This window comes from Ranitomeya imitator, chromosome 2 (genome assembly GCF_032444005.1).
Source record: "Ranitomeya imitator isolate aRanImi1 chromosome 2, aRanImi1.pri, whole genome shotgun sequence".
NCBI lineage: Eukaryota > Metazoa > Chordata > Amphibia > Anura > Dendrobatidae > Ranitomeya > Ranitomeya imitator.
In genome coordinates this window covers 469,158,413-469,288,041 of record NC_091283.1, presented here as the reverse complement: position 1 = coordinate 469,288,041, position 129,629 = coordinate 469,158,413, and the positions used below count along the sequence as shown (strand labels likewise).

At 42.9% G+C, this 129,629-nt stretch overlaps 1 protein-coding gene across 1 annotated transcript; it reads right to left on the bottom strand.

The window, feature by feature from the left end:
- Positions 1 to 7,955: 7,955 nt before the first annotated feature.
- On the bottom strand, positions 7,956 to 78,864 carry APCDD1L (APC down-regulated 1 like). Its single transcript, XM_069751238.1, has 4 exons — positions 78,635 to 78,864; positions 20,048 to 20,222; positions 17,800 to 18,331; positions 7,956 to 9,209 (listed from the first exon to the last, which is right to left on the bottom strand). The coding sequence occupies exons 1-4, from the start codon at positions 78,669 to 78,671 to the stop codon at positions 8,451 to 8,453; spliced, it is 1,503 nt and encodes a 500-aa protein (XP_069607339.1). The 5' UTR covers positions 78,672 to 78,864; the 3' UTR covers positions 7,956 to 8,450.
- Positions 78,865 to 129,629: the final 50,765 nt, after the last annotated feature.

The window sequence follows — 129,629 nt, the reverse complement described above, 5'->3', positions numbered from 1 at the left end:
TTTTTGATTAGCTTTTTAAAAATGGGAAAAAGATTAACCTCATTCATTCCATCAGTGAAATTATTCAAGGATCTCACTGGGTTCAAAAAAGGATTTGGGCGTATGTGCCGACCGTGAACGACTGTGAACGTGCGCTCATGTATGTATGTCATGTGTCATTTTCAGCAGTAATACGCCTACTGCAGTAGGTCACATCTGGGTGTCTTTCTCCAGTAGGCGTACACACCCAAAAAGGATGCACACAGAGCGTAAAACAAATCTTCAGGGAAAAAAAAAAACCTTTTCAAAACCGATTCAAGAAACTAAACCTCCCACAACCATTCTCAAAGGAAGGAGTGTTTCCCTATGTGTTGTCCACTTGGAAAAACTTGCAGTTTTTATTTGCCTAAAAAAACCAAAACCTCTTGTTTCCACATATCCTTACCGCAAGTCATGAAGGATGTAATTTCTAGCCAAGCTGCAAAGGAATGTATAAGGTGCATGTAAGCAAAGCTCTGACACCGCCGCTTATCAGTACCTGCACCAGTCTGGTCGATGGAGGAGCCATCACTGTTGTGATCCCATAAAAATATTTTCATTAATTGTGCTAATAGATCTGGGTAGGTTCACATGAAGTTTGTTGGAGGAACTTTTTTTTATTTTAGTTCTCCTGTACCATTTTTTTCAAGCGTTTCATTCATTCATTTATTTATTTTTTTCCCCCTGAAGTGATTTTTCCAGACGTCTTAAAATGTTTTTGAAGTACGGTATTTTTATTTCCTGAAGTTTTTTTTATTTTTTATTTGACCGTGACTACGGTAGTTTGGACAGATTTCACAAGGTATTTGCTTCCAAGAAGTCACTCTTTTTTCCCCACTAGGTATTTTTCAAGTAAAAAAAGAAAAATACACTCAAATATTGTTTAAATGAACAGCACAGAGGATTGACATTGAAATGAATAGGAAAAATACTTCAGCCATTTTGAGGCTTTACTTGAGGAGTATCTTGGAGCAGATACCCTCCCAAAAACGTTGCGTGAATCTTAAGGTATCACTCAATCTTATTTTTATTGTTCATTTCACCGCTGTAGTGATGCTACTAATAAGTTCCCTGCACCTAGTCTCATATTTACCAGCTGCCATCTTCATCTTTTATTGGCGATGCTCTGGTTGCTCTTCTGCAGGTTCTGACCAACCGGCTTGCTCCTGTGTTTGCTGGGCTAAGCCACAAGTGACTACTCGATGCAAGTCTATGAACGGGGCCAAAACAAGGCTCTGATAGACTTACATATGAGCTTGTTACTAGCTGCCATCTGTTTCCAGCACCACCCTGGCTCCACAAGTCAGAGGTAATTATAAGACAAGATGCAGGGAACTTCGATTAGTAGCACCACTGCATTGCTATCACAAATAAAAACTCTGGGGATTCTGTCAGCACAGAATGGCTGTTCATACTAAGTCCTGCTGTTTGGTGTATCAAGGCGAGACCAACAATTTAAATACGCCTTCCTACCTGCTTGTTCCCATCTATCTCTGCCCCCTCTTCTTCGATTGACAGCTCTGGCGTCATAGAGCAGAAAAAGATGGAGAGAAACCAATCAGATGAAAATGTGTATTTAAAGGGAATCTGTCACTAGAAAACAATGCTATATGGGGTTAATCTGCAGGTTAATAGCGTTATTAACCTGCCTGTCGCCCATAATGTTGGAAGAAAATGAACTTCATTCCCCCCAGACAGTGTTTCCAGTCATAGGGCTGGCATAAGCTCGTTCTGAGTATATGGGTCGGCTGTCAGCCGGGGTCGCAGTTACAGCCGCCGCTCGCTATACTCTGAACGGTGACTGAACTGGTGCCCCTGTGACTGGAAGCTGAACACTGCCGGGGGAATAAAGTTCAGTGTCTCCCACCGATCTTCGACTAAGTGCTGGTGCTGGGCATGTTAATATGGCATTATTAATCTGCAGGTTAAAAGCATTATCTCCAGGTAATATCGGTTTTCTGGTTACAGGTTCTCTTTAAAAGATTAGCCCCATACCGGAAGCACCAAGCGCATCTACTGGTTTTAACAGTCATTCTGTGCGGACAGTCCCTTTAAAGAGGTTGTGCACTACAATGTGTAATGGGCAGATCGATATAAACCTTGAAAATAAGGCTTTCTTCAAATGCCATTTGTTTCCATGTGAGTGGCGTGTCACGCCAACTTCTGGAATAGGAGGCTGACCCGGCATTAACGAGGCGAGACAGTCTCCCTGAGTGACTGGGCCGTGGCCGGAGCGTCACAGTATGGCGCACTGCGTGATGCTGGGCTGTGACGTACGGCGACGCTCCGGCCACAGACCAGGCACTCGGGGAGACTCTGTCCCGCCTCAGTGATGCCAGTCCGCTTCCGATTCTGGAAGTTGACGTGACATCACCGGACATCAGAGGCAGCTGCAGCCAGGGGTCATGTGATGGGGATGAGTGGACAGCAATAGCGCCCCTCACAGGCACATTTGGAAATGCAAGCCTTATTTCCCATAGTTTATATTGATCTGCCCTCTGTACATTATAGTGGACAACCTCTTTAAGTTTCCCAAAGATATTAGACTATCGTCAGCAGAACCCACTGATATAGACAGATTTGGTCAAATACTGAGCCATTCCTTTCCGTTGAAACAAGCCCTAATGCTGTAAATTCAGTTCAGAAAACCACAGGGATCTGAGTGTAACAAACAAAATGGACTCCAGAAATGCAAATCCAACTTGCACAGATTGTTAGCTCTCTTTCTGCATGAACATGCTTTGTTGTCCATTTTATATGGATTATTAGTACCTCTGGTAATGGTATACAGTATATACAATTATTGATGCAGTACTGCCTAATGGTCTGAAGATGGCACTGTAGCCTTGCGATCAAGCACCAAACTGCCTTTTTGCAATCTAGAAAAGGAATTGTCAGCGAGTTCACATGTGACATAATGGCCGACCAGAAGGTAGGCTTTGGCTTTAAAAATAAATAAAATTTGGATGTGGATAACTGCTACCCTATGTACAAGAGGCTACAGTCTAACAAAATTGAAACAATAATTCCTTTAATCTTCCATTGCTATGGGCTATGTGTTCCACATTATCAAGCATTTTAGATTATTAGTCATAAAAAAGTATACAAATTTATTTAGGCTATGTGCACACATTCAGGATTTCTTGCATAAATTTCCTGAGCAAAACTGGACATTTTCTGCAAGAAATACGCATGCGTTTTTACCACGTTTTTTTTTTTCTTTTTTGCGGATTTTTCCGGAGGTTCCCAATGCAATAATATAACATAACATAGTAACATAGTTAGTAAGGCTGAAAAAAGACATTTGTCCATCCAGTTCAGCCTATATTCCATCATAATAAATCCCCAGATCTACGTCCTTCTACAGAACCTAATAATTGTAGAAGGACGTAGATCTGGGGAATATAGTGGGAAATCCGCAAAAAATCCGCAAAATTAATGAACATGCTGCGTTATTTACTGCGATGCGTTTTTTTTTTTCGCGGAAAAAAAAAACGCATCATGTGCACAAAAATTGCGGGATGCATTCTAAATGATGGGATGCATAATGTATGCAATTTTTTTTTTTAGCATTTTTATAGCGTAAAAACGCAAAAAATCTGCAACGTGTGCACAGCCTAAATAGACAGCCTGTAATTTAAAAAAACAAAAACTCATACAAAAAAATCCATATCACTTTGTGAATGCTCTCATTCTGCTAAATCCCAACATGGAGGATTTTCACACATGTATTTAACACACTATTGATATGTCATTAACTTGTACAGCTCTCTACGCTGAGCGCTACGTCTGAGTTTTCAAGGGCATCGCCTAAAACCTGTATTCTGTTTTTGTGCTTGTCGGCCAGGATGGAGTCCACGTTGTGTACACCGTGACTCCCATCGGCTCCATTCAAGTGCAAGCCTACATCAGGGCTCTGCCGGGGGTCCTACCAGAATACAGTTTTTCATGGATTCTGACAGAAACCCCAATGTAGTGCTCTATGTAGAGCACTGTATAAATGTGTACCTAGTAGTAATGAGAGAAAGTCCTGAGATAGGGTGTTACCAGAGCATGCTTGGGAGCTAACCAAGTGTCTTCGCCGTGCTCGAAAAATGTTTCAAGTCCCCACACCTGTGTGTCGAACAGTAAGCTTCGAGTAAGTTTGCTCGTGACTAGTGCCGTGCTGTGCCTTGCCTAAGTTTTGCAATAGGGTCTGTGCACCCGATGTCTTTTTCAAGCAGGTTCTGCTTAAAAATCACAGAAAACAAGTGAACATAATGCTCGGCAGTGTGAATACAGCATTACTATGTATATGTTCAGTCTTTTGTTGCTTCTTTTAAAGGGAACCTGTCACCCCGTTTTTTCAAGATGAGCTACAAATACCGTTAAATTGGGGCAGAGCTGTGCTTTAAATTAGTGTATTTTGTGAGTCTTTATTCCCCACCTATGCTGCCAAAATACCTTTGTAAAGTCGCCGTTTTGGGCTGTCACTCACGCTGGTCAGGTCATATGGGCGTGGTGACAGCGCTGTTTCTCCCCCAGATCTCCGTTGGTGGCGTAGTGGTGTGCGCATGTCCAACTGGCGAATCCACTGCGCAGCTTGAAGGAAAATAGCACGATCTGCGCTATTCAGCCGTTTATCGTGGGCGCGGCCATCTTTGTGAGGCCGCGTGTGCGCAGATGGTTCTTCTCGGCTTCCCGGGGCTTCAGGAAAATGGCCGCGGGATGCCGCGCATGCGCACATGGAGATCTCGGCGGCCATTTTCCTGAAGCCGAGTTTGCATCTCGGCTTCAGGAAAATGGCCGCCGCGATCGCCATCTGCGCACGCGCGGTATCCCGCGGCCATTTTCCTGAAGCCCCGGGAAGCCGAGAAGAACCATCTGCGCACGCGCGGCCTCACAAAAATGGTCGCGTCCACCGATAAACGGCTGAATAGCGCAGATCGCGCAATTTTCCTTCAAGCTGCGCAGTGGATTCGCCAGTTGGACATGCGCACACCACTACGCCACCAACGGAGATCTGGGGGAGAAACAGCGCTGTCACCACGCCCATATGACCTGACCAGCGTGAGTGACAGCCCAAAACGGCGACTTTACAAAGGTATTTCGGCAGGCTAGGTGGGGAATAAAGGCTCACAAAATACACTAATGTAAAGCACAGCTCTGCCCCTATTTAACGGTATTTTTAGCTCATCTTGAAAAAACGGGGTGACAGGTTCCCTTTAACCAAGTCAGGGTTTGGAAATTGTGAAGCAGTTAATAGAAGAAGCATATTCGCTGTTTGGGTGGCTTCCTAGATATAGTTTATATTCCAGAAAAAAAAGGGGGGCTGTGGAGTTGCAAGGTTGCCAGAAAAACGTCAAAACCACCATCACAGCCATTTAAAAAAAGAAAGAAAAAAAAAAAGCGACTTTGCCTAAGAAAACCTTGGTGGCGTCAACACACCATGCGCACATACCTTCACACATTTTTTGAAGGGGGCCTTTATCCCTCTTTTTTTTTTTTCTATACCTAAGCCTATGACAGACATGAAGAAAAAAAAAAGTTGAACTTAAAAATGCACCAGAAGTATGTTTTTTTAAAAAAAAAAAAAGCCTACAAAAATCTTCATTCTCTACCCACAATTGACTCTGATCTGACATCTGGCTGCAGTGGTTTTGTAAAAAAAATTATCTCAAAAATAATAAAATATGGGGGGGAAGCAGAGCCCTGATTGGGTTTACACAACTGGCCATTACAGGTGAAGGCTACAATTTTGTGATGGTATTTGTAAGCTTTAGCCAGGAGTACACAGAGAAAATCCTTATAGTAGTTTCCCAGGACTAATTTGCTAGTGTACATTGACAGTCTGATGATAAACCAAACACGGTTACATTTCTTAAACTGCTGTTGAGCTCATTTATGCCTTACTGCCACGTTCAGTATTTTGGTCAGTTTTTTACCTCAGTATTTGTAAGCCAAAATCAGGAGTGGGTGATAAATGCAGAAGTGGTGACGTGTTTATACTTTTCCTCTGAGGCTGCTGTCACACTATAAGTATTTGGTCAGTAGTTTACATCAGTATTTGTAGCCAAAACCAGGAGTGAGTGATAAATGCAGAAGTGGTGCATATGTTTCTGTTATACTTTTAATTGTTCCACTCCTGGTTTTGCCTTCTGATGTAAAATACCAAATACTGCTAGTGTGATGGCAGCCTGATTGTTCCACTCCTGGCTTTGAGGTAAAATACTGAACACATGAACGTAGCCTTAGTGTCACCTCCCATCCCTCTGCCTCTGAAAAGTGATTATACATTTGTCACGTATATTCATCCTACTTGGTGTCTTCCCTTTGCCTCCCACAACTTCCTCTGTAAGGACTGATGTTTTGGTCCTTTGGCATCCAAGGTTGCTGCCGGAGGGAGGATTGGGAGCAGTGATAAGTGAACCACGCATTCACAGGACCGGGGAGGCATGGTTCACGCTTCCCAATGCCCTCCCTATGCCATTTTGGCAGCCACCTTGGATTTAGGAAGATGGGAAAGTCAGTCTCAGTAGGAATGGTTAGAGGAGGCAAACGTAAGTCAACAGGTAGGGTTAATGAAGAGCCATTTTAATGCCTATATAGTGAATTTTCCAGCTTTTAGCGACTTTCATGTTTTCCTTCACTCTTGTCACCGATGCAGTGTGTGGAACTGCATTACGGACACCAAGTACAAGGTGGTTGGGACTCTAACTGATCATGTGCAGTTTGTGCTCCATAAACCTTCCCTATGCCTGCTCGGCCATACCAAAGCGGACATAGTATAGGAGAAAGAACAAGGGGTTAGGAAGATGGCGGTACGAGGGTGGATTGGGAATATTTGCATATCACTAAAGTCCCCCATACATATTAAAAATAACCTACAAATAAAAAGGTCGTCCAACAGCTTCTCAAAGTTAAATGAATAAATTATATTGTCAAAAAATGAATAAAAACATATAATATGCAGAAATGCCAAATACCCAGCCAGAAAAAGGAAACACTGAACAGAGAGGTGTCCAAGATAGTCTATATAATCAGTATCATATACGGCTGCTTTTGAGGAAATAAGACCTAGAGCTGAAATTGGCGCACAAATATGTCTATGTACCATCCAACATAGGAAATGTCTATACCTCTGTCATACACAGGGATAAATGGTTTAAGGGTATAAACCAATAATCTTTCTAGAGATGACCTAAATTGTTGCAACCAGTTAGAATAAGGTAAGATATAGTAATACATAGATATATACAAAACATTTTTCTATATTTTGTACGCCAATTTGAGCTCTGGGTCTTATCAGAGTTATTTTCTCACACTCAGCCGTATACGATGCTGATCATAAAGACTTTATCCCGGACACATTTCTGTTCAGTGTTTCCTTTTTCTATCTGGATATTTGGCATCGCTGTATTTTGTTTTTATCAATTTTTCTGTTAATAAAATATATTAATTTAACATTGATAAGCTTTTTTATTGTAGGTTATTTTCATCAATAATGGGCCTCCATGTTATTGCCTAGGACATTATAGGTTTATATACCCCATACACATTAGACTAAACTATTGTCAGCTGCACCTGACTCCCCTCAGGGAGATGATGTTCGGGGTAAAGGTCCAGCGTATCCGATTTTTGGACGGCCAATGTATGCTGCGATTTTTACCACACGTACCACTTAAGTGACATACATTGGTTCTGTCTGCCTACAGCCAACATGCTGACTGAATTTACAGTTGTCTGAATTAGACCTTTTTGTCTCTTCTGTTTTTTGAACTCTTGCTCGATTTTGACTTACAAAGGCCTTATTTACACACAACTTCGCTAGTCAGTATTTTACATCAGTGTTTAGACCCCCAAAATTGGTACAACGAAGCAAGAAAGGTACACAGCGCTGACCTCAATTGTCGTGTGAGTTTGGCCTAACTGTGAAGAAGTGTCAGATGAGACGGCCATTTCCTCAGTCAATATAATTGCATCACTTTTGTCCAGTTTATTAATTGGAGTGGTGTATCCCTAATAGGACATTAAATAAGTGATTTGCTGCATATTATATCAGCAACATGATCTGTAATTTTCTTCTCATGATTTGCAGTGTCCTTGGAGTTAAATACAAAAAATGGAAATGGCAAATGTCCTCCCCACCCCCTCTCCCTCGCCACCACAGGGAGTGGTCTGTCCATTCGGTTCAATGCGGAGCATTATGATAATATCCTCCATAACCGAGACATCTGCAGATGTTTCAGAGGGAAACCTTCTCCAGCACCATGATTTTTGAAGAAGGAGACGTATAACATCTTTTCAGCAAGTGCATTAGCTAGATAGAATACGATGTACAATATCTTTTACCATAATAAACAAAGCGGAACCTCACGACATATTTTTTTATCTTTTTAGTACAAGATTGTCCCGGCTCTGAGAACCGCACCTGAGAAAACAGCCGGCGTGGATCAGTTTGGCCTTAAAATATGTAATATAATAAACATTAATATCAAAGCCCAAAACTGTGGTTGGGGTAAAGGTGCAACGTTCAGGGTAAAATCCTTAGATTGATGCTGCTTAGAAGGCAATGTTGGCTCAGAAGCACATTGGATTAGCGGAGGCTGATATGAGGTTGGCCGCTTCTTGGGTACGGATGGGCTGGAGCCATCTGTTGGCCTCTCTCCCATATGCAGGAGATATCTCCCATGGTTGTCTTTAGCAATCTTAAATAGCTCAAACTCTGTGTGCGGGAGCCTGATGCCCAGCACGGCGCAGCCCCCCGTCATTGTAATGTCTTTTTCTTCCCCTATAGCCCATGATCCTACTAGACCACAACTTCCAAACCGGGAGGCATTCAGCATCCGTAAGATGGCCTGGTTGAAAGGTGTCACCCATACTTGGCTTACAGTAAACTCCAGCTCCGTGCCACCTTTTACGTGCTCTGAGGGCACTCCTTTGGTATAGTGTCCGGCAGCGCGGAGTGTAAATGTATGCTGCTTGCAGAGGGGGTCGGCATAGTGGTAATAAAATCCTTCCCAGGTATGGTTATCTCCGTGGATGGTCAAGTAGCGAGTAAGAAACAGCACAGCAGGGCGAATCTCACATTGGCTGCTCACCCATTTGCCTCCGAGATGGGCTGGTGGTTCGATGACATCAGGCAGGATGGGTGGGTGATGTTCATCAGCGTTGTATATTAGGCCGCAGAAATCACATGGGTGGGCATGGTGCTGCAAAGGGAGGAGTTGGGGTTAATAGACGTGCATTGCAAAAATTAAACATTTGTCTAAAGAACTGGTTTAACTGTAGCATGTAACACTTGAGATTTTTAATAACCTAAGGGTCTGTGCACATGATGTGTTTTTGATGCGTTTTTAAAGCACAGTTTTGTCACAAAACCTGAAGGGTTTCCTGATACCAGCAAAGTGAATGAGAATCTTAAAGTCTGATGCACACGTTGCTTATTTTTTCCTTGCAGGGTTAAATCTGCAGCATGTCAATTCTTGCAGCATTTTTGCTGCAGATTGCACCCATACTAATGAGTAGGGAAAAATGAGCCAAAAACACGTAAAAAAAAAAATGAAGCAAAACCACACACATTTTACACCAAGAGATGCAGAAATTTCTGCACCCAATACTTACCCGTATTTTTCCGACCATAAGACGCACTTTTTTTCCCTCCAAATTTGGGAGGAAAGTGTGGGTGCGTCTTATGGTACGGATGTAGCATGTGGGGAGGTGGGCAGCAGTGAGTGGGATCGCACTGTTATGCCACTTCGGGATGTCCCTGCTGCCCGGAATCAGCTGGGGAAGCCATGTGTGTCCCTGCTTAAGTGCAGTGAATATTCATTAGCGGCTCCCCACCTATAAGCTGAGCAGTGAGCCAGGAGCAGCAAATGAATACTGCACTTAAGCAGGGACACACATGGCTTCTCCAGAGCTGATTCCTGCAGCAGCTGGGGAGGTCTGTGTGTCCGGGGGAGGAGGAGGCAGCAGCAGCAGGGGCCAGAGGAGAGAGGAGATCGCTGCATACCTGCCTGCCATGCCTGGGCTGGACACCAGTGCTGTGCACAAACAGGACCTGTTTGATGTCAGGAGTGGGCGGGCTGGAGCATCACATGGCAGCTCAGAGCCCTCCCTCTTCTTGACATCATCACAGGTCCTTCAGGCTCTCCACTAGAATCTGCAGCTTCCTCATAACCTGTGCTGTGGAAAGGAAACAAGAGGGAGGGCTCTGTGTGCAGTCATGGGATTCTTTTACCTCACCACAGTGTGGCTGCCACAATTAAGAGGTTAGTCTTTACAAAACACAATAAAGCACTCTGCCACTCCTTTGGTGAACTATAACTCCCAGCATGTCATAGGATCTGCAGGACATGCTGGAAGTTATAGTTCTCCCATGGGATTTTAAAGCAGCACTCCAGTGTTATTTTGCAGTGCTGGAGTGGTGCTTTCAATATAAGCCCTGTGCCCCCATTCTTATACTCACCCTCCAGCATCTTCATATAGTACTGTACAGACACCACACTGGTCCTGCAGCTTCCAACATAACATACTATTATATGTGGTGTTATTATATATAATAGTATGTTATTAAATATTTTACCACATTTTTTTGCTTCAAATATTTTTTTTCCATATTTTCCACCTCTAAAACCTGGGTGCGCCTTATAGTCCGGTGCATCTTATAGTCCGAAAAATATGGTATTGTGTGCACATACCCTAATGTTCACCATTATATTACAGGCATTTTTTAATTTTATTTTTGGATGAAAATTCTGTATATAGTGACACATTTTATCCATTTTTTTTCTTGTCATTTGCAAACATGAAAGACATTCTTAAAGGAGAATGCAACATTTCTATAATCTCTTAATTTCCAACATGGCAGATATGAGAACTCGTTAAGTCTTTATATTATCAGGGAACACTGAATGGTATATTCACCAATCACTCAAATAATTGATGAAACTTTGAAGCCCTTTGTTTGGGACTGAGGTATGACCCATGAGAAGATAAATAGAGGTGACATACTCTTTAAGAGAGTCCTTGTGTGGATGACAAATGACTTTCAAAAATATTTTTTGGGAGTTGTGGTTACCCATTTTACACTGATAAGTGAGACTCATGCAGCTGGCATTGATCATTAGGAGGGTCTCCTCTATCTGCGCTGGAAGCTGAGGGTTATAGGTCAGCTAGGGTCGACATACATTATTTTACCTTCTGTTTATCTGCAGTTGAGTTTCTTGGGTCACTGTTTCTCTGTTCCCCATTAAGAATATCTGAACTGGTCCTGTACAACTATAACAATGACTACTAGGGTCTCTATATAGAGGGGTCTCTAGACTCTTTAACCCCTTAAGCCCCAAGGGTGGTTTGCATGTTAATGACCGGGCCAATTTTTACAATTCTGACCACTGTCCCTTTATGAGGTTATAACTCTGGAACGCTTCAACGGATCATGATGATTCTGACTCTGTTTTCTCATGACATATTGTACTTCATGATAGTGGTAAAAATTCTTCGATAAGACTTGCGTTTATTTGTGAATAAAATGGAAATTTGGTGAAAATTTAGACAATTTCGCAATTTTCAAACTTTGAATTTTTATGCCATTAAATCACAGAGATATGTCACACAAAATACTTAATAAGTAACATTTCCCACATGTCTACTGTACATCAGCACAATCTTGGAACCAAAATTTTTTTTGTTAGGGAGTTATAAGGGTTAAAAGTTGACCAGCAATTTCTCATTTTTACAACACCATTTTTTTTTTAGGGACCACATCTCATTTGAAGTCATTTTCAGGGGTCTATATATAGAAAATACCCAAGTGTGACACCATTCTAAAAACTGCACCCCTCAAGGTGCTCAAAACCACATTCAAGAAGTTTATTAACTCTTCAGGTGTTTCACAGGAATTTTTGGAATGTTTAATTAAAAATTAACATTTAACTTTTTTTTCACACAAAATTTACTTCCGCTCCAATTTGTTTTATTTTACCAAGGGTAACAGGAGAAAATGGACCCCCAAAGTTGTTGGACAATTTGTCCTGAGTACGCCGATACCCCATATGTGGGGGTAAACCACTGTTTGGGCGCATGGCAGAGCTCGGAAGGGAAGGAGCGCTATTTGACTTTTCAATGCAAAATTGACTGGAATTGAGATGGGATGCCATGTTGCGTTTGTTTAGGTACATCAGGAGCTCTCCATTGAAACCCCCACAATTGACATTTTAGAAAGTAGCCCCCCTAAGGAACTGATCTAAATGTGTGGTGAGCACTTTGACCCACCAAGTGCTTCACAGAAGTTTATAATGCAGAGCCGTAAAAATAAAAAAAATCATATTTTTTTCACAAAAATGATCTTTTCACCCCAAATTTTTTATTTTCCCAAGGGTAAGAGAAGAAATTGGACCCCAAAAGTTGTTGTGCAATTTGTCCTGAGTACGCTGATACCCCACTGTTTGGCGCATGGCAGAGCTCGGAAGGGATGGAGCGCCGTTTGACTTTTCAATGCAAAATTGACTGGAATTGAGATGGGATGCCATGTTGCATTTGGAGAGCCACTGATGTGCCTAAACATTGAAGCCCCCCTAAAGTGACACAATTTTGGAAAGTAGAACCCCCTAAGGAACTTATCTAGATGTGTTGTGAGATCTTTGAACCCCCAAATGTTTCACTACAGTTTATAACGCAGAGCCGTGAAAATAAAAAAAAAAAATTTCCCACAAATTATTTTTTAGCCCCCAGTTTTGTATTTTTCCAAGGGTAACAGGGGAAATTGGACCCTAAAAGTTGTTGTCCAATTTGTCCTGAGTACGCTGATGCCCCATATGTGGGGGGGGACCACAGTTGGGCCCATGGCAGAGCTCGGAAGGGAAGGAGCCCCATTTGGAATGCAGACTTAGATGAATTGGTCTGCAGATGTCACATTGCGTTTGCAGAGCTCCTAATGTACCTAAACAGTAGAAACCCCCCCACAAGTGACCCATATTGGAAACTAGACCCCCCAAGGAACTTATCTAGGTGTGTTGTGAGAACTTTGAACCCCCAAGTGTTTCACTACAGTTTATAACGCAGAGCCGTGAAAATTAAAAAATCTTTTTTTTCCCCACAAAAATTATTTTTTTTAGCCCCCCCCCCAATTTTTATTTTCCCAAGGGTAACAAGAGAAATTGGACCCTAAAAGTTGTTGTCCAATTTGTCCTGAGTACGCTGATACCCCAAATGTTGGGGTAAACACTTGTTTGGGTGCACGGGAGAGCTCGGAAGGGAAGGTGCACTGTTTTACTTTTTCAACGCAGAATTGGCTGGAATTGAGATTGGACGCCATGTCGCGTTTGGAGAGCCCATGATGTGCCTAAACAGTGGAAACCCCCCAATTATAACTGAAACCCTAACCCTAACCCTAGCCCCAACCCTAACCCTAGCCTTAACCCTAGCCCTAATGGGAAAATGGAAATAAATACATTTTTTTAATTTTATTATTATTCCATAACTAAGGGGGTGATGAAGGGGGGTTTGATTTACTATTTATAGTGTTTTTTTTGCGGATTTTTATGATTGGCAGCCGTCACACACTAAAAGATGCTTTTTATTGCAAAAACTAGTTTTTGCGTCTCCACATTTTGAGAGCTATAATTTTTCCATATTTTGGTCCAGAGTCATGTGAGGTCTTGTTTTTTGCGGGACGAGTTGACGTTTTTATTGGTAACATTTTCAGGCACATAACATTTTTTGATCACTTTTTATCCCGATTTTTGTGAGGCAGAATGACCAAAAACCAGCTATTCATGAAATTCTTTTTTTTTTTGGGGGGGGGGGGGGGGGGGGGTGTTTATACCGTTCCACGTTTGGTAAACTTGATAAAGCAGTTTTATTCTTCGGGTCAGTACGATTACTGCGATACCTCATTTATATCATTTTTTTTAATGTTTTGGCACTTTTATACGATAGACTATTTTATGGAAAAAATAATTATTTTTGCATCGCTTTATTCTGAGGACTATAACTTTTTTATTTTTTCGCTGATGATGCTGTATTGTGGCTCATTTTTTGCGGGACAAGATGACGTTTTCAGCAGTACCATGGTTATTTATATCCATCTTTTTGATCTTGTGTTATTCCACTTTTTGTTCAACGCTTTCTTATCATACTGCCGTTTTTTTTTTTTTTTTTTTTTTACCGCGTTCACTGAAGGGGTTAAGTAGCGGAACAGTTTTACAGGTGGGGTCGTTACGGGCGATACTAAATATGTCATTTTTTTTTATTATTATTTTGTTAGACAGAAATGTATTTATGGGAACAAAAAAAAAAAAAAAAAAAATATATATATATATATATATATATATTGTTTTCTTTATTTAGGAACTTTTTTTTTTATACACATGTGAATTTTTTTTTTTTTTTTTTTTTACTTTATAACATTGCCCCAGGGTAGGGGCATCATGTTATAGGGTCAGATTGCTGATCTGACACTTTGCAGAGTGCTGTGTCAGATCCGCAGGCTTACCAGCGCTTGCTCTGAGCAGGCGCTGGTAAGCCACCTCCCTCCAGGACCGGGATGTACCCCGTGGCCATTTTGGATCCGGGGCCTGCAGGGAGGAGACGCTCGGTACAAGGTGAGCACATCGCCTTGTACCGAGGGTCTCAGGAAAGCACGCAGGGAGCCCCTTCCCTGCGCGATGCTTCCCTGTACCGCCGGAACGCTGCGATCATGTTTGATTGCAGTGTTCTGGGGGTTAATGTGCCAGGAGCTGTCCGTGACGCTGACACCTGGCTGCGATCGGCAATGCTCCCCGTGTGAGCGCGGCCGATCGCATATGACGTACTATCCAGTCGGTGGTCATATGGGCCCACCCCACCTCGACGGGATAGTACGTCATATGGGATTAAGGGGTTAAATAGTAACAGTTTAATTTTTTTATCCCCAGAATTCAATAGTACAAGTATAAGAAACTTTAATAAAATATATTACTGATAAATCAGCTTCTTTCTCCTCCTGGACTGATTTTTCAGTCTCAAAATTCTCAATTCACAAGTAAAATGTGTCTTCAGTGAATATAGACTTTCCCATTACTGAGGTAGGAAATGACGATTGGTGCTCATAAAATTCTTTGGAGAACTATAACTCATTTCATGACAATTTGCAGCAGAATGTCTGTACCTGCCTCTCGCTCCTACCTTCGACATAGAATTTAACAAGCACCAACTGTCATTTCCTCTCTTGGAAATTTGAAAATCTGAGTGAAAAAATAATTCAGGAATGAAAAGAAGCAGATTTTTCTAATAAGCTATATTACAAATTTGCTTATTTTTATGAATACTATTAATTCATGAAATAAAAATTGAAACCATGGTTCTTCTTTAAGGCACTGGTGTCCAGACGCCATTCCAAAGAAACTACAAACTAAACAGTGCTCTCTACACGTATGTCATGTCCAAACACTCCATAGTCCATATAGCCTCTCTATTAGATTGACTTGGTTAGTGATGAGTGAGTGTACTCGTTGCTTGGGTGGTCTCCCGAGTATTTGTGACTGCTCGGAGATTTAGTTTTTGTTAATACAGCTGCATGATTTACAGCTACTAGCCAGCCTGAGTACATGTGGGGGTTGCCTGGTTGCTAGGGAATCCCCACATGTAATCAAGCTGTCTAGTAGCTGCAAATCATGCAGCTGCGGCAAGGAAAACTAAATCTCCGAGCAGTCACAAGTACTCTGAGCCCACCCAAGCGTGCTTCAGAAATCCCAAGCAACGATTATACTCGCTCATCACTAGACTTGGTTCCATCCAGATACTCATGGCTTTCAAAAAGAGCTCTTTTCACCCCACCAATACTTGATGATGGGGACCTCAAGGTTTCTTTCAATTTGACACGTTGTCACAAGTTACAGAATACAGTGGCGTGAAAGTGTTTCCCCCTTCCTGATTTCCTATTCTTTTGCATGTTTGTAACAATTAAATGTTTCAGATCACCAAACAAATTTAAATATTAGACAAAGATGATACAAGCAAACACAAAATGCAGTTTTTAAATGAAGGTCTTTATTATTAAGGGAAAAAGAAATCCAACCGACAGGGCCCTGTGAGAAAAAGGTACTGCCCCTCCCCTCTTAAAACAAATTGACTGTGGATTATCACATCTTTTAGAAGCGGAGTTCAAATTCCCTAGCCACACCCAGGCCTGATTACTTCCACCCAAGTTCTCAATCAAGAAAGCACTTAACTAGGACCTGCCTGACTGACAAAATGAAGTAGACCAAAAGATCCTTGAAAGCTAGAAATGAGAAACAAAGTGATTGAGATATATCAGTTTGGAAAAGGTTTTAAAACAATTTCTAAAGATTTAGGAATTCAGCGAACCACAGTGAGAGCGATTATCCACAAATGGTGGAAACGTGGAACAGTGGTGTCCAGGAGTGGCCGGTTGACCAAAATTACCCCAAGAGTGCAGCAACGACTCGTCCAAAAGGTCACAAAATACCCCACAACAAGATCCAAAGAACTGCAGGTCTCACTTTCCACAGTTAAGGTCAGTGTACATGAGTCATGACTACCATAAGAAAGACGCTGGGCAAAAAGGGCCTGCATGACAGAGTTTCAAGATGAAAACCACTGCTGAGCAATAAGAACATAAAGGCTTGTCTCTTAATGATCACCAAAACTTTTGGGAGAATACTCTGTGGACTGATGAGACAAAAGTTTAACTTTTTGGAAGGTGTATGTCCCATTACATCTGGCGTTGAAGTAGCATAGCATTTCAGAAAAGAAACATCATAGCAACAGTAAAAATACGGTGTTGGTAGTGTGATGGTCTGGGGCTGTTTTGCTGCTTCAGGACCTGGAAGACTTGCTGTGATAAATGGAACCATGAATTCTGTGGTCTACCAAAAAAATCCTGAAGGAGAATGTCTGGCCATCTGTTCGTGGCCTCAACTGAAGCACGCTTGGGTTATGCAGCAAGACAATGATCCAAAATATACCAGAAAGTCCTCCTCTAAATGGCTTAAGAAAAACAAAGTTAAGACTTTGGAATGACCTAGTCAAAGTCCTGAACCTACTCCGATTGGGATGCTATTGCATGACCTTAAAATGGTGGTTCATGCTCACAAATCCTCCAATGTAACTGAATTTCAATTCTGCATAGATGAGAGGGCTAAAAATCTTCCAGAGCGTTGTAAAGACTCATTGCAAGTTATCACAAATGCTTGATTGCAGTTGTTGCTGCTAAGAGTGGCCCAACCAGTTATTATGTTTAGGGGACAATCACTTTTTCACACAGGGCCTTGTAGGTTTGGATTTCTTTTTCCCTTAATAATAAAGATCTGTAGATAAAAACGGCATTTTGTGTTTACTTGGGTTATCTTTGTCTAATATTTAAATTTGTTTTGTGATCCAAAACATTTAAGTGTGACAAACATATAAAAAATAGGAAATCAGGAAGGAGGCAAGCACTTTTTCACACCACTGTATATTGTATTCCACAGCTTTATCCACAATTCTGTACCTTCCATCATTCCTTCCTGAATCTGCATACCTATATCTTGCATACTGGAAAGTAGGCTGAGGTTCTCTATAGTAATCTGATTTAGAACTGTTGTCAATAACAACCAACAGAACTATGAAAAAAAGCTCTGGAGCATAATTCAGGCTGTGTGTAAAAGTGAATGTATAATGAGGACAATTGCCTTTTAATATGTCATCAATTGAGGTAAATGCAACCTGTAGATTTGACCATGTTTTTTGAGGGGCATGTAATTTCCTAAGAGTAGGTACAAATGTTACTAAAAATTTTTGGTAGGTGATACTCACCAGGGCACTCTGCAAGGGCTGCTGGTATCCATTAGGTCTGTAATGGATCCTCTCTGATGTCTCTGTGTGGATATCTCCCAGGAAGAGTTTCTCCACCAGTCCTCCCCTCTCCTGGGAGATGTACTGTTTCTCCAGTCTCACCAGGCTGAGCTCATGCATGGTAAACTTGAGTGCAGCTGTGCAGTCTCTATCGGCCTTGGCACTGAGGAGCTCGTATATTCTTCCTGGAGCTAAACTTCTCCCAGTAGATACAAAACCCACACAGGTCCTGTTCATCTGGGCTCTGATATTACTCATGGCCTCCTGGGTGTAGAATACAATCCCAACTTTATGTAAACTATAATCTGCCTCCGTGGCCCCCCTAGTTATCCATGAGGCCTGGCGAAGGCGCATTTTACCCTTGATCACAAGAGAATAAAGAGGTCTTTGGCAGTGAGGGTCTGAGTAATAAAACTGAAGGGCCTTGAACAGCCGGTTGGGGTAAAAAGTGTAGGATCTTGTAAGGAACTCTGGTCCTGGTCGAACTTCACATCTAGTAGAGAAGATAAGTGTTATTAATATTATGTTAACCTTCCAATTTTGTACTGATCAACAATTGAAGAATGTATTGTGCTCCAGAGCTGCATTCACAATTCTACACTATCCCCACAGAATTATTACAGGTGGAATAAACTATTGCACAGTTCTTTTAAATGAAATTGATAGACCACTTAGGTCTTCCAAAGGGAGAAAAACATCAACTAATTGAGGAGGGTCCTGAATAGTTGGTAGACCCTCTACCAATGCTGTAATACGATATATGAAAATTTGAGTTTCAAACCAAAACCTAAAGTTTTATTCCCATCTCTGGCTATGTGGCGCCCCTGAAGGTCCAGATGCCACAGAGGTACTGCATATCAGCCAGAGTTGTAGTATCCCAACTCTCTGGTAGGAAGGGAACATTGTACAGAACTCTAACACCTGCATCCAACACCACACTTTTCCTGTTAGGGCACCTGGGTGTACCCTAAGGGGGGATGCCCTCATCCCAGGTTGTAGAGGGTTAATAGGTTGAGTGTGTGGATGGAGGAAAGTAGGAAAGAGGAAGGAGGGAGTTGGAGAAAGGCAGTGGAGTTGAGCAGACTTGAGGGTCTGCAGCTCCTGACAGGCTAAAGAGAGAAGGAAAGCAAGACGCTTCCAGGAAGCTAGAAGGGGTTCCAGAGACACGGGAAGTGCGGAGGCCACCCATGGGGCCCGTATCCAGAAGTGGAGGAACCAGGCCGCAGTAGGGGATCGGCCCCTGAACTAGTGGGACAGCTTCAGGCTCCTGCTAGCAATCCAGAGGCTGCTGTCACTGTAGGTGCAGCAGCCAAACTTGCACCTATTCGCCGAAAAGGTGAACACAGAAGGTCCAGGGGACAGAGAGTACGTCGCCATACAAGACCTGCGTTCAGTGGCTTGGGACACTGGGTGGCAAGCGCAGAAAGACGGCCAGGAGAGGCATACAAAAGACGAGTTCTGGACAGGTGCCCAACTTGCCGGAGAGTTTCGTGGACTTCACACCCAGAGGACACCGAACCCCGGCTGGGGTCCCGAACTGTAAGTATAACTGTGAAAACTGCAACATGCTGTGTCCTTCCATTTCTTTTCGGCATCACATACTTTGCACCACTACCTGCCACTAGCAACATTGCCACCCACACCACTAACTGCCCTGGGGACCAAACTCTACCTGTGGAGAGCTTTAACAACTCAGCTGCATTATCATCTGCCCCAGAGGACTGCACAGCAGCGTCGGCTAACATCTCCATTGCCGAGTACCACAGGTGGCGTCACAAACGTTTCCTCAATAGACTTTATTTTCCACTTTCATTCACATCCCCTTTAACTGGACGCCCAAGGCTACGGACCGGGTCACTGCCACTGTGACCTCCCCTTTAACTAGCACCGGTACCGAGTACCCCATGGGGCGCCCCAGCTATTTCAAGAATGTGGCCTGTTTTTCGATGTCTGGAATGGAAAGGTGGCAACGACAAAATTGCCAAGTGCGCCAGAACGGAAATTTTTAGAGATCTGATACCATGGAATGAAGAGAGCTGTGCATGCATGGCCACCTCTCCACTGACGTCAGCTCTTAAAGGTACTGGTTTCTCCAGTGGTTGGACCCACATCTGTCACTCTTACAGCATATGACATACATGTGTCATACAGGGGCAACCTCTAAGAAAATAATTTCTAGGGATAGGCTTTCGTCATACAGTTCTCTTACCCTGTGGAAATCCAATGACCTTCTATGTTAGGTGGTAAGACAGAAGAAATGCGGGCCCCGTCCTGGAGATGGCGCAGTTGGTACTGACATTCTGGCTCCCAGGTTAGTTTTCCAGGACCAGGGAATTGATCAGAAGGAATTGGCACATCCCATAGTTTATCTCCATAGACCAGGGCTGAAAATAACACAAAATAATGCGTGTCATATCATTGGTGAGGAAGGAAATATAATGTGCAGCGATTATTACATGGTATAAATCACATGACTACTTTATATACAGTTGTAGCAGAGCTGAAATTGTCACTTTGGTAATATTTGAGCTTCAGGATAAACATTTGCTGTATGTAAAACATTGTGCAGTCCCATGTAAATACTATTTGCTGCACTCCCTACATAAAAATAAGAAATACGGTAATCACATGGCAAAAGTTATGTGGTTCAGATTATAAGGACAAATTGAAGTAGATTTCAATTGTGGACATATTGAAGTGGATCTCACTTGTGGGACCCCCCCTGTACCCTCCCCCCCCCCTCTGATTCCCAGAATAAAGGTCCTGTGTAACCTATATGAAAAGAGCAGCGATGCCTTTCAGGTCCAGGGCAGCACGGTGGCTCAGTGGTTAGCACCGCAGCCTTGCAGCGCTGGGGTCCTGGGTTCTAATCCCACCTTGGACAACATCTGCAAGGAGTTTGTATGTTCTCTCTGTGTTTGCGTGGGTTTCCTCCGGATTCTGATAGGGAATGTAGATTGTGAGCCCCATCCGGGACAGTGATGATAATGTGTGCAACCTGTAAAGCGCTGTGGAATATGTTCGCGCTATATAAAAATAAAGATTATTATTATTTAAAGTCTACGGGACTGATGGAGATCGCGGAGTACAGCTATTTGCAGTCTCAGAGGTCCCAGTGGTCAGACCCCCACTAATTTAGCAATAGAGTAGACTGTGGATAGGTGATAACTTCTTATAATCAGAATATTCTTTTAATCATTGTGTTGTATGTGTAAATTACATTTTCAGACATGTTTAAACATAAACTATAGTTTTCATCCAGGGCATAACTATAATAGGTGCAGAGGTTGCAATCACACCCGGGCCATGGAATACTTTTAAAGACTTGAAATGATTGGGGGTCCCAATGGAATTTTTGCTTTGGGCCCACTGGTTTTTAATATATATTTTCATACATCATCAGTACAAGTGAAGATAAGAACTCTTATAAAATGTATTAGTATAGAAAAAGGCTTCTTTCCCAATTTATGAGCCGCTTTTTTTCTCCCGCATTGGTCATTCACTCTCAAAAACTGCTATAAATTTTTCTACTAATCTTTTTTTTTAATTTGTTTTATTTTACAAAGAAGGCAGATGGTTCAGGAGAGCCGAGAGGACGTCTTTAAAGGGAATCTGTTACCAGTTTTTGTCGCCTAATCTGAGAGCAGCATAAAGTAGAGAGAGAGACCCTGATTCCAGTGATGTCACTTACTGGGCTACTTAGTGTAGTTTTAATAAAATCACTGTTTTATCAGCAGGAGATTATCACTAGAGGACTAGTAAACCTGCTGCCAGCTCTGTATAACTCCACACTCCCAACTGATTGGCAGCTTTCTGCCTATGCACAGTGTACACATAAAGCTGCCAATCAGTGGTGTGGGTGCAGCATTCAGAAAACTGCTGCATCTACAAAGGAGAAAAAGGGGATTTCATCAAAATGACAGTAAGTAGCTCAGTAAGTGACACATCGCTGGAATCAGGGTAACCGCCCCAATGAGATACTCCCCTCAGATTGGGTGACAGAGTATCTTAAAGTGCAAACGGTGGCTCCTACTGAATTTGAGTCTCAGAAAATGGCTTATTAATTCCATTCCAAAGAGTATCAGTAGAAACCGCTCCATCGTCAATCAGGACTCTATTAATAATAACCTTACAAGGATTTGTCATACTGACCCATCAGGACATTATCAGCTGCATTTTATAACTTTGCTCGAGTTATTATTGTAATAACTTCCGTATTGGGGAACTGCTTTTTCTGCATTATTTTGTCTTTATTGTATAGACATATCCATAAAGAGCGCGAATGAGATAGGTGCAATAATTCATCGTTAGACGTCATCTGTAACAAGATCTGTGTTTTTAGAACAATGTCCAAAACCATCCATTATTCTTCCTCATGGTCAGAGACAGTGAATCACGACACGTCCGTCTGACCGTCCTCGCTGCTCTGTGTCCTGGGCAGCATATGGCAGCTACAGTTGTCTGGAGGCTATGAGACAGGATGGCACCCTGTTAAACCACATGGAGACACCCTAATCCTTTCTGAATCTCCAGGAGTACAGCGGTGCCTTATCACACCACAGCCAGAACATCACAACATAACGCAGACCTTTATTCCAACCCCACTCACAGGGTCGCGAAATTGGCCTCAGCCTTCACATCACAATTATACAGTATATATAGCAAAGTATATTCACAACATATTGGTTAAAGACTATACTTCCAGCATACCCGACTTCCTTTAACGTCTTCTTGACAAAGTCAGTTTACTATAAAAAAAACAACTTGCTTTTACTGCAAGCAAACAGAACTATGATAAAGTATTTCCAAAAGTAGCTGTCTTTCCCCATGATCAACTTTATTCATTTGTGACTCGAAAGCCCTTATTCAGAGGCAACACCATAAATGTCTTATACGGTGGTCACCCTCTTAGCTTTTTACCTGTTTTGTTACTTAATAACCTGTGTGTAAATATTTTTGTAATCTGATTTGTGTGTGATGCATCAGCTCTAAATAGTCTAAGTTGGTGAAGTGAGAAAAATATAGGGATAAATTAATTTACCCCTTAATGTAACCCTAATTATATTTACTCCTTTTGCGATGAAGCCTCTAAAAATTTCTGGTGCAAGCAATTACCTTCATGAGTCACATGCTTAGTGACAGAAAGCCCACCTGTGTGCAATCTAAGGGTACCGTCACACAGTGCAATTTTGATCGCTACGACGGCACGATTCGTGACGTTCGAGCGATATAGTTACGATATCGCAGTGTCTGACACGCTCCTGCGATCAGGGACCCCGCTGAGAATCATACGTCGTAGCAGATCGTTTGAAACTTTCTTTCGTCGTCTAGTGTCCCGCTGTGGCGGCATGATTGCATGGTGTAACATATATCGTATACGATGTGCGCATAGTAACCAACGGCTCCTACATCGCACATACGTCATGAAATTATCGCTCCAGCGTCGTAGATTGCAAAGTGTGACAGCAGTCTACGACGCTGGAGCGATATTGTTACGATGCTGGAGCGTCACGGATCGTACCGTTGTAGCGATGAAAATTGCACTGTGTGACGGTACCCTAAGTGTCTCATGGTCTGTCAGTATATACACACCTTTTCTGAAAGGCCACAGAGGCTGTAACACCATTAAAAAATGAGGCACCACTAACCTAACAACACCATGAAGACCAAGAGGATCTGTAATCAAGTTAGGGACAAAGTTGTTGAGAAACACAAGTCGGGGTTGTTATTAAAAAAAAATCCCAATCTTTGATCTCCCGAAGCAACATCAAATCTATTATCATCAAATGGAAAGAACATGGTGCTACAACAAATCTGCTAAAAGAGCTCCACCGACCAAAACGCTCTACCCAGTCAAGGAGGGCATTAATCAGAGAGGCAGCAAAGAGACCAAAGGTAACCCTGAAGGAGATGCAGAGTTCCCAAGGAGAGACAGGAGTATCTGTCCATACAACCACTATAAGCCTTACACTCCATCATGGTAACCTTTATGGAAGAGTGGGATAAAGAAAGAATTTACTTACACGCAAAAATTGTAAGGCTCATTTTGAATTTGCCAAAAGACATGTGGGAGACTCCCCAAATGTTTGAAGGATGGTGGTGTGGTCAAATGAAGCCAAAATTTCTTTTTTTGGCCACAAAGGTAAACGCTATATCTGGTGCGAAACCAACACAGCTCATCGCCTCAAGAACACCATCCCCACAGTGAAAAATGGTGGTTTCTGTATCATCATAATGTGGTGATGTTTTTCAGTGACAGGGAAAGTGGTCTGAGTTGAGGGGAAAATAGATGGTGCGAAATACAGGGATATTCTTAAGCCAAACCCTTTTATCAGTCTCTCGGTGTTTTAAGACTGGGATGGAGGTTCATCTTCCAACAAGACAATGACCCAAAGTATACTGCTAAGGCAACACTCAAATGGTTTAAGAGGAAACGTGTAAATGTTTTGGAGTGACCTAGTTAAAGCCCAGACCTTAATACAACTGAGAATCTGTGGTCAGGCTTAAAGATTGTTGTTCAGCAGAGGAAATCATCTAACTGGAGGGACCTGGAGCAGTTTTGACTTGATAAATGAGCAAAAATGCCAGTGGAAAGCTCAGAGATTTATCCAAAGTGACTTGCAGCTGTAATTATGGCAAAAGGAGGCTCTACAATGTACTGACTTTAGGGTGGTGAATAGTTATGCACACTGAAGTTTTCAGTATTTTTGTCCTATTTGTTGTTTGCTTCACAATAAAAAGAAAATCAAATGTTCACAGTTGTAGACATGTTCTTTACATGAACTGATGCAAACTGAAAAAAAAAAACTGAAATTCCAGGTTGTGAGGTAGCAAAACACGAAAAATGCCAAGGAGGTTGTGTGAATACTTTTGCAAGCCACTGTAGATGTCAATCTCACCTCTGTGATCTTGAGAATGGGCCCCATCTCATGCTGCTGGAAATGCATGGATGTCTCTATTTACTTCTATGGAAGTTCAGAATATTCCCAAATATCTATGAAATATTTATGGCATATTCTGTGGATATAGGAATACCCTTTAAAGAAGACAGAATTTTCTGTGATACTAATTTTTCATTAATATAATTCCACCTTTTAATAGCAGCAGCAACAGTTTTTGTGTAACAATATGTAAATATTACAGGTCCAAAACTTTTAGAGACTCAACTAAGTCCCTGCTCAGTTCAATGAAAACAGGAACAAATCTGTTGCTTGTTCTGTAATCTGTTCTTGTCTATTCTAGTTTTTCCTTAGCTTAAAAATTGGCTGTAAATGTCCTCTAGTGTTTAATATGATAGAGATCTCCATGCAGGAGACAACTATTTGGCGCTGTTTGTGCTGTGTTATGTATTAACAGGATATCGCTCACTTTTTTTTTTAATAGTCGTCCAAAGAAAATCAAATGGAGTTCAGGTTTTATTATTTAGCCATGGCTCAACTTTCCCAGAGTTAGACTACGTGACTTAGTGCCTATCATGAGGATTTGTTTTAAGACTATGTTTTGATTTAGTTTTATTCAATTTTATGGGTTCACTGTTTAGGTATAGGTTGGGGTGAATATGGTTCCCATCGCTGTTCCACTGTCTTTGTAAATCCCTTCAATTCACTACAATATTATAAAAGTGGTTTTTGGATTAAACCAGATTTATTGCTATGGGAAGCAATTACACTTTTTGGTATGAGGCCCTTCAGCTTGGACTACATGACAACTAAGCCATGCACACTGATGCATCCATAGTAAGGCGTTGAGTCTCACTTTATCAGTGTCTCAATGCATCTATGACACATATAGGGACAGACGTTGAAGAGTTTTGCAGTTGGACCATAGTTGTAGTCAGGGCACAGAGACGCCAAATAATTGCTAAAAAAAAGGGGGCAAAACTGAGTCCTGTGTCCCTCTGCACATGGCGTCCGAGTCATAGACTTTCTCTTAGCCCATAAACCAATCATGGATTAATACTAGTGACATTTTTAAGTTAAAGAGGACCTTTCACCAAATTTTCACGTTGAACTGGACACACAATGTAATACTGAATGAGAGTTTGCCTCTCAGTTGCGGAGATATTAATAATCAAAATATTTGGCACCTAAACAGTAAATTTTTTTAAAAGTCCAAACGGACATTACCAGAGAGATTTCAATGGGGGAGTGTACTTCCTCTGCCTTCTGAGGCTGACCAATCATAACTAGGCAGCAACACATTGGGGAAAGAATAATACGCCCCACTATAGCTTTGTACAGGCTCAATGTGAGTCATCTATTGAAAAACAGTCTGCGCTCCTCACTGCAGAGTGAAGACATGAAGTGGAGCACAGTAGAGCTGAGTGTGATGTCAGCGTTCATGTTTCATCTCTGGAAATAAGTATAGGGAACGTTATGATTGGTCAGCATCAAAAAGAGGATGAAGTACACGCCCCCAGTGAAATCTCTCTGGTAATGACCACTTGGACTTTAAAAGCATTAACTGTTTAGGTGCCAAATACTTTGATTGCTAATGTCTCTGCAATGGAGAAGTGAAATTTAAAAATACAAAAACAAATTTTTTTGCAGCCACTATTACATCATGCGTCCAGTTCAACATTAAACATTTAGCAAAAGGTCTTTATTAAGGCCCCCATACACAATAGATGACAACTGTCCATCTGCCAATATGGGTAGGATTGGCCGACAGTCTAAAATGCATTGATGTCTCTTGACTCTCTCCTGATTGATGAGCCAAGCACTCCTGGGTATGGACAAGTCGGGAGAAAGTTGTAAGCCAGATGATTATGATAGTGGACATTTATCTGTGTATGGGGGGGGGGCTTTAGACTTTTCTAAAAAGTCAAAATTATAAATGTCAAAGGGAAATAGTCACTTGTTATAAATAAAGGGCATTGTCGCTTTAAAAAAGGAACCGCATTGAGTCGGGTTACAGATAAGGGTTTGGAGTTTCAGCTTTATCTGGAGTTGCCCTTCACATGTTCGCTATCACTTTATTTCTGGACTTATCATCTGAGTCAATTCATAGCTTTGCTGATTATCCTCACATGCGGTTCCCTTGTCTGGGCTGGATAAAAAACAGATTGTGCATGTGTTTTGTTTCTTCGGTAGACGGTAAGGAGTGGGGTCACTTAGAGGGACACGGGATCTTACACTTTACAGTCACTGTCAGTAGTGACCCGTGCTTCGGCACGTACCTCATATGTTTCAGATGTACAGATGTTTCCAATGCTGGCCATTAATAATTAGCAGGCAGGAAAATAGACAAGCAATGGCTTACAGCACAGTATATGTCATTCTGACACCTTATACCCAGATCATCACTGATATTTCTCATTTTAGAAATCGTAGCTACAGTTTTATATACAATACTGTGCAAATGTTTTAGGTAGGTGTTCAAAAAAATCTATAAAGTGAAAGTACTTTAAAAATATAAGTATTAATTGTTTATTTGCATCCATTAATAAAATACAAAGTGAGTGAACAAAATATTCAATATTTGGAGTGACTGCCCTTTGCCTTCAAAACTGCAACAATTCTTCTAGATACACTTGCACACAATTTTAGAAGGTGGTTCCAAACATCTTGGAGAACTAACCACAGACCTTCTGTAAGTGTAGACTTGTGTAAATCCTTCTGTCTCTTCATGTAATCCCAGATTCGATGATGTTGAGGTCAGGGTTCTGTGAGGGCCAAATAATCACTTAAAGTACTCCTAGTTCTCCTTAGTGCGTTGGATAGTTCTTAATGACATTGGCTGTATCTGTGGGGTCATTGTCCAGCAGTAGAATAAATGTGGAACAAAACAGATGCCTCCCTCATGGTATTGCATGATGGTTACATATCTGTTTGTATTTCTCAACATTAAGGACACAATTATTCCTGGTAAAATCTCCAACTTCATTTGCTGAAATGCAGCCTCATACTTGGCAGAATCTTCCACCATGCTTCATTGCTACCTGCAGACACTCATTATTATACCACTCTACAGCCCTTCATTGACAAACTTCAGGCAAATATTCTATTTTTTGACATGACAGTCTGGTGCTACTTTTCTGGACCCCAGTTTGTACAGTATTGTTTTTGTGCATAGTTTATTCTTTTGGCCTCATTTCCATGTGGAAGGAATGGAATGTGGAAGGTAATATATTCTTCCATGAAGACCACTTCTGGCCACACTTCTTCAAACAGTAGATGGGTGTAACTTGGTCCCACTGGTTATAGTGTATAGTAATGTAGTATGCAATGTAACGCTTAGTGTTATTAGATAGGTAATGTAATGTATAGGATAAGTGATGTAGATAGTTGATACAGTTAAGGTTTGAGACTAGCCCACAGGGGGAGTGTTTAGCGTTAGGAAAGAGTGACAGCTTCCTGGAGAGTTAGAGATTGGACTGCCACATGAGAAAAGTTGCAAAAAGGGTGACTCACTGTGAAAGGAGACTAAGATGAAGGGATAATGCAATCCTGAAGAAAATGTGACAGAAAGAGACAGTGGTCTTCTGGACATGGGTTCTAGGAGAGCACGCTTAGCCACGACACCTTGAGCTTGTAACGCAGAAGGTAACAGGCCTTAGTAGGACTGAGCTACAGGAAATAGTGAAGGGTCCTGAGTGGTAGATTCAGGGTGCCAGTAGTGGAAGAAATAGGATATGGAACCGTAGAGCAAGTAAGGAGACATGCTGATTAGGATTGTAGCATTAAAGCTGGGTTGTGGCGCAGCAGGGACAAACAGTGTGTTTTGAAAGCCAAGGAGTATACTGCAGAGGAAGAATACTGAGTGTAATAATGCTTCATATTGTAAAGGAAACCTCCATAAGACTTTGTACCCGTTATCTCTTGAATATAACCCTTACCAACTACGCTCAGTAAAGAGTTTATTTGGGAAAGCTGATCTCCATCATTGAACTGTGAAATATCTGGTCCTGGTGAGCCCACAACACCGGCTACATGTGGCCTGCACTGGTGTAATGCCGTCACAGTACAAATCCGCACACCCAACCAGGATCCCCACCTTCCTGTGCCTCGGTCGTGGCTACTGCCCCACGTCATGCTACACACGGCCATAATATTATTGGCCATTATACTTTACATTTAGCACTACAACCACTAACACGCCACGCAATTTGGAAAATAAAATTCTATTATGCAAGTAAAAAAGGAATTGTCATCAGTGATCCAAACTGCTGTTTGTTTCTTGTTACGGTGCACGGACAACTCCAGGCCGGCTCCTGGGCAAGCAGCTGTAGAAAGATGTGAAGGTATGATGCATGTAAAACGCACATTTTATTTGGAATAAGTTTAACACCTTAATGACAGCCAATACGTCTTTTAACTGACCTGAGATATAAGAGAATAGCCGCCCCATACAGGTGACCATTCACCAGCTGCCGGCTGTACACTATAGCTGACAATTTGCTGTATCAGCCACGATCAATGTTGGCACCGTACATATCTGTTTAACCCCTTAGATGCTGTCAATAGTGACTACATCATTATAAATGGTTAACAGAGTGTGGGGGCTTCCTCTTTATCCCAATTGGTGCCCTCAGATCATGATTGTGTGGTCCTGATGTTTGCGATGGTAATTCACGACCAAATAGCAGCCTTAGGGTACCGTCACACTATACCACTTCGATCGCTACGACGGTACGATTCGTGACGTTCCAGCGATATCGTTACGATATCGCTGTGTCTGACACGCAGCAGCGATCAGGGATCCTGCTGAGAATCGTACGTCGTAGCAGATCGTTTAGAACTTTCTTTCATCGCTGGATCTCCCGCTGTCATCGCTAGATCGGTGTGTGTGACACCGATCTAGCGATGCGATCCAGCGATGCGTTCGCTTGTAACCAGGGTAAACATAGGGTAACTAAGCGCAGGACCGCGCTTAGTAACCCGATGTTTACCCTGGTTACAAGCGTAAAACTAAAAAAAAACAAACAGCACATACTTACATTCTGGTGTCCGTCAGGTCCCTTGCCGTCTGCTTCCCGCACTGTGACTGCCGGCCGTAAAGTGAAAGCAGAGCACAGCGGCTGTGCTTTCACTTTCACTTTACGGCCGGCAGTCACAGTGCGGGAAGCAGACGGCAAGGGACCTGACGGACACCAGAATGTAAGTATGTGCTGTTTGTTTTTTTTTAGTTTTACGCTTGTAACCAGGGTAAACATCGGGTTACTAAGCGCGGTCCTGCGCTTAGTTACCCGATGTTTACCCTGGTTACCCAGGGACCTCGGCATCTTTGGTCGCTGGAGAGCTGTCTGTGTGACAGCTCCCCAGCAACCACACTACGATTTACCTACGATCACGGCCAGGTCATATCGCTGGTCGTGATCGTAGGTAAATCGTATAGTGTGACGGTACCCTTAGAGTCTGTCGGCTGTTGTAACCTGTTCAGGAGTTACCGACATTTAGGTGGTAAAAATACACATTTTCATTTCTGTCATACAACTTTGCATTAATTCCTGTAAAGCACCTGAAGGGATAATAAACTACCTGAAAGCAGTTTTCAATATGTCAGGGGGCGCTATTTTTAAAATGGTATCACGTTTGGGGGTTTCCCAATATATGAGACCCCTAAAGTCACTTCAAACACGGATAGTTCCCTAAAAAAATAAATGTTGTAAATTTCCTTGAAAAAAATTAGAAATTGCTGCTACATTTTTAAACCTCCTAAAATGCTAACAAAATAAAATAACATTTTACAAATGGTGCTGATGTAAAGCAGACGTGTGGGAAATTTTATTTATTAATGTTTTGTTGTGGTATAACCATCTTGATTAAAGTGATAATCATTCAAACTTTGAAAATTGCTAATTTTTAAACATTTTTCTCAAATTTTTTATAAATAAACACAAAACATATTGACCTAAATTTACCATTATCATAAAGTATAATGTGTCACGAAAAAACAGTCTCTAAATCACTGGGATTTGTTGAAGCATCCCAGAGTTATTACCACATAAAGTGACACTGGTCAGATTTAAAAAATTTGGCTCCGTCACTAAAGCGAAAAAAAGTCAATAGTAGAGCCATTGTTGGACTTGAAACACATAGACCTGGTGTCCCTATGCTACTATTGCCTTAATCTATTTATCTTTTTAAACCAATTCCGAATAAAATATTACTTTTATATTAATTCTACCTGCGGATGCTGGAACCTTCTTACCTTTCTACAACAATTCTACTATATATATAGAAGACTACAACTCCCACCAAGCCCCGAGCACTGGAGATGATCAGAATTCTATTGTACTCTGTGAATACTGTAGAAGACTACATGTTCCATTAGGACACATATGATCTGACTTATGGGGACCACGTATAAATCTGCAGACAGAAGAGCCTTTATTTCCCAAGCACGTTCTGCCCTTGAGTAAATCTACTTTATTGTACCTAATCCTTATGGCATTTCCTTTCTGTTGCTGGACAATGAGGTCACGGCTGCTCCAGATCTTCCGTCCTTTATGATATTGGGATCAGTTTGATAGAGAACACATGAGGCTGGTTCACCGCCCGCCATCCAGCTGGACATTGTAATGGGAGTAATGGGCGCCTCATATGAATGAACTAGAGCTGAACACGGCATTGTGATATTTCACCACTTTACCATCAGCTGCTGCAGAACATGATAATAGACAACTGGATTGCTGCCGCACATCTTAATACATATCTCTGCTGCTGCAGAACCTCATAATAAATGTCTCATAGCTCAGATGCTCCAGAATTTCATAATACCACAACAGATGCAGAAACTCATAATACACACCGGCTGCAGAAGATGATAAAACTCACCTTGGCTGCTGCAGAACTTCATAATGCACAGCTCTATTGCAGAACATACATTAAATGCTGCAACTTAATACATTTCTCAGCTGCTGCAAAGCATCATAAAACACTCGTCAGCTGCTGCAGGTCACCATAATATACACCTCTGCTGCTGCAGAACCTCATAATACCCACTTTGAACAATGAAGTGGAGCTGTTCGCATTCAATCTGCCTATGAGGGACGAACCGCAGGTATATAAAGTCATCCAACGCAGGGGGGGGGCAACCCTGATGAAGGAATCCGCAGTTATTCCGAAACGCGATGGTTTTTTGGCCCCCATTGCGATCTGTAGTTTTCCCAAGGGCACCATGTGACTGACGATCACGTGACCCGAACGTCATCGCAGGTCCTGCAGAACACCGCGCAAGGATCCCCAAGTACAGGCCGCGCGAGCGCTCGTCACCGGCCGGGACGGCGCTCACACTAGCCGCCTGGATACCAACGGACGAACACAGCATCTATTGAGCTAAGTAACTTGCTGTAACACCACCGTTTGGCACTCACGGACAATATATAACTTACGCTACTATTTGCATCACAGGTATTGAGCTTACGTTATAGCACCTATTGAACCCCCTTTACAAATGATATTACCTGCTCAGTAAGCACCGGGATTTCTTTGGACAGCATATTTCGAGAGTAGCTGCTAAAGGACTCTTCGATCACCACGATTGTACTTTCTTATTATTGCTATATTTTTTTTATTTTTTTCTTTTAACTGCCTAATCAGCGTTATGACTTTCTATATATAAGTAACAAGGGGTACACTGGTGATATAGTCACAATTCGGAAAATCAGTATTTGAGGTGATATAGTCACAATTCGGAAAATCAGTATTCGAGGTAAACTTCTTTTTCCTTTTTCCTCATCACAGTCTTTGCCCCTACATAATCCTTGACCCAACACACATCAAAACAAAGCAACTTGAGAACTCCTTTCACCAAACAGGTAAACGAGTACCGCTAACGTTTGTCTAATGCACTTTAGTCCTTAGCGCAGGTAAATACATTATTTTAGTACTTCTAAATACAGCGCCACACCTGTTGCAAAGGTTGTGTCTGGTATTGCAGCTCTGCGTCATTCACCTCAATGGAATCTAGACGCAATACCAGTAACAAGCCGTGGACTAAGGTGGCGCTGTTCTTGAAAAAAAAAGTTACCATGCCATTTTTTTTTAAACTTTGGACAACCCTTTAAAATCTGTCTGCTCCAGAGATAACAGGAAGAATTTAGTGAACGGATATCACATTATACATAATAATTTGTATCTACCCGGCTTAGAAAGCAGGGGCCCTGAGTTATTTGTAGCTATGAGACCCTCTGGGTCATGTCGCTAACAGGAATATAAAATACCAAATCATGGAGCGCAGTTCTAGCTAATGAACACAAATATAAATCTTACTTGCAATGAACTGGCAGAAAATGAGCTCATATCCCGATGTTAAACACCATCATCCATAGGACGGGGTTATAAGATCATCGCCAGACAAAGCTTAATGTCTTCCTTCCCAGGGAATTAATCGAAAGCATAACAGTGCGGAACTTACGAAAACAGCTCAGCCTGGCCCCGTGGGGCCCCAGAGGAGCTCGGCCTGCTTTTATTTTCCTTTTAATTTCTGTAGATCAAATTTTTTATAAAGCTATTGCAGCTGTGGGGGTATCAGAAGTATAAGTGGGGGGCAGAATGGGGCATAAGACTCGATGAAGACTGGACAATTAAACTGCTCATTCTAAGTGAATATATTGGAAAAATCAGCCATGCCTCCATGATTTAGCATGGACCCCTCAGTCCGAGGAAATAATTGGACACGTGAACAGCTCCATGGGTTTTTATAGGTGAGAGCCGTGAAAATGCTATTAGCACTCTTACGAGAAAACTGACATCTCAATGAGTCCTAAGGCCGAATTTAGATGTCCATGAAACAAGATCTGAGCCTGGACCCAATGGACCAAGATGTATGGACTGGCTGCAGGTTCCCGGACTAGTGATGAGCATGTATACTCGTTACTCGAGATTTCCCAAGCGTGCTCGGGAAATCTCGAGTGACGAATATACTCTCGCTCATCATTACTCCTGACCAGAACTCAGTCTCATATATGCCTAATGTATATGCGGCTAATCTGTACATCAAGGGTCTGTGCTCACAGACGTCTGAATTCAGCCATCATCATTGAAATCAGGCTTTCCATGCAGTCCCATTGCCCCGATGAACATTTTCCATCCCCCCGCCGTACCGTCTGCACCTTACTAACATTTGTGAAAGAATAGCTCATCCTAAATAGCTCAGGGACACCAGTGCGGGCCTGTAATGAGACGTCACCGGTGTAACAAGACAGGTTATGACAAATCTTCCCTCCTAAATATTCCACCATTTAGCTATGAGTGATATTATTGGAAAGCGGAAGGAACCACAGCAACTCAGCTACGAAGCGAAGACCATGATAAGCTATAGAGCGGAGTGCAGAGTGCAGACAAGTCATCAACGCTCTGCTGACTCCATAACTGCCGAGTATAAAGCTCCTCAGGTACTAATGTATGGGGTCAGCCCCCTGCGCTAACATCAGCAAAAAAAACTGTGTCAGGAGCTTCATGACATGGGTTTCTATGACCGAGCAGCTGCATGCAGCCTTACATCACCAAGCACAAAGCCAAGTGTTGGATGGAGTGGTGCAAAGCAGCCACCACTGGATTCTGGAACAGTGATAACATGTCCTGTGGAGTGATGATCACACTTCTCTAGCTGGCATCTGATGGACGAGTCTAGGAATGGTGAATAAAGGAGAATATTACCTGCCTGATAACATTTTCCCAGCTAAGGCTATGTGCACAAGTTCAGGTTTTTTCACGGTTTTTCCCGATAAAAACGCATTAAAAAAACGCATACATATGTATCCTATCATTTAGAATGCATTCTGCAATTTTTGTGCACATGATGCGTTTTTTTCTGTGAAAAAAACGCATTGCGGTAAAAAAAGCAGCATGTTACGGTAATTAATTTTGCAGATTTTTAGCTTTTTCCCCGCTATTTAATGCATTGGGAAAAACGCACAAAAACACGCAAAAAACGCATTAAAACGCTAAAAAAAGCATGCGGATTTCTGGCATAAATGTCCGTTTTTGTCAGGAAATTTCTGCAAGAAATCCTGAACGTGTGCACATACCCTAATACTATGGGGATGTTTTTCAGGAGTCGGCCCAGGTCCTTTCCAGTGAAGGGAAATCTTGAGATAACTTTACACCACCCGACTTATACCATTAAACATCCTCTGATCAGGTAATATGTATCGATCTGTGGTCGTTTAATAGCCAGTTTACACAGACGACAGGCGATACACTGAATGATCTGTAATAGCTGTGCATAGGCAGCCATAGTTTTTCGGCAGTGCAAGTCCTATTTACACGAGATTATGCTCTGCCCGGAACGATTGTACAAACCAATAGATAACTTCACCAGACGAATGAGTGCTTTTCTCAATTTGTCGATTGATCAGCAGACTGTTTACACGGTATGATTATCATGAAACGAGCTATCCTGTCCACTGTAATCTTGCATTAATTCCATACACAATTAAAGTCGCCATTAATTCCATACACAATTAAACGATTCTTAATGCGTACATGACACCAATGATCGATTCAGACAGGACCCCGCTCTAATGATCAGTAGGGGTCTCAGCGATGCATTGATCACAGAACCTGTCGGTAAAAAATACTTGCTAAAAACAAAAAACATAATACCTCCTATCATCTTATACATTCCTTTATAGTTATATTATTATATCTAGTTCATACTCACATACATAAGCCTGTGTACAGTACTGGACGGGAGCCATTTCAATTGACGCCTAAGACTGGGGAATTATTAAGCCCATCCCTAGGATTTATGGGGAGAAGGAGCAACTTTTGATTTTCCAGCATGTTTTGCATGTAGCGTATTTTGCTTGGAGTAAATGTGTGAAGAACAATCCCAGATGACCAGATATTTATTTTAAGATGGAAGTTTTGAGCCTTGGTCCCGTGATACAGATCGGCAGCTGTATTCAGTCTCTCGAAAAGAATGAGAAGTATGTTCTGAACACCGCACTGTTCATCGGGGTCCAAAATGGAGAATATTCTTGTGTATATACACAATGGGCCACATGTATAAATATACATACAAGTGAAGGTCCATTAGAAATAGGTCTATGGTGCACATTCATGACTGTCTGGGCGTATTGTACCTGCATTTTTAACAAGCGGCAGACATAGAGATTTCAGTGACTACATGGATTACATTGCAGACCTATGGACATCATGTAAAGCTCACTCCTCCTGTGCCACTGCTGCAGGGGGAAGACGACCTGCTGCCATGTTCCCCTACAGATTTCAGCTGATCACAGAGGGCCTCGGCAGTGTGTGACATATTGTGCCCAGTGTACAAACCCAATTTTATCCCAGAACTTCCTCTGGCCTATAGGCTAGAATTAGTCTGGTCTAAGAACAACACAGGACAGGTCAGTTCCAGAGAAGGTAATAATCAAGATTACCGGGCATGCAATTAATTTTGTAAGAAAAATCGGTGGAAAATAAGAAATAACTGTAGAAATCAATGAGATCACCATAAATGATGTCCTACATCTCCAAAGCCATTACTTCTGGGAGATTTTTTTTTCAGTTCCTTAAAGTAGTTGTCCAGCACTTAATTGCATTTGTTTTGGGTTAAGAATCATTTTTGCAATTGGGTTTGATTAAAAATGTTGCACCATTTGCCTTTTATAGTCTTTCTGTTGTCTATTGTTGGCTGCAGAATAAATTAACTGAGAATTAGAGTTGAGCGACTTTTACTTTTATGGATCGAGTCGGGTTTCGCGAAACCCGACTTTGTCAAAAGTCTGGTCGGGTGAAATCGGCCGATTATTTCGAAAAGTGAGGGGCCGACCGAAATACGAAACCCAATGCAAGTCAATGGGGAATCAAAGTCGGCAGTGAGTAGAGGACAGTAGAGGACAGGAAAACACCTACAGTGCCCATTTTAATGCCCAAAACATCAATTCTTATTTCTTAACCTTTAAAAAAAGAAAAGTAGAGCAAGAGGAAAAAGAGGAAAGGGATCTAATAGAAATCTGAGAATATGTAAAAAAACAAGGAACCCTGAAACTTATAAACAACTAAATCCGCCTCTGGTTAAAATATTTAATTTATCGTCCCATATTTTATCCTCCTCAGAAATGGAAATTTTAAGTAGGGGACTAAATTTCTGCCCTGCTCAAGATATGAATGCATACGATCTTTTTCTCGATTTAAATGCATACACTCGTAAACTCACTCTTAAAAGGCATTTCTTGTTGAACGAAAAAAATGGGGACATTGGGGATCCCCCAAAAATACTGATCCCAATAGAGAAAAACAAAGAAAGGGAATATATCCATAAGGAAGTACACCCAAAATCTCTATTTAATCCTCATCAACACCGAGGACCAAATATAGATACCTTTTTTTCATTAGTATCTGAAGAATTTAGGAAATGGGAAAATAATAATAATAAACATAAAATCCAAAAGCATGGAACTGGAAAAAACAAGATAAAAAAGGAGAACAATATCTCTAAAAGAGAGAAAATGGCATTGGAGGATTTGAGACAAAATACAGATATAGTAACATAGTAACATAGTAACATAGTTAGTAAGGCCGAAAAAAGACATTTGTCCATCCAGTTCAGCCTATATTCCATCATAATAAATCCCCATATCTACGTCCTTCTACAGAACCTAATTGTATGATACAATATTGTTCTGCTCCAGGAAGACATCCAGGCCTCTCTTGAACCCCTCGACTGAGTTCGCCATCACCACCTCCTCAGGCAAGCAATTCCAGATTCTCACTGCCCTAACAGTAAAGAATCCTCTTCTATGTTGGTGGAAAAACCTTCTCTCCTCCAGACGCAAAGAATGCCCCCTTGTGCCCGTCACCTTCCTTGGTATAAACAGATCCTCAGCGAGATATTTGTATTGTCCCCTTATATACTTATACATGGTTATTAGATCGCCCCTCAGTCGTCTTTTTTCTAGACTAAATAATCCTAATTTCGCTAATCTATCTGGGTATTGTAGTTCTCCCATCCCCTTTATTAATTTTGTTGCCCTCCTTTGTACTCTCTCTAGTTCCATTATATCCTTCATGAGCACCGGTGCCCAAAACTGGACACAGTACTCCATGTGCGGTCTAACTAGGGATTTGTACAGAGGCAGTATAATGCTCTCATCATGTGTATCCAGACCTCTTTTAATGCACCCCATGATCCCGTTTGCCTTGGCAGCTGCTGCCTGGCACTGGCTGCTCCAGGTAAGTTTATCATTAACTAGGATCCCCAAGTCCTTCTCCCTGTCAGATTTACCCAGTGGTTTCCCATTCAGTGTGTAATGGTGATATTGATTCCTTCTTCCCATGTGTATAACCTTACATTTATCATTGTTAAACCTCATCTGCCACCTTTCAGCCCAAGTTTCCAACTTATCCAGATCCATCTGTAGCAGAATACTATCTTCTCTTGTATTAACTGCTTTACATAGTTTTGTATCATCTGCAAATATAGTAATAAGGCAAGCTGATAAAGGAGGGGGAGTAGTTGTGCAAAACAGATCTGACTATATTGAGGAAGCTTTGAACATATTGTCTGATATGAGATATTACAAAATTCTAAAAGAAGATCCTACACAATCCTTTGTTCGGGACTATCACCATATGATTAACGAAGCCTATGAGAGGAACATTCTCAATAAAACAGAAAAAAGGTTTCTATCAAATCCTGCACCAACCATGGCATTATTTTATCATCTACCAAAAGTGCATAAGAACTGTGAAAAACCACCTGGTAGACCAATTATATCAGGAATAGGGTCTTTAACTTGTCATCTTTCTCATTATATTGACCTGTTTCTACATGATCTAGTATAGTCTCTTCCTTCATATTTGAGAGATTCCACACAATTAATTGAGGAGCTGGGGGATATTGAATGGGAAGATAATTATTCCTTTATCTCATTGGATGTTAATTCATTATATTCCAACATAGATCACAAAATGGGGGTAAATGCAGTGGGTTTTTATTTAGCAAAGACAGAGATGCTCCCCGAACAAAGAGATTTTCTGTTAAAGGGTCTGAAATTCATTCTTGAACACAATGTGTTCATTTTTGAAGGCGTACTGTACTTACAGTTGCTCGGCACCGCGATGGGGACTCGGGTCGCGCCAAGTTTCGCAAACTTATTCATGGGGCGATTCGAGTCCTCATCGTCACTTTCTAAGCCTGTTTTCTATGACCAAATAAGGCTTTATAAGCGCTTCATAGATGATCTGATTATCATATGGAAGGGGACAGAGGAGGAAGCGGTACAATTCATAAAGGAGCTCAATAATAACACCTGGGGGATTACCTTTACATCACAAATTAATAAAGAAAAAATAGTATTTCTTGATTTAGAGATCAGCCATAGTGGTAAAAAAATCATCACGAAATCCCACTTCAAAAAAGTGGATTCAAATGGCTTTTTAGATTTTAATAGTGCACATTACAAGAAGTGGAAGGTTAATATACCCCACAGCCAATTTTATCGCATCAGAAAGAATTGTACGAGAGAATCTGATTATGTAGCTCAGTCTAAAATTTAAAAAAGAAAATTTAAAGAAAAAAGATACCCGAAAAATTTGATAAATGGTGCATATAGGGACAACAAAATAAAAACACAGGAAGAATGTTTAAAAGGAAAAACCAGGAAGGGGGACACTTTGACTACTGGTAAGGAAAAAAGTGATTATCGCTGGAAATTGAATTTTGTGACAACATTCAATAGGGGCAATAAAATCATAAGAACTGTGCTTTCTGAATATTGGTACATCTTGAAGCGTGACCCTGCCTTGGGAAAACATCTCCCTGATAAACCAGGGATTACATATAGAAGGGGGAAAACTTTGAAAAATTTGGTGGCCCCCAGTAAATTAAAAAAACAGTTGGATCCAAAAAGAAAAAACATTTATAAAAATAAGGATCAAACTTTATGTGGAGTTCTTCAAGGCACCGGAGTTTTTAAATGTAACTCCAAAAAATGTTGCACCTGTGGGATCCTAGATCATGGGGCTAAAACTATTAAATGCAATAATACTGGTGATGTCTTCGAAATCTCACAAAGACTCACCTGTAGTAGTGATCATGTTGTATATGTCATCACATGCAGTTGTGGTTTGCAGTATGTGGGACGCACTGTACAGACACTGCGGTCCCGCATTAATGGCCACAGAAATAGAGCAAAAAATGGCTTTTTAAAACATAGTCTCTCAAGGCATCTACTACTTAAACATAATAAAATTTTTAACATAAAAGTAACTCCAGTGGAGCAGATACCCTCTGGAGTTGCAAACAGGAATGCTCTTTTAAACAGGAAAGAAACGTTTTGGATATATCATTTGGGAACATTATTTCCAAATGGATTGAATGATATCATAGAGAGAGTTTAAAAGATTTTTTTCTTTTAAGTGTTTTTTTTTTTTTTTCTTGTGATTTTTTTTTTTCTTCTTGTGTTTTTTTTTTTTTTTTTTTTTTTCCTTTGATATATATTTTTTTTTTCTCTCTTTCTTGCATCAATGTTAACAAGGCTGTATCAATCAGTGGGTGTTTTCCTGAACTTGGTCCACACCCCAAATCAAGTTTCTGAGACTGGGATAAAAGGTGTGATACTATATATAAGTGTAATTGAATTTTATACTAGTAGGATTTGTACTGTGTTTTTATGATACCTGAAGAAGGATATATACTGTATCCGAAACGCGTTGTATCTCTTCTATTTTAAGTTATGAAATAAAAAAATATGAAATATCATCTTTGAATGTGAGTCCTGGGAAGCGCTGCCATTCATGGGCTGGATGTGCTTTTCTTGAACTATTTCTTAAGCTTGACAATCTTAATTTACTTTATAATAATAGTTAGGCATTGAAAACAGGGGGTCATTTGGCTAAAGTTGTGGGGGGTAGGGCTGGCTCAAGATTTTCGTGGGCCCAGGAAACGCGGAATACGTTAAGGCGGAGGAGCAGAGAGGTAAGTATTTCAACTTTGCAAGTGCTGTGATCCTGGGCAAGCAGGGGGGCCCACTCATTGGCACTTGGCTCTGGCACAGGGCCCCTCATAATACTGCGGTGTGTTTGACGGCGGGAGGCGCCTCCCACTGCGAGAGACACTTTTGCGTACTATGAGAGGCCCTGTGCCAGTGACGTCGCCAATGAGTATGCCCCCCCACCTGATGAAGGAACCTGCACTTTCATCTGCACCTTCCTCTTTGTCCCCGTTTAAGGTGGTATAGTATGCGGGAAGGGGAACCTGACTTTCAGCAGGGTCAGATTCAGGCTGTGTAGAGTGCAAGGGGAATGTAGTGGTCTGGGTCAATGTACCAGCAGACTCATCTAGCACTGGCTGGGCAATGGGCAGGATGAGGAGGAAACACGGATATAGGCCCAAACAAGAAAGGCTAAATGCAGTTCAAAATTGGTAACAGGACTAAACAGGCGGCATTGCTTTGTTCAGTGGAGGACAACTGTAATGAGTGGCGCAGACACAGTTTGTAGGCCCACAATAAAAAAGTAGGCTAAATGCAGTTCAAAATTGGTAACGGGACTAAACAGGCGGCATAGCTAGGTACTGGGGTGGGCTCCTCTGCTGAGTATACGAAAGAAAAAGAACACAAAAAAAACGAACTAATGCCCAAGTGATAAATATAAGTAAATTTATTTTGGAATAAGTACACCAAATGGTAGGGGGGAAGGAAACCAAAAAGAAGGCACAATACCAAGAAGACGGGGCGATAAATAATCCTACTGTAATAATGGACACATAGTACAATTATGTTTATATATAGCCCTGCAGCACTAAAAAAATATGTACACAAAAAAAAAAATATATTTTTTTTTTTTATGTACATATTTTTTTAGTGCTGCAGGGCTATATATAAACATAATTGTACTATGTGTCCATTATTACAGTAGGATTATTTATCGCCCCGTCTTCTTGGTATTGTGCCTTCTTTTTGGTTTCCTTCCCCCCTACCATTTGGTGTACTTATTCCAAAATAAATTTACTTATATTTATCATTTGGGCATTAGTTTGTTTTTTTTTGTGTTCTTTTTCTTTCGTATATGTTTCCTTCCGATTTGTCCTTTATTTTGTCCATCATGGGATATATATATAATATCATACATGCAAATTGCATAGTTTATACCTACCATTATACTGAGAGTATTAGGAGTTTTCGTATCCCTTGCCTTGAGTTTTTCTTTTAATTTTCCTCTGCTGAGTAGCAGACAGTGGTAGTAGGCGCAAAGTATTAACTGGTCTAAATGGAGGCCAGGGCCCCTGTATATTTTAACTATCATCTATCATTTCAACAAATTTGTATTGGCAGTGCCATTGAAGGATTTAACAGCACAGACTACACAGTGGTGGAGCAGGGAGAGGTAAGTATTGCAAGTGGTAGAGCACTGTTCAAGCTGGTAGGGAACACTCTCTCGTGGGCGGCGGTACTGGCACAGGGCCCCTCATATTACGACGGTGTGCCTGACGTTGGTTGTGCACCACCACCTTCAGAGACACTTCATTGTACTATGAGGGACCCTGTGCCAGTGCCGTCACCCCAGAGTGGGCGCACCCACCTGTCCAGGCAAATGGCACTCGCACGGGTGCTTGCGCCAGGTGGTGACCACGGCCCTGTGGGGGGAGTCAGCCCATTTAGGGAGGTATAAAAATGGCCTATGGTGGACATTCAGCAGCTGCAAATGGCGGAATTGGAGAAGTCAGTAAGAGGAGGCCAAAAGCAAGACATTTTTCAGGCAAGCTACGTGTCAGCAGGAGAAGGTGGGGCAAAATAATTTGAAATCCATGATTGGTTGATTTTAATGAAGGTTAGATCATCAACATTCTGGGTAACCAGACGTGTCCTTTTTTTGGTCAGTATTGAACCAGCAGCACTGAAGACTCTTTCTGATAGCACACTAGAAGCTGGGCAAGCAAGCTCCTGTAATGCATATTCTGCCAATTCAGGCCAGGTGTCTATTTTAGATGCCCAGTAATCAAATGGGAATGACCTGTGAGGGAGAACATCGATCAGGGAGTTTTCCTAAGGTAATAATAATAAGGTAGTTCGTAACCATACTGGACAAATGCTGTCTCCTGTCACTTTGAATCGATGCAGTGGCAGAAAGTGGCTGGAAGATATATGAAAAAATACAAGGGCTGTAGTACAATTTCAATCTCCCTACAATGATCTCAGGACAAGTATGACAGCAATAAATAGGACTGCTCCACACAAAAGTGTGGACAAATAAACAGGATAACTGTGCAGAAAGGAGCAACAGGATTTTTGCTTTTAAAAAGCAGTTGGTTTGCACAGCAGCGAGCAAACAGCAATGCAGCTATCAGGGAGCCTTATAAGGCAGCTCAATGAGCTACAGAGCTGATGCACAAAAATATAGCCTCCACTGTCCCTGGAAACAAATGGTGGTGTTGGACAGTGGAAATCGCTACAGCACAAGCAGTTTCGGGGCTTAATCTTCCCTCCTTAACTATATCCCTTCTTCTGATGAAGCTGCAGCAACCTCTCCCTATGCTACGATTGGCAGAAGTAAGATGGCGGTCGGCGTGCACACCCCTTTATAGCCCCTGTGACGCCGCAGAAAGCAAGCCAATCACTGTCATGCCCTTCTCTAAGATGGTGGGGACTGAAACCTATGTCATCACACTGCCCACACTCTGCTTCCTCCTTCATTGGCTGAAAAATGGCGCTGAAAGCGTCATACGAAACGCGACTTTGGCGCGAAGATTGCCGACCTCATGGCCGAACCCACACTAGGATCTGGTCGGGTTTCATGAAAGTCGACGATTTTTAAATTTGTCCGATCCGTTTCGCTCAACCCTACTGAGAATACAACAATAAACCCATCCTGACAGGGAGTTTGTAAGTCTTTTGTGTTTTTCTGAGCCCCTTTCAGCTGATTTATGACCAGAGACCACATCAAAGTTAGTTAAAAAAAAAGAAAAATGTTAAGCCTCTAAAATAAGCATTTCCATGAAAATTGAAAACATTGTCCTCAAAGGTGGGCTACCTTTGGGAAGCCATGCTTATTGAAGCAAAAAGGAAACCATATTTTAAGGGAATCTTTCATCAGGATTTCACCAGCTAATCTATTTATATGTACATGTAGCTCTTTCAAACATAAGTCCAGCAATACCTTTACATGGTCAGTGATGTGCTCCATTATTGAGAAATCAGCATTTGAATTGATATGCAAATGAGGCTGAAGAGCTATGATAGAGCTGAAGCATCTTTCCCTCCAGCTCTATTACCCTCTCAGCGCTTCCTCCTCCTGCTTGACTGACAGTTCCTTTGACTGAAGTGACACAGCATAAAGACTGTCAGTCAAGCAGGAGGCAGCAGCACTGGAAATAGAGCTGGAGTGACAGAGGCTTCAGATCTACCATAGCTCTTCAGCCTCATTTGAATATCAATTCAAATGCTGATTTCTCAGTAATGGAGGAATGGACTGACCATGTAAAAGTATTGCTGGACTTGTCTTTGAAAGAGCTACATGCGCATATAAATAATTTGGGGGGCGGAATCCTGCAGATTCCCTTTACAATGGTAATTGTGTAGTTGTGTAGTTATTTTTAATTTTGTAAATATTCCAAGTTATATGAATATGGAGGCTATAAAGTGATGAGCTTGTATTAATTCTGTAATTCTATAAGGAAGGAAACAGTAACAAAATAAGCAAGGTTACATTTTTAGTGGTTTATTAAAACATTTTTCCCGGGAAAAAAGCCCACGACACGAGTGATCGCCGACTGCATTAACACTCATAATCACTCTGAATTTATTCTCCTGAAGAAGGATCGGTCAGTAACTGCAAAGCCCTGCCATGTGGAGAACATTATGTCAAAGATGATGATACAGTGTAATGTACAGAATTGGAGCATTTCACCTTCATTTAAACATAAATATGATTATCGAAAATGTTGATGATGGATTTTCACAAGAAGCTATTTTATTACATGTCCTGGCAATTTCAAAGACTTTGTGGTCCAGACCACATTGGCATCAGTTCGGGTACAAAAACAGGTCACAGTTATTTTCTGGATGAAATATGGAAAATAAATTGGATTGTTTTAAAGGGGAAAATGACATTAAAGCTTCATTTCGACGTCTTTCTATGAGAGAAAACAGGACCAATTTCCATCAACACGCTGGAAGCAATTTTTATACATTTTTGGGTTGTGAATCAGAGTGTACCATCAGTATGACATCCATTATAAAAGGTTTTTCTAAGCTTCTTCTACACATTAAGGTTAATCTGTCAGCAGGTTGACAGGTTCCCTTTAAAACTGGGTGAGGAACATCTACACTATGCTGCCAAGGTGAGGTTGAGCAAGACAGTTTAATATCACAGGTCATATTTCATGGTAAGACTAAGCACAGCAACAAGACACAAGGTAGTTATACTGCATCAGCAAGGTCTCTCCCAGGCAAAGATTTCAAAGCAGACTGTGGTTCAAGATGTGCTGTCCAAGCCATTTGGAAGCGGCACCAAGAAATGGGTAGTGATTGGCAGCTGAATGGCTGTCACCGTCGAAGTGACGTCAGCTCCGCTACCAACATCAGATATCATGTGCAGCGGCAGAGACTAGGGGAGGGTAAATAAAACTCAGTTTGCTTTTTATAGCAAACTACTGCCGGGGACTGGGATTTTTGGAAAGCAAACAACTATTTAAGCTATAAAAGAGTAAAATCTCATAAAGATAGAAAATGTTAACACAACATGGAATTACAACATAATTGGTTTTGTTTATTATATTGTAAAACCGGGAACAGACTTGTCCTCCACAAGTAATCTGTTTATCCTCACGACATCCTTGTGATCATGAGTGGTAAGATAATCACTGGTGGAAATATGGATTATTGTACGTGTTTTCTCAGAGCTTTTCTTGATAGAATGAGATCAATAAATGTCCATTAGTGACAGGAGGGAGCTGCAGGCACAGTTCACCTAGATAAAACCGGTCATGGCTTTTTCCCAGGCCGAACTAAGTGAGGAATTCCGCAGATTTCATTCACAAGTGTGAAGAGCGAAACAGATCAATCTAAATGTCAGAGCCGCTATGTTCTAGATAGAGCTTCAAAGAAGTAGTGCAAGGATACCAGATCAGCCATGTAAATGTGGACACATATGATAGACACATTCTGCAGGACTCACATGCTTCACATACCTGACCATTTTAACATTTATCTGGACATTAAGGTTGTGTTCACATACATTAATTTTGCAGCTTCTGGCCTCAACTGCCCGGTACTGCTGTAGTGTTTTCACTGTTTCCTTGCTCAATTACTTAGGCCACGTGCACCCGTTCAGTATTAGGTCAGTATTTTACCTCAGTATTTGTATGCCGAAACCAAGAGTGGAACAATTGGAGGAGAATTATAATAGAAACCCTCCATAAAAATGTCCAGGATATTGCCAAAAAAAATTCCACAAAATACAGTTGAGGAAAAAAAAATATGCCAGAGTCTTTTTAGTGAATTTTCGCAACAGAAACTCAAAAAGTCCGATCCATCAAAGCCTTTATGCCAGGATTCTGGCTTAAAAGCTTTGTAAGGCTACGTTCACATTAGCGTTGTGCGGCGAAGCGTTGGTGACTCAACACACAACGCATGCAAAACGCATGCACAACGCAGGGTTTTGTGACGCATGCGTTCATTTTTTGCATGATTTTTGGCGCAGAAAAAACTGCATCATGCAGCGTCCTCTGCGCCCTGACAGTTGCGCCAAAATGATGCATGCGTCACAAAACGCAAGACAACGCATGTCCATGTGCCCCCATGTTAAATATAGGGGCGCATGATGCATGCGTCGCCGCGGCTGCGCATGACGCTTCGCCGCACAACGCTAATGTGAACGTAGCCTAAAGTCACAAAATTTTGGCACAACTCGAGGCTGTGCTAACATTTTGGAACTTTTGGAGGTCTCACGCCAATTTTTCACAAAGCTCCGACAAAGTCAGTGGATCTGGGGTAGGATGGGGACATAGCCACCTCTGCTGTTAGTCAAATTCATGACGAGCGGTTCGTTTGCTACACCACCAATCTTAGGCCGGTTTCACACGTCAGTGGCTCCGGTACGTGAGGTGACAGTTTCCTCACGTACCGGAGACACTGACTCACGTAGACACATTGAAAGCAATGTGTCACTGCACATGTCAGCGTGTTTTCATGGACCGTTTGTCCGTGTGCAAAGCACGGAGACATGTCAGTGTTCGTGGGAGCGCACGGATTACACGTGTGATACACGTGTAAAACACGTACCGCACACGGACGCTGTACGTATGCAGTCCATGTGCCATGCAGGAGACAGCGCTACTGTAAGCGCTGTCCCCCCCACGTGGTGCTGAAGCGGCCATTCATATCTTCTCTCCAGCAGCGTGCGCTGGTAAGAAGATATGAAAAATCCTTTTTTTTTTTTTTGTCCTCGTGTTTAAAATAAAGATCCCTGTCCCCTCCCCCCTCCCAGCCCCTGTGCGCCCCCCCCCCCCTGCTGTTACTAAAATACTCACCCGGCTCCCTCATAGCATCCTGTCCTCGCCGCACCTTCTCCTGTATGAGCGGTCACGTGGGGCCGCCGATTACAGTCATGAATATGCGGCTCCACCTCCCATAGGGGTGGAGCCACATATTCATTACTGTAATAAGCGGCACCACGTGACCGCTCATACAGGAGAAGGTGCGGCGCGGACAGGTATTTTAGTAACAGCGGGGGGGGGGGGGCGCACAGGGTGTGGGAGGGGGGAGGGGACAGGGATCTTTATTTTAAACACGAGGACAAAAAAAAGGATTTTTCATATCTTTCCAGTACCGGAATTATCTGGACGTGTGAGACTGGCCTTACTCCAACAGAGACTGGAGTAAAATTTGTGGCTAGGTGCACAGCTCTTGTCCAGACGCTCCTGATTCATTAAGAGGCATGTGCTGCCTTTCCTGTGCTTGTTTGGGTACACCTCCCATTGGATTGTATTACTGTTTTTAGCATTGTTTTGTACTAATAAAGACACTTGTTTATTATAAAAAAATCTATATCTCATGCTCCTTTTTTCTCCAGTTTATATATGTATTCTATGGAGCTTTTCTGATTTGTCTGGGGACACCAAATTTTTGTGTGCTGGTTCAGACTATCGCTATGATATTGGGATTCTTGTTAATATTAATGAATAAGAAGCCTTGCAATGCACCCCGTCCCTTCAAAAAGATCAGCATGAAGATTGCCAGTCTTGATCAAGAGGGGCCAAAGTTTTTGAGGAGATTGAGATTTGCAGGAGGATTTGAAGAGTTTCCGCTCTATTTTTGCTCCAAAAACTACTTGACGATAAACTCTGTGTGCACAAAGCCTTTCACTCCAGAAAAAATGCAGTAAAAAAAATATTCAGTGTGAATATACTCTTAGAATCCTACAGTTTCCCACATCACAATTTCAACTAAGAGAACACAGAGTAAATGATTGAAGAAGTTAGAAATTCTATTCGAGATTTTTCAGATTATGTTTATTTCTGGTTGAAACCTCAAAAACACATCTTTCAGCCAAAATGAGCAAATGTTCTGGCCAGCTGCTACTTTTTACTCAGAGACCTCTAATCTCCCTTAATGAATCTTCCATGTCGCCCATGTGATTAATTATCCACAATACACACAAGCAACAAGCTGCTTTGTCAAGTTGTACTGGATGCATGCAGAATAAATTTACAGCGTGTCCGTCGCCTACGCACAGCGAAGGTGGCCATGTTAGGATCTGATCCAGTATCCCTGAGGAAGCAGCCTATCAATTCCCTAAATGTGATAATAGGAAGTGTAGTGTCTGCAGCCAATGTAAAGCCACATTTATATTCTGTGTTGACCAGCAAATAGAGAAATAGGCCTCCACATAACTCCTCCATAATGGATTCTGCAGGGTGTCGGAGGTTGGGTTGCACCATTTGATTCCATGTAATTACATGTCCCAGAGAGTTCTATTAAATTATATATTTTGGGTGGATTCTATGGTCATGGTGTTATTTTTGCAATAGATTTTTTTTTTAGAAAAAAATTCCAATGCATATGAATGGGGTTGCAGAAACCCTTTTTACAGGCAGTTGAAAATGGAGGTAAGGCAGACGATATCTGGGATGTTGAATTGTATTACCTGATTCTTTTGTTCATAGGAGATAAGCCATCACCAACAGTGGCTTAAAGGGTTATTATCATTTTATGAGATAAGTGATAACTTTCAGATCAGTGGGGGTCTGGCTGTTTGGACCCCTACTGATTCTTAGTACAGGCATGCACAACATGGATCCATTCATTTTCTATAGGACTGCTGGAAAAGGTGAGTGCTGGTCTCAGCTATCTCTGACAGAGCAGTCCCATAGAGAATAAATGGAGCAGAGGTCCACATGTCCAACCACCTCCCCATTGAGATGTAGATCCCGTCCTTTGAATCTATACCTGATCAGTAAAATATAACCTATGCAATAGATAGGTGATCAATTCTAAAGATGGGATTAACTCTAGGATGTCCCTTTACTGAGGCCAATCAATTGAATGAGTATTCATAAAAATGTTCATTCCTGATCACTGAATCGTGCAAACACACCATCGATGATTCGATCAGCAGAATGGATTGTTTACTTAGGCCCTAAAATCATGGTTGTTGGAAGCACATTTCTTTGTTAAACAGGGAATGTGCTACAGAAGAAATACTGACTGCATGGGGCTTGAACAATTGTATTAATGATCGCTCAGTCCTTAAAGAGTTTGCAACTCTCATGGTCAGAAATCGGCCTGTACATTCCAAGCTTTACTCCCTTCTCCCTATGCACAACACATACACACTCAGTTGAACTGAATGTGCATACTGTATGTGACGACACAGCATTTGGTATTAATTACCCAGACATCTATTTTCAGTAAGCCAGGAGGCTTACTCTTCTTGTAGGTTGAATTGATATTTGTAAATTGATGAATGCTTGTTATTTACCTCATATATCAGCTCCTACAGTTTATTGTACTGTATCTTTGCAAAAAAGGGATGCAGGGTCACTGAACAATGATGATTGCTGATATGTTGATTACACATTATACCAGGCCATGCAGTTTGTTGACTTGCAAACATTAAAGGATAAACTGTAAATAATCAAACAATGAGTAAATCTCATCATCCCTTCTCCTTGACTTGTGAATGATGGCTTGTAAAACAATTGTGAACTATAAAAAGGGATATGCCTCAGTAACAAGATATCAACAACATCCAGAGATCCAAAGAAAAAGAGACTCTTTACAAAACCACAGCCAGTAACTACAGCCAGACAGGATATCTGCCAGATCATGGCTCCATCATAAGGGACACAGAATTGACATTTTACAGGATGCCAGCATAGGGAACCATGGCTCTGGCTGAAAGAATACAGGTCTGCTCTATTGACATCACTTAACCCATGGATACGTTTGGCTTAGTCAGTATTTGGACCCAGCAGTCACTTGAGCCCTATGGATACATTTGTGAAAGCCAGGATTGGGCCCCACCGGTCACCTGGCTCCATGGAGATGTTCGGAGAACCAAGGTTATGACCCTCCGGTCAGCTAGCCTCTTACGTCAATGCATTGTCAGCTTCCTAAGCTTGTTGTTACCTCCTCTCTGTGCATGCCACAGGTGGGGGTCGTCGGTCCTGCAAGCTCTGAAGTCACAGATGCTCTTATTACGGTGAGTCAGCGGAAGGATGAGAATCTATAATTTTGCACCATCTTGGATATTTTGATAGGACTGTTCTATATGTTATTTACCTGTTTTGTGGTTCAGTAAAGTATTGCCACACTGTCTTACCCTCACCATGTGTTGTCTGAGTAGCCTTATGTCCATGGTAAAAGAAGACGGGGTGTTCTGTGGTCCATGCGGTTTCAGCTAGCGGACTGGAGCACCTGCGCCCCTCCCCCGTGTCTCCACACTGTATATATGCTACGGGATATTAGGAAAAGATGCACAAGCAACCAACTGACAGTTATTGAAGGTGTTTGAACAGCTTTGTCAAGTCTGTGTAAAATGAAGGGGCAGATTGTTAAAGAGCAAAATCGAATCGTCTGAGTCCTCATAAACAGGATGGTGCTCTGAATGCAAAGCCACCAAAATATTAATGTCATTTATTATGTCTGTAGGCCCAATTCATCATCTAAGGTTTAATGTAGTCTTATTTCTTTTTTTGTCCTATGGTATACCCTGACTTTTTTAGCACCAAATTCTTCAAAAGAGAGCATCGTGGTTCATGAATTTTGCACAAAAATAAAATTTTTTCTTATTTTGGTCTTTAATTGGTTTTGCCAATTTTTAGCAGCAAAAGTTGCAAATCCTTAAAAACGAAAAAGAAAAGATGCAAAAATGTGCCATAGCATCTGGATAAAAAGTTGGCGAAGAAAAATAAAAAAATAACTTTAAAAAAGATACAAAACATATAGAGAATAAGGCACAAATTCTAAAGTCACAAAAAAGGAGCAAATTACTCCAGAAAACTGAAGAAACAGTGATGAATCGAGCCCTACATCTAAAATTCATGGAGCAATATTCCCTCCTGTACTAACTGTAGTTCCAGCCTTTCTGGGAAACTTAAGTTCAAAGCTCTCGATAGTCTGTAAACATGGCACAGGCTGGTAGCCGTGGGCTAGGTACTTGTCTCTTTTGCCCCGGAACGTTACATGAAGGTGGGGGTCCTGGCTGTGTGTGTGGACTTGTGCTATGGAAGCGCTATGCCATTGCAGGCTGCATGTTACCGATGACTTTGGTTGGCTAAGACCAGATGTTGATGACTTTAATGAGGGAGACCACAATTCGAAAATAAACTTTTTACATAACGTTAGCTTTATGGGAATTATGTACAGTAGGTAGCTGTTACACATCTTAATGAATGTTTCCTTCACAATATGTAGCATTTTTTCACACAAAGTCTCAATTCTTTTCTCGTTACTTGTTTGTTCTTTATCTCCACCGTTTCACTTTCCATCACCACAACCCAGCTCAGTACTACAGTCCAGTCAGCAATAATCCTATTCTCAACCCGCGGTTCCGCATCTTCTTTCCCCTCGAGGGAACTAGGTTGCCAGTATAGCCGATATATAGCTTCTCGGCTACTGATACATTGGAACTCCCACCCAGAGCACTCTCTACATTTCACATTCTCTGTCTCTTCCTGGCACGTTACCTCTCTGAGTTATAAACTCATACTGATAGGCATCCTCTCCCAGGATCCATCTCCGATTGATCACTCTGTCCTTCTGTCGGTCTTCCTCCGGTTCATGCTAACCACCATCTCAGTCTCCCATCACTTCAGGACACCCAAGTCATGAGGAACTGCTTGCTTACTGTCCAGACGTTAGGTCTGCTCCAGATGTACACTGGGCCCTATCTGACATCCTGACAGGAAACTGTCTCTGTCCCTTCACCTTAGCACCTTCCTCTCTGAGCTGGTCCCAATCATTAACTATAACTATGGGCAGCACGGTGGCGCAGTGGTTAGCACTGCAGCCTTGCAGCGCTGGAGTCCTGGGTTCTAATCCCACCCAGGACAACATCTGCAAAGAGTTTGTATGTTCTCTCCATGTTTGCATGATTTTCCTCCGGGTACTCTGGTTTCCTCCCACATTCCAAAGACATACTGATAGGGAATTTAGATTGTGAGCCCCATCGGGGACAGCGATGATAATGTGATAAACTGTAAAGCGCTGCGGAATATGTTAGCGCTATATAAAAATAAAGATTATTATTATAACTATCCCTGCTGTCAGGCAGAACACAATACCAACACTATTAACGCATGTCACAGTGCAAATTACCCAATACACGTGTTCTTCAAGGGGGAACGTGGGCAATATGGCCATCTCCTTACAAGTCTTGCTAATATAAAGAAAGTGGAAATCCCATTTAAGGTTTTATTTTAGATGAGGTAATGATTTTGATGTTAGTTCTAAGTTTTTTTTTGTTTTGACTAAAATTGAAAATTGCATAATCTTTATTTGTGTGTTGTGAGTCATTTGTGTAGCAGGCCCCCATTACAGAAAGCAACCGCTAGATTTTCAGTAGATTGTAAGCTTCTCTGATCTGATGCCCACTGCTGTGCTAGAAGTCTTTAGTCTCCCCATGGAGTTCCGAGATCCGCGTCTCATCACAATATGCGGTATAATAAACAGCACATTTATAACTACATCTGGAAGCCATGTACAGTTAGAACTTCATTAAAGACCCCCCATAATTATAAGGGCAGCATGGTGTCTTGCAGCCCTGAGGTCCTGGGTTTGATTCCAACCATTTCATTCCAACATCTGCATGGAGTTTGTATGTTCTCCTCTTGTTTGCATGGGTTTCCACAAGGCTCTCCGGCTTTCCAAAAACACATACAGTACTAATTACAGATGGGCAAATCAACTTGTAGGACCCTGGTCACCCAGTCACAGTTATCTATGGCCATCAGAATGGAGTCCTGTGAACCTTCTCCTACCTGCTGGCATCCCCACCTCCTCTTCTGATTAGTAATTATGGATGTCCAGTGGGTGATATTGGCGCCCAACACTGAAATCAGAAATGGTGGCAGGGATTCCGACAGGTAGGAGGTGGATTGCAGATATCTTGTCTGGTGGCCATGGACTACTGGCACGACCACTGGACCAATCTCTTTTTTTTTTGGCAATTTGCTTGTCACAGTAGTGTAGGTGTTGCACTCATTTCTACAGTGCTGCAATGTAGCATTAGTACAGAGCGAACATCGGTTGTGTAATAGCTTTTGCGGCCAAAGTCACCATTGACCCCTAGCGTAAATGTTTATTCCTAATATATTAAGTTATCCTCTATTCATAGAATCATGGATTCGGTAACTTACTGATTGTTGGGGGGCCGTCCCACTGTTGAGACACCCACAATTCTGAGAATGTTAATAAGCATCTTATTCTCTGAGTCTTATCTTGAATAAGGCTACATTCATTATCTATGGGTCTGCAGGAGATAGCCGACTTTGAGACAGAACTCTGTAGACCCCCGCCTATCAGTAGGTTATCCCCTATTCCATGGAGAGGCGGAAACTTACTATATTGAAAATAACCCTTTAAAGGGAACCTGTTATGTAAAAAAATGGCAGTGTATTTTTTTAATTGGATAACGATCTTGTAGACACGTGTTAAACTCTCCATCTCTGTAACATTGTTAGTCTAACCTGCAGATTAACTCCCTTATCTGCAGTTTATTGGCATTTTTTTACACGCTTCCAGAATGATCTTACCTAAAAATAAATAAAAAACGAGGCGAAAAAGTACATTGTGTGAAGAAATGTTTGCCCCCTTCCTAATTTCCTATTCTTTTGTATATTTCTTAAGGTACCTTCACACATAACGATATCGTTAACGATATCGTTGCTTTTGGTGACGTTGCAACGATATCGTTAAAGAAATCGCTATGTGTGACAGCGACCAATGATCAGGCCCCTGCTGGGAGATCGTTGGTCGCTGAGGAAAGTCCAGAACTTTATTTAGTCGCTGGACTCCCTGCTGACATCGCTGGATCGGCGTGTGTGACACCGATCCAGCGATGTCTTCACTGGTAACCAGGGTAAACATCGGGTAACTAAGCGCAGGGCCGCGCTTACTAACCCGATGTTTACCATCCTAAAAGTAAAAAAAACAAACACTACATACTTACCTACCGCTGTCTGTCCCCGGCGCTCAGCTTCTCTGCACTCCTCCTGTACTGGCTGTGAGCGTCGGTCAGCCGGAAAGCAGGGCGGTGACGTCACCGCTCTGCTTTCCGGCCGCTGTGCTCACAGCCAGTACAGGAGGAGTGCAGAGAAGCTGAGCGCCGGGGACAGACAGCGGTAGGTAAGTATGTAGTATTTGTTTTTTTTACTTTTAGGATGGTAACCAGGGTAAACATCGGGTTACTAAGCGCGGCCCTGCGCTTAGTTACCCAATGTTTACCCTGGTTACCGGCATCGTTGGTCGCTGGAGAGCTGTCTGTGTGACAGCTCTCCAGCGACCAAACAGCGACGCTGCAGCGATCCGGATCGTTGTCGGTATCGCTGCAGCGTCGCTTAATGTGAAGGGGCCTTTACACTTAAATGTTACAGATCACCAAGCAAATTTAAATATTAGACAAAGATAACATAAGTAAACACAAAATGCAGTTTTTAAATGAAGGTCTTTATTACCAAGGGAAAAATTAATCCAAACCTACAGGGCCCTGTGTGAAAAAGTAATTGCACCCACTTAAAATATAAATTAACTGTAGTTTATCACATCTTTGGGAAGCTGAGTTCAAATTCCCTAGCCACACGTAAGCCTGATTACTACCACACCTCTTCTCATTAAAAAAAAATCACTTAAATAGGACCTGCCTGACAAAGTGAAGGAGACCAAAAGGGCCTCAAAAGCTAGACATCTTGCCGCGATCCAAAGAAATTCTGGAACAAATGAGAAACAAAGTAATTAAGATCTATCAGTCTGGAAAGGTTATAAAGCCATTTTTCAAGTTTTCTCAGTAAACCACAGTGAGAGCCATTATCCACAAAATGGCGAAAACATGACCTTAATCCAATTGAGACTGCCAGTTATCGCAAATGCTTGATTGCAGTTGTTGCTAAGGGTGCCCCAATCAGTTATTAGGTTTAGAGGCAATCACTTTTTTCATACAGGGCCCTGTTGGTTTGGATTCCTTTTTCCCTTAAAGGGACTCTGTCACCTGAATTTGGCGGGACTGGTTTTGGGTCATATGGGCGGAGTTTTCGGGTGTTTGATTCACCCTTTCCTTACCCGCTGGCTGCATGCTGGCTGCAATATTGGATTGAAGTTCATTCTCTGTCCTCCATAGTACATGCCTGCGCAAAGCAATCTTGCCTTGTGCAGGCGTGTACTATGGAGGACAGAGAATGAACTTCAATCCAATATTGCAGCCAGCATGCAGCCAGCGGGTAAGGAAAGGGTGAATCAAACACCCGAAAACTCCGCCCATATGACCCAAAACCAGTCCCGCCAAATTCAGGTGACAGGTTCCCTTTAATAAAGAACTTCATTTATAAACTACATTTTGTGTTTACTCGTGTTATCTTTGTCTAATATTTAAATTTGTTTGGTGATCTGAAACATTTAAGTGTGACAAACATGCAAAAGAATAGGAAATTAGGAAAGGGGGTAAACACTTTCACACCACTGTATGCTTTCTCATCATACTGCTAAACAAAAAGTGGACTAAAATGAGATCAAAAAGATGAATGTAAATAAAAATGGGATCTCTGAAAATGTCATCTTGTTCTGCAAAAAACAAGCCACTATACAGCTCAGTCACCAGAAAAATAAAAAAGTTATAGCTTTCAGAATAAAGCAATGCAAAAATAATTTGATGCTCCAGTATATTATAGGCCCCATATAATGCTCCATATATCATAGGCCCCATATAATGTTCGAGTATGTGCTGGGCACCATATTATGCTCCAAACATAAAAAAAATTTAAAAAATGAAATAATCTCCCCGGTGTCTGCTGCTCTGTTCCGGACTCCGCAGCATAGCTGTCTTCCGGCTCTCTGCCCTGTGACTGTTCAGGCACAGGGTGCACACTAGTGAAGTCATTGCACCCTCTGACCTGAAATGTCACAGTCAGAAGACTCGGAAGATGCCACAGCGGTGGAACGGGGAGAGGTAAGTAGTGCAAGTACTGTGGCCATAAACAAGCGGAGAAGGCCCACTCTCATCCGCTGGCACTGGGTCCCCCCACCCGCTTAGGTCTCTTACCTGGGTGCTGATGCTGGCCCTGCTCACATGAGTCTGTCAGTCGAAATATGGAAAATTATAGGTATATAAATATGGGGATGCAAAGACTACTGTAATTTTTGCAATGAAAAGTTTCATTTAGTGTGTGACAGCAGCCAAACATAAAAAAGCTATATAAATCTGGTATAACTGTATTGACACCTACTCGAAGAATAAAGTCGCTTAATCACTTATACCACAAGATGAACGATGTAAAAAATAAATAAAACCAATTCTTCATCTGCTGTTGATTTGTTCATTCTGCCTCCCAAAGATCACAGTAAGGTTCAGCAGCTCATATTTATGCTGCGCCCTACACTGAGCACGTACATGGAGGTTTCCGTATAAATCTCTGAAATATGTAATTCAGATGAAACCCCTGGCTGAAGATACCCTGTAATGAGGCAGATGAACGCACTGTGAATTCTGTCTGTTTGTGATCCGGCAGTGTCCTCCACAGTTTGGTGCACTTCTGAAAAGAAGGACAATGCTTAACAAGCCAGACGAAGTCCAGAGTAACTCTGTTGCCTCATTATGAGGAGTGGCTCCCTTGGGGGTTTCATTTGGATCACGTAACTCAGAGATTTAGAAGGACACCCCGATATAAGTGCTCAGCGTAGCGCGCCAGATAAATGTAATCCCGAACATTATGTAAAATGTTCCCAATAAAAGCTTCAACTCAATCCACAAAAAAGCAAATCCCTACTCAGGTCCATAATCTGTAAATGAAATATATGAGGCTTACATGTTACTGGTAGTACAAAGGCACTGGAAAAGCAATATGGTTCCTTGTCCCCCCAAAAAAATTCAGCGCATTCTGCTCTCCCAAATCCAAATGCCCCCTCCTTTCTGAGGTCTACAGTGTGCCTAAACCACATCTAGCATCCACATGTTTGGCATTTCTGTAGCGATGACAGCCTGACTAATTTAAAGGTGCTTGTCTCCAGAAGCATGAGCTGGGCACTACAACGTACTGGTTACTACAATGTACTGGGGACTGCAACTTACTGGGCACTGCAATGACAGTTTGTAATTTTCACTCAGCAACATCCACTGTTGATTGTTTCTGGAAAACACCCATGGAGTTAAAATCGTCACTACACCTGTAGATAAATTCCCAAGGTGGTATAATTTTCAAAATGAGGTCACTTGAGGGGGGATTCAGCTCCTCTGGCACTTAGAGGCTCTGTATACCAATCTACCAAAACTCTTGTGCATGCCCTCATCATCTCCCGCCTTGACTACTTCAACACCCTCCTCTGTGGCCTCCCTGCTAACTCTCTTGCACCGCTCCAGTCTGTCCTCAACTCTGCTGCCCGGCTAATCCATCTCTCTCCTCAACACTCCCCTGCTTCTCCCCTCTTCAAATCCCTCCACTGGCTCCCAATTCCCCAACGAATCCAGTTCAAACTACTAACACTAATCTACAAAGCTATCCACAACCTGTCCCTTCCCTATATCTCTGAACTAATCTCCCAATATCTTCCCTCACGTAATCTCCGATCCTCCCAAGACCTCCTACTCTCCTCCACACTTATTCATTCCTCACACAACCGCCTCCAAGATTTCTCCCGAATATCCCCCATCCTCTGGAATTCCATGCCTCAACACGTCCGACTACCCACCACCCTCGGATCCTTCAGACGGAACCTGAAAACCCATCTCTTCAAGAAAGCCTACAGCCTGCAATAACCATTCTGCCGCCTCTCCATCGCCAGAGCCGCCGCCTCGCCAGAGCCGCCGCCTCTCTATCGCCAGAGCCACCGCCTCTCCATCGCCAGAGCCACCGCCTCGCCATCGCCGCCGCCTCGCCCCTACCTTCTGCCTCTTCCCCACTATCCCATAGAATGTAAGTCCGCAAGGACAGGGTCCTCTCCCCTCTGTACCAGTCTGTCACTGTAAACTTGTTTACTGTAAACGATATCTATAACTCTGTATGTAAACCCTTTCTCATGTACAGCACCATGGAATTAATGGTGCTATATAAATTAAAAAAAAAATTATATATGAAGTTCGCAAACTATTCTAGTAAAATTTGCACTCCAAGAGGCAAATAGAGCTGCGTCCTTCTCGCCATGTGGCTAAACAGTACTATAAAGCTACATATCAGATATTTTTATGTTCAGCGGAAATTGTGGAACAAATTTTGGTGCCATTGTTACCCATTTCCCAGTGTTAAAATGTAAAATCTAGGACAACAACAACATTTTGGTGGTAAAAATGTAATTGTTTTTTCACTGCACAAAGGTATAAAAATCTGTGACACACATATGGTGTCAATATGATCAGTGCACCCTAGATTATTTAATTGAGAGGTGTAATTTGGAAAAAGGGGTCACTTATTGGGGGTTTTGCTATTCTGGCACTTCAAGGGCTCCACTTATGTGACATGACATCCTCAAACCAGTGCAGCAAAATATGAACTCTAATATGGTGATTCTTCCCTTCTGAGCTTTGCACTGTGCCTCAGAAGTAGTTTTCAACCACATATGGGATATCTGTGTACTCAGGAGAAATTGCACAACAAATTCTGGGGTCCATTTTATCCTACTATCCTTGTGAAAATGAAAAAAATTGAGACTAAAACATTTTTGGGAAAAAAATATTTTTTTTCAATTTTGCAGATCGACATAAAATTCTGTGAAGCACCTGTGGGTTCAAGATGGTCACCACATATCTAGATAAATTCCTTGAGGGGTCTAGTTTCCAAAATGGGGTCACGTGTGGGGGAGTTCCACTGTTTAGGCACATCAGGGGCCTTCCAAACGCAACATGACACTTTCAGAACATTCCATCACAATCTGTGTTCCAAAACATCGCTCCATTCTTTCTGAGCCCTGCCGTGCACCCAAACAGTAATTACCCCACACATATGGGGTATCTGCGCACTCAGGAGAAATTGCACAATACATTTTGGGATCCATTTTCTCTTGTTACGATTGTGAAAATGAAAAATTTGTGGCTAGAATCACATTTTTGTGGGAAAAATTAGATTTTCTTTTCACGGCTCAACGTTAAAAACTTCTATGAAGCACCTGAGTGTTCAAGGTGCTCAGCACACATCTAGATAAGTTCCTTGAAGGAAAAATTTCCTTGAAGTCTAATTTCCAAAATGATGTATCTTGTGGGGGTTTTCCATTCTTTAGGTACATCCGGGGCTCTCCAAATGCGACATGGTGTCTGATATGATTCCAGCAAATTTTGCATTCAAAAAGTCAAATGGCACTGCTTCCCTTTCGAGCCCTGCCGTGCGCCCAAACAGTAGTTTTCCCTACATATTGGCATGCCCAGTAGAAATTGCACAAATTTTGTCATCCTTTTATCCCTGTTACCCTTGTGAAAATAAAAAAATTGGGTCTAAAGTAAAATTTTGGGTAAAAAAAGTTAAATGTTCATTTTTTTTTTCACATTGCTTCAGTTCCTGTGAAGCAACTGAAGGATTACTAAACTTCTTTAATGTGGTTTTGAGTACCTTGAAGGGTGCAGGTCTTAGAATTATGTAACTTTTGGGTAGTTTCTGTCATATAGATCCCTCAAAGTCACTTCAAATGTGATGTGGTCCGTAAAAAAAAAATAGTTTTCTAAATTTTGTTGGAAAAAAGAGAAATCGCTGGTCAACTTTTTACCCTTATAACTTCCTAACAAAAAAAGACTGTTTCAAAAATTGTGCTGATGTAAAGTAGACCTGTGGGAAATATTATTTATTTACTATTTTGTGTGACATATCTGTCTGATTTAAGAGCATAAAAAGTAAAAGTTTGAAAATTGCAAAATGTTCTACATTTTCTCCAAATTTCCGATATTTTCTTTTCACACATAAACACAAGTCGTATCAAACAAATTTTACCACTATCATGAAGTACAATATCTCATATGAAAATGTTCTCAGAATCACTAGGATCTGTTGAAGAATTCCAGAGTTATTACCACATGAAATCAGAGTTAAATAAAGACACACACACACAAAAACTCGCACGAGTCTCGCACCTCAATACCCAGCACTGCCACCGGCACTGGGACCGGAGCGTTCAGCTGCATAGAAATACATGCAGCCACACACTCCGGTCCCAAGTGCTGATGGCAGTGCCAGGTATTAAGGTGCGAGTTTCTCACAAGAGTGACCCTGGCCTTAAACGCAATATCTGTTCAATTTAAAAAAAAAAAATGGAAAAAAAATTGCATGGGCTCCTGCCCAAATTTTAAAGTCCAGAGCGGGGAAAGCCAGCGACTGGGGGCTGATCTTTATAGCCTGGGAAGGGTTTAATACCCATGGAGCTTCCCAGGCTATGAATATCGGCCCACAGCTGTATATTTAGCCTTTACTGGCTATTAAAATAGGTGGACCCCCCAAAAAAATGACGTGGGGTCCCCCTATAATTTATAGCCAGGAAGGCTATGCAAACAGCTGCGGGCTGATATTCATAGCCTAGAGAGGAGCCATGGATATTGCCCCCCCCCTTGCTACAAATACCAGCTCCCAGCCACCCCAGAAATGGCGCACCTGTAAGATGCGCCAATTTCAGCACTTAGCCTCTCTCTTCCCACTGCCCTGTAGCGGTGGCATATGGGGCAATAAGAGGTTAATGTCACCTTTGATTGTAAGGTGATATTAAGCCTGGTTAGTAATGGAGAGGCGTCAATAAGATACCTATCCATGACTAATCCTATAGTAGTGAAAGAGTTAAAAAAAAGACACAGCCAGAAAAAAGTATTTTAATATTCTTAATTTCACCATACTTACAACCACCATCGATCACCTGCAATAAAAAATAATAAACCAACCGTATACTCCTTGACTGATGTAGTCCAATTAATAACGAGTGTCCCACGGTGATCTCCCCTATAGAACAGTGACATCAGGTGATGTCACTGCTGTATAGGCCTCCAGTGATGCACTGACAGGAGATAATGGCTCCTGCAGTGCATCGCTGAAGAGGTTACTTGAGTTCACTGTCTTGCTTTACGGCAATGCTGTGTGGGAATTTTCTCACACAGCGTTGCTGGCGAGAAAATAAACTTAAGTGACCTCTCTCCCGGCAGTAGCAGAGGGATATACATAGTTGAGGATTACCCCGCTGTCAGTTCATCGCGGAGCCCCTGTAGAGAGCTGATATCGCCCGATGTCACTGTTCTACACGGGAGATAGTCGTGGGACACTCGTTATTTACTGGATTACGGTGGAAAGGTAATTATAGGTTAGTTTATTATGTTATTTTTTATTACAGGAGAATTGAGGGCTTCGGGGACTAGGTGTTTGGTAAGTATGTACTCTATGTTATTTGTTGTATGTTATGTGTATGTACTGTGCGTTATATTTTGTATGCTCTGTATGTTTTTTTTTGTTACAACTGAACACAGCCATTGTCAAACACACACACACCGACACATACACGCAGACCCCCCGCACACACTATACATGCACATCGCTCCGCCCACACTCTCCCTCCTCCCGATCTGCAAACAAAATGGCAGATCTTTTTTACATCTGTGAGTTTGCTGTGGATGTGCCTGACCCAATGGAAGTCAATGGGTGCAGAAATGCTGCAGATCCGCCAAAAGAATTGACATGCTGCGGAAAAAAAAGCCACTATTCCACGTATTGTTTTCCGCAGCATGTGCACAACAAATGTCAATTTCACATAGACTAACATTGGCTGTGCACTACACTGCAGATTTGATGCGAATCCGTGAGGCCAAAAATGCTGCAGAAACGCATCAAAATTTGCAACGTGTGCACATAGCCCAAGTCTGACCAAGTAGTATACAGGGACAGCCAAAAGTTTTGAGACTGACACAGATCTGGCTTTCCACAATTTTTTATTTCAATGTTTTTAGATTTTATTTTTTAATCAGATGTTTCTATGGTTACTGAAATACAATTAGCAGCTTTACATATGTTTTTATAAATTTACTAACAAATACATCAAGTTTATGGAAAGACTCAATAGTATTGTCCCTTATTTTTCAAGACTTCTGCCCTTCGCACTGGCAGCAGAATGTCAGTTTCTGGGCCCATTCTTTTCTCGTCAGTGCTTGGAGTTTATCACAATTTCTGTTTTATATTTGTCCACCTGCTTTTTGAGGATTCCCCACAGGTTTTCAATGAGATTGGAATCTGGGGAGTTTTCTGTCCATGGACCCAAAATTTAATTGTTTTGTTTACTGAGCTCCTAAGTTATCACTTTTGCCTGCTGACATGATCACCATCATACTGGAAAAATCATTGTTCATCACCAAATTGCTCCAGGATTGTTGGCAGAAGTTGCTCTTGGAGGAAGTGTAGATCCAATTCTTTATTCATGACAATGGTCCTAAGCAAAATTGTGAGTGAGCCTCTTTCATGGATAAAAAAATGATTGTCCGGAGAAGAAAAGGTGAGCACTACCTTGAAACCAAGAATTGGCTGCCATCAGTCAAGATTTGGCCCAGAAGCTAATATCCAGCTGTTGGGGCAAACTGCAGAAGTCTTGAAAATTAATGGTCAATGGTCAACACTATGAATAACGAGTCTTTGCCTAAACTTGATGTATTTGTCATTAAAGTTTAAAAACTTATGAAATGCTGAAAATTGTAATTCAATAACCATATTAATATCCGACGAATATCTAAAAACCTCTGAAGGGGCAAAATTTGTGAAAGCCAAAATTTTGGTCAGTCTTTTGCCCACAACTGTACATTCACAGTCATCAGATATAATAAGCCCCTCTATACAATTCTCTGTTCTCAGTAGGAATCTTTTATTTGAATAGCTTCACATTAAAGGATGTTTTTCGAGATTGATTTAATAGGATTGGGAATAATTTACTGATTGTTGGGGGTCGTTACACTGAGACCCACAGTGATCCATATAACAAGGCTCTGCAGAGCAATGCCTGACTGGAACCTGTCACCATGTTTTTCCCATATAACCTATGGCCATAACCTTTTAGCCCCATGTGACAGCATTCTAAAATGCTGTACATATGACTCCAATTCGCCCTGTAAGGCAAAAAAAACATTTTTTATTATACTCTTCTACAGGCGGTAAAATAAGATCGGCGTCGGTGGTCTTGGTCCGGCATCTTCTGTCTTCATTTGATACCGTCCTCCCTCTCTGCTTCGTGTGGATGCACACATCCTATGTCATCCACACAGTTTTCCCCTTCACACTCCTGTGCACGCGTACTTCTCTCTGTTCGGCTGAAGGCAGAGCAAAGTACTGTAGTGTGCATGCACTGGCGCTCTTTGGCCTTTACCCGCGCATGGGCAGAACAGTACTTTGCTCTAGGTAGGGCTGAGAAAAGTGCGCCTGCACAGGAACGCAAAAGAGAACACTGTGTGGATGACGTAGGACACGTCATCCACACAAAGCAGAGAAGGAGGACGGTATCGCATGAAGAATGCTGTCACATGGGGCTGAAATGTGGTGGCGATAGGTTAAATGGGAAAAACCTGGTGACAGGTTCCCTTTAAACTATTTTCAGGAGTCCCATAGATAATGAATGGAGCAGAAATCGATCTATTATGTCCCATGAATGAGACATTTTAGGGTCGCTGTATTGCAGTTCTCATATTGTTTATTGTTGCTATGTGTTCCTGGGTTTGCATAGCTGAAATCCTCCCTTTCCATGAAGTTTGTCCCTTCTGTCTCCCTGTCTCCCTCTGCTGGGTGTCATGTCACTTCCTCCTTCTTCTCCCTGTGTCTCAGTCTCCATCTTGGCTTCATTAGAGGCACGTGTGCTTTCAGCTTGTCTCAAAGAAAGTCTTTTTTACCTGCTGCTGTTTATGCATTCAACAAGGATTCTTAAAGAAATCAAAGTCTCTTCTGGATTCTTCATAACATGCGTGCGGGCAGCTGAGATAAGCTATCTGCGAACGTGGCCAATTGTAAGTAGGGTGAAGAGATTCAGCATCTCACAGAGCCATATTTGCAACCACAGGCCCCGGGGACAGAATAGTAAAAAAAGACTTACCACATTAATCAGGGATTCAAGCTTGAAGAGGCTAATTTGCATATTCCAGGTGCCTTCTGGGAAGAGCGAAGAGTCTCCCTAAGCTAGAAGATCGTTGGGTACAGCCGGGACCAGCTGCTTGGAAAGCATCACCAAACCGCGCGCCGGCTGAGTAGATTACACAAGAAGGATAACACACAGCAAGTCAGCAGGATCTAGGAGCAACATGGCAGATGTGACAACCTACATGGTGAGCTGCAGCATGTGCTACATGTTCACAGATCGACCAGAAGAAGAATCAAATTTCACCTGTCAGAAGTGTAGACTAGTGGCCCTTTTAGAAGAAAAGGTGCGGGGTCTGGAAGAAAGAATAGCAACTTTGAAACTCATCAAAGAGAATGAAGACTTTCTAGACAGAACAGAAGCATCTCTACTGGTCACAGAAGGTGAAAAAAGTGTCAGAGAATCTCCAAAAGCAGATGAGTGGAAGCATGTGACCAAAAGAAGCAAGAAGACCATGGAGAAATCACCAACCACACAACTGAAGAACCGATATCAAATCTTTGTAGAGGATGAAGATGGCACACCTAAGGATGAAGCAATACCAGCAAGCAAAAAAGAAAAGGGCACACAGCAACAAGTGACAGCAAAAAGTACAGCCAAGAAGCAACGAAGAGTGGTGGTGGTGGGTGACTCACTACTGAGAGGCACAGAAGCAGCCATCTGCAGACCGGACATAACTGCAAGAGAAGTATGCTGCCTTCCAGGTGCGATGATCAAGGATGTGACCGATAGGATACCAAAGCTCTTCAGCTCCAAGGACGTCCACCCATTTCTTCTGATACATATTGGCACCAATGACACGGCAAGGAAGGACCTACCGACAATCTGCAAAGACTTTGAAGAGTTGGGGAAGAAAGTAAAGGAACTGGATGCACAGGTAGTTTTTTCTTCTATCCTTCCAGTTGACGGGCATGGCACCAGGAGATGGGACAGGATCCTTGATGCAAACAACTGGCTAAGACGATGGTGCAGACAACAAGGATTCGGATTCCTGGACCACGGTGTGAATTACTTGTACGATGGACTCCTCGCCAGAGACGGACTACACCTCAACAAACCTGGGAAACACACATTCGCCAGAAGACTCGTTACACTCATCAGGAGGGCGTTAAACTAGAAGAAGAGGGGACGGGAAGAAAAACATTAGACGCGAACAAAGAAGACCCAGGAAAACATACTCAGAAGGGAGGTAAGAACATTTCTAAAACAATCCACAGCGAGGAGATTGGAACAAAACAAAATCCTCTAAACTGCATGCTCGCAAACGCCAGAAGCCTGACAAACAAGATGGAAGAACTAGAAGCAGAAATATCTACAGGTAACTTTGACATAGTGGGAATAACCGAGACATGGTTAGATGAAAGCTATGACTGGGCAGTTAACTTACAGGGTTACAGTCTGTTTAGAAAGGATCGTAAAAATCGGAGAGGAGGAGGGGTTTGTCTCTATGTAAAGTCTTGTCTAAAGTCCACTTTAAGGGAGAATATTAGCGAAGGAAATGAGGATGTCGAGTCCATATGGGTCGAAATTCATGGAGGGAAAAATGGTAACAAAATTCTCATTGGGGTCTGTTACAAACCCCCAAATATAACAGAAACCATGGAAAATCTACTTCTAAAGCAGATAGATGAAGCTGCAACCCATAATGAGGTCCTGGTTATGGGGGACTTTAACTACCCGGATATTAACTGGGAAACAGAAACCTGTGAAACCCATAAAGGCAACAGGTTTCTGCTAATAACCAAGAAAAATTATCTTTCACAATTGGTGCAGAATCCAACCAGAGGAGCAGCACTTTTAGACCTAATACTATCTAATAGACCTGACAGAATAACAAATCTGCAGGTGGTCGGGCATCTAGGAAATAGCGACCACAATATTGTACAGTTTCACCTGTCTTTCACTAGGGGGACTTTTCAGGGAGTCACAAAAACACTGAACTTTAGGAAGGCAAAGTTTGACCAGCTTAGAGATGCCCTTAATCTGGTAGACTGGGACAATATCCTCAGAAATAAGAATACAGATAATAAATGGGAAATGTTTAAGAACATCCTAAATAGGCAGTGTAAGCGGTTTATACCTTGTGGGAATAAAAGGACTAGAAATAGGAAAAACCCAATGTGGCTAAACAAAGAAGTAAGACAGGCAATTAACAGTAAAAAGAAAGCATTTGCACAACTAAAGCAGGATGGCACCATTGAAGCTCTAAAAAACTATAGGGAGAAAAATACTTTATCTAAAAAACTAATTAAAGCTGCCAAAAAGGAAACAGAGAAGCACATTGCTAAGGAGAGTAAAACTAATCCCAAACTGTTCTTCAACTATATCAATAGTAAAAGAATAAAAACTGAAAATGTAGGCCCCTTAAAAAATAGCGAGGAAAGAATGGTTGTAGATGACGAGGAAAAAGCTAACATATTAAACACCTTCTTCTCCACGGTATTCACGGTGGAAAATGAAATGCTAGGTGAAATCCCAAGAAAGAATGAAAACCCTATATTAAGGGTCACCAATCTAACCCAAGAAGAGGTGCGAAATCGGCTAAATAAAATTAAAATAGATAAATCTCCGGGTCCGGATGGCATACACCCACGAGTACTAAGAGAACTAAGTAATGTAATAGATAAACCATTGTTTCTTATTTTTAGGGACTCTATAGCGACAGGGTCTGTTCCCCAGGATTGGCGCATAGCAAATGTGGTGCCAATATTCAAAAAGGGCTCTAAAAGTGAACCTGGAAATTATAGGCCAGTAAGTCTAACCTCTATTGTTGGTAAAATATTTGAAGGGTTTCTGAGGGATGTTATTCTGGATTATCTCAATGAGAATAACTGTTTAACTCCATATCAACATGGGTTTATGAGAAATCGCTCCTGTCAAACCAATCTAATCAGTTTTTATGAAGAGGTAAGGTATAGGCTGGACCACGGTGAGTCATTGGACGTGGTATATCTCGATTTTTCCAAAGCGTTTGATACCGTGCCGCACAAGAGGTTGGTACACAAAATGAGAATGCTTGGTCTGGGGGAAAATGTGTGTAAATGGGTTAGTAACTGGCTTAGTGATAGAAAGCAGAGGGTGGTTATAAATGGTATAGTCTCTAACTGGGTCGCTGTGACCAGTGGGGTACCGCAGGGGTCAGTATTGGGACCTGTTCTCTTCAACATATTCATTAATGATCTGGTAGAAGGTTTACACAGTAAAATATCGATATTTGCAGATGATACAAAACTATGTAAAGCAGTTAATACAAGAGAAGATAGTATTCTGCTACAGATGGATCTGGATAAGTTGGAAACTTGGGCTGAAAGGTGGCAGATGAGGTTTAACAATGATAAATGTAAGGTTATACACATGGGAAGAAGGAATCAATATCACCATTACACACTGAATGGGAAACCACTGGGTAAATCTGACAGGGAGAAGGACTTGGGGATCCTAGTTAATAATAAACTTACCTGGAGCAGCCAGTGCCAGGCAGCAGCTGCCAAGGCAAACAGGATCATGGGGTGCATTAAAAGAGGTCTGGATACACATGATGAGAGCATTATACTGCCTCTGTACAAATCCCTAGTTAGACCGCACATGGAGTACTGTGTCCAGTTTTGGGCACCGGTGCTCAGGAAGGATATAATGGACCTAGAGAGAGTACAAAGGAGGGCAACAAAATTAATAAAGGGGATGGGAGAACTACAATACCCAGATAGATTAGCAAAATTAGGATTATTTAGTCTAGAAAAAAGACGACTGAGGGGCGATCTAATAACCATGTATAAGTATATAAGGGGACAATACAAATATCTCGCTGAGGATCTGTTTATACCAAGGAAGGTGACGGGCACAAGGGGGCATTCTCTGCGTCTGGAGGAGAGAAGGTTTTTCCACCAACATAGAAGAGGATTCTTTACTGTTAGGGCAGTGAGAATCTGGAATTGCTTGCCTGAGGAGGTGGTGATGGCGAACTCAGTCGAGGGGTTCAAGAGAGGCCTGGATGTCTTCCTGGAGCAGAACAATATTGTATCATACAATTAGGTTCTGTAGAAGGACGTAGATCTGGGGATTTATTATGATGGAATATAGGCTGAACTGGATGGACAAATGTCTTTTTTCGGCCTTACTAACTATGTTACTATGTTAATCTGTAAAGTCACCAACAGCTTCTATAAAGCTACAGAACTTCCTGCAGAGCATCTGCTCTCAGCATATAAGAGACTTTACAGCTCCCATTCTCCCTGTGAATCATGATGGCTGAAGGAATGAGTACACGGTCTCTACCAGACCCATTGTTAGAGGAAGAGTGTATAGAACTTGATCCACCATCTAGTGAGAAGGCTAGACGTCCCACAAGCCAACATGGATAGTAAGGGAGAATCTAGAATCCAGTAAACATAATCTCATCATGCTTTCAGCTTGTCTCAAAGAAAGTCTTTTTTTACCTGCTGCTGCGGTTTATGCATTCAACAAGGATTCTTAAAGAAATCAAAGTCTCTTTTGGATTCTTCATAACATGTGTGCCGGCAGCTGAGTTAAGCTACTGTATCTGTGAACGGGGCCAATTGTAAGTAGGGTGAAGAGATTCAGCATCTCACAAAGCCATATTTGCAACCACAGGCCCGGGGACAGAATATGATCTTTCAATCACTACATAGTAACATAGTAACATAGTTAGTAAGGCCGAAAAAAGACATTTGGCCATCCAGTTCAGCCTATATTCCATCATAATAAATCCCCAGATCTACGTCCTTCTACAGAACCTAATAATTGTATGATACAATATTGTTCTGCTCCAGGAAGACATCCAGGCCTCTCTTGAACCCCTCGACTGAGTTCGCCATCACCACCTCCTCAGGCAAGCAATTCCAGATTCTCAGTGCCCTAACAGTAAAGAATCCTCTTCTATGTTGGTGGAAAAACCTTCTCTCCTCCAGACGCAAAGAATGCCCCCTTGTGCCCGTCACCTTCCTTGGTATAAACAGATCCTCAGCGAGATATTTGTATTGTCCCCTTATATACTTATACATGGTTATTAGATCGCCCCTCAGTCGTCTTTTTTCTAGACTAAATAATCCTAATTTCGCTAATCTCTCTGGGTATTGTAGTTCTCCCATCCCCTTTATTAATTTTGTTGCCCTCCTTTGTACTCTCTCTAGTTCCATTTTAGGCCATGATGACACATTCAGCATTTGGTCAGTATTTTACAACCAGGATTGGAACAATCAGAGGAAAAGTATAATAGAAACACGTCACCACTTCGGTATTTATCACCCACTCCTGGTTTTGGCTTATAAATACTGAGGTAAAATACTGACTAAATACTGCTAGTGTAAATGTATCCTTACAGTACTGTTTCCACCTTTTCACTAGGATATACTAGACATTCTAATTGATGGGGATAGACCTTCATGTCCTTCAGTTATCCTAAAAATGAACAGAACTTTGGCAGCTCTCCTGCACAGATTTCTGCTGGGAAGTGAAACGCGGCTTCATTCAATGGAAGACCCCTTCATTTAATAGTGAGTAGTTGGCTTTGAAAGTGATGGCATATTCTAGGCAACTTAGTTCAACTCTGGTCATGAGTCAATTTAGGAAATGCTCAGGAGAAGAAAGATAAAAGTTTCAGACCCTGATGTCAGATAAACTCACTTTTTCTGCAGCTAGCGATGTACTACATACATAGAGGCTATAGAAGACAAATGGTCCAAAATTAGCAATGACACCCAATAGTATAAACATGTTTTATTAAAAAATACACACATTATATTAAAATAAATGATAGATAAAGGATCTCACTGAATTAGAAAAAGGTCTGAGAAAGGTCAGGAGTCAGCCAAGAAGTTTATCAATGACCATCTGGATGATCCAGAGGAGGCATGGGAGAAGGTCATGTGGTCAGATGAGACCGAAATAGAACTTTTTGATATCAGCTCCACTTGCTGTGTTTGAAGGTAGAAGAAGGATGAGTACAACCCAAAGAACACCGTCCCAAACGGAATGCATGGCTGGGGAAACATCATACTTTGGCGGTGCTTTTCTGCAGAGGGGACAGGACAACTGCATCTTATTAAAGGGGAGGATGGATGGGGTCATCAAGATTTTGGCCAACAACCTCCTTCCCTCAGTAAGAGCAGGAAGGATGGGTCGTGGCTCGGTCTTCCAAAGTGACAATAACCCAAAACACACAGCCAAGACAACTAAGTAGTGGCTCAGTAAGAAGCATTTCAAGGTCCAGGAGTCCAGGTCTAGCCAGTCTCCAGACCTGAATCCAATGGAAAATCTTTGGAGGGAGCTAAAACTCAATTTGCCCAGTGACGGCTCCGAAATCTGAAAGATCTGGAGAAGATCTGTATGGAGGAGTGGGCCAAAATCCTCCTGCAATGTGCGCAAACTTGGTCTGACCAATTTTTTAAATTGCAAACAAAGGTTTCTGTACAAAATATTAAGTTCTGTTTTCTATTGTATCAAATAGTTATTTCATGCAATAAAATGCTAATTAAATATGCATAAATTATTATTATTATTATTATTAATTATAAATCATACAATGCGATTTTTTGGGATTTGTTTTTAGATTCTGTTTCTCACCTACGATAAAAATTTCAGACCTCTTCATTCTTTGTAGGTGGAAAAATTTGCAAAATCGGCAGTGTATCAAATACTAATTTTCCCCACTGTACATTACATCAATGTGCCCGTCAATACATTATATACATCCATACATCACATACATATGTCTGTCCTTACATTATATACAGTATATATATATACGACCTTCCATACATTACGTACAAACGTCCGTCCTTACACGACATAAATGTGGCACGCCACTTCTACTACAATGATTGTCTATAACAGGTGACATCATATTACGTCTTTCCCGCTGAGGTGTAAGGCTACATTCACATTAGCGTTGCGTCGGGCGCAGCCGCGGCGACGCATGCGTCATGCGCCCCTATATTTAACATGGGGGCGCATGGACATGCGTTGTCTTGCGTTTTGTGACGCATGCGTCATTTTTGGCGCAAGCGTCAGGGCGCAGAGGACGCTGCAAGTTGCATTTTTTTGCGTCCAAAATCAAGCCAAAAATGGATGCATGCGTCACAAAACAATGCATTTTTGCATGCGTTTTGCATGCGTTGTGCGTTGCCGTCGCCGACGCAACACACAATAATGCAAATGTGAACGTAGCCTAACACTACAACTCTCTCTTAGGCTGGTTTCACACGTCAGTGTCTCCGATACGTGAGGTGACAGTTTCTCACGTACCGGAGACACTGACACACGTAGACACATAAAAATCACTGCATCTGTTCAGATGTCAGTGATTTTTTGCGGACCGTGTCTCCGTGTGCCAAACACGGAGACATGTCAGTGTTCCTGGGAGCGCATGTATTACACGGACCCATTAAAGTCAATGGGTCCATGTAAAACACGTACCGCACACGGACAACAGTCCGTGTGCCGTGCAGGGGACAGCGCTACATTAAGCGCTGTCCCCCCCACATGGTACTGAATCCGCGATTCATATCTTCCCTGCAGCAGCGTTTGCTGCAGGGAAGATATGAATAATAGTGTTTAAAATAAAGATCTATCTGTCCCCCGCCCTCCCACCCCCTGTGCACCCCCCCACCCCCTGTGCACCCCCCTTCCCCGTTGTTCTGAAAATACCCGCCTCCCTCGTTGGCTGTCGCTGCTTCCTGGTCTGGCTGCATCTTCTCCTGTATGCGGTCACGTGGGGCCGCTCATTTACAGTAATGAATATGCGGCTCCACCTCCCATAGGGGGGACACCTCCCATAGGGGGGACACATAGATCTTTATTTTAAACACTATTATTCATATCTTCTATGCAGCAAACGCTGCTGCATGGAATATATGAATCATGGATTCAGCACGATGCAGGGGACAGCGCTAAACTTTAGCGCTGTCTCCTGCATGGTACATGTGGTACCCAGTGGGCACACGGGCGGCACACGTGTGCCGCACGTGTGCCACACTGATGTGCCACGTGAGCACACGGACACGGATAACTCCAGTACCGATTTTATACGGCACTGGAATTATCTGGACGTGTGAAACCGGCCTTAGCTGGAGTCACAGGTTCAAGACCAATGACCTCCCACCACCAAAACCAGGGACTTATAACATTCACATTCTAAATGATAAAACTGGTGGGAGGTCAAGACTCCCCGAGCCTATAGTCCGACCAATCCACCCTGCAGGACAAGATGTGCTACTGAATACGTATAGAAGTCTTAAGCGGCCATAAGAGTTGTAGCAAAGGTGTTCGACCAGCGAATTTTGGAGGAACTGGCCATCTTCTGTGTATGGTGCCCCCAGAGTAAAAGGATCAGGATGTTAAATTTCACTGCCTGATTATTTTATCATCAGGGAAGATGAGTCACCGCTAGGGGGGTCTGGCAGCGGCTTAGTTGTCTCCCTCCATTGAGAACACGTGCATGCTCAGCTAAAGCAAGCCCCCATGTATAGGGGTGGGAGTTGAGAGGAATACATGGTATCTAAAGAATTGGGCACCTTTAGGCTATGTGCACATGTTACGGATTGATGTGCGGATTTTTCCGCACTGTTTTTGCAAAATCCGCAGGTAAGCCGCACTGCAGATTACCTGTGGATTACCTGCAGATTTGCTGTGGATTTACCGTGGTTTTTCAGCAGTTTTTGAGCGGATTCCACCTGCGGTTTTACACCTGTGGATTCCTATTGAGGAGCAGGTGTAAACCGCAGCGGAATCCGCACCAAGAATTGACATGCTGTGGAAAAAACAACGCTGCGTTTTTTTCTGCAGCATGTGCACTGCAGATTTTGTTTTCCATACGTTTACCTGGTACTGTACAATGCATGGAAAACAGCTGCAGATCCACAGTGTCAAATCCGCTGCGGATCCACAGCAAAATCCGCAACGTGTGCACATAGCCTCAGTCTACATGCCCATGATGAGGTTTTGGTGAGTTTTTGATGCTGCAGAGTTTATGCGCCTATTATGTAGATTAGGTACTTGCAATTATTTCATTGAGTTTTTATCACATTTTTGACTCTGCGTTGTTTGACTTTTGGCATGTCATATTTTAAATAATGTTGCATTGTATTTTATACTTCCTGGCATTTGGCTTTAGTAAAACGTTGGAAACAGTGGGAACACACTAAGGCTATGTTCACACGTTGCGTTTTTTTCCGCAGGCGAAACCTGCTATCTTGACAGTAAAGAAGCTGCTTAAAAAAGCTGCATTTTTTATGCTCAAACTGTTGTTCCTGAGTTATCTGCACCAAAACCGCAGCAAAAAATGATACCTGCATCTTTTGAGTTTTTGCACTTACTCATTGCTTTGTATGGGTGAAAAAACGCTTAAAAAACGATGAGAGAAGTGAAATGCTGCAGAAAAAAACGCAGTAGTTTTCCAATTCAGTCAGGAAAAAAAAACGTGTGTGCATGATATATCTGAAATCTCATAGTTTTTGCCGATACAGTAAAACACAGCTTAAAATTTGTACAAAAAAAAAACAGCAAAAACGCAACTTGTGAACATAGCCTAAAAACAAGTGTGCATTTTTACCTGCGGATTTTCCGCCTCTAATGTAAGTCTATGGGGAAAATCCGCACAGAAAACTCAAGAGTACCCGCAAGAGAAATTGGCATGCTGCAGATATGAAACGCGCATTGCAGGTCAGTTTACAGTGGGCAGGAGATTTCTATAATTCCCACTGTAACTGTAAGGCCATGTTCACACAGTGCATTTTTTACTGCGGAACCGCAGCGTTTTTGCCGCTGCGGTTCCGCAGCTGTTTTCCATGCAGGGTACAGTACAATGTACCCTATGGAAAACAGGAACCGCTGTGCACATGATCCTGAATTTAAAAAAAAAAGCCGCGCTGAATAGCTGCGGGAAAAAAGAAGGAGCATGTCACTTCTTTTTTCGGAGCCGCAGCGGTTCTGCACCCATAGACCTCCATTGTGAGGTCAAACCCGCAGTAAAACCCGCAGATCAAAAATATATCTGCGGGTTTTATTGCGGTTTGTGGTGCCGAACCGCTGCAGCAGGAAGTGCGGGGAAGCGGGCGGAAGTGCGTGGGCGGAGTGTGGCTGCCCCTATCCCACCCCCCCATGCTCCGATGCCCCACCCCCGTGCTCCGATGCCCCCCCCGTGCACCGATGCCCCCCCCGTGCCCTAATCTCCCCCCCTTATACTTACCCGGCCTCCCGGTGTCCGTCCGGCCGTCTTCTCCCTGGGCGCCGCCATCTTCCAAAATGGCGGGCGCATGCGCAGTGCGCCCGCCGAATCTGCCGGCCGGCAGATTCGTTCCAAAGTGCATTTTGATCACTGAGATATAACCTATCTCAGTGATCAAAATAAAAAAATAGTAAATAACACCCCCCCCCCCTTTGTCACCCCCATAGGTAGGGACAATAAAAAAATTAAGAATTTTTTTTTCTCCACTAAGGTTAGAATAGGGTTAGGGTTAGGGTTAGGGGTAGGGTTAGGGGTAGGGTTAGGGGTAGGGTTAAGGTTAGGGGTAGGGTTAGGGGTAGGGGTAGGGTTAGGGGTAGGGTTAGGGGTAGGGTTAGGGGTAGGGGTAGGGGTAGGGTTAGGGGTAGGGTTAGGGGTAGGGGTAGGGTTAGGGGTAGGGGTAGGGTTAGGGTATTTTCAGCCATTTTAACCCTAAAAAACTTCCTAGAAAACACACAGACTCTGCATAGAAAACTGCATAAAAAAAGGATAAAAAAACGCATCAAAAAACGCACCAAAAAAGCACAAAAAAAGGACCAAAAAAAGGACCTGCGTTTTCTGCCAAGAGCTGCGGTTTCAGTCCTGAAAAAAAAAGGATGGAAATCAGGAACGTGTGAACATACCCTAAGAAGCTACGTATTTGACACAGCAAAAATATGCAGCGTCAAAAACTCATCATGGGACTGAAGCCTTTGGCCTTTGTAAACCACTTTTACTGTAGTAAGAAGACATGGCCTGGACTGTATATCCATTACTATATGAACATATACCAGTCTCATGAATATAATGTCCTCTGGACCGTTAACGTCAAAACTTTTTACCATCAGAAAACTACAAAAACCTTTCCTTCTTGGGCAAGACTTATTCTATGTTTACCCGCAGCACCTATGCAGCATTGTTTCCTGCAGCCAAAACTTGCTGTCTCGAAAGTAAAAAACGCTGCGTGAGGCTATGTTCACACTTTGCGGTTTTACAGCATTTTTTTTAATTAATTAAAAGTTTAAATTAGAATTTTTTTTTTTTACAGGAAAAGCTGTGAGATTTCAGAAATTCAGAACATTTTCTTTTTCCCGGACTGAATTTGAGAACTGCAGCGCTTCTTACATCTGCAGCATGTCAATTATTTCAGCGTTTTTGCTGCAAATTTCACCTTAGGAAACAATGAGAAAGTGCAAAAATGCTGCAAAAATCAACCATGCGTTTTTGGTGAATAAAATAAACTTCATTAAACATGTACTGTAGACAAATGACATATACAACCGGCACCAAAATAAGCAGCAAAACCTGCTTTTTGTAAGCAGCTTCTTTACAGCCAAGAGAGGTTTTACCTGCAGGAAAAAACTGTGCAAAAACTCAACATGTGAACGTAGCTTTAAAATTACCGGTAGTTTTATGCTGCAAAAATGCAGCAAAACCTGGTCCTGTGGTTTTTTTTTGCAGGATTTCTGCATTTGCTTTCATGGGCGAAAATCCGTGCAAAAAACACTTTAAGAATTGACATGCTGCAGATTTAAAAAAACAGTTCTCAACTTCGGTCAGGGAAAAAAAAGGGCATGTACATGAGATCTCTGAAATCTCATCGCTTTTGCTGCTACTGTAAAATGCAGCTTCTTATTTTCATAAAAAAAGCAGCGAAAAACGCTGCGTGTGAACATAGCCTTGCTGCTCCCCCTTCGCCTATATTTTGGGTAACAGGTCTTGTTATTAATGGTCTAGTCAATAGCATAGCCCAATTTTTTTTCTTACTATTTAAGCACTGGGTGTCAAAGGGGCAAAAACTATAATATCTCTGTGGTGACAAAATGATCTTTCTTGCAGAAAATCATCTTTAATGCAGCAAATGTCTGTCATGTAAATCACCGTCCCTGCATTTTTCTGCATCTATATCTTAATATATACACATGTTAAACATTTAAATAAAGAGACAAAATTAAGACAGGTTCTGTATAATACACACAACTTTTGGAGCAATTCTCCCTTTATTGTGCAAAACAGTATTCACGTAATTTCTAAAAAAAACAACCCCAAAACACATGAAAATAGATAAAAACAAGCCCTAATGCAACAAATTTCCCTGATGTGGGATCAGTGTTAGCACCTTTGTAGTCGTATCAGAGACCATTGTTACGTCTGTTACATCTTTATCTAGCTTATAATAAAGGGAGATGATAACAGAGAGGAATAGCATAGCAAGAATGCAAGGAAATGATAAATGTGGGTTGGTAGGAATATTATAAGACTGATCAATCTTAGGGTACCGTCACACAGTGCAATTTTCACGACGGTACGATCCGTGACGCTCCAGCGTCGTAACAATATCGCTCCAGCGTCGTAGACTGCTGTCACACTTTGCAATCTACGACGCTGGAGCGATAATTTCATGACGTATGTGCGATGTAGAAGCCGTTGGTTACTATGCGCACATCGTATACGATATATGTTACACCATGCAATCATGCCGCCACAGCGGGACACTAGACGACGAAAGAAAGTTTCAAACGATCTGCTACGACGTACGATTCTCAGCGGGGTCCCTGATCGCAGGAGCGTGTCAGACACTGCGATATCGTCACTATATCGCTCGAACGTCACGAATCGTGCCGTCGTAGCGATCAAAATTGCACTGTGTGACGGTACCCTTATGGGCCTAAATGTTATGTTTTTTTTTTTATTTTTGGACTTTTTTTTATTTTTTATGACTCCATTTCCATGAAAAAAATTCAGTCGGAAAATTCACTTTAATGCATTTTTGCTCTAATTTGTGGCAGTAAATACCCCAGAATACATTGCTCTTGGAATTGCCAACATGCACATGTAGAATAGCAGAGCTGACTTTTCTATTTGGATCTCACTGGGAGCAGCCAAACAAGTTCACCTCTGCTCTGCTATGTCTTTATTTCTTGAACATCATTTTACATATTATCCTATGAGACTTTTTTTAAGGCTTGGATGAGTGGAAGTAAAAACAGGTCACATTGATAGGGTTAGTATAGAGCTGGTTGTATACGTCATATAAAGCTGCAAAATGTGAGTGACAACTTTTCATCCTGACAGGTCATGCACAACGATACTAAAGTTTATCATCACATATAACTATTATAGCAAACACAGATTTCACACAGGTTTTTCGGCAGCGAATCCACAACATTTCTGCGCCAAAATCTTTGTTGCAATGTTTTCCGCTATGCATCGCATAATGTAAATCTGCATTAAAAAAATCTGCAAAAAGAATTGACATCCTGGAAAGAAAACACACCGGAGGTCAGTTTCTGTGGAGAATATTTGTAATTCATGCACCAAATTTGTAATATCTCATCCATTTACGATTTACTGCAGAATTTCATGCGGATTTGGGGACAGATAATCCACAGGAAATGACAGTAGCAGCAAAGTCAATGAGATTTTAAGCATTTAATTCACACACTGCCTAGAATTTCCAGACAGAAATTGACATGCAATGCAGATTTTTACATCCTCATTATATCAATTCTTTTCGCAGCTTTTCATTGTGGATCACACTTTTTTTGCAATGCATGGATTCGTAACAAAATCCGCAAACCATTACGCATGGATCGGTTCTGTCATGTGTGAACGTATCCTTACACTTCGGATTTTCCGCACACAAATCTGCAACTGAAAATCCACACCAAATGTGTACGCTTATCATTCAATTTCGATACAAAGTCTTAATCAATAGAAATGAAAAAGTCGAAATTAGTAGAAAATTATAGAGACATGACAAGAAAGCGCCACAGATTGGACATCCAGTGTCCTTACAGCTATGAAGCGTTGGACTACAAGTCTCAGCATTCAAAATAAACAAGGCAACCTGTGGCTGGGTGCTGTAGTCCTACAACATCAGGCACACATCACTGCTCACTGCCTACCTAGAAAGCATCCCAGGGTGCAGTAACGCTGTGCCATCGTTCCGCAGCAATATTCCCTCCAGGAGATTGGGATTTAGGACTTTCCAGTGATGATGAGGGTCTGTGCTCCCCTGAGCTGGCCAGTGTCAGCACTTTGTGTGTAACACAGGGGCTTGTGGTGGGGAGTAAGGCTGTGTTCCCTCAGATCACATACTAATGTGCTCATGAAGCCAGTCAGTCCACAGTGTGTTGTTAGATTTAATGGAGCTTGGCAGTTATAGGTTAAAGTGAGAAGAGGTGGAGACTGCGGGGTCCTGCAGACTATTCTGAAAATCTTCATTCATAGTCTGAAGCTTTCACAACATCCCACCCTCTCCATATTCTCCTCATCAACCCCTCACATACAGGACTCCACAACCTGGACTAATGGCTGCCAAAAGCCACTGACAGAGGCGCAATCCCATCTGTCCACCTCTGAAGAGGGTTGTGGAGGTGACCCAGCTGCCCCGTAAAATATACCCACTGTACCCTATAATGGATTTTAACGCTAATATGCTTATTTCCACTAATGGTCATTTTTTTTGGCCACGATAAGGTTATGTGCACATTGGAGTATTTTTCCATACGTCAAATATGTAGACAATTTCCATGACGGAACTGTGTACAGAAAACCCACATACGTATAAAGGGGTCTGCAGACCAGTGTATGAAAAATAGATCATCCGAGTTTCATGTAGAAAACTCTGATGATTTTTTTTGTCAACTTCCTCAGATGTCCATGCATGTGTTGTCCATGTGTCCATTTTTACATCTGTGTGGCATCGTGTGCGATCCGTTTTCATACTACTTTAAAGCATCATATACAGTTTCCTAGTTTTATAATCGAAATCTATCCGTAAAAATCGGATGCCACTATGATGTTCTTTGTGGGATCTGAATTTTTTCCTCCCACCCATAAACTTGAATGTGTGAGTCTCATCCGAGACTCAGATGAACGTAGTGCATATGTGATTTTTTTTTCTCAGTCCACATTCACAAGTTCAGTATTTGGTCAGTATTTTACCTCAGTATTTGTAAGCCAAAACCAGGAGGGGGTGATAAATATAGAAGTGGTGACGTGTTTCTTTTAGGCTGCCGTCACATAGCAGTATTTGGTCAGTATTTTAGCTCAGTATTTGTAAGCCAAAACCAGGAGTGGGTGATAAATGCAGATGTTGTGCATATGTTTCTATTATACTTTTCCTCTAATTGTTCCACTCATGGTTTTGGCTACAGATACTGATGTAAAATACTGACCAAATACTGCTAGCGTGACGGCAGCCTTATACTTTTTCCTCTGATTGTTCCTCTCCTGGTTTTGGCTTACACATACTGAGGTAAAATATGGACCAACTACTGAATGTGTGAACGTGGGCTGAGAAGAAAAATCACAGCATGCACTACTTTCATTCGAGTCTCCTATGAGACTCACACATTCAGGCTCGGACTGGCCCATGGGGGAACAGGGGAATCCCCCGGTGGGTCCCTGTGGAGATCTGTGTTCACAACCACACTGTATACGGTCATTGCCAAAAGTATTGACACCCCTGCAATTCTGTCAGATAATACTAATTTTCTTCCTGAAAATGATTGCAAACACAAATTATTTGGTATTATTATCTTCATTTAATTTGTCTTAAATGAAAAAACATAAAAAGAATTGTCCTAAAGCCAAATTGGATATAATTCCACACCAAACATAAAAAAGGGGTGGACAAAAGTATTGGCACTGTTCGAAAAATCATGTGGTGTTTCTCTAATTTGTGTAATTAACAGCACCTGTAACTTACCTGTGGCACCTAACAGATGTTGGCAATAACTAAATCACACTTGCAGCCAGTTGACATGGATTAAAGTTGACTCAACTGCTGTCCTGTGTCCTTGTGTGTACCACATTGAGCATGGAGAAAAGAAAGAAGACCAAAGAACTGTCTGAGGACTTGAGAAACCAAATTGTGAGAAAGCATGAGCAATCTCAAGGCTACAAGTCCATCTCCAAAGACCTGAATGTTCCTGTGTCTACCGTGCGCAGTGTCATCAAGAAGTTTAAAGCCCATGGCACTGTGGCTAACCTCCCTAGATGTGGACAGAAAAGAAAAATTGACAAGTGATTTCAACGCAAGATTGTGCGGATGTTGGATAAAGAACCTCGACTAACATCCAAACAAGTTCAAGCTGCCCTGCAGTCCGTGGGTACAACAGTGTCAACCCATACTATCCGTCGGCGTCTGAATGAAAAGGCACTGTATGGTAGGAGACCCAGGAAGACCCCACTTCTTACCCCGAGATATAAAAAAAGCCAGGCTGGAGTTTGCCAAAACTTACCTGAAAAAGCCTAAAATGTTTTGGAAGCATGTTCTCTGGTCAGATGAGACAAAAGTAGAGCTTTTTGGGCAAAGGCATCAACATAGAGTTTACAGGAGAAAAAAAAAGAGGCATTCAAAGAAAAGAACACGGTCCCTACAGTCAAACATGGTGGAGGTTCCCTGATGTTTTGGGGTTGCTTTGCTGCCTCTGGCACTGGACTGCTTGACCGTGTGCATGGCATTAAGAAGTCTGAAGACTACCAACAAATTTTGCAGCATAATGTAGGGCCCAGTGTGAGAAAGCTGGGCCTCCCTCAGAGGTCATGGGTCTTCCAGCAGGACAATGACCCACAACACACTTCAAAAAGCACTAGAAAATGGTTTGAGAGAAAGCACTGGAGACTTCTAAGGTGGCCAGCAATGAGTCCAGACCTGAATCCCATAGAACACCTGTGAGATCTAAAAATAGCAGTTTGGAGAAGGCACCCTTCAAATATCAGGGACCTGGAGCAGTTTGCCAAAGAAGAATGGTCTAAAATTCCAGCAGAGCATTGTAAGAAACTCATTGATGGTTACCAGAAGTGGTTGGTCGCAGTTATTTTGGCTAAAGGTTGTGCAACCAAGTATTAGGCTGAGAGTGCCAATACTTTTGTCTGGCCCATTTTTGGAGTTTTGTGTGAAATGATCAATGTTTTGCTTTTTGCTTCATTCTCTTTTGTGTTTTTTCATTTAAGACAACTTAAATGAAGATAATAATACCAAATAATTTGTGTTTGCAATCATTTTCAGGAATAAACTGAGTATTATCTGACAGAATTGCAGGGGTGTCAATACTTTTGGCCATGACTGTAGGTAGTATTTGGCGTCATTCACTCTGTACAGAGAAAAGCAGCATCTCATTCATTAACCAAGCGATCCAGTTTATTATTAAATAGATATATAGGTAAATTTGGAAATTAGGGTTGCGCAATATTTGTATGCAGGTGAAAAGTGGCCCCCCCCAAAGTCAATGTTACTGGTGGGCCCATGGCACTCCAGTCCGACACTGCACACATTCAAGTCTATGGGTGCAAGAAGAAAATCGGACACCCTTCAAAGAACATCGGAGTGGCATCCGAGTTTTACTATTTCTATTATAAACTTTGTGTGTGATCCGCTGTCATACAACTACTTTAAAACATGTACATGACAGCACATAGACATAAATAATGGACAAACAGATGAAATTTTTTTCGATGAAACTTGGAAGATTTTTCATATACTCTTCTGCAGGCACCTTGGATCTTAGCCACACATTGAGAAAAAAAACCTACAGGGTAAATTGAGCTGTGAGGGTATGTGAACACAACACAACGTCTTTTTCAGGCAGATTTCACCCAGAATCCACCTGAAAAAGCACTACAAAAGCACCTTATGAAATGAACATAATGCACAGCAATGTAAAAGCAACCTTATTGTGCACAACTTCCGTCTTATGTCACTTCTTCGCTTCTTTTATTGTTTTGATTGGAAACCCTGAAGCTGTTAAAAGAAGTGACATGCTCATTCTTGGGGCAAGTTCCAGTCAGAAGCCGCCCGCTATCTAAACTTGGAAATACAGAGTAAAAGCCCGTGGCAAAAATGATGGCATAGTCACCTGCGAAGCTTCATGAGAACCACCGCCAGCGTTTTCCTAAAGCAGCTTCTCCTGGGAAAACTAAGTGGTTACGCTGATGTCTAAGGGTACGTGTCCACGTTCAGGATGGCCGACGCTTTGGACAGAGCGGAAAACTCGCTCCGCCCAAAGCTCCGCCCCCTTCTGGAGATGCGATGATGCTGGATGTGTTCATTGCACACATCCGGAATCATTGCACCCCACACATAGGGCCCTGTGTTTTACCTTGTGGCGGCGCAGCGTCGCCGCAAGGTAAATGGACATGCTGTGATCTAAAAAGACGCGCCGCATGTCCGGAATCGCTGGGCCGCCGGATGCGTGTTACAACGCATAATGGAGACGGGATTTCATAAAATCCCCTCCAGTATGCTGTAACATCTGGACGGTGCGGATTGAATGCGGCGTTCAGTCCGCAGCTAGTCCGGATGTAAAACGGCCCGTGGACACATACCCAAAAAGATCAGATCCTGTCAATTTCGGTGTGGATTTCTGCTGGAGATTTCACCTTTTGTCAAGCAAATAATTAACGCTGCAGCTACACATTGACTTTGGCCAAAAAAGGGCTAAACACTGCCGTACGCCGCTCCTACATTACAGAATAATGCAAGTCAACGGGGTCTCAGAAAATCCAACTGGTTCTGACTGTAGACCACCACAATGTGACCTCATTCACTTGCATTATAAGCGGAATACTGCAATCTTGCTCACGTAGCCCGTACCATGACCGAATACTACACCAAAACCTAGTGCGAATTATGTATAAACCATTTTTATTCATTTTTCCTCAATTTTTTTAAATTGTCCTTTTTCGCGGCATTTTATTCTTTAAAAAGCAGCAGTGACACGTTTACCTTCATTTCGTAGCATTATTGGAGTCAGTGATGAACAACATGTCCAAGTATGGATTTTCTGTGGGACTTAAAATAGCCATAAAAAATGTATATACAAAATTTTGGTAACTAAAAAACGCCATCCAAAATTTGTAAAAAAAATAAAAAAATCAATATCTGCTTCCTCGTTTCCATCTCAGTGGATGCAACTGTAGCAAATATACAGCTGTGCATTTATAAGGGTGGACTTGGGGGACAAGACTGGGTCACACGTCCTGGATGTATCATGGCCAATGGTGAACCACCATCTTTCTGCATAACCACACAACTGTGCACAACGTAGATGCTTCTAGCTGTGGTCATTTACAAACCACTTCGATCTGCACATCGAAGCAGATGTTTTTTCTTTGATAGAAATAATATGAAACACTAAAGGGCATTTTATTTGCTGTGGTAGGTCCTCTTCTGTGCCAGAAAATCATCTCTCTGCAAGCCAATTTCGGGCTTAAATTAGTGTAAATTTGTTGCTGTGTCCCCTTCCACTAATCAGTGTTTGATCCGAGGGTGATCAGTGTTTGATCCGAGAGTGAACAGTGTTTGATCCGAAGGTGATCAGAGTTTGATCCGAAGGTGATCAGCGTTTGATCCGAGGGTAATCAGAGTTTGAGCCAAGGATGATCAGTGTTTTATCCGAGAGTGATCAGCAGGGCCGGACTGGCCATCTGGCAATTCTGGCAAATGCCAGAAGGGCCTGTCTGGTCATGGGCTGCCTTGTCTGCTACATTGCTAACAGAATCGTTGTTCTCAAGACACCCATACTGTTAAGAGTTGTGACAGAGCACAAGTCACTGACTCAGTCACTTACCCCAGCATGCCACAGGTATCATTAGAAATATTGGTCTTGTAGTAAATCTTCCCTTCCTCCATCCAGGGTAATATTAGTAATATATCCCATCTGGTTCTTGGGGACAGGGACAACATGGGCCTGTGTGATTTCAAATGCCAGGACTGAATTTCAGCCCCAGTCCGTACCTGGTGATCAGTGTTTGATCCGAGGGTGATCAGAGTTTGAGCCGAGGATGATCAGTGTTTTATCCGAGAGTGATCATCAGTGTTTGATCCAAGGGTGATCAGCGTTTGATCCGAGGGTGATCAGCGTTTGATCGGAGGGTGATCAGTGTTTGATCCGAGGGTGATCAGCATTTGATCCGAGGGTGATCAGCATTTGATCCGAGGGTGATCAGCATTTGATCCGAGGGTGATCAGTGTTTGATCCGAGGGTGATCAGAGTTTGATCCGAGGGTGATCAGCATTTGATCCGAGAGTGATCAGTGTTTCATCCGAGGGTGATCAGCATTTGATCCGAGGGTGATCAGCATTTGATCCGAGGATGATCAGTGTTTGATCCGAGGGTGATTAGAGTTTGATCCGAGGGTGATCAGCATTTGATCCGAGGGTGATCAGTGTTTCATCCAAGGGTGATCAGCATTTGATCCGAGGGTGGTCGGAGTTTGATCTGATTTTCTTGGAGCTGGAGAAAAACAAAAGTTGTCAGTTCGTGAAAATCAGACTGCACTTGGAAGTCATCAGAATGAGGTCTGATAGACCTGGTATAAAAGAGATACCCTAAAGTGGCTACCAGGTACACATAAAATTGGCCATTTTTATGCGCTAAACGCTCTCATTTTTCATATTTCTAGTGCAGTAATGCAGTTCACTTTTCGTGTTTCATGTTTGCATGTTTCAGCACTGCAGTGTGCTGCCTTATGTACTTGACTGATTTTTTTCATGGACCCATGGAGATGAATGAGTGAGTGCCAGTCGATTATCAGAGGCAAATTGTGCAAGCTGCTTTTTTTGCTTCTGACCGAGTCGATTGGTGCGCAGCCCACAGAATAACATGAGGACGAATGCTATCCGCCAAAGTGACGATGGCAGATAGCACAAGTTAGATTTTTCTGGTTGTGTGACCCTAGCCTAACTTGCATTTTCTCAATGTACTAGATAAAGGGGACTTTGTCCGTCCCATAGAAGTGAACGGAGCAGAGGTTGAGCACCACAACTTTATTTAAGAAAATACTTTTGAATCATTGGGAATTTCTTGTGGCCAGAAACCAATTATCACCATACTGCGATTAGGCAGTAAATCAAATTAGTGGGAAACCCCTTTAAGTTTCATTTAACCCTGCTGTTCTGTTCGGTCTGGGGAGACCTATTTTGAACTTTGGTATTTTTTGGGGTGTTCAAGATGCGGTTCTGAAACTTGTGGTTGATTGACTTAAATGAGGATGGGTCGGTCGGCCACGGGTTTCAGAGCCGCATCTTGAATATTTTAAAGAATATTGAAGTTCAAAGTCGGTCATTTTTTACCAACAGAACAGCAGGGTTAAAGTGGATCATGCCTATAAATGATTGCACCTTATGGCAAAAATTGCATAGGACAATAAGTAAGGTAGTAGTAGTAATATAGAAAATGGGGGTGATTATTACTGTCCTAACTTACTGTTACCATTATTTAGTTAATACAGTTGTTTGTCACAGACTAATTAAAAGGGCTCGCCGCTCTGAACAATGCCTTTTTGTTAGAATGATCCCTCGTGTTTTGGTGTCCCACTGATAGGGATTTACCAGAGATCCGCAAGCACTGCAATCATCTGTGAGAGAACAAATTGGGTCAATACTTTGCATCACTGCAGAGGACATTATATTGATTATTTATTTCCACTATTTAGCTCCCTCTAGTGGCCGCTAGTCAGAAATTCAGGGTTGACAACATCGCAGTCAGAGGTCGAAACAGCCTGAGATGAACTCCCCATATTGTCATGATTAATTACGGTGTTGACCAGTCATGTGTCATAACTGTGAATAAACGTGTTCGCTCGTACATCCAGGAATTTCGGAGTCTTTTTTTTCTATCATAGTCCACATGCAATACTATTTTTCCCAGTTTGCAACTGGTTCTAATTACTAATGATGGTCTGTTTTGGTTACAATCCATCCATCAGCCTTAGGTTTGTTTCAGCATGTCTCATCCATAGGCCATGGCCTGGCAGCTAATGCAATGTACAGATGACTGGGAATTTTTCAATGCATCAAATAAATACTGTAAATATAATATAGTATAGTATTAAATTGGGATATTGGCATGTATTCATTCAGAGATGTGATAAGAGTTGGGCAATATGGACGCCTACAGTGTCTGAACCTAGAAGAAGTGCTGGGTCAGGACAAATAATTCATACATCTGATATTATTTGCAGAAGCAGCTCTACTCTTGTAGATTTGTAGATAGGCTACGTCTTAACCAGGACCTGTCATTTGCCATGACTATATATTTTTTACCTGGTCTAAATACCGCAGTTCTCCTAAATCCGTCGTTGCTTTTCTTTTGTTCCTGCACCTCTCCGTTCTTGAGTTCTGGACTCCTCTTCCTTGAATATAACTATAGTCTTGTTAGCCAAGTGGGTTTGGACCTCCAGAAGATGCCCTCAAATAAGACGTGAGGACAACACCCACTTGACTAAAAAGATTACTTCACAGAGAAGAGAGGGCCATATCTCAGGAACGGAGAGGAGCAGGAACCATTAAAAAATAATGTTGGATTTAGGAGAACAGCGGCATTTAGAACTGATAAAAACTGAACTTATTAATAATAAGTGACCAGTCCTTTTCAATCGCTTTCTCTTGGGTTGAGGATTGTTCTCGATCATCATTTCCGATCATTGCACAGTGTAAAACAAGGCCAGCGATCTGCCGACAAATGCGAAAACAGGGATGTGTGATAGGAGGGAGAAGAAAGTATGAACCATCGTTCATAAAGAACTCCTCTTCTGATTATTGCTAGATGAAAATTGATCAACTTTGTAAATTTCATATGGTCAGTGGTCAGAAGAGGACCATTACAAAGACACAGTCCATGGACAACCCCTGAAAGGCAGGATTCATACAGTGCTTTACCTTGTCTTTGCACTGGTTCTATTGGCGTTCTTAACACAACATCTACTATATAATTGTCTAAGGGTCACTTCCGTCTTTCTGTCCTTCTGTCTGTCTGTCACGGATATTCATTGATCGTGGCCTCTGTCTGTCATGGAAATCCAACTCGCTGATTGGTCGCCGCAAAACAGCCACGACCAATCAGCGACGGCCCAGTCCTTTGATCCGTCACGTAACTGTCGTAGCTACGCCATTTGCACTGATCGTCGTCGTGAATAGAGCACTTACGTTTGCAGCTATGTATCCAGCCAGCACCGCTGCGCAATTTTCGTGACGCTGGTTCTCCTTGGCGGGCCCTGTGTCGGACGGGTTGGAAAGCGGCCACCAGTGGCGCACCCTCGGCGTGAGTATGACGGCTTCTCCTCACCGAGGAGCTCCCCTGCTGCTTACATGTGCGCCGGACGCTTAATGGGTACCGAGTACGGAGAGAAATACCGGGGGCCTGGAGAGCAGCCCCGAACCAGCGCCATTTTCTGGCAGAGGAGGCCCGGGGTGTGGGCCTATGTGTGGGTGAGATTACATGGAGAGATGGCGCAGCGTGTGCACGGCGGTGTAAATAATGAGCGGACACTGCAGAGAGGAGGAGGTGTATACCAGCCATTATCTGTACTGTATAGGGGGAGGGGTGTATATATATATATATATATATATATATATATATATATATATATAATGTGTGTATAATATATATCCTGTGTAATGTGCGGACACTGCAGGGAGGAGGCGGTGTATATACTGGCCATTATCTGTACTGTATAGGGGGAGGGGTGTATATTACGTGGGCTGTGCTATATATTACGTGGCTAGTGTTACATACTACGTATGTATACTATGTATGTATGTATATAGCAGCCACATGGTATATACCACAGGACACATAGTACTCCTATATACTACGTGGCCTGTGTTATATACTATGTGGCTGCTATATACATACATACATATTCTAGAATACCCGATGCGTTAGAATCGGGCCACCATCTAGTATATATATATATATATATATATATATATATAATTTTAAATATATATAATTTTATTGATTTATTTTTTTGCAATGTTACAGTAAAAAGTTTTAGTAAAATCTAAAATGCATTATATATAAAGCCTTTTCGGTTTGTGGCGTTTTGGAAGTTTTTAAAGGTTTTTTTTAATTCAATAATAATTTTAGTTATTGAAATTTACCTCTTTTTTTTGCTGTTTTATCATGCTTCCATATAAGACTCCAGAATCAAATGCACGCACAAATTTATGAAGCAAGAACAGTACACCACTGAAAACACTTAAAAAAAAGGTAGGGTTTAAAAATACTGAAAAAAATATCTCCCCAATCTCCTCACTTCTTCATGGTCTGGACCCCGAACAATTTTTGAATTTTTCCTCAACAACTTAGCTTATCCAGATATTTTTAGGCTGATTCATGCGACTTTTACCAAATGTCACATTTTTTACTGATGCGCATCTCACTTCGGTCCCTGCCCGGAGATAGGTTTATGTCAGAGATTCCAATTTGGTGCATTATTTTTTTCAACTTTTGAAGAACTTATAAGTTCTGGTGCTAAAAAGTTATAAAAACTGGTTCCAAAGAAAATAAGGAGCATTTTTTTAAATTTTTGCACCAAGTGTGAACAATTTTGCGAAATTTGATGTTAAAAAACAAGATTGAATAGAACAAGAAAAGAAAAGTGAAATCAAGAAATCATAAATGATGAATTGAGAGGATGATGGTATACATTGATATTTAAATGGTTAATAGTCCCAATCAGAAGATGAGTGCGGAGAATTGTGGAAATGTCTGTGATCAATCTTCCAGTCCTCGGTAGTGTTTAATGTCATGCACATACTCGGAGACCCTCATTTCATCTTAATAGACTCTCAGTGACAATAGGTCAGTGGTGGAATTGCAACTAGACAGTGGCTAATAGGACCTCCTGGCGAGCGCTGAATAGACGCGTCACGGACGTTGTGACAGGTATCAATCACACTGCTGAAATCGTCAGGTGATAACAGTCTTATTTTGGATTCCTGCAGGACCTTTGCTAACCTGCATGCACTTATCTCACAGGGTCTTATTGTCTACTAGACCCCCCGCCGGCCCCCAGTTACATGACAAGCCCTGTCGGACTTTCTGTTGACTGTTTAATCTTCATTCCTGACAGGTTTCGGTCAGTAAGATCAAGGCTTGGTTAGAGAATGGCACCTGCCAGCTGTCACCAAGAGCATTCATAACGCCTGCAGATTCAATAGGAGAATTGAAATCTGCAAAAGCTGCCTGGCTGCTCTACATGTCCTCGCACAGAACAGAAATATTCTGGGTGGGGATTATCGGGAATACCACCTACACACATGTAGCTCAGGTTAGACATGTCTACTCTTATGGCTGCCGTCACACTAGCAGTATTTGGTCAATATTTTAACTCAGTATTTGTAAGCCAAAACCAGGAGTGGAACAATTAGAGGAAAAGTATAATAGAAGCATATGCACCACTTCTGTATTTATCACCCACTCCTGGTTTTGCCTTACAAATACTGATGTAAAATACTGACCAAATACTGCTAGTGTAAATGCAGTCTGCTTCTTTTATTGTAAAATTCTAAGGCCCTATACGAAAACGTCATTGTCAGTGGTTTTAATGGATACAACACATTACATATTATAGTATGTGGGACGTTCACATGTCCATGCATTTTTGCAGATCAAGAGGTCCCCACAAAATCACTGAGACATGTCCAAATTTGATCCCACTTGGCTTTTGAAACTTGGTTTTTATACCTTGAGAAAGGTGTTAGTCCGGTGCAGAAATGTGTTGCTATTAATAAAAACTAGTTTGGAATCCCAAGGCTCTTCAATCCCATTGTCTGGAGTATGTCACGTCCTCCTGAGAAATCTGAGGTTAGGCAATCTTTACTTACTGAGAATCGCAGGTCTTCCATTGATCTTGTGTGTTTTGTCCCTGATACTAAATGGACTTTGTTTCCTTTGGCGCTGAAGAGGTTATCGAATCTTTGTATGCTGGTTAGAGACATGCAGCTCCATCTCACAGCTGCTCCTGACCTGCCCATTATTCTTCTCTATAATTCCTGGTCAGACCTTCTCATCGATGCCTGTGAAAATTTACTTCCTGGCTTTCTGGAGTTGATGTGATGAAGTTGGAGTTTGTAGTTGCTGCTGGAGATTTGCCTTGCTGGATCCTGCTAGTCATTTGGTCTTTTTTTAACAATTTGTTCTGTGTATGCTTCATGGTTGTTGTGTATTCCTCCTAAATCTGTTTAATAAAGATGTTACATTTTTTTCATTATATACTGGACTTTTTGGATCATCTTTTTTCCTTTTTCTGCCTCTTTTTTGTATAAGTCGACGATTTATCCATATTGAGTCTTATCTCTATATTGGTACTATTTTTTTATATTTAGTATTACGTACCTATACCTTTAAGTATAACCAATGTTGTTCACAAGCTATCTTTATGAAGTTGGAGTTTGTAGTTCCTGCTGGACATTGTTTTCTGCTGTGTTTGGGTGTATGTTTTCTCCATTATCCTATTCCTATTTCGTTTGTACCTTCCTATCCTTCCCTTTTTTCCTCTCTACCCTTGGTGAGTGTTTTTGTATGTCAGTTGCTTTTTGTTATCCCTATTTGTCTTACCTGTTTTTACACTAATATATCTGTCCCAGGACTCCTTGGGGAGGGGGAAGGGACAGTTTAGGACATTAGCAGGAGCATAGTAAGGTCGAAGACTTGGGCCTCCCTACCTTCAAGAGTACCCCGAGACATGAAAAATTAGGGTCCCACACACCCACAGTATAATGCAGCCCTCCCACATACAGTATAATGTAGCCCCCCTATACACAGTATAATGCAGCCCCCACACACAAACAGTACAATGCAGCCCCCAAACACACACGGTATAATACAGCCCTTTTTTGCTTGGCTGTCCTGGGCGATATATATCACTCGTACCCTTTTTGCCACTCCACCACTTTGATAAAAGGCTTCTACCGCCACCCATTCTCCATGAAGTTCTTTCAACTAGAAGACTTGGTTAGGGTTGAGCGAAACGGATCGGACAAATTCAAAAATCGTCGACTTTCGGCAAAGTCGGGTTTCATGAAACCCGACCTGATCCTAGTGTGGGATCGGCCATGAGGTCGGCGATCTTCGCGCCAAAGTCGTGTTTCGTATGACGCTTTCAGCACCATTTTTCAGCCAATGAAGGAGGACGCAGAGTGTGGGCAGCGTGATGACATAGGTCTCGGTCCCCACCATCTTAGAGAAGGACATGACAGTGATTGGCTTGCTTTCTGCGGTGTCACAGGGGCTATAAAGGGGTGTGCACGCCGACCGCCATCTTACTTCTGCCGATCGTAGCATAGGGAGGGGTTGCCGCAGCTTCATCAGAAGAAGGGATATAGTTAGGGAGGGAAGATTAAGCCCCGAAACTGCTTGTGTTTTAGCGATTTCCACTGTCCAACACCACCATTTGTTTGCAGGGACAGTGGAGGCTATATTTTTGTGCATCAGCTCTGTAGCTTATTAGGCTGCCTTATAAGGCTCCCTGATAGCTGCATTGCTGTTTGAACGCTGCTGCGCAAACCAACTGCTTTTTTAAAAGCAAAAATCCTATTGCTCCTTTCTGCACAGTTATCTTGTTTATTTGTCCACACTTTTGTGTGCAGCAGTCCTTTTTATTGCTGCCATACTTTCCCTGAGATCATTGTAGGGAGATTGAAATTGTACTACAGTCCTTGTATTTTTTCATATATCTTCCAGCCACTTTCTGCCAGTGCATCGATTCAAAGTGACAGGAGACAGCATTTGTCCAGTATGGTTACGAACTACTTTTCCTCCCTTATCGATGTTCTCCCTCACAGGTCATTCCCCTTTGATTACAGAGCATCTAAAATAGACACCTGGCCTGAATTGGCAGAATATGCATTACAGGAGCTCGGTTGCCCTGCTTCTAGTGTGCTATCAGAAAGAGTCTTCAGTGCTGCTAGTTCAATACTGACCGAAAAAAGGACACGTCTGGCTACCCAGAATGTTGATGATCTAATCTTCATTAAAATGAACCAATCATGGATTTCAAATTATTTTGCCCCACCTTCTCCTGCTGACACGTAGCTTGCCTGAAAAATGTCTTGCTTTTGGCCTCCTCTTACTGACTTCTCCAATTCTGCCATTTGCAGCTGCTGAATGTCCACCATAGGCCATTTTTATACCTCCCTAAAGGGGCTAACTCCCCCAACAGGGCCGTGGTCAGTACCTGGCGCAAGCACCCATGCGAGTGCCGTTTGCCTGGACAGGTGGGTGCGCCCACTCTTGGGCGACGGCACTGGCACAGGGTCCCTCATAGTACAATGAAGTGTCTGACGGTGGTGGTGCACAACCAACGTCAGACACACCGTCGTAATATGAGGGGCCCTGTGCCAGTACCGCCGCCCACGATAGAGTGTTCCCCCCCAGCTCGAACAGTGCTCTACTACTTGCAATACTTACCTCTCCCTGCTCCACCACTGTGTAGTCTGTGCTGTTAAATCCTTCAATGACACTGCCAATACAAATTTGTTGAAATGATAGATGATAGTTAAAATATACAGGGGCCCTGGCCTCCATTTAGACCAGTTAATACTTCGTGCCTACTACCACTGTCTGCTACTCAGCAGAGGAGCCTACCCCAGTACCTAGATATGCCGCCTGTTTAGTCCTGTTACCAATTTGGAACTGCTTTTAGCCTACTTTTGTATTTGGGCCTACTAATCGTGTCTGCGCCACTCATTACAGTTGTCTTCCACTGAACAAAGCTATGCCGCCTGTTTAGTCCTGTTACCAATTTTGAACTGCATTTAGCCTACTTTTTTACTTTGGGCCTTCTAACTGTGTCTGCGCCACTCCTTACAGTTGTCCTCCACTGAACAAAGCTATGCCGCCTGTTTAGTCCTGTTACCAATTTTGAACTGCATTTAGTCTACTTTTTTAATTGGGCCTACTAACTGTGTCTGCGCCACTAATTACAGTTGTCCTCCACTGATCAAAGCTAGGCCGCCTGTTTAGTCCTGTTACCAATTTTGAACTGCATTTAGCCTACTTTTTTAATTGGGCCTACTAGCTGTGTCTGCGCCACTAATTACAGTTGTCATCCACTGGTTAAAGCTAGGCCGCCTGTTTAGTCCTGTTACCAATTTTGAACTGCATTTAGCCTACTTTTGTATTTGGGCCTACTAACTGTGTCTGCGCCACTCATTACAGTTGTCCTCCATTGAACAAAGCTAGGCCGCCTGTTTAGTCTTGTTACCAATTTTGAACTGCATTTAGCCTACTTTTTTATTTGGGCCTATATCCGTGTTTCCTCCTCATCCTGCCCATTGCCCAGCCACTGCTAGATGAGTCTGCTGGTACATTGACCCAGACCACTACATTCCCCTTGCACTCTACACAGCCAGAATCTGACCCTGCTGAAAGTCAGGTTTCCCTTCCCGAATACTATACCACCTTACACGGGGACAAAGAGGAAGGTGCAGATGAAATTGCAGGTTCCTTCATCAGGTGGGGGGGCATACTTGTTGGCGACGTCACTGGCACTGGGCCCCTCATAGTACTCAAAAGTGTCTCTGGCAGTGGGAGGCGCCACCCACCGTCAAACACACCGCCGTACTATGAGGGGCCCTTTACCAGTGCCAACGAGTGGGCCCCCCCTGCTTTATCAGGATCACAGCACTTGCAAAGTTGAAATACTTACCTCTCCCTGCTCCACCGCCGTGACATATTCCGCGTTTCCTGGGCCCACGAAAATCTTGAGCCAGCCCTACCCCCCCACAACTTTAGCCAAATGACCCCCTGTTTGCAATGCCTAACTATTATTATAAAGTAAATTAAGATTGACAAGCTTAAGAAATAAGAATTGATGTTTTTGGCATTAAAATGGGCACTGTAGGTGTTTTCCTGTCCTCCACTCACTGCCGACTTTGATTCCCCATTGACTTGCATTGGGTTTCGTGTTTTGGTCGGCCCCCGACTTTTCGAAATAATCGGCCGATTTCGCGAAACCCGACTCGATCCTAAAAAAGTAAAAGTCGCTCAACTCTAGTGTTAAGGACAGTAATTGAAAGTATGAGGACTTAAACCCTGATTCAAAGCCTGCGTCATGTGCCACTATATGTGGTACATGATGCCAATGGATTTACAGCCTCTAAAGCAATTGGAATAGTAGTTTGGGGGCTGCTTTGGCTACCCTAGTTGAAGTCAGAAAGTCGGATACCATCTTGTTAATACCTTCCGCTAGTGGAGGAGGACTAAATATGGGTCCATTTTGAGCCAGTTAAGATGGTTCCACTGTCAGATTCCCAGCATCTATCCATAGCATAATTTATGTGGGAGTATTGCAGTGAGAAGGTACTCAAGGAATGTAGGTTTTGACTACATCATTGTGTAGGGGATGTAAATGCATACTCTTCCTTCTTCTTCCCCAACCCCTTTTAGAGTGTAAATAATGTGTTATCGATGTGTTTGTGCACGGTGGCACTTCTACACATAAAGTGTATTGTCACCTTGTACAAGAGTACTGCTACACACTGCATGTGTATTGCTCTTTATGTTTGTATGCTTTTACATGTTTTTTTTTTAATCAAAACCATTTTTATTATGACAATCACAATTTCCCAGCAATACATATTAGATTCTTGTTTTACATATCACTGTAAATCCATCCATTTTCAAGACATCGCTATAATCATACCTGTATTGTATCATAGTATAACCTTAACACATTATTGTAAACCAATTAACAACCCACCCCCAATTAAACTCTTCCCCCAAAACACCCCCCCTTCCCCTTGTCTGGTATGTCTTCTTTTCCTATGTGTTTGTTTCTGCAACATTCACAAATGCATACATTCTTCATATTATAAAATTCCCATGCCCTTCTATATCCTACTGTTACATAAATGTATTAAATATCACAACTCCAGCGAGAGCCTCTGAAACAACCCGGGTACATTTGATCCATTTGACCCATTGTTTCCCAAATTTCTTAAACGCACCTCTCTTAATATATATCTTTTTCTCCATTAGAATGGTGTTATTCAAGTCTCTAATTATCTGTTCAATCCCAGGCGGATTGCACGAGAGCCCTTACATGTTTTGCACATTTAGTGTTAGGGAAAGTTTGTCCCCAGGACTAGTATAATGATAGGGGTGTAGTGTCCATAGTTGGCTATTAGAGGGGGCAGTGTAGCATATAGTTAGAGTAGGAGGGGCACAGTGCATAAGTATAGTGCAGCTTCCTGCTTTTAGTTAGTTGGAGTCAGGCCTGAGCGCCCGTGCAGCTCACAGGGCTGCCTGGCCAGAAGTTGCTGTGCCCCGTAACGTTGAAGAAGGGGGGCTCAGCATAGAACAGTTACAGAGAAAGGATTCCTCTAGGAAGAAAAGAGAACAGAAGTGCTGTGGATGCAGCTGAAGGAAATCTGTCCCTATAGAACCAGAAGACAGGCCAGCACAGTCACTACACACGAGATGTGGAAGATCTTTGCCTGGGCGGCAGTACTTAATACTTTAGGCAATAATTCCAAGCGGAATAGACTCTGCAGGACCGAGAGAAGCGGTCCGAGCTGGGCCTGAATGCTAAGAAGGTAAGGACAGAGCAAGGACAGAGAAGGATGTGTTGCATGCGTTACCCGAAGTGCCTGTAATTGAACAAGCTGTGTTGAGTAAAGAAGAGAGCTTTGTGGGCAAGAGTGAAAGGAGTGAATTAGACTCTGTAGTGGATAGGCAACCAGTGCAATGACTGGCACAGGGCAGAGGAATCATTGTAGTTGTTGGACAGGAAAATAATCCTGGCTGCTGCATTGAGGACAGATTGAGAGTGGAGAATTTAGTAATAGGGAGACTTGTTCATATCAGTAGTCCAGACGAAAATGAGTTAGAAGAGCATTAAGAGATTTTACAGAGTCAAAGGTAAGAAAATATAGAGCAATATAGATAGATATATAGTAGAGCAATAAGATTTGCAGGACCTTGCACCAGCAGGCACGTTGGTAGCCTGTGGCCACCAAAGTAGAACCAGGCGATCCTTCTCCTCCCTGCAGCATCTTTGGCACCTCTTCTGTTTAGTACCTTTGCATAACAGGCTTACTAAACAGGGGATGCTGCAGGTATGAGGAGGTTTGTAGGGCAATGGCCAATGTGGTGGTCCTGCGAGTCTTATTGCTCAACTCTATTACTAAGAAATCTCTGAGTAGAATTTAACAATGTGTTAGAAGAGGGCGCCTCAGGGGTTATTTTATTATACAGGGAATTGCTTTGTAAGTTTCTGGGCATCCAGTGCCAAAATCAGTGCCCCCTGCTTAGAGGATGCAACCCTGCCTCTTATTTGAGGATTAATACTAATGTGCCAAGCACATAAGAGCGGAGTATTAAAAAAAGGGTATCAGCCAAGATAGCCAAACATCTCCCTGTGAATAACATGGGCGATGATTGCTTAAACCAAGCTGGCATATAATAACCACTTCATTCTGGGTAATTGTACTAGGAAATGGTTTCTCACTGAGGCATATGTTACATATAATTCATCACAACAGAACCGGTGCGTACACAGCAACAGAACAATTTATATTGTGTACTGCGTTGTAATTGTGTCCACATGTGTGACTTTGGGCCATCGATCTGGTCTCCACATCTTCCCTCCTTCTCCAAACACAAGCTATCCCACCAACAGGTTCACCTGGTGCCCACCCTGGACAGATAATCCCATATGGAGTGAATGGTCCTTGGCTCGCACTGTGTGTTTCTGTGATAAAGAGCCGCAGACTATTATTATTCCTCGGCTAAAGTTTGGGGATCTGTCCTATTTTCCAGAAGTCTGGGCTGCTACCTGTTGAACTTGGCTTCCATTGATCCGAATAGGAATTTCTAGCTGTCCATGCAATGTCCTGGCAGAAAGTGAACCTCCCAAGACAAACAGAAGAAAAAAAACAGGGCACGTAAGAGGTTAAAATATTTTGTTCGTGTTCTGGCAGCTGTTTGTGTCAAGGATTATTTAATCCCCTTGCTGGCATGAATAAGGCTGAAATTGTGGTGCCAGGATCTCCCAAGGAGTGAAAGATGCCGGGATGGGAAATGAATGCACAACTCCGTATAATAGAGTCCGGCACCTGAACCGCACAACCACACCTCTAGATACCTCAGCGGAGCCTCGGGGAACATGAAAAACCAAGCAGGCATCATTTTGTAGTGTCATGTCGGGAACACAGCCAAGTGCATTTAGAGAATGTGCATAGGATTGAAATGGGAAACGTAACGCTTCATTACCACCTCATTGGATCTTCAGGGATACTGACGATTATTAGAGTAGATTATGGATAAATAGTACAAAAGTTTGTTTTTCTATATAATTTACAATTTACTTACACATAGCCATTAAAGGGACTGTGTCAGCACAAATTGACTGCCCAAACTTAGCACAGGCACTTGGTGCACCCTTGGTCTGGCCAAAAAGATCACAGCACCTTCCTACATACTTGTATACATTGTATCTCTGCCCGCCTCTTCCTAGATTGACAGCTGTGGCTTTACCAAAAGCTAAGCGAGGGCAGCAGTAGCACGGGGAAAGGTGGACTGATCTGTTTGGACACTCCAAGGGTGCACTGAGCACGAGTGCCTGGTTTGAACAGTAATTTTGCACTGACAGACTCCCTTTAAAGGGGTCCAGCACTTTCTTAACCCCTTCCTAACTTGTGACACAGCGTATGCGTCATGAATGTTGGTGCCAATCCGATCTGTGACGCATATGCTGTGTCACAGAATGATCGCGCTCCTGCAGATCGGGTGAAAGGGTTAACTGTAATTTCACCCGACCTACAGGAACAGGGAGAGTGGTACTTCAGCCCACGGGGAGTGGCTTTGCCCCCACATGGCTACGATCGCTCTGATTGGCTGCTGAAAGTGAAACAGTAAATCAGAGCAATTTGTAATATTTCACCAGTCAAACTTGCTGAAATATTACAATCCAGGCATGGCCGATGCTGCAATATCATCGGCCATGGCTGGAGACCCCGATCCACTCCCGCCACTGATTGACAGCGGCGATCTGCCGCTGCCGTCAGCCCTCCTCTCCCCTCTGTCCTGTCCTCCGCCCCCGTCCTGTCCTCCGTCCCCCACCTGTCTTCCGTCCCCCCGCTGTCCGATCTCATCCCCTTTGTGCCTCCTGAGTCCTGGCGTCCCTCCCGGTGCCGGCGGTCTTCAGCGATGGGCGCCGCCATCTTCCAAAATGGCGGACATATGAGCAGTGCGCCCGCCGAATCTGCTGGCCGGCAGATTCATTCCCGAGGTACATTTTGATCACTGTGATACAACCTATCACAGTGATCAAAATAAAAAAAATTGTAACTAACCCCCCCTTTATCGCCCCCACAGGTAGGGAAAATAATAAAATGAAGAAAATATATTTATTTTTATTTTTCCACTAGGGTAGGGTTAGAACTAGGGTTAAGGTTAGGGCCAGGGTTAGAACTAGGGTTAGGGTTAGAACTAGGGTTAGGGGTAGAACTAGGGTTAGGGTTGCAATTAGGGTTAGTGTTAGAATTAGGGTTAGGTGCGGATTTGGCTGCGGATCCGCAGCGGATTGGCCGCTGCGGATTCGCAGCAGTTTTCCATGCGTTGTACAGTACCATGTAAACCTATGGAAAACCAAATCCGCTGTGCCCATGGTGCAGAAAATACCGTGCAGATACGCTGAGTTGTATTTTCCACAGCAAGTCAAAAGAAAGAAAAATTATTTTTTTATTTTCACGGCTCTGCGTTATAAACTTCTGTGAAGCACTTGGGGGTTCAAAGTGCTCAACACACATGTAGATAAGTTCCTTGGTCGGTCTAGTTTCCAAAATGGGGTCACTTGTGGGGGGTTTCTACTGTTTAGGCACATCAGGGCTTCTGCAAATGCGACAAGGTGTCCGTTAACGATTGGAGCTAATTTTTCATTCAAAAAGTCAAATGGCGCTCCTTCCCTTCCAAGCCCTGCCGTGTGCCCAAACAGTGGTTTACCCCCACATGTGAGGTATCGGTGTACTCAGGAGAAATTGCCCATTTTATCCTGTTGCCCATGTGGAAATGAACAAATTGAGGCTAAAAGAATTTTTTTGTGAAAAAAAAGTACTTTTTCATGTTTACGGATAAATTTGTGAAGCACCTGGGGGTTCAAATTGCTCAGTATGCATCTAGATAAGTTCCTTGGAGGGTCTAGTTTCCAAAATGGGGTCACTTGTGGGGGTGCTCCAATGTTTAGGCACACAGGGGCTCTCCAAACGCGACATGGTGTCCGCTAACGATTGGAGCTAATTTTTCATTCAAAAGTCAAATGGCGCTCCTTCCCTTCCGAGCCTTGCCGTGTGCACAAACAGTGGTTTGTGACCATATATGAGGTATCGGTGTACTCAGGAGAAATTGCCCAACACATTTTTGGATCCATTTTATCCTGTTGCCCATGTGAAAATGAACAAATTGAGGCCAAAATAATTTTTTTGTGAAAAAAGTACTTTTTCATGTTTACGGATCAATTTGTGAAGAACCTGGGGGTTCAAAGTGCTCACTATGAATCTACATAAGTTCCTTGGGTGGTCTATTTTCCAAAATGGGGTCACTTGTGGGGGAGCTTCAATGTTTAGGCACACAGGAGCTCTCTAAACACGACATGGTGTCCGCTAAAGATTGGAGCCAATTTTTCATTGAAAAAGTTAAATGGCGCTCCTTCCCTTCCGAGCCCTGTCGTGTGCCCAAACAGTGGTTCCCCCCACATATGGGGTATTGGCGTACTCAGGACAAATTGTACAATAACTTTTGGGGTCCAGTTTCTCCTTTTACCCTTGGGAAAATAAAAAAATTGTTGCTAAAAGATCATTTTTGTGACTAAAAAGTTAAATGTTAATTTTTTCCTTCCATGTTGCTTCTGCTGCTGTGAAGCACCTGTAGGGTTAATACACTTTTTGAATGTGGTTTTGAGCACCTTGAGGGGTGCAGTTTGTAGAATGGTGTCACTTTTGGGTATTTTCAGCCATATAGACCCCTCAAACTGACTTCCAATGTGAGGTGGTCCCTAAAAAAAATGGTTTTGTAAATTTTGTTGTAAAAATGAGAAATTGCTGGTCAAATTTTAACCCTTATAACTTCCTAGCAAAAAAAATTTTGTTTCCAAAATTGTGCTGATGTAAAGTAGACATGTGGGTAATGTTATTTATTAACTATTTTGTGTCACATAACTCTCTGGTTTAACAAAATAAAAATTCAAAATGTGAAAATTGTGAAATTTTCCAAATTTTAGCCAAATTTCCATTTTTTTCTCAAATAAACGCAAAAATTATCGACTTAAATTTACCACGAACATGAAGCCCAATATGTCTTGAAAAAACATTCTCAGAACCGCTAGGATCCATTGAAGCATTCCTGAGTTATTACCTCATAAATGGATACTGGTCAGAATTGCAAAAAATGGCCAGGTCATTAAGGTCAAAATAGGTTGGGTCATGAAGGGGTTAAAGAACCCTCTATATGAATGACTAGATGGTGGCCCGATTCTAACGCATCGGGTATTCTAGAATATGCATGTCCATGTAGTATATTGCCCAGTCACATAGTATATTGCCCAGTGACGTAGTATATTGCACAGTGACGTAGTATACAGCACAGAGCCACATAGTGTATTGCCCAGCCACGTAGTATATTGCACAGCAACGTGTATACAGCACAGAGCCACGTAGTATATTGCACAGCAATGTAGTATGCAGCACAGAGCCACGTAGTATATTGCCCAGTCATGTAGTATATTGCCCAGCCACGTAGTATATTGGCCAGCTACGTATGTAACAGGTTAAAAAAGACTTAAAATAAAAATAAACATATACTCACGTTCCGAGGGCCCATTGTAGTCCTGGCGCTTGTGTGCGGTGCACGCGGCAGCTTCCGGTCCCAAGGTTGGTATGAGTTCACGACCTGTGATGACGTCGCGGTCACATGACCGTGACGTCATGGAAGGTCCTTCTCGCATAGCATCATGGGCACCGGAGCCTGCCGCTTGCACTGCTGAGGAGAGGGCGCACGTCGGAGGGTGAGAATAACATTTTTTTATTATTATTATTATTTTTAACATTAGATCTTTTTACTATTGATGCTGCATACACAGCATCAATAGTAAAAAGTTGGTCACACAGGGTTAATAGCTGCGTTAATGGAGTGCGTTACAGCGCGGCATAACGCGGTCCATTAACGCTGCCATTAACCCTGTGTGAGGGCTGACTGGAGGGGAGTATGGAGCGAGCACTGACTGCGGGGAGGAAGGAGCGGCCATTTTTCTGTCGGACTGTGCCCATCGCTGATTGGTCGTGGCAATGGTTGTGAGCGTTTTGCCACGACCAATCAGCGACTTGGATTTCCATGACAGACAGAGGCCGCGACCAATGAATATCTGTGACAAAAAGACAGACAGAAAGACAGACAGACGGAAGTGACCCTTAGACAATTATATAGTAGATTTGAGACACGGTGCTTGTTATCCTTTGCTTGATTTCTGCATTTCTGTGCTAATCACTAAAACCTGCATGAACCATCCATTGGTGAAATCGTAGATCATGCTATACACCCTAGACGTCTCTGTTATTTGAGAATTTGTATATATATATATATATATATATATATATATATATATATATACGCTTTTCACAAAACTAGAATATCATCAAAAAGCTAATTTGTATCAGTTCTTCAATACTCCTTCTTCAAGGAGTTTGTATGTTCTCCCTGTGTTTGCGTGGGTTTCCTCTGGGTACTCCGGTTTCCTCCCACATTCCAAAGACATACTGATAGGGAATTTAGATTGTGAGCCCCAACGGGGACAGCGATCTTAATGTGTGCAAACTGTAAAGCGCTGCGGAATATGTTAGCGCTATATAAAAATAAAGATTATCATTTATTTATTTAATACAAAAAGTGAAGCTCATATATTACTTAGAGTCATTTCAGAGTGATCTATTTCAAGTGTTTTTCTGTTAGGCCATAGTCACACTTCAGCAAGATATGGCCGAGTCTCGCAGGTTAAAACAAAGCTCTGGCACGGGCACTCCGGAGCGGAGCGTGTGGCTCCATGTATTGCTATGCGGTCGCACGCTCCGCTATGGAGTGCCGGTACCAGAGCTTGGTTTTAACCTGCGAGACTCGGCCGTATCTCGCTGTGTGTGATCCCGGCCTTAATTGAAGAACTGAAATAAATTAACTTTTTGATGATATTTAAATTGTGTGAGACGCACCTGTACATATTAGTTGTCACTGCACATAATAGAGCAAATCTGTCATACCGCACCAATCTTTTAGAAAATCTTTGTATTTTTCAGTAATTTCCAGCAATAATGATGCTCCATAACTTGCCATTAAACAGGTTGTCCAGGACTCAGACAACCCCTTCTCAATCCCTGTGTTTCACCCTTTTAAAATAACAACACTTATGCTCATATATACTTATATACTCATACTTATATATATGTATATACATATTACATACATCCAGAGGAAGAGCGAGAGGAACAGTCACTTTCCTCCGGATGTAAGCAATTTGTCCGAAGGTGGGGAGAGTGAAGCAGCTGCTGATTGGCTGCGGGGTTCGTGTAACTTCACACTGTTACATGCTCGCCAGGAGGGACAGTGTTGACATCGCTTAATTGGGGCCGATGCCAAAGGTATAAGTGTTGTTACTTTAAGGCTATGTGCACACGTTCAGGATTTCTCGCAGAAAATTCCTGAGAAAAATCTGAAATTTTCTGCAAGAAATCTGCATGCGTTTTTGCCACATTTTTACCACATTTTTGATGCGTTTTTTTCCGGACATTTCCCAATGCATTTTGTAGTGGGAAATCCGCAAAAAAACGCAAAATTAATGAACATGCTGTGGTTTTTACCGCAATGCGTTTTTTTCGCGGAAAAAAATGCATCATGTGCACAAAACATGCGGAATTCATTCTAAATGATGGGATGCTTATTGTATGCTTTTTTTGTGGGTTTTATAGCGTTTTTATCGGGAAAAAACGCGAAAAAACAGCAACGTGTGCACACAGCCTAAAAGGGGGAAAGATAGGATTTGAAAAGGGGTTGTTGAAGTAGTAGACAAGACCTTTAACTTTTTCAGTGAGCAGTTCCTCTTGAAAGCATTCTAAGAAGGTAGACACCTAGTGATCAGCACTTTGAAGTGATATTTTGGGGATAAAACAACATCGTTATTCTATAAAGTGATTAACAGATTGTTTATTTAGCTCATTATCTATCTAGTCATGTAAAAGTACCGTGAATTTTTGCAGTTTCCCCCAAGTCCTGGGATTTGTACTTATGAGGCAGAAACAGGTAACAAGACATACAGTATATTAGAAATCTACCTCTTATAAGAAAGCCTAAACATATATTTATGTTTATGTCATTATTACATAGATTCTATTATATCATCTCATTTATCTTATTTGTAGCGGGCCAATTGGATCTCATTGCCTATAACTAAATGTGACAGAAGAGTAAAAGTAAGAATCCTTGTAGAATGATGGCTGATAGCTCTTTATATCTAATGTGTAGGGAGAGGTCAGAGGTGAAAAGGCTTAGAAGAAATACTGTCTAGCATGCAAATAGTGTCTAGCATTAAGGTTAAATAATGTCTAAAGCGATCTATGGGACAGAAAGCAGCCTCAGCACCCATTGTGCGTTACTCTCTGCTTTCTGTCCCCGGCCAGGTATTTGGGTTTGAAATGCCCATATCAGATGGCACTTCCAGAGTGTTGCCATCACATATGCAAATATCTCATTTCCCGGGAGGCCTTGCCGCACACTGGAGAGCCATTTGTGCCTAATTTATACAATATGTTTATATGTGTATACAAAAGAGGCCTGTTCCTAAAGCGAATATCAATAGGCTCTGCAATAATATACAACGAGCCCTGCGAGCGCTTACTGCTGATATAATTAGACACCCGAAAGATGGATGCCCACAATGCACTTCATTTTTTTTGTAAAGTTCATTAGCATACGCAATCATTTACCTTTTAAGGACTCGCTTACCTGAGCATATAACTCGGATGAGTGCTATCCGACGTTTTATCAGATGTCGCTAGGACCAATGTTATTCTACGGAGCAATGCAGATCTGCGTTTTTTTCTCATATTGATTCAACTTGAGAAAAAATAGCAGTATGCGGCAAGCAGCTCCGCAAATCGGATGGAACGCACCCATTCAAGTCTATGGTTGCGTGGAAATCATCGTACTGTGCTCAGGTATCATCCAAGTTCAGTCTGATTTCTGGACGCTGACACAATGGAGAAGATGGAGAAATTAAGTTCTCCATCTTCTCACTTGTGCTATAATTCTTTCATCCAAGGCAAGGATTAAGCTGACACTCTGCTCACACTGGGATCAAAGTTTGATCGGAGTGTCATTACCATAATCGATCCAATCCTCTACGGTTATGTGAGTGAGCCCTTAGAATTACCCAAGAAGAAACATATATATTGGAATGGTCATGAATTAATAACAAAATGGAATGTGACCCTTTCCAATCACATTGCATATGGCCTATTTGGGCATATTTATAAATGGGGGTCGCCCCTCAATGAGACAGATCGGAGGCCCTTTCTCACGCTATTCTAGAAACTGTAGATGGTGAAGGATTAATTGAGTTCGATGTATGGCGTCCTGGCTGCAAGCACAGTGGGCAATGTCAAATCCTGGCATTGTATAATCCCAGTTTGTATGATTTTGCGAATTAGTAGATACTGTAGGATTTCACAGTGGACCTTGTGAGGGTCTGACGGAGCCTTATGGCTTCCAAGACAAAGATGTTATTGGCAGGCCATGTGACCTCAGCCGCCACACCACAGCTTATTCTATAATCCAAACAGCAAATTCAGAAATTCAGGATGCAGTAACTCACCCTGAGACATAAAAGCACAATGCCCGAGGGCTCTATAATATATGTGATGATATACGTATATAAACATGCTCACACAATAACAATAAGTAGATCACAGGAGATTATGGAACAAGCTTTTATTGGATTTAGGAAAACAACTTATAAGGGTTATAGCATTGAAATATAGCAAGTCTGTGTTTTTAGAGGAAAGGGAGTGCCATAGAAAAATGTTCATTTCGGGTTTATGTGGTGGCTCATGTTGGAGCAGGGTGATTCGGTGCCAGTTTCCCCATTTCACCCCTTTCAGGTCTTTCTCTTTCAGTTCTGTCTTCCATGTTGTGGATGCAATGGCAGACACAGAGGGAAAATGTCCCCTGTATAAGAACACTATATGGGCCCTTTGCAGTCCAATAGTTCAATGAGAAAAGCTTCTTGCCAATTTGGAGGCGAGAATGGCCCCTGTGCGGCTGTACCAATGATTTGTTTGCCCCTGTGTGGAAGTTAACGCTTGAGAGTCTCGAGTTGGAGAATGGGATAGGGCCTCTTAATGTGACCCACAGCAGCTCTACAATATTTTTTCTCTTGTGCACAGCAATAAGATTTACTGAAATGGTAGTATGAAAAAAAATCTCTAAAAAATTTAATTTGTGGTCTCCCTACTGCCAAACTTCTGGGGAAGGTCTTTCTCTGCTCCAGATTTTCTATGTGTCGAACTACATACAGACATAACAGAGAGGTGGGCTTTCTTTTCAGGCCAGTCAAACATTGGGCAATGGCAAGATGGAAGTTAGAGAAAGGAAGTTCAAGCATCTATAGTGCTGACAGAATGCCGATGCTGAAAAATGATTGCCTACTTAAAGGGCCACTGTCACCCCCCTCCAGCCGTTATAAACTAAAAGAGCCACCTTGTGCAGCAGTAATGCCGCATTCTAACAAGGTGGCTCTTTTAGTTTTGTGTTCATGTATTACTAAAATAAAGCGCTTTGAAACTTTTCAAAAATACTTATCTTTGTCCACGGAGGCGGGTCCTCAATCCCCAGCTTGAACGGTACTCTGCCGTCACTCACATCTTCAGGGGCTTTCAGCGCTGCCCCCTCCGCGCTGTTTTCTCTTCAAAACCGGCACCTGCGCTGTGTAAATATTTGTGGGGCAGGCGCAGTAAGCTCTGGTGGTCTGACGTCCCAGCCAGGCTTGCAGACTGCGCCTGTGCTGGCAGTGCGGCTACCCACCTCGGGAATCCCTGCCCCGCACTGTGTTATGCATTATGCACAGTGCGGGGCTAGGATTCCTGGGCATGCGCACTGCATGTCAGCCTGTCACCCAGGTCCCCCGCCTTACAGCCTCTGTCTATTCAGCTGATCGTCCCGGCGATTGCTATGAGGAGGAGGAGGCACGATCAGCTGAATAGACAGAGGCTGTAAGGCGGGGGACCTGGGTGACAGTCTGACACACGCAGTGCGCATGCCCAGGAATCCTAGCCCCGCACTGTGCATAATGCATAACACAGTGCGGGGCAGGGATTCCCGAGGTGGGTGGCCGCACTGCCAGCACAGGCGCAGTCTGCAAGCCTGGCTGGGACGTCAGACCGCCAGAGCTTACTGCGCCTGCCCCACAAAGTTTTACACAGCGCAGGCGCCGGTTTTGAAGAGAAAACTGCGCGGAGGGGGCGGCGCTGAAAGCCCCTGAAGATGTGAGTGACGGCAGAGTACCGTTCAAGCTGGGGATTGAGGACCCGCCTCCGTGGACAAAGATAGGTGTTTTTAAAAAGTTTCAAAGCGCTTTATTTTAGTAATACATGAACACAAAACTAAAAGGGCCACCTTGTTAGAATGCAGCATTACTGCTGCACAAGGTGGCTCTTTTAGTTTATAACGGCTGGATGGAGGTGACAGTGGCCCTTTAAAAGCAGTGGATAGCAAGTCACAAAGTATAAGAATTGTGATCTTTCCTGGATATTTTATACCAGTTGTGAACTTTTTCTGGGGGATAAGGGCAGGGTAATTACATTTGTGTTCAAAAGTTTACATAACCGGCAGAATTTTTGCTTTCTTGGCATTTTTTCAGAGAATATGAATGACTAGATGGTAGCCCGATTCTAACCCATCGGGCATTCTAGAATATGTATGTAGTTTATTTATGAAGTTTTCAGAATAATGCAATTTATACAAAGGATTCGGCCAGCCGACCGCGACCAATTAGCGAAGCGTGGTTCAAATTACACGCCAATTCGCGGGTGGACTGCGACTGTTGCTGATTGTTCGCGGCCGGGCGTGACCAATCAGTGAAGCCAGGGCCGGCTCCAGGTTTTTGAGGGCCCCGGGCGAAAGAGTCTCAGTGGGCCCCCATCTTTAACACATACCACGATTCATGATGCACAGATACAGCAGAGAAATATAGCGCAGCCAAGTAGTGTATAACACAGCCCACGTAGTATATAACACAGCCCATGTAGTATATAACACAGCCCACGTAGTATATAACACAGCCCACGTAGTATATAACACTGCGATGTAGTATATAGCACAGCCACGTAGTACATTGCCCAGCCACGTAGTATATAGCACAGCCCACGTAGTAAATAGCAGACACGCAGTATATTGCCCAGCTACGTAGTATATTGTCCAGCGACGTAGTATATAGCACAGACATGTAGTATATAGCACAGACACGTAGTATGTTGCTGAGCCACGTAGTATATTGTCCAGCCACGTAGTATATAGCACAGACATGTAGTATATAGCACAGACACGTAGTATATTGCCCAGCCACGTAGTATATAGCACAGCCCACGTAGTAAATAGCAGACATGCAGTATATTGCCCAGCCACGTAGTATATTGTCCAACCATGTAGTATATAGCACAGACACGTAGTATATAGCACAGACATGTAATATATTGCACAGCCACGTAATATATTGCCCAGCCACGTAATATATTGCACAGCCGCATAGTATATTGCACAGCCACATAATATATTGCACAGCCACGCAGTATATAGCACAGCCACGTAGTATATATCAAAGAGACGTAGTATATAACACTGCCCATGCAGTATATAACCCAGGCCACGTAGTATAGAGCATAGCAATGTAGTATATTGCCCAGCCACGTAATATATACCACAGCCACGTAGTATATAGCACAGCCCACATAGTATATAGCACAGAGATGTAGTATATAACACAGCCCACGCAGTATCTAACACAGCCCACGTAATATATAGCAATGTGGGCACCATATCCCTGTTAAAAAAAAATTAAAATGAAAAATAGTTATATACTCACCTTCTGTCGGCCCCCGTATCCAGCCCAGGCATTTCTCGATGCTCCTCGCGACGCTCCGGTCCTAAGAGTGCATTGCGGTCTCGCAAGATGATGACGTAGTGGTCTCGTGAGACCGCTACGTCATCATCTTGCGAGACCGCAATGCATGGACCGGACCGTCGCGAGGAGCGGGAAAGGCCTGGGCTGGATTCGGGGGCCGACAGAAGGTGAGTATATAATGATTTTTTAATTTTTTTTTATTATTTTTAACATTAGATCTTCTTACTATTGATGCTACATAGGCAGCATCAATAGTAAAAAGTTGGTCACACAGGGTTAATAGCAGCGTTAACTGAGTGCGTTACAGCGTGGCATAACGCGGTCCGTTAACGCTGCCATTAACCCTGTATGAGCGCTGACTGGAGGGGAGTATGGAGCGGGCACTGACGGCAGGGGAGTAGGGAGCGGTCATTTCACTGCCGCACTGTGCCCGTCGCTGATTGGTCGTGGCCGTTTGACCGCGACCAATCAGCGACCTGGGATTTCCGTGACAGACAGACAGACAGACGGCAGTGACCCTTAGACAATTATATAGTAGATAACAGCAAAACTTTTTCTCCACTCATGGTTCATGGTTGAGTGAAGCCATTCATTGTTAAACTACTGTGTTTCTCTTTTTAAATCATAATGACAACTCAAAACATCCAAATGACCCGATCAAAAGTTCACATACCCCATTCTTAATAATATGTATTGCCCTCTCTAACATTAATGACAGCTTGAAGTCTTTTCTGGTAGTTGTGGACAAGGTTCTTTATTTTCTCAGATGGTAAAGCTGTCCACTCTTCTTGGCAAAAAGCCTCCAGTTCCTGTAAATTCCTGGGCTGTCTAGCATGAACTGCGGGCTTGAGATCTCCCCAGAGTGGCTCAATGATATTGAGGTCAGGAGACTGAGATGGCCACTCCAGAACCGTCACTTTGTTCTGCTGTAGCCAACGACAGGTCGACTTGGCCTTGTGTTTTGGATCATTGTCATGTTGGAACGTCCACGTACATCCCATGCGCAGCATCCGGGCTGATGATTGCAAATTTGCCTCTATTATTTGCTGATAACATGCCACATTCAGCTTTCCTTCAACTTTGACCAAGTTTTCTGTGCCTTTATAGCTCACACATCCCCAAAACATCAGCAATCCATCTCTGTGCTTTACAGTAGGAATGGTGTTCCTTTCATCATAAGCCTTGTTGACCACTCTCCAAATGTAACGTTTATGTTTGTGGCCAAAAAGTTCAATTTTGGTGTTATCACTCCAAATTACCTTGTTCCAGAAGTTTTGAGGTTTGTCTCTGTGCTGTTTTGCATATTGTAGGCGAGATACTTTCTGGCATTTGCGCAATAATGGTTTTCTTCTGGCGACTCGACCATGCAGCCCATTTTTCTTCAAGTTCCTCCTTATTGTGCATCTTGAAACAGCCACACTGCTAGTTTTCAGAGAGTCCAGTATTTCAGCTGGTGTTATTTGTGGAATTTTCTTTGCCCAATTTTCCCGGCAGTTGTGGATGAAATTTTTGTTGGTCTACCCGACCGTGGTTTTGTTTTTACAGACCCCGTGATTCTCCATTTGTTAATCACAGTTGAACTGCTGACTGGCATTCTCAATTCCTTGGATATCTTTCTGTATCCCTTTCCTGTTTTAAACAGTTCAACTACCTTTTCCTGTAGATTCATTGACAATTCTTTTGCTTTCCCCATGACTCACAATCCAGAAATGTCAGTGGTTGGATGAAAGATGCAAGAGTCTGTCTGGATCCCAGAAAATCACTCAGCTTTTATGCACACACTGATTACAAGCAAATAGGTCACAGGTGAGGATGTTACATTTAGGGGCCATTCAAACCCATTTGTGTCAACTTCTGTGCATGTTATCAGGCCACAATCACCAGGATATGTGAACTTTTGATCAGGGTCATTTGGATGTTTTGGGTTGTTATCATGATTTAAAAAGAGAAAACGCAGTAATTTGACAATAAATGGCTTCAATCAACCACTAACCATGAGTGGAGAAAAAGTTTTGGAGTTATCATTCATATTCTCTGGAGAAAGGCCAAGAAAGCAAAGATTCTGCCGGGGTATGTAAACTTTTGAGCACAACTGTAATTTATGATGAACTAGATTCATTTCTTTTGGATATGTTTTATCAATATGGAAGACAATTTATAAGGCCAATTATTCTAATAGTTCAACTTTGGGAATTATATGCATTTCCATACTTTCCACACCACCACTTGCTAGTTTAGCTACTAATCTTAAATTAAAGGGAAACTGTCAGTACGATCCACCCTCCTAAGCCGACTTTATGGGCATGTAGGTAATAAAAAGTTGAATAAAATGATATCTTGATATCTGCAATCTGATGTATTATTCCAGAGGAATCTACATTTTTTTTAATATGTAAACAAACTGTTAACATCTATGGGCAGGACATGGACCTAGCCAAGGGTCTGTATCCAGAGCTAATCCTACTGACAGATTCCCTTTAAAGAAGACATTTTTAGAACTTTTCTTTAAGAATTAGTAATGTTTTAACCCCTTCACCCCGAAGCCTGTATTCGCCTTCCTGACCAGGCCAATTTTTTCACTTCTGACCACTGTCACTTTATGAGGTCATAACTCTAGAACGCTTCAATGGATCTCACTGATTCTGAGACTGTTTTTCGAGACATATTGTACTTTATGATAGTGTTAAAATTTCTTCGATATGACTTGCATTTATTTGTGAAAAAATGGAAAGTTGACGAAAATTTTTAACATTTTCAATGTTCAAACTTTTAATTTTAATTGTCCTTAAATCAGATATTTATGTCACACAAAATAGTTAATAAATAACATTTCCCACATGTCTACTTTACATCAGCACATTTTTTGAAAGATCATTTTTTTTTGTTAAGAAGTTATAAGGGTTAAAATTTGACCAGTGACTTCTTATTTTTACAAACATATTTACAAAACTTTTTTTTAGGGACCACATCACATTTGAAGCGACTTTGGGGGACTTATGTGACAGAAAATACCCAAAAGTGACACCATTCTAAAAACTGCACCCCTCTAGGTGTTCAAAACCACATTCAAAAAGTTTATTAAGCCTTCAGGTGCTTCACAGGAATTTGTGGAATGTGGAAGGAAAAAATAAACATTTAACTTTTTTTCACAAACATTTTCCTTTAGACCCAATTTTTTTATTTTCATAAGGGTAACTGGAGAAATTGCACCATACAATTTGTTGTGCAATTTCTCCTGAGTACACCAATACACCATATGTTGGGGAAAACCACTGTTTGGGTGCATGGCAGAGCTCGGAAGGGAAGGAGCACCATTTGACTTTTTGAATGTAAAATTTGTTGGAATAATTAGCGGATGCCATGTCGCGTTTAGAGAGCTCCTGATGTGCCTATACAGTAGAAACACCCACATGTGACACGGTTTTGGAAACTAGACTCCTAAGGGAACTTACCTAGATGTGTACTGAGCATCTTGAAACCCCAGGTGCTTCACAGAAGTAAATAACGTTGAGCCGTGAAAATAAAAATCACATTTTTCCCACAAAAGTTAACTTTAGCTCCAAACTTTGCATTTTCATAAGAGTAACAGTAAAAAATGGACCCCCAAATTTGTTGTGTAATTTCTCCTGAGTTGACCGATACCCCACATGTGGTCAAAAACTACTTTTGAGGCATAGTGCAAAGAACAGAATGGAAGTAGTGCCATTTACAGTGGAAATTTTGCTGCACTGGTTTGAGGGTGCTATGTCACATTGGCAGAGCCCCTGAGGTGCCAGAACCGCAGAACTCCCCATAACTGACCCCATTTTATAAACTAAACCTGTCAATGAATTCCTCTAGGGGTGCAGTGATCATATTGACACCACAGGTGTGTCACAAAATTTTATACCATTGGACAATGACGAAAACATCATTTACATTTTTACCACCAAAATTGTGTGTTAGCCTCAAATTTTACATTTTCATACTGGAAAATGCTTAAAAATGGCACAAACTTTGTCCCACACTTTCTTTTGAATGTAGAAATACCCTATATGTGACTACATTGTAACCATATGGTGAGACTAAGGAGGGACGTAGCACCATTTGCCTACTGGAGTAGAAATTTTACTAGAATAGTTTGTGGTCTCCATATACAGAGCCCCTAAGTGCTAGAAAAGCAGAATCCCCCCTCAAGTGACTCCATTTTGGAAATTTTACCCCTTTGGGAATTTATCTACAGGTGTAGTGACGATTTTGACTCCATGAGTGTGGAGCGCCCGCCAGGGCCGTGGGGTACTCAGGCTGGGTCCGATGGTTCTTAAGGGGGTGGCCATGGCAGCAGTGATCCGATCCGTGGCCCTGGGCGTCCAATAAAAGTCAATCAAAGGCAAATAAAGTTTATAGGGGATTAGTTTGTGACACCACCCATGGTGTTCGTCAATAAGGAGATGTCTACTGGGGCAGCTGGTGATGCAGCAGAGATGTTACAGCTCTCCACGGGTAGAGCTAGGCCCCGGACAGTTAAAGTGAAAGAGTCAATGATGGTGAATGTTATAGTGCAGGGCAGGGGACTCAGTAATAATTCAGAGGACACAGCAGGGTGCAGTTTCCACACTTTACTCACAGATCTTATATGCAATCCCCAGCTGGGTGCTGTATCCTCCGGGTCTGTTGTCCAGTCAGCTCTCAGGTAATTTGGGGTACACTTTGCCAGAACCCCCTTCTTATGTTCCTTCCCTGGCTGTCACACTGCGCTGGCTCTCGGCTCTCCTGCCTTGCATCTTCACACACAGTGTCCCAAACCAGCAGCCTTGGGTCTTGTTGGGTGACATACTCCTGGTCCCCTTGATCCTATTCCACTGCCTTTTCGGCGAATGTGTGTGGTTGTGGCTGTGGCACATACAATTACCACAGCCTCCAGTTTGCTAGCTGAGTCCTCAGTTCTCCACTAGTCTAGGGCTGGTCCCCTACTGCGACCTGGTCCCTCCACCCAACTATGGTCGGCATGGATTCGGGCCCCACAAGTGGATTCCTCATGACCCATGCCCCTAGGACCCCTTCTTCCTCTCAGTCTCTGGAACTTCTCTCTATCTTCCTTGTTCTCTCTCTCTCTCTGTTCTCTGGTGCTTGAATGGGCTCCTCACTGCTCAGGTCCCCAGCTCCAACTCCCTCTGCCTCTCACTGTTCACTCCTCTAGTGGATGTTGCTGAGTGAAAATTTCAAAATGCCATTGTAGTGACTAGTATATTGTAGTGACCAGTACACTATGCCCAGCTCATGCTTCTGGAGGCATGCACCCGTATATTAGGCAGGCTCTCATCACTACAGAAATGCCAAACATGTGGGCGCTATATGTGGTTTAGGTACACTGTGGAACTGAGAAGGGGGGGGAGCGCCCAATTTGCTGAATTTCTTTTGAGGAGTGAGGAGCAATTTAGTTTTTCTAGAGCTTTTGTGCTACCAGTACTGTGGAAGCCCCCTATATTTCCATCAACAGATGAAGGACCTGAGTGGGGCCTTGCTTTTTTTGTGGATTGAGTTGAAGCTTTTTTTGGGAACATTTTACATAAAATTTAGGATCACATTTATCTGATACTTTACGCTGGCCACTTACTTTGAGGTTTCCATCTAAATCTCTATCTAGTCAGTGTCCTTCTTTTCAGAAGTGCACAAAACTGTGGCCGACGGCACTTTTATGCAATCCTAAAAAGACAGACACTGCCGGATCACAGGTCCTATGGTGTCCATCTGCCTCATTATAGGGAATCTTCCGCCAGAGATTCCGTCTGGATCACGTATTTCATAGATTTACACGGAAACCCCAGTGTAAGCGCTCAGCACAGAGCGCAGAATAAATGTGCGCAGAGACCTACTGCTATCTTTAGAAGGCTGAATTAAAAAATTAACAGAAGGTGAAGAATTGTTTTTATTTATTTTTTGTGCAGTTCCTTGTGCAGTGTAACTAATTAGGCCGCCGTCACACATGCGAGTTTTACGGACGTAAGAGCGCAGAATCTACGTCCGTAAAACTCGCAAAAAATACGGCACAATTATTCTCTATGCCCCTGCTCCTATTTGCCGTATTTTACTGATCAGTATTATACGGCTTTCTACGGCCGTACAAAATCGCAGCATGCTGCGTTTGTCACCGTACTGCGCAAGAAATACGCCAATGAAAGTCTATGGAAGCGTGAAAAATACGGATTACACACGGACAAGCAGTGTGACTTGCGAGAAATACGCAGCGCTGTTAGAGAGAAAAGCCGGTAATTCAGTGCGGTGTACAGTAAAATCACACTGACAGCTTACAGTAGAATAGGTAGAATAAATGTGTACACATAGAATAGGTATATATATATATATATATATGTCAGTGAGACACATATATGTATATATATTAATATTTATTCCAGCGCTAGACAGCTTGAAAGCCGGTAATTCAATTACCGGCTTTTTCCTTCTCCTTCCTAAAACCCGACATGATTTGAGACATGGTTTACATACAGTAAACCATGTCTTCTCTCCATTTTTTTTGCAGATTCCACACTACTAATGTCAGTAGTGTGTATCTGCAAAATTTGGCCGTTCTAGCTCTTAAAATAAAGGGTTAAATGGCGGCAAAAATTGGCGTGGGCTCCCGCGCAATTTTCTCCGCCAGAGTAGTAAAGCCAGTGACTGAGGGCAGATATTAATAGCCTGGAGAGGGTCCACGGTTATTGGCCCCCCCCTGGCTAAAAATATCTGCCCCCAGCCACCCCAGAAAAGGCACATTTGGAAGATGCGCCTATTCTGGCACTTGGCCACTCTCTTCCCATTCCCGTGTAGCGGTGGGATATGGGGTAATGAAGGGTTAATGCCACCTTGCTATTGTAAGGTGACATTAAGCCTAATTAATTATGGAGAGGCGTCAATTATGACACCTATCCATTATTAATCCAATTGTAGTGAAGGGTTAAATAAAACACAAACACATTATTTAAAATTATTTTAATGAAATAAAAACAATGGTTGTTGCAGTATTTTATTCAACGCCCAATCCAGTCACTGAAGACCCTCGTTCTGTGAGTAAAAAAACATAATAAACCAACAATATACTTACCCTCCGCAGATCTGTAACGTCCAACGATGTAAATCCTTCTGAAGGGGTTAAAACATTTTGCAGCAAGGAGCTGTGCTAATGCAGGCTGCTCCTCGCTGCAAAACCCCAGGGAATGAGGCTAAAAATAGATCAATGATCTATATTTAGCTTTATTTGCGGTGAGGCGCTCTCTGCTGGCTGTTCATAGATCGTGGGAAATTACCTAGAAAGCTCCCTGGCTTTCTAGGTAATTTCCCACGATCTATGAACAGCCAGCAGAGGGCGCCTCACCGCAAATAAAGCTAAATATAGATCATTGATCTATTTTTAGCCTCATTCCCTGGGGTTTTGCAGCGAGGAGCAGCCTGCATTAGCACAGCTCCTTGCTGCAAAATGTTTTAACCCCTTCAGAAGGATTTACATCGTTGGACGTTACAGATCTGCGGAGGGTAAGTATATTGTTGGTTTATTATGTTTTTTTACTCACAGAACGAGGGTCTTCAGTGACTGGATTGGGCGTTGAATAAAATACTGCAACAACCATTGTTTTTATTTCATTAAAATAATTTTAAATAATGTGTTTGTGTTTTATTTAACCCTTCACTACAATTGGATTAATAATGGATAGGTGTCATAATTGACGCCTCTCCATTATTAATTAGGCTTAATGTCACCTTACAATAGCAAGGTGGCATTAACCCTTCATTACCCCATATCCCACCGCTACACGGGAATGGGAAGAGAGTGGCCAAGTGCCAGAATAGGCGCATCTTCCAGATGTGCCTTTTCTGGGGTGGCTGGGGGCAGATATTTTTAGCCAGGGGGGGGCCAATAACCGTGGACCCTCTCCAGGCTATTAATATCTGCCCTCCGTCACTGGCTTTACTACTCTGGCGGAGAAAATTGCGCGGGAGCCCACGCCAATTTTTTCCGCCATTTAACCCTTTATTTTAAGAGCTAGAACGGCCAAATTTTGCAGATACACACTACTGACATTAGTAGTGTGGAATCTGCAAAAAAAATGGAGAGAAGACATGGTTTACTGTATGTAAACCATGTCTCAAATCATGTCGGGTTTTAGGAAGGAGAAGGAAAAAGCCGGTAATTGAATTACCGGCTTTCAAGCTGTCTAGCGCTGGAATAAATATTAATATATATACATATATGTGTCTCACTGACATATATATATATATATATACCTATTCTATGTGTACACATTTATTCTACCTATTCTACTGTAAGCTGTCAGTGTGATTTTACTGTACACCGCACTGAATTACCGGCTTTTCTCTCTAATATATGTGTCTACTGACATATATATATATATATATATATATATATATATATATAGACAGTATATATATATTTTCTTTTCTTTTTGGGACACATGGATCACTTCTATAGCGGTATGTTGGTTTTGCTAGCCTGCGAGAAAACCACGCAGTGCGGATGCCATACGGATTACATACGGAGGATGCCATGCGCAAAAAACGCTGACACACCCTGCCTACGGAGGAGCTACGGACCACTTTTTTCGGGACTTTTCAGCGTATTACGGCCGTAATATACGGACCGTATTGTTTTACGCTGTGTGTGACGCCGGCCTTAGGTGACTTTATTCTTTGGGTCGGTGTGATTACAGCGATAACAGATTTATATTAAGTTTTTATGTTTGGCTGCTGTCCCACTCTAAGGCTATGTGCACATGTTGCCGATTTTACAGAAGTGCAGCGGTGTTTTTTTTCGCAGCATGTCAATTCTTTGCGCGGATTCTGCAGCGGTTTACACCTGCTCCTCAATAGGAATTAGAAGGCGTAAAACCGCAGGTGGAATAAAAAAACAAAAAAAACGCGGTAAATCCACTGCAAATCCGCAGGTAATATGCAGTGCGGTTTACCTGCGAATTTTGCAAAAACAGTGCGGAAAAATCTGCACACCAATCTGCAACGTGTGCACATACCCTCAGATGCTTTTAATTTCAAAAACACATCTATACATTTTGTGATGGCTTTTTTTTGCGGGACGAGTTGACTTTTTCTATTAGTGTCATTTTCGAACGCATGATCTTTTTTGATCGCTTTCTATTCTGATTTTTGTGAGGTAGAATGAACAAAAAACAGCAATTTAGGAATTGTTTTTTTGTTTTTAATACTGTTCCGTGTGTGGTAAAATTGATAAGGCAGCTTTATTCTTCAGGTCAGTACAGTTCCAGCGATAGCACAGTTTTTAAAATGTTTTGTTGCTTTTACACAATAAAAACTATTTTGTTGAAACAATAATTAATTTTGCATCACTTTATTCTGAGAGCTATAACTTTTATTTTTCTGCTGATGGAGCTGTATGGCGGCTTGTTTTTTTTGCGGGGCATTTACAGCGGTACCATTTTTATTTACATTCGTGTTTTTGATCATGCTTTATTGCACTTTTTGTTCAGCAGTATGATGATAAAGCATTGTTTTTTGCCTCGTTTTTCTTTTTTTTTTTACGGTATTCTCCGACAGGGTTAATTAGTGGGACAGTTTTATAGAGGGGGTCGTTACGGATGCCGTGATACCAAATATGAGTACTTTTTTTCTTTTATTTCTTACATAAATAAATGTATTTATTGGAATAATATTTGTTTCTTATTTTTTTGTTCTTTATTTGGGGATTTAAAAAAAATACTTTTACATTTTTTAATAATTTTTTTTTAACAAACTTTTTTACATTGTCCCAGGATGGGACATCACTTTACAGTATCAGATCACTGCAGAGCATCAGATCAGCGTCTGACAGGCAGGGAGGAGGCATGTCAGCCTGCGCTCACAAGCCACCTTCCCTGCAGGACCCAGAAGGACCCTGCGGCCATCCTGGGGCCAGGTGTCTCTATGGAGGCCATCAGAACAACGTTATCGACTTATGTTGTTCTGATATGAGCACACAGGGAGCTCTTTCCCTGTGTGTGTGATCTCCTCGATGTCACTGTCACTATGGACAGCTGCATGGGTGCTAGCTCCGATCGTGGGCGTTTCTGCAGGGTGTCAGCTCTCACACAGAGCTGACACCCACACCCGATCGCTGCGGCGCTCAGCATGAAGCCGCACGATCGTGGCAATGTACAAATTCTGCTGTTTGCGGGAATGCAGCTCTCGCAGAGCAGTATATATGGCGCATGTCGGGAAGGGGTTAAACATTTGTGATAATGTTTTTTTATCATATAACGACGATCTTTATTAAAAAAGAAAATTTGTGATGTTGCTAATTTCACACAGACCATTTTTTTTTTCACTCTTACATCCTGGCCTTTCAGGAAGAGTTTCAGCACTCTACTTATCATCAGAGGCCGAAGTAGCATGACGGCCGGGTAACACCTCTTAATACAGCTGATGAGATAGGATCCACCATTCAGAGTAAGCAATATCATTTCTCCCCCAGCCTTAGCAAAGACCTTTGTACATGCTTATTAGATCCTTAACCCCTTCACCCCCAGAGCTTTTTCATTTTTTCGTTTTCGTTTTTCGCTCCCCTTCTTTCCAGAGCCATAACTTTTTTACTTTTGCGTCAATATGGCCATGTGAGGGCTTATTTTTTGTGGATCGAGTTGTATTTTTGAACCATATAATTGGTTTTACCATGTCATGTAAAAGAAAACGGTAAAAAATTCCAAATGCGATGAAATTGCAAAAAAGTGCAATTCCACACTTGTTTTATGTTTGGCTTTTTTTGCTAGGTTCACTAAATGCTAAAACTGACCTGCCATTATGATTCTCCAGGTCATTACCAGTTCATAGACACCAAACATGTCTAGGTTCTCGTTTATCTAAGTGGTAAAAAAAATTCCAAAGTTTGCAAAAAAAAAAAATTGTGCAATTTTCCGAAACCTGTGATTTGGGGTCAGGTGAGGAATTATTTTTTGCGTGCCGAGCTGACGTTTTTAATGATATCATTTTGGTGCAGATACGTTCTTTTGATCGCCCATTATTGCATATTAATGCAATCTCGCGGTGACCAAAAAAATGTAATTTTGGCGTTTTGATTTTTTTTCCTTGCTACGTTCTTTAGCGATTATGTTAATCATTTTTTTATTCATAGATCAGATGAATTTGATTGGGGCGAAAGGAGGGTGATGTGAACTTTTATATATTTTTTATATTTTTAAACACATTTTTTTTTAAATTTTGGCATGCTTCAATAGCCTCCATGTGAGGCTAGAAGCATGCACTACTCGCTTGCCTCTGCTACATAGAGGTGATGCACAAATCACCTCTATGCAGCAGAATTACAGCATTGCTATGAGCGCCAACCACAAGGTGGCGCTCATAGCAATCTGCCATCAACAACCATAGAGGTCTCGAGGAGACCTCTGGTTGTGATGGCAATGCACCGATGACCCCGATCATGTTACAGGGGTCAGCGGTGCAAGTACTTCCAGCTGTGTGGCCGGCAGCGCTTATTAAATGCCCCTGTCAGAGTTTGACAGCGGCATTTAACTATTTAATAGGCATGGGCGGATCGCGATTCCGATCTCGCCCATTGCGGGCACATGTCAGCTGTTTTCAACAGCTGACATGTCGCGGCTTTGAGGTGGGCTCACCGCCGGAGCCCACCTCAAAGCGGGGGATACTGCCAGCTGACGTACTATTCCGTCAGCTGGCAGAGAGGGGTTAAATAAAAATATAGGGTCAGAATTTGTTGATTGCTGATAACATACATGTGATTTCTTGACACAACAAGAAGTTAGGGTCTAGACTAGCTCTAAAGACTAGTGTGAAAATTTCAAGATTTCTAATATTTATTCAGAATGTAGTTTGTGGCATGAGGAAGAGAAATTGTCACAAATGTAAAAAATAAATAAATTAACCACAAAAGCTGCTTAAAATAATAGGTTATTTACTGATGTCCCATTCCCTATGAACTTCGTGTTCTGCTCCCAAACATGACAGCCTGAGACATCGACCTCGTTATGGGCCGAGCTCCGGGTAGGGTCACTAGAACTGAGAATCTCAGCTAGGAGACAAACTGCTGAAAATTATTCCTTTCATCGTCTAATTCCGTTTGTGTTGGAACAACCACCCGTATTTCAGGGCTTCCATGGTTCCTAGAATCTGTCCAATAATGGCATTAGATCCCTAACGTACAGACAAAAAGAAGGGGGGCTGTAATGGGCGCAGCTGGATGAAAGCCCCCACATGACTGCGTTGCCAAGAAGGGAGTTTTAGAGTTTTGAATAAAAAAAAAGGGATCTTATAGGTGATTGGTGGAAATTTTTGAATAAGGGGTGGACCTAGTGGGGAAAGGAGGCAGGGGCTGGAGAAGTGCGGGAAGGATCACTTGTGAGGTGAATCATCAGGAGAGAAGAAGTGTGCAGCTACTCACCATGGCCTCCATAGACAGCCTCGTGGAGCAGCTGCGCAGGGAATCCAGGTCCAGGAGCGATGGATGGCTGGAAGAGCAGCTCACCAGGCTGCTGGGCGACTGCGGGAGCCGGGGCAGCAGGACCAGGAGAACCCGGCCCCCAGAAAGATTGTCCCCCGACATGTCACCGCGCGGCAGGCGCAGGCCGCGGAGCCCCTCCGGGGACCCTGCGGGGGCTGCGGGACGCGGCGCGACCATCCTGCCCGTCCCCCCCTCCGGCAGGAATCCACCCGGCGGCTCTGCCGGCGCGAGGCGGCGACGTGGAGCGGCGACCAGCCAGGCACGGCCCGATGCCAGGGCCGCAGCGGAAGCCAGGGCCGCAACGGAAGTGCGGCCTAGTCCGGGAGCGAGCGGCGGTGCGGCGCCCTCTAGCGGTGCCAGAAGCAGCCGGAGCACAGCGCGGGCAGCGGCGGCAGAGTCAGGAGGAGAAGGGAGCACAGCGACGTCAGCGGTGAGGGCCGCACAGGTAGTGCGGCCTAGTCCGGGATCGAGGGGAAGTGCGGCGCCCCCCAGCGGCGCCAGGAACAGCAGACTTACAGCACAGTCAGCGGCGGCGACAACAGGAGGAGCCAGGAGTCCAGCGACGGCAGCAGTGAGGGGGAGCTATGGAGCAGCGGTGACAGCGGCGGGCTCACCTCCCCTAGGTGGGCCTGGCAGCGGCACGAGACGACAGAGTAGGGCGACGGGCAGGCTGGCATCGGTGGTTCAGCTGGGCCCGGGACGCGTTGGTCGTGGGGCAGGTGTCGGTCGGGCAAGTAGGCCAGGAGGCCGAGGTGGATTGCAAACAGCCGTCAGGTCAAGATCCGCCAGGAGGTCCAGCGACAGGAGTGTATCGCCAGTCTCGGTCCCCCCTGGTGACGTGGAGGCCAGGGGCGCGGGCCTGGGGCAATTCAGCGGCAGCGACGACCCCGGATCTGAGAGCGAACATCCAGAAGATGGCGAACAGCGGGATTCCGGAGACACGGCTGGTGGGGACACAGCACCTGCGCAGCCTCGTGAGTACATGTCTATTCCTATTTCGGTGCCGGGTACGGTGGGGTTAGTGGAGGGGGTAGGGGACGCTGGTTCTGGGCTTCCTGGCGTTAGAGAGCTTTTGGCAGGTATGTCGCATATTTTGAGGCGATTGGACGCGGGGCCAGCAAGTAATATGGGAGGGTCACCTGCTGGGGCTTGGTTGGTGGATCCTGTTAGTACAGCCGGGGGAGGGGGCTCCGGTGAATTAGTGAGGTCTGGGGCGGCCGCGTCGGCCCAGGCAGCTGGGGTGTCAGTGTCGGTTCAAACGGAGACGGGTAAGAAGGATGAGATAAAGTTGGATGATCGGGCAAAAGGGGAGGTCTTTGTGTGCTTTGAGGGTCCCCTCGGTGCCCATTTAAAGAAGGAGGTGAAGGAGAAGATCTGGAAGGATGAATTTGTTGAGATTTTCTCCCTCCTCCCTTTGGAAAAATTTAATCTGGACAAAGGGAAAAAAGATGATAGCAAAAAGGAAGAGGAGGAAAAAAGGCGTTGGCGCCTGATTCCGCAAACGTTTGTTAATTGGCAACAGGCTTTTGCTATCTTGGCCAGTGTGATAGGAGAAAAATTCCCGGAAAATTGCTCGGGTCTTTTCTGTTACTTTGATTCTATTGGTGAGGCACATCGTACGTATGGGGGCCAGGCTTGGCAGCGTTACGATGAACAATTCAGGCAGCGGAAGGCGGTTAGGCCTGAGATAAAATGGGAGCATAAGGACATTGGATTGTGGCTGAAGGTGATGGCCCCTGTGAGGTACGGGCAGTCCTTTCAAGGGGGCGCGGGGAGTAGTAGTCAGCAATCAGGACAAGGGGGAGGAGGAGGACAGGGGTATCAAGGGGCGAAGGAAAAAACGGGAACGTGCTGGCAGTTCAATGACGGCCAGTGCAAGTATGGCAATACCTGCAGGTTTAAGCACGTGTGTTCCCATTGTAGCGGAGCTTCACACGGGGCTTCAAAATGTTTCAGAAAAGCAAGGGGCAAGCCAGCAGGGGGTAGCGGTCATGGGGGTGACGCCGGTGAGGCTTCAAAAGATGGCCCCTTATCTAAGTAGATATCCGGACCGGTTGAAGGCGGTGGTGATTAGGGACGGTTTTGCTGAAGGTTTTAGGATTCCTCACCCGAATCATACGGTCCCCTTTTCTACAAAAAATCTGAGGTCAGCAAGTTTACATGCGGATGTTGTTTCGAGTAAGTTAGCAAAAGAGGTGGAGTTAGGAAGAATGGCGGGCCCGTTTAGTTCGCTGCCTATGGAAGGGGTGATCGTTTCTCCATTGGGGGTGGTGCCCAAGAAGGAGCCAAATAAGTTTCGTTTAATCCAGCACCTATCGTACCCAAAAGGTTGTTCTGTTAACGATGGCATTGCGGAGGAATTATGCTCGGTTGTATACACGTCGTTCGATGCGGCAGTGCAATGGGTTCGTATGTACGGAGCGGGGGCCTTGATGGCGAAGACAGACATCGAGTCTGCCTTTCGGCTTCTGCCGGTACATCCGGAGAGCATTCCGTTACTAGGTTGTTTTTGGAATGGAGAATTTTATTTAGACAGGTGTTTGCCGATGGGCTGTTCCATTTCTTGCTCGTTGTTTGAAACTTTCAGTACTTTTTTGGAATGGGTTGTTAGAGACGTTTCTGATGTTGCTTCGGTCATTCATTATTTGGATGACTTCATGTTTGTGGGCCCCCCGGACTCTGCGGTTTGCGGTAATTTATTGGCCACCATGGAATGGGTGTCCGGGCATTTCGGGGTCCCTTTGGCGCAGGAGAAAACAGAGGGTCCCTGTACGGTCTTAAGTTTTCTCGGGATTCTTATCGATTCTAGAAAGATGGAATGCAGGTTGCCCGACGACAAATTGTTGTTGCTGAAGCAGGAGGTGTCCAGAATCGGAAAATTGAGGAAAGTGACGTTGAAGGAGTTACAGTCGTTGCTAGGGCGCTTAAATTTTGCGTGCCGGATCATGCCTATGGGCCGGATTTTTTGCCGAAGGTTGTCCAGAGCTACGGCGGGAGTCCGTGCAGCTCATCATTTCATACGTTTGAGCCGGGAGCACAAGGACGATCTGTTGGTTTGGCAGCGTTTCTTGGAAAATTATAATGGCAGATCATTGATTCAGCAGGAGGATTTGAACGCCTTTGATTGTGAAATTTATACGGACGCAGCAGGGGGAGCCGGTTATGGCGCCTACTGTGCAGGCAAATGGAGTGTCGGAGTGTGGCCGGAAGAATGGCAGCAAAACGGGCTAACCAAAAATTTGGCATTGTTGGAGTTGTTCCCAATTGTAGTGGCAGCGTTTATTTGGGGCGAGAATTTTAAGGATCGTCGGGTACGATTCCATTGTGATAACTTGAGTGTCGTGTCAGTTATCAACAGTTTATCTTCCTCTTCTCCCCCCGTGATTAGGTTGGTTAGGGAATTGGTGTTGAGGTGTTTGGAATTGAATTCGTGGATTTCGGCGGTGCATGTACCAGGTGTCCAAAACAATATAGCTGATGCTTTATCTCGTTTTCAGTGGGACCGATTCCGGGAACTGGCGCCAGATTCGGAACCTACAGGAGCGGGATGTCCTTCGCATCTGTGGCAGATTGTTGCGGAAGGGGAGGTCGCTTGATACAGGCCTCACTGTCGAGCAGGACATGGTCGGATTATGCAGCGGCGTGGGAGATGTGGGAAGGTTGGTTGGTCCAATGCGGCCCAGTGGAATCCGACGGCGATAAGATTATGGCTCTGCTGGCTTTGATGGGTAAGGCGGCCGAATGGGGATGGTCCGTTTCGAGGTTAAACAAAGTTGTTGCGGGTCTGGCCTTTGGTTTTCGGTTGCAAGGTTCAGCTGATCTGACAAAAGATTTTTTGATAAGGCAGGCTTTGAAGGGTTTTCGGAAGGGCAATGTGTCTTTTGATAAGCGTAGGCCGATTTCTTTTGGTATGCTGGAACGGCTTGGGGAGGCTTTGGGCGGTATTTGTAGTTCGCAGTTTGAGGTTGTATTGTTTAGGTTAGCCTTCTCTTTAGCGTTCTTTGGCGCTTTGCGCCTGGGGGAGCTGGTGTCCCCAAATAAAAATAAGGTGGGTGGTCTGTTAGCGGAAGATGTTGACTTTTGGGCAGGAGGTATTGTATTTTGGATCAGGCGTTCTAAGACTGATCAGCTTGGTAGGGGTAGGCGAGTGGTGCTGGGGAGAGTTGACGGTAGCGGGATGTGCCCGCAGCACTGTTTGGAATCTTATTGGCGTCTGTCGGCACTGAGGGCAGGCCCTTTGTTACGACATCAGAACGGGGAATTTTTGTCGCGCTACCAATTTACGGCGCTGTTGAAGAGGGGTTTGGGATCGTTGGGTGTTGACCCGAAGAATTTCGGGTCGCATTCATTTCGAATTGGTGCTGCGTCCGAGGCGGATGGTCTGGGCCTAGGCGTTGATGTTATCAAAAGAATAGGCAGATGGAGTTCGGATCGATATCTGTCTTATATTAGGAATTAGGTCTGTGGGGGAGAGAGCCTTGTTATGGTGTTAATCATTGTTGTGTTTTTTCAGGTCGAACCTCCCTCCTGGCATGGATTATCGGACATTCATTTGTTCATTGGGGTGCGCTTCGTGCGGATGTCAGGCGAAATGGTAGGCAATTAGGCTTTGTAAGGGATTCGGTGGTTATTAGATGGTTGGGATTCCGGGGTATGTTATGGCGGAGTTTGTTGCCGGCAGTTGCCAACGCCGCTAGATTGGATCGACCCCCGGACATTTTGGTGGTTCACCTTGGAGGAAATGATTTGGGAGTTAGGCCAGTGAGGGAGTTGATCAGAGACATTCGTTTTGATTTTTTACGGTTGTGGGTATCTTTCCCGGGTGTTGTGACGGTGTGGTCGGACATTGTACCAAGGCGGAAGTGGCGTGATGTACGGTCCCATAGAGGGATCAATAGAGCCCGGGTGAAGCTGAATAGGGCGGTGGCAGGATTTGTGTCTCGGAACGGGGGTATTGCCGTTAGACATTTGGAGCTGGAGGATGGGATTGGCAATTATTGGAGGGATGATGGAGTGCATCTTAATGATGTTGGTATGGATTTATGGGCACTCGGGCTACAGGAAGGAGTCGAGAGAGCTTTGGTGGCGGTGGGGCACTCACGAGCCTGAGGTGGTCAGGGCTGTTCGTGTGTGGCGGGGGGTGGGGTTCTTGGAGGTGGTGATGACGTTTTTACGGGGTTGATCTGGCTTTTGTTTACGGGCTCTGGACGGGGAATTTACCTCGGGAGCTTTGGGGTTTTGGTTTGCCCGAAATGGGTTACATGGTGCCCTTGAGCTGGTGGTCACGGCTGAGGGTAAAGAAGTGTTTGGTTTTAAAGTTGGTGGTGGCTTTATGCCTATTTTTGAGCCAGATTTCTTACCCCCAAGAACCCTCCCCTCCAGGTTTTTACATATGGTATATATGTTGTTATTTATGTTATTGTTTGTTTAATAAAATGGCCGCTGTGGCCAAAATTATCCAAAGAAATTTACGTGTTGGTGTTTAATTTAAATTTACAGGAGAAGGGGAGAATGGCCCCCTGGGGATGGGGTGGGGGTCAGGAAGATTGAGTACGGGAAAGACCCTGTTTTGGTGATACGCGGTCAAGAAGGGGGGCTGTAATGGGCGCAGCTGGATGAAAGCCCCCACATGACTGCGTTGCCAAGAAGGGAGTTTTAGAGTTTTGAATAAAAAAAAAGGGATCTTATAGGTGATTGGTGGAAATTTTTGAATAAGGGGTGGACCTAGTGGGGAAAGGAGGCAGGGGCTGGAGAAGTGCGGGAAGGATCACTTGTGAGGTGAATCATCAGGAGAGAAGCCCACCCTCCCTCCCTTTATTGTGGATTAGTTTAAGTGAACAGTTTGATGGAGGGGTAGCCGGGGAGTTGGGTTTTTTCTCATCTCGGTTTTTTAATCAGTTATTGCCAGAGGGGAGTTTTCGTTATCATTGTCACAGTGGCAGTTTTGGCGGGGGGTGGGGTTCTTGGAGGTGGTGATGACGTTTTTACGGGGTTGATCTGGCTTTTGTTTACGGGCTCTGGACGGGGAATTTACCTCGGGAGCTTTGGGGTTTTGGTTTGCCCGAAATGGGTTACATGGTGCCCTTGAGCTGGTGGTCACGGCTGAGGGTAAAGAAGTGTTTGGTTTTAAAGTTGGTGGTGGCTTTATGCCTATTTTTGAGCCAGATTTCTTACCCCCAAGAACCCTCCCCTCCAGGTTTTTACATATGGTATATATGTTGTTATTTATGTTATTGTTTGTTTAATAAAATGGCCGCTGTGGCCAAAATTATCCAAAGAAATTTACGTGTTGGTGTTTAATTTAAATTTACAGGAGAAGGGGAGAATGGCCCCCTGGGGATGGGGTGGGGGTCAGGAAGATTGAGTACGGGAAAGACCCTGTTTTGGTGATACGCGGTCATGACTATCATTATTATTAAATTATGTGCTCAGCATTTCAATCAGAAAATAACTTCCATACAAAGTGATGCTTTCACCGCAGTGACTAAATCACTCTGGGAATGCTTCGGGCTCTGCTGCCTGAGAACAGTGACACAACTTCATTCGCCTTTGAAACAAAGTTCAAGGAGCAATATTTGCCAAGCCATGGACAAACTGTGGTGCCCATTACGCCGTCACCCACTGAGACTGTGCTGTAGACTCTGCCGTTAGGGTTGGAGTGGTTTTCATTAAAGTTCTATATATAAGGACCAGATTATCCCACAAAGGGAATTCCTGTGTCAGACTTGTCTCAGAAGTACAAAAAGAATAAATAAAATACAATAATATTTCAAAGAATTAACCAAGCTGTTTCGATTTTTTATTCGTTTGTATTTGGTTTACAGTCTTTCATCATGGTAGGGGCAAACATAAAGGTTTATAGCTCTTCCTAAGGGTATTGGGGTTATTGTGATGTGCAAATTGATTGCTATTACTTAGCATCTCTTATGGGGCCTATATACACTGCTCAAAAAATAAAGGGAACACTAAAATCCCACATCCTAGATATCACTGAATGAAATATTCTAGTTGTAAATATTTATTCATTACATAGTGGAATGTGTTGAGAATAAAACCTAAAAATTATCAATGTAAATCACAACTAATATCCCACGGAGGTCTGGTGTTGGAATGATGTTCAAAATCAAAGTGGAAAATGAAGTTACAGGCTGATCCAACTTCAGTGGAAATGCCTCATGTCAAGGAAATGAAGATCAGTAGTGTGTGTGGCCTCCACGTGCCTGTATGACCTCCCTACAACGCTTGGGCATGCCCCTGATGAGGCAGCGGATGGTCTCCTGAGGGATCTCCTCCCAGACCAGGACTAAAGCATCCGCCAACTCCTGGATAGTCTGTGGTGCAACGTGACGTTGGTGGATGGTGCGAGACATGATGTCCCAGAGGTGTTCAATCAGATTCAGGTCGGGGGAATGGGTGGTCCAGTCCATAGCTTCAATGCCTTCATCTTGCAGGTAACTGGCCAGTCACTGTAAACAATGTTTCTGTTTATTTTCACTTTCACCCCTATAATCCTTCACTTTCTGCTAACTCCCTTAATCCCTACACCTAGTAAGGAACTGTTCATCTCTTCTTCAATACTCCCCATCCATCTCACCTCCTCCTCAGAACTGTTCCTCAACATACAATCCAGGCACAGACAGCCACCTCATGCCCTCTCCTGCTCCCACCTGCTAACACTTTCTCTGCTCCTTCTCACTGCTGGTGATATCTCTCCAAATCCTGGTCCTCCTCACCACATCCCCACAGTCAGATCTACCTCCCATCCACGCTCTAGCACAAATTTCCGTAACCTCTCTAACCTTATACCCATTTGCCCGGCCCCCACTTCCCCAGTCCCACTAACAGGAGCTCTATGGAACGCTCGCTCTGTCTGTAACAAGCTTTCCTACATGCATGATCTTTTTATTACTAACAAACTTTCCTTCCTCGCCATCACCGAAACCTGGCTCACCCCTTCTTACACAGCCTCTCCTGCTGCACTTTCGTATGGTGGCTTCCACCTTTCTCTCACACCCCGCCCCAGCAACAAGCATGGCGGAGGAGTTGGTTTTCTCCTTTCAGATAACTGCTCCTTCACCCACATCTCACCCACTGTTACCCTCCCTTCCTTTAAGGTTCACTCTGTGAGCATCTACTCCCCCTCCAACTGGCTGTCATTTACCACCCCCGGGGCCAACCACCACCTTCTTTGACCACTTTACCACCTGGCTACTTAATTTTGTTTCTGCGGACATCCCCACTATCATCATGGGTGACTTCAACATTCCCATTGACACTTCGCTCTCAGTTGCCACTAAACTTCTTTCTCTCACTTCCTCCTTCGGCCTCACTCAATGGTCTTCTGCAGCCACTCACAAAGATGGTCACACGCTGGACCTCATCTTCACCCGCCTCTGCTCCCTATCTAACCTCTCTAACTCACCTCTTCCTGTTTCTGACCACAATCTACTCACATTCTCTTCCCTCTCCACTCC

Bases quoted from the DNA above. Each gene is read 5' to 3' on its own strand.
- APCDD1L (XM_069751238.1), bottom strand. From the start codon at position 78,671: ATGGCACAGCGTTACTGCACCCTGGGATGCTTTCTAG. The intron at 20,223-78,634 runs GTAGGCAGTGAG...TGTTATTTTCAG, and splicing joins CACCCTGGGATGCTTTCTAG to CCCTGGTCTATGGAGATAAA. The intron at 18,332-20,047 runs GTAAGAGAACTG...CTTCTCTACTAG, and splicing joins GGTCATTGGATTTCCACAGG to ATGTGAAGTTCGACCAGGAC.